The 113573-nt window shown below is 42.3% G+C and overlaps 2 protein-coding genes across 4 annotated transcripts; one reads left to right on the top strand and one right to left on the bottom strand.

The window, feature by feature from the left end:
- Positions 1-2094: 2094 nt before the first annotated feature.
- Positions 2095-69035, bottom strand: SPAST (spastin). 2 transcript variants are annotated; one of them, XM_065400778.1, is made up of 16 exons: positions 68612-69035; positions 63587-63673; positions 60350-60433; positions 44653-44846; positions 43458-43591; positions 42998-43091; positions 32541-32615; positions 26954-27025; positions 26288-26363; positions 25543-25634; positions 24487-24566; positions 21930-21972; positions 21102-21181; positions 15400-15470; positions 8599-8639; positions 2095-3623 (listed from the first exon to the last, which is right to left on the bottom strand). In XM_065400778.1, exons 1-16 carry the CDS (start codon positions 69033-69035, stop codon positions 3501-3503), a joined length of 1770 nt encoding a protein of 589 aa, XP_065256850.1. In that variant the 3' UTR covers positions 2095-3500. The 2 variants fall into 2 exon arrangements, with proteins under 2 accessions (XP_065256850.1, XP_065256851.1); XM_065400779.1 differs by having other exon boundaries at positions 63587-63670.
- Positions 69036-83644: 14609 nt separating this feature from the next.
- On the top strand, positions 83645-93939 carry DPY30 (dpy-30 histone methyltransferase complex regulatory subunit). Of its 2 annotated transcripts, none has more exons than XM_065401289.1 (5): positions 83645-83830; positions 85730-85801; positions 85891-85938; positions 91133-91275; positions 93690-93939. In XM_065401289.1, exons 2-5 carry the CDS (start codon positions 85766-85768, stop codon positions 93760-93762), a joined length of 300 nt encoding a protein of 99 aa, XP_065257361.1. In that variant the 5' UTR covers positions 83645-83830; positions 85730-85765; the 3' UTR covers positions 93763-93939. The 2 variants fall into 2 exon arrangements, with proteins under 2 accessions (XP_065257361.1, XP_065257362.1); XM_065401290.1 differs by lacking the exon at positions 83645-83830 and adding an exon at positions 84024-84130.
- The last annotated feature ends 19634 nt before the right edge of the window (positions 93940-113573 follow it).

Below are 113573 nucleotides of genomic sequence, written 5' to 3'. Positions count from 1 at the left end.
ACACATTCAATTTCAGCACATTATTTAGGAAATAGCACTTATATTTAAAAAGCTAATGTAAACCTTTTATAAAATGAGTCATGTCCCACAGAAACTAAATAGATGAGGTATATACATATTCCCCCTCAGCTCCGCCCCACCCTGTGATCTGGTATTTAATAAGCTTCTGATTTACCAAGGGCTTTTAGTTTTGGACATTTTATGTAACAAAACTGACAGACGGAAACAGTAAAAACAAGACAAATCGCAACATTTTATTGTAGGGCAACCAACACTGTGAAATTAAAGCAATGTGAATGCTCACCATGCTTTTATACATACGTTTTCCCTTTACCAATAGGACATAGCTTAATACTCCATAGCAATGTTTATAACATTTCAGAAACCAAACATTCAAGAAAGGACACTCTTGAATAAGAGTCTCAGAGCAAAAATACAAAACCTCACTCCAGTTTGAGTCATCAGGTAAATTTGCTGCAATGATATTTTTTTGTCTGCACCTTTGGTTTTTGTAACTCTGGGTTGTGAAAAGTGGCCTCTTGACATGGCTCAACTTTTTACTCATGTGGAGGACCAAAATCCAAAACTCTCCACTGTATCTGAGGTCCTCTGTTAGGTGAAGGACTAGATTAAAAAAAGGATTCCTCCCACTACTAATCAGAAAATGACTGGCTTTCTGTAGTATCTTGACCTTGAGTGACAGCAGCCAGTTTTTTAAACTCAAACTCTGTGCGCAGAACCTGGATGGAGCCACTGGGCAAGCAAGAAGGAATAGCTGACTTGAAGATAAGGCAGACCCATTCTCCTATTCAGGCCCATTCCCAGGACTCCAGTCTGATCACAAGGCATACCTGTAGTGAGAGAAGTCCACAATAATGTGCTACAGTACCGAGCTGCACTTTTGCCTGGTCTCTTCCAGTTCTGTGCTCTGAGAAAATGCAGTGCCTAATTGCTTGAGAAAAGGGTGTAAGAGGGGTCAGTGACCTGTACTGGAACTAATCCTCTTCCCCTCTGATGCATATGCATGTTTAAAGTTTCTCTATGACCCTAGCTAATAATGCATCATCATCTAGGTGTTTTCCATTAACAGATGGGAATGATCTTTACACGTCAGGTGGAACATTACACTGCTAATGAGCACTTATTTACACTGGACACTACTAACAACATGAAGGAATGGACTAAAAGCAAAGTTTAGATTGGTTAGCAGAAAAAAGAAAAAAAGACTTACTATAACGATATGGCGCAATAATTACTACTTTAGGTAAATAGTTTTTATTTTAGATAAGGTGCTCGAGACAAGATTATACAATTTCATGGAAAGAGAAATGAGGGGTCGTAAGAGGTCTGACTAGTTAACGAAGAGGTATTAACCAAGAAGTACTATCCAACCTTAGCGATGAAACCTATGACTGAATTACCCAGCAGTGCAAAACAGGTGCTTCACAATTCTAAGGCAGAAGAGAACCCAAAGTGGAATTATTAAAAAAGTCTCTTTAGAAAGCTGAGGCATTGAAATCCTATAATGCCACTGGCAGTGGCTACCTTTCCAAGCTGTCCTGCGAGGTGGATCAGGGGAACGGAACTCACATACCTTAATTATGTATGACACACATATTTGAGAAACTTTGCACTCTTGAAGTTTTCTAATCAAACTGGTTATACTCTTTAAAAGGCATTTCAGTGTAACAGTGCCTCTATTTCTTATCACCTCCTATTGCCTTAACTGATTTTTGTAATATTAAGCTCTCTGCAGTTCTTCAGACATGAATAGAACAATCATGTTTACGTCTCTGAACAGCTGACAGAGCTTCTGCTGTTATATACTTCCTGATATTGTGCAATGGATAAAAAAGAGGGCTCTGTCGTAGAATTGTAAGCACCCTAGTTCTACATCAGCTAGTTCTTTTTATAACTAAAACTATAAGATCAACTGTCCTCAGTGTTTTGACTTCCCCCTCTCCGAAGCAGTAAGAAAAGTATTTTCATGACAACCTTAATAGAAAACTCAGTTTCCAATTTCTGAAGAAAAACTACAAACAAGCTATATAAACAGATTTCTTAAACAATTACGGACGGTAAAAATCCATGCACTATTTTTGTAGTAAAATCTTCACAAGTGTGGGGAGGTTTTGTTTGTTTTTTTAATTACTGAAGAAAAATGTTTTTCAAAGCTGTTACACCATGCCTTTCTACAAACATTTTCTCATGTTTTAATCATAGTTTAGCTCCACAGTAGAGTTTGTAAACAAAATGTTGACCATGAAGTTTGTAAACAAAATGTTGCCCATATGCAGTACAGGCCAAATATGCATTTCCCTTTATTACGGTATTTAAAGACCATGATTTAAGTGTTTCTGTTTACTACAGTATGTCATTTATTTAATAAAAATTCAGGTTTGTTTTAAAGAATGTAGTTATTTTACTTTTTAAAAAAGCAGATCAGTGGAATTTATTTTAGATCTTAGTATACAAACCAAAGCACATTAAAGGTATAAAAATGTTAGTGTGTGCTATGTATTAAATATCTAGCCACTTATTTTAATGCTCTCCTCTGTAAATTAAAAAAAGCAAGGACCAGAATGGAAACAAACTTAGTTATTGTACACAGACAAACTAATACAGAGTAGAAACACTAGTTCTAAAACTTCACAATTTGACAGCATCATTTATTCTCTCCAAAATCAGTTGGGCTTCAAGTAGAAGTTAACACACCATAAGAATAAACCAACATTCTACAGTGGAAGCTTTACAAATGAATTAAAGAAAAATACCACTGGCAAAAATGGCTTAGTATAGCAATTTTATAATGTAATAATTTTTTATTAATTTCAACTGGTTCGATAGGATTTTTGCTGTTCTGCTACCAAAGGTCTTTTTTTTTTTTTTTTAAACTGTTCTGTGAACTGTATGGCCACACTATAACCAGACAAAAGACAAGGTAGTAGCAGACCAGCTGCTTTCTATTTGGATACTTTTTTTTTAAATAATGCTAATTCCCAATGCTGTTCTTCCTGTTGCAGAGGGAAATGGCTTATTTGGCACAGTATGGATAAAAATATTAAAAATTGAAACAAAAATTTACAAAGTTCCAGTTATAAGTTAGTAGTTACCAGGTAGAGAGCAGGAAAAGTAAATGTCATGAGAAAAATTTTAAAAAAACCTAAGAGTATAAATCTTTCAACAGTCAATACAATTGGACCTTATATCGCCAACAAAATACACAAATTAATGATTAGATTGCTAGAAGTCTTACCCCAGGTCTTATTGTGCTTTAACTTACATGCCCTGTGAGTAAATCCTGACTAAAAAGGCACAGAGGCCTTAATCAACACTTTTCACATTGTATAATTTTTCTTTTTCAATCAATCAAATCTCAAGTTGCCAGTGCAGATATTTAAAGATCTGTGAAGTCCTGTAAACTCTGGCTGCATTCCCACAGTCTGTATCAATTGCTCATTGCAGACAGCACTTTCTCCTCACTTTTATACAGCAGTTCTTCAAACTGTAGTATCACCAAAGTCCTTGTTCCAGCGAATATATGCATCCAGGGTTTGAGGGCTCAAACTGCGCTTTATCTTCTTCAAAGATTCGGTGAAATCAGACAATCTGATATTCCTCATCTAGGCAAAAAAAAGACATTTTAAGATCATGAATGTCTTTGTGTGTCATGTGCTTACTCAATAAATGAAGACTTCGGGCTTGACTTTCAGAGCAGTACAATATAAATGGTGCTAACATTTGGGTTTGTGTAGCCAAGAGAGTTAGATTACAATGAGAAACACAGGTAATATACTATACAAAAATCTGACAATTCTAGATCACAAGAGACTTAAAATAAAGTGAAATGTTATTACTTTCTATTCCACTAGGTGGTGCTAGCCAATGCATGCGAGGGGCCTGCGTCCAATCAGACTAGTATGACCTTGTTCATGGTGTTGTCTTTTCACAGGTAACAGGATTAAAATGTCATATCATTCAGTGGGGTTTTGTGGTGTAATGCCCCCAGTCCACAGATGACATCCCCTTACTCTCCAAAATTATATTAGGACGTAACTTCAGAACATTGCTGTAAGGCAGAGGTGGGCAAACTATGGCCCGCGAGCCACATCCAGCCCGTGGGACTGTCCTGTCCGGCCCCCGAGCTCCTGGCCTGGGAGGCTAGCCCCCGGCCCCTCCCTTGCTGTCCTCCCTCCCCCACAGCCTCAACTCACTCACACTGCTGCCAGCGCAATACTCTTGGCAGCGGGGCAGTGAGCTCCTGGGGCAGCGCAGCTGCAGAGTCCGGCCTGACCCGGTGCTCTGTGCTGCGTGGTGGCGGTGGCGTGGCCCGGCTCCAGCCAGGTGGCACGGCTGTAGTGCCGCCAACCACCGGTGCTCCAGGCAGCGTGGTAAGGGGGCAGGGAGCAGGGGGTTGGATAGAGGGCAGGGGAATTCAGGGTGGTGGTCAGGGGGCGGGGGCAGTCAGGAAGGAGGGGGATTGGATGGGGCAGCCAGGGCACATCAGGAATGAGAGGAGGGATTGGATGGGGCAGGGGTCCCAGAGGGGCCGTCAGGGAACAGAGGGGTTGGATGGGGCAGGAGTCCCAGGGCGGTAGGGTGGAGGGGGAGGCAGATAGGAGGTGGGGGCCACAACCCCCTCCATACAATTTACGAAACCCGATGTGGCCCTCAGGCCAAAAAGTTTGCCCGCCCCTGCTCTAAGGAATCAAAAGAACAGTCAGGCTATACAAAAATTATGTGCTAAGAAGTGGGAGGCAGAGGTTTATTAAAGGAAGGGTAAAATAATGAAGGCAAATTTCCAGATTGCCAAGCAAACAAAACAGTTTCTACATCTTTCACAGCTTGGGAGACTGAGAAAGCTGTCCAAGTCTGTGAGACTAGTGACTAAGTCTTTGTTCTAAACTGCCCTGCAGTTTGGATTATACAAACTAAAAGGCTCCTAGTTAGCATTAGCATACTCCTCTTCAAAAAGAACTATGTTAAGGAGAGCTAGGAGTTTAGTTCACATCTGCAGCACCCACCCGGGGAAGTTACACCGCAACATTTTGGTCATACCACTATTCACACCCACAGTAGGCCTTCGGGTCAGCACAGACAAACCCTACATGAATGCACACATTACAATCTCAAAAGCGCCACATTTCTTTGGGCCTAGTGTTTGCTAGTGCAGCCAGATGTATCACAGTGACAACAGACAAAGAGAAATACCATGGGGCATAGGCACCAACTTTCTCCGGTGCCGGTGTGTGTCTGCCCCTGGCCCCGCCCCGACTCCACCCCATCCCCAAAGTCCCCACCCTAACTCCACCCCCTCCCTACTCCTATTGGATCCCTTCCCCAAATCCCCGGCCCCGCCTCTTCCCCCAGCACACCACATTCCCCCTCCTCCCCCCTCCCTCCCTCCCTCCCTGCCCCGCGAATCAGCTCGCGGAGGAGGTGGAGGCGAGCTGGAGCAGGGGGGCGGGGCAGGGAGCTGCCAGTGGGTGCGGAGGACCCACCAATTTTTTAACGTGGGTACTCCAGCCCCGGAGCACCCACGCAGTCAGCACCTATGCCATGGGGCGGGGGGCTGCAGATTTTTTTTATGTACAGTCAAATCCTAGGACAACAAGGCATTCAGCTACGTGTAAAACAAATCCACAATCCAAGAATGGCTGGCTGAATACTATTAATAGGTCGAGTACATACAAATGTATCACATATACATGGGCCCCCTATGACTGCTTCTTCTGCTTACCCTGTCAGAAATAAGTCTTTAGAGACAGGGACAGAGATCAGCTTACAAATACGGCACGATTGTGGGAGTCCTCTATCTCTCAGGGTGACCCACGTCTCTTACATGGGCTTCATCTCTTTGCAAAAGCTTGGACAACAAGGCTGTGTGACATTGCACTCCACGTTTTATGGAAATATGCTTCTGAGTGTGAATATGATGTAACTGGAATATGCTTTATGCAAAAGGTCTCTTGTAAGGTATCATAACAAAGGTTATAACCCACTGAATATATTCCTCCTATTTGTATGCATGTATCATTCTTGTATCTGAAGCTAGAAATATGATGTATAACTCTGAGGCCCTATTGTAATTATGCAAACTGTGGGCCATTAATGGTGGTTTAGAATCTTGATGGCTCCCATTGACTAGGACAATTGGTTGTAAATGGTTTATTTACCTGCAAGCCTTCCTGTGTATGTGTGGGCCAACCCAGGAAGAATGGAGACTAGGGATCTTACAGTGACATGTGACCATATCACATGATACTGGAATCCATCTTAATCCTTGTACTTTTCCATTGATGAGGCAGGGGAGGGGAAGAGTACAGACAAGAGATTCCCGCCTTGTGACAAAGCTATAAAAGGGGGTGGAGCAGGACAAAAGGGGCTGCCAATCATGAGAAAACCCGGGCTTACCACCCGAGATGTCTGCCAGAACTAACGAGGACTGTACCAGGGAAAGGATTGGGCTCAGACTAGGAAGGCGTCTAGTCTGCGAAAGAAGTTTAGACTTGTGTGCTTGTTTTATTTTGCTTGGTGACTTACTTTGTTCTGTCTGTTATTACTTGAAACCACTGAAATCCTACTTTTTATACCTAATAAAATCACTTTTGTTTATTAATAAACCCAGAGTAAGTGATTAATACCTGGGGGAGCAGACAGTTGTGCATCTCTCTATCAGTGTTATAGAGGGTGGACAATTTATGAATGTATACTGCATAAGCTTTATGCAGCGTAAAATGGATTTATTTGGAGTTCAGGCTCCCAGAAATGCTGAACACTGGAGTCTGGGAAAGTCCCTGTTAACTGAGAATCCCTTGGCTGAGTGAATCTCAGTTTCAGTGAACTGCAGAGACGCATGGCCCAACCTCCGGGTCTGTGCTGGAGCTGATTGGAGTGTCTAACTCAGCAAGACAGGAGTGGAGGGTTGTTCTCAGTGGTATCCCAGCTCATTGAGTGACAGTCTCAAGGGGAGTCTCTGTGACTGGTCACAGGCTGCACCTCTGAAGAAATAAGCAGCCAGGAAATGAAGCTTCTCCCTGCTCCTCTCCTGCAATATGTATGGGGCATGCACATACTGGGGCAGAAAGGCTGAGGAATATGCAAGCTCATCTAATCACTCTGCCACTTGGGGGTTTGTGTTCAAAGTCGTCCCCTTTGTCACTCTGCCTTTACTCCACTTTTTCAGGATGAAGTTGTAGACTGGGGGCTTTGATTTGTTCAGCTTTTTTTGCATGCACTTTGAGATTCAGTATGAATGTTTTTCTAAACAGCAACATAGTTACTAGGCTATGACATATCACTTAAGCTGCTGGTTTGGTAGTACCTCCCTGTGATGGGCATGGAAATGCTATGTAACTTAAGAATACTGAGATGCACTAATTTTGTGAATATCATATCAAATGATCCATATATGCACACTTACTCATGTTAAACACACTAATCAGGTGCACCAGTAATTCTGTATCTATGTGCTATGAACCCCCACTAAATCAACAGGTTTTATTATTTGTATTACTGTAGTTGTGGACCAGGACCCCATTGTGCTAGGCACTGTACAAACAGAACAAAGAGAGAGTCCCTGCCCTAAAGAGCTTACAGTTCAGACAACAGTTTATATCTTTTGTTGGGAAAACTAACCTGTTTATAAAATAAAATGACAGGACTCTCTTCAGCTACTTTGAATAATTTAAGATTTAAACCCCAAGTAAGTTTCAATAATCACCATCTGCTGCTGGGCACTGTAGAGGCTCTGAAGTTTGACCCAAGTCAAATCTCACCTGCATTCTCCAGAGGCACAAGCTACATGGAGTGGTCTTAGTCTTCCCACCCTTACCGCTAATATGGGCCAAATCATGCCCACACTTGTGTACATCCCATCCAGTCCTACTGAAGTTCTGGGGTGTAAGTTAGCACAGAATTTGACACTACCTCAACTACTGTTCTTAGATACACTTATTCTCAACATAGATCTTATGAATTTTTTACCACACATGCCAAAAACACATTCATATTGATATTTCAAAATAGCTTCTAAAAAAAAAAAATCATTGCTATTCAGCATTTTGTATTGGCAAATACAATTTTGTTAGGAATAACTGATAAAGTTAGTTTCCCAGATCTGAAGAAATAGCTTTGTGTAAGCTTAAATGCTGGTCTCTCTCATCAACAGAAGTTGGTCCAGTTAAACCTTGTCTCTCTAGTATGCTGGGACCAATACTGCATACATAAAGTCACCAGAGTCATTGTAGCCTTTCAGTGTGTGTTGGGGGAAGCCTCACATTCCATGTTACCAATATTTTTAAAGAGATCTTTTCACTTAACTCAAGCAAGGAAAAATGTTAAAAAGTTAGGCAACAATATTTTTACAATAATTTAGAAACATCTATCAGAGGGGTAGCCGTGTTAGTCTGTATCCACAAAAACAACAAGGAGTCCAGTGGCATGTTAAAGACTAGAAATCTTATGCCCAAATAAATCTGTTAGTCTTTAAGGTGCCACCGGACTCCTCGTTGTTTCTTAAAAAAAAACAACCCACAAACACCCACACATCTGTACATGCTCCACCCAGAAAGGAAAAGTCATGTTATAGCAGCTTACCTCACTGGCAGACATATTCTTTACCTGTTCTGGTTTTAGTTCTGTTTAAAAAAAAAAAAAAGAGTAATGAGTTTCACAAGAAAAGCCATCAAAACATTTTATGTTCAATTCTAATCTGAAAAGTGATTAAAAATGGTACCTTGCAACTCAACATGCCTGCTCCTTGTATATTCCGAGTGAGATCTGCTTGCTTTAAGTGACTACAATGTGTATTGATTTTCACTCCTCTTAGCCTTGCACAGCAAACAGCTGAGAGTGTGAAACGATTCCATTTCGCTTTGTGCATCAGAATTATTTTTTAAGTTCAAGTCAGTTGAATCATTGCTTTTAAACTTGTGCAAACTCATTTTACAGGGGTCTTCAAATAATGACCCCATTGACAACAGATTGCACAGTAGAGTATAACTGAGGGCATTCATTTGCCCTGCAGAAGTTTTACTACCAGTAGGGTATGAGAAGAGTTGTAGTTTGTAGGGCTGGCATTTAAAAGGAACATTTTTTTTCCCCACTTCACATTTTAGATGGAAGCCAGAAAGGAGAAGGAGAGGGGAAAAGACTTCAAACCCCATACTGCAGTTTTTATGGGCTCTTCTCAGAGAAGTACATTCTAAATATGAAGAGTTTAGATTGCAGACAAAAGGTACAGACATTTTGGTGCACCAATCAGTTGCAAGTGTAAGCACATAATGTTTCCAACTTACTGGAGGAATATAACTTATGATGGTTCTTATGAGACAGCCACTTTTAATACAATACTGTTCCCCCATTTTCATTCAGTGTAGTTGCTACCTGTGATTCCCGAAGTCCAATCACACTGACTCATGACAGCCCATTAAAAGTAGCTACTGAAGGCAAAGCGGCGAGAAAGGAAAGTTACTTGCCAGCAACTGGAGTTCAGAATATTTACAGATTCACACTCTAGAATTTGTGCACTGTGCCTCAAATCCATGAATCACTTCAAAACAGCTTACTATTGGGGGACCTGTGGCACCTCGACTCATGTCAAGTCAGGTTACAGAACGACTATATCCTTCAGTTGCCCTCAGTTTTCTTTGCCTGCCTGAAAGACTCCAAAGTGGAGAGGAGGGTGGGAGAGTGTGGCAGAGGCACACAGAGGCAATATATTTGGAAACTTCAGTTACTGTTAAGTAGTAATCTCTTCTTCATAAAATTGTCTCTGCTGATCCCCCATGTAGAAGATTAGCGAACAGTAGCAATACCTAGAAGGACTGAGGCCTGGTCTACACTAGGCATTTATGTCGAATTTAGCGCCGTTACATCGAATTAACGCTGCACCCGTCCACACCACGAAGCTATTTAGTTCGACATAGAGGTCTCTTAAATTCGACTTCTGTACTCCTCCCCAACGAGGGGAGTAGCGCTAAATTCGACATGGCCATGTCGAATTAGGCTAGGTGTGGATGGAAATCGACGCTAATAGCTCCGGGAGCTATCCCACAGTGCACCACTCTGACGCTCTGGACAGCAGTCCGAGCTCGTATGCTCTGACCAGCCACACAGGAAAAGCCCCGGGAAAATTTGAATTCCTTTTCCTGTCTGGCCAGTTTGAATCTCATTTCCTGTTTGGACATCGTGGCGAGCTCAGCAGCACTGGCAACGATGCAGAGCTCTCCAGCAGAGATGGCCATGCAATCTCAGAATAGAAAGAGGGCCCCAGCATGGACTGATCGGGAAGTCTTGGATCTCATCGCTGTGTGGGGCGATGAGTCCGTGCTTTCCGAGCTGCGCTCCAAAAGACGGAATGCAAAGATCTACGAGAAGATCTCTAAAGCCATGGCAGAGAGAGGATACAGCCGGGATGCAACGCAGTGCCGCGTGAAAATCAAGGAGCTGAGACAAGGCTACCAGAAGACCAAAGTGGCAAACGGACGCTCCGGATCCCAGCCACAGACATCCCGTTTCTACGAGGCACTGCATTCCATCCTAGGTGCGGCCGCCACCACTACCCCACCACTGACCGTGGACTCTGAGGATGGGATATTGTCAACGGCCGGTTCCTCGGACATGTTAGCGGACGGGGAAGATGAGGAAGGAGATGAGGAGGACGAGGCAGTCGACAGCGCTTACAACGCTCATTTCCCCGACAGCCAGGATCTCTTCATCACCCTTACAGAGATCCCCTACCAACCGTCCCCAGCCGTTAACCCGGACACAGAATCAGGGGAAGGATCATCCAGTAAGTGTTTTAAACATCTGAACATTTATTTTTAACAGAACAGGAATATTAACAATAACAACAATGAGTTTCTCATGATTAGTGTGCCCTAGGCGCTTAACGTTTCAGTCCTGGGCAGTGCAACTATTGAAAAAAAATCTAACAATGTCCGGTTTTGCATGATTGTTCTGCCCAAGCCGCTCTACTGTTTAGTCCCTGCCAGTGCAGCTACAGTAAAATGCGGTCTATATGTCCGGGGATAGAGCTGAAATCCTCAATGGACATCTCCACGAAGCTCTCCTGGAGGTAATTGGAAAGCCTTTGCATCAGGTTCCTGGGGAGAGCGGCCTTATTGGGTCCTCCGTAATAGCAGACATTTCCGCGCCAGGAGACAAGCAAGTACTCCGGGATCGTTGCCCTGCAGAGGATGGCGGCATACGGCCCTGGTCTTTGCATGCTTTCCCGAAGCATTCTTTGTTTTTCCGTGTCTGAGATCCTCATCAGGGTGATGTCGCTCATGGTGACCTGCTTTGAATTAGGTAGGGGAATGTTAGTATTGGGACTGCTTGCCCGTTCCTTTACAGAACTGTAACCGGCGGTTTACAGCCACGCGGTGGAGGCGGGAGAGGAGCAGCATACAGGGATCTTTCCCTGGGACAGCCGCGAGGGGGTGGGACAGGGGCAGAGCTCAGTCTTGCCGGATTGCTGGCAGCAGGGACTGGTATTGCTTTCAATGTGAAAGGAGGCCAGTGCAACTATTTAAGCAGCCACAAGTCTACGGCTTACCATGTCGGCCTGCTACACAAATTCCGGTGTCCTGCCCCGCTTCTCTGATCTGCACTGCAAGACCCCAGGCACTGAATGTGAAGGCCAAAAATTCGACCTTGTCCTGAGTGCGCATGTGATAGGTGCTGTGCATGGTCTTCTTTACAGAGAAAGACTATGTTCTTTGTTCACAACTAAATTTATCTTTCTGAGGAATGCACTCCCTTTTTCCCATTCCCACAGCTGCGACTGTCTCCCAACCCAGCCTGGCATCACACTCCCAGAGGCTAGCGCAGATTAGGCGTAGGAAGAAGAGGACATGGGAGGACATGTTCTCGGAACTTATGGGCTGCTCCCGAGCCCAGGCAGCACAGCAGACCCAGTGGAGGGAGAACTTCTCCCGTTCCATGTGTGAACGGTGCATTTGGGACGAGAGGTGGCGGCAGGAAGACCAGCAGGCGACTCAAACGCTGCTTGGACTAATGAGGGAGCAAACGGACACGCTCCGGCGCCTTGTGGATGTTCTGCAGGACCGGAGGCAGGAGGACAGAGCCCCGCTGCAGTCTCTCTCTAACCGCCCTCCCCCGCCACCAAGTCCCATACCCCCCTCACCCAAAGTCCAAAGAAGGAGGGGCGGCAGAGTCCGTGAAAACTCTCACTCCACCCCTGCAGACTGCTCTACTACTAGAAGGCTCTCATTCCCCAAAATTTGACAAGTCCTTTCCTTCCCGCCTCACCCAAGCCCCCGTCCCAGTTTCACCCCCCAGTTTCATGTGTAGTTTATAATAAAAAAATACATTTCTGTTAATTACTGTTTCCATCATGTTCTTTAGAGGAGAGTCTGTCTGAAGGGGGGGGGGGGGGAAGGGGGTTGGTAATTGGACAGGACAGTCACCTTTACCAGGGTACAGAGGCGGGGGCAGGTTCAGCAGCAGGGCACACACACATTGCAGTCACTAGTTACCCTGGTCAGTCTGGGAGGTGGTTTTAGTGTTCTGTGGGGGGTGGGGGGTGCTCTGTGACTTTGTGGTGGGGGACGGCAGTTACAGATCTTATGCGGCGGTCCTTATCCTGGATCACAGAGCCACGCAGCAGGAGATCTGTAACCGTCCTCCCCCTGCCACAAAGTCACATAGCCCCCCCACACACAGAGTCCCGAACAGGAGGGGTGGCAGGCTCCGTTGAAACCACCAGTCCACCACCGCGGAGCCTGTCATTCCTGGAGTTTGGAAGCGTCATTTGCATCACTACACTACACCCGCTCCCCACCACAGTCTGCGTCCCAGGTTCAACACTTTCCCACGAAAACAGTAATAAAGAAAACGGTGTTCATTAACAAAATTCAAGTGATTTTATTTTTAAACGTGTGTTGGAAGGGGGGGGAACAGGGTATGTAACTGGAGAGGATACTGAACATTTAGTGGGTAAAGAAACGGGGGCAGGTTCAATTTCTCTGTACACAAACTGAAAAGTCACTGGTTACCCTGCTCACTCAGGAACCTAGCTTTCAAAGCCTCCCGGATGCACAGCGCGTCCCGCTGGGCTCTTCTAATCGCCCGGCTGTCTGGCTGGGCGTAATCAGAAGCCAGGCTACTTGCCTCAACCTCCCACCCCGCCATAAAGGTCTCCCCCTTGCTCTCACAGAGATTGTGGAGCACACAGCAAGCTGCAATAACAATGGGGATATTGGTTTCGCTGAGATCACAGCGAGTCAGTAAGCTTCTCCATCTCCCCTTGAGATGGCCAAAAGCACACTCCACCACCATTCTGCACTTGCTCAGCCGGTAGTTGAAGAGTTCTTTTTCAGTGTCCAGGGCGCCAGTATAGGGCTTCATGAGCCAGGGCATTAGCGGGTAGGCTGGGTCCCCGAGGATGACTGTAGGCATCTCCACATCCCCAAGAGTTATTTTGTGGTCCGGGAAGTAAATACCTTCCTGCAGCCGTCTAAACAGACCTGAGTTCCTGAAAACACGAGCGTCATGAACCTTGCCCGGCCATCCGACGTTGATGTTTGTAAAACGTCCCCTATGGTCCACCAGTGCTTGCAGCACCATTGAAAAGTAGCCCTTTCGGTTGATGTACTGGCTGGCCTGGTGGTCCGGTCCCAGGATAGGGATGTGAGTTCCATCTATAGCCCCACCGCAGTTTGGGAATCCCATCGCGGCGAAGCCATCTATGATGGCCTGCGCATTTCCCAGGGTCACTACCTTTGAGAGCAGTACCTCAACGATTGCGTTGGCCACTTGCATCACAACAACCCCCACGGTAGATTTGCCCATGCCAAAGTGGTTCGCGACTGACCGGTAGCTGTCTGGCGTTGCAAGCTTCCAGAGGGCTATGGCCACTCGCTTCTGGACAGTCAGGGCTGCTCGCATCCGGGTGTCATTGCGCTTCAGGGCAGGGGACAGCAACTCAAAGTTCCATGAAAGTCCCCTTCCGCATGCGAAAGTTTCGCAGCCACTGGGATTCATCCCAGACCTGCAGCACTACGCGGTCCCACCAGTCCGTGCTTGTTTCCCGGGCCCAGAATCGCCATTCCACAACATCCACATGACCCATTGCCACTGTGATGTCCTCGGCGCTGGGTCCCGTGCTTTCTGACAGGTCTGTGCTACTCTCAGACTTCAGGCCCTCACCGCGGTGCCGTAGCCTCCTCGCCTGATTTATCTGCATCTGCCTCTGGGAAAGGTGGATGATAAGCTGCGAGGCGTTGACAACGGCCACAACTGCAGCGATGGTCGCAGCGGGCTCCATGCTCGCAGTGCTGTGGCGTCCGCGCTGTCACTGACCAGCAAAGTGCGCGAACTGATTTCCCGCCGGCGCTTTCAGGGAGGGAGGGCGGGAGTGACTGTTGGATGACGACAGTTACCCAAAACCACCCTCGACACATTTTTTTCCCCAGAAGGCATTGGGGGCTCGACCCAGAATTCCAATGGGCAGCGGGGACTGCGGGAACTGTGGGATAGCTGCCCACAGTGCACCGCTTCCAATGTCAACGCTTGCCCCGTTAGTGTGGACTCACAAAGTCGAATTACTGTCCTTAGTGTGGACACACACGTTCGACTTTGCAATATCGATTCCACATATTCGATTTAAGTAAAATCGAACTACTCTCATAGTGTAGACATACCCTGAGTAGTTGAACAGTGACTGAAGGACTGCCTTTCTGACACAAGCCTCCAATTTGGCTCCCACATTGAGAGTGAGTGAGCAGTGCTAAATAAAAGTGTTGTTTTAACTAAAAATTTCCAAAGAGGAATGTCAAAGGCAGGACACTGAGGCAGCCACAACCCTACTTGATTGGGCTCATGTAATTCCATCATTCAACCTCAAATGGTCCTAACAGCTGAAAGCCAGTTTTTCATACATTCAGATAATCCCTGAAATCAAGACAAATTCCCCCATGGCATTTCTTCCTGAAGACAACCACCAACCAATATGATCTGAACAGCTTTTTTCACATCCAATTTATGAAGCAGGCGAAGAATGTTCTCTAATACAGACAGCTGTAAGGGATATGGTCTAGTTAAGATGGAACTGACACTAACTTGGGAAGCACATCATTCCATGAGTGGAGGCATAACAAATTGAAATGTTTCTGTCACCTGTTAATATCAAATGGTTCCTTTTCATGACATTTTGAAACGCACCAAAAAGCAATGCTAGACAGTCTCCACCTTGCCATGCACAGCAACACAAGACTCAGGAGGTCATGGATCTATTCTGATTAATTTTGGAGATTTGAGAGAGAGATGGACAAATGATTTGTAAGATAGAACAACAGTATCTTAAATTTCCTGAAGAGGTTTAAAAAAAAAAAAAAAAAAAAAAGGTACTACAGAAAAAGTCACATCACTTACCTCGAATAGGGCCCAGTGCTGCATCCTTTGCTAATGCAGTTAAGTCACTTCCTGAGTATCCATCTGTCATTCTTCGTAAAGGGGGAGAGGGGAGGGATAGAAAAACTGTCAATGATCTGCATCTTTATACATGCATATTAGCAAAGAGAGAAATAGTACTTCTCTAAGATTAAATGACAAACTGCACAGCATAATTAGTAAATTATATAAATATGTTACTTCAAACATTTCTCAACTGAAAAAACACTATCCATTAAAGTTCAATATCAGTATTAAATGTAAGTAGCATTTTGGCAATCAAAGTCTAGCAACTGGGATCTATTGCTGAATGCCATTTTAACACACACTTATAAATGCAATAGTTTTTCTTTAAACAACCCACTAGATTGTCAGCACTTTCTACTCTCAAATACTTGCTAAGAACTGTCCAGATACAGCTGTTGTGACTTCTTCATATCACAATGACTAAATACTAATGATAAATACTTTATGCTGTGCTTCCAGCCCATGACCAGTTTCTTTGGTGATTCAGTCTACAGTAGAACCTCAGGAGTTACGAACACCAGAGTTACAAACTGACTGGTCAACCACACCCCTCTTTTGGAACTGGAAGTACACAATCAGGCAGCAGCAGACACACACAAAAAACAAAAAACAAGACATGCAAATACAGTAGTGTGTTAAATGTAAATTACTAAAAAAATTAAGGGGAAGTTTAAAAAGATTTGACAAGGCAACTAAACAGTTTCTGTGCTTGTTTCATTTAAATTAAGATTGTTAAAAGCAGCATTTTTCTTCTGCATAGTAAAGTTTCAAAGCTGTATTAAGTCAATGCTCAGTTGTAAAACTTTTGAAACAGCCACCATAACATTTTGTTCAGAGTTACAAACATTTCAGAGTTATGAACAAGCTCCATTCCTGAGGTGTTCATAAATGAGGTTCTACTGTACTTTGGGGACTGCTGCAGGAATCTCACCAAGACTAAACTTGAAAAACCATGATGAGGACTGGAAAGGAAGGAAGGAATCGAAAGGAATCTTAGCTTTTTTAGAAAAAATGCAGTTCCTATTTTGTGGCATGTTGTTGGTACACTTCACACATTGCAAGAAGTTTTCCCTTAAAACTTACAAACTTTTGTTTATACTGCAGCCAAATAATGAGTGAAAGTGTGTATATTATGGAAAAATCATATTTTCAAACAAAGTTGCCAAATACTATCTGCCTATCTTGTTGTTTTATACTGCTGCCCATTATGGTAGTGTCTGAATGCCTTCTAGTAGGCTTCATGGCATGTCTGACATTCTTCCTTTTGGGGAGGGTTTTTGCTTTTGTTATTTTATTAATTTCCTTTTTTAGTTGGTAGGGGTGTCGTGTAGAAAGAGGTGTCAGCATTGAATGCTTCATTCTTAGGGTGATGAGGCTTTTTCTGAGAGGAAGGTTTTGCAGCATTTTCTAAAACCAATCATATTCTGGGGTCGCCTGATCTCCTCTGGAAGTTTGTTCCACAGCTGGATCCTTTACACCAATAATGCTTTATCCCAAGCACTTGCAGGCTTTGTAATCTGAATTGTGCCAGAGAAGTGCAGCTGTCACTGTCGTTTATGGATTGAAATTTGGTCTATAATATAGCTCGACACTGATCCATTAACTGCTTTGAAAATGAGGACCAAAGCTTTAAACTGGTATCACAAGCTAACTACGAAACAGTGGAGGGACTTCAGCTGAGGCTTCATATGCTCACAGCAGCCTAAGCCACAAAGAAGGTGGGTAGTCCTATTCTGGACCAGCTGGAGCCTGTGGATTGTCTTCACAGTCAGCTTCATAATGAGTTACCATAATCCAGCCTGGAGGTGACAAATGCATGGATTACTGTGGGCTGGTCCTTTTCTGGGAGGAAGAAACATTTTCCCTAATAAGCTGGAGATGAAAAAAAAAAAAAAAAAAAAGATAGCAATGCCACCGAGTCATCCAAGCTTAGTCAGGCAAACAAACTTGAGGCTTTGCACCACTGTGATGAATGGGGGTCATATGCCTTCAAAGCACGATGGAGACAATGTTTAGGATAACTCTTCAAAAGCTTTTTCCCTTTTTGACCAGCATCATTCTGGTCTTGCCTGAGTTCAGCTTGAGCCGATTGCTCTTCATTCAAAAGCAGATTTCTTGTCAGTGTTCTGACATTTTAGTAATGGCAGAGGGTGCATCAATTGAAAAGGAGATATACAGAGGAGTGTAATCGGAATACTGTTGGCAGCTGAGGCCATGGCAACTCAATCTCTCCCAGTGGTCTTACATAGATGCTGGAGAGAAGGAGGGAGAATATGGATACCTCTGTGACCCTGCACATGAAGGCCTTTGGAGAGGATAAGCAATTACCCAATCACCACTCCAAATTCTGCTGGAGAGGAACAACTGAGCCACTGTAGTGCTGAGCCATCTATTCCTATTATGTATCACATGTCTAAATACTTTAGAAGTGAACTGCAAAGCAAGAGAAATCATGTCCTTTACTGCTCATTTAAGAAATATAAAGATGGCACAACATAAGGTTTTTTCCCCCTCCTAAGAAGGTTGAAGTCAACATCCCCTTCAATCTCCACTCAGGGCTGGAAGAGCTGTACTTCAGGCTTTAGCCTCATTCTCCAATTTAACCATTCAGGTGCTTCAAAAGATTTGCTGAAGTCATCAATCAAAGAGAGGGAAACCAGAACTGGTATTTCCAATGTGAAAAACAAGCAGAAAAAAAACAAACAAAAAACCCCAATATTATATACTGAAAAGGAGCAGTAAAAAAAATGCTGTACCCCCGCCCCCACCTTTCAAAAGCAGCCATTAGAAATTGTCAAGAGGCACACAAATGGCCCATTAAAGGAGCTAGTTCATCCAATTTTCTGGAGGCCCTGCACCCAATTACATTTCTGTTTGTGGGAGAAAGAGGGTTTAGTAGAATTATTAAGGAATAAAGAGTAGGACAAATCCCAGTCTCTTGCCAACCAAGGAAATGTGGCATGTGAGTCAAGTGAACAAAGTCTATAGTAGGGAAGGGGTAGCACAAAGAATTTTTCAAAAGTTGTGCTTAGTGATGTTTGCACATAGAATCTACAGTCACAGCACTTAACTTGCAACCCCATTTTTTACTTCAATTAGATATTCGTGCATCTGACATGGCTGAAGAGTTTTCTGCAAGTGTGAATTAAGATGACAATAAATGCGACTTCATTGTGCCGCAAATTTATGTGATGTTGCAGATACAAAATGGCTGATGCATACTAGCCCCGCTGAACGTGTGCATGCACCCCTCATACACACACAAAAATAAAAGACTCAAACGAAGTTACACTATTTAAATTCTTGATGCCCTGCACCTCACTCAGTTTTCCTCCTCCATGATCTACCAAGTAGATTCATTAGTATCTCAGAAGTGTGACAGGAGAGAGGGTCTTTTCCCTTACATTAAGGAACATGTCTTATTTCCCTCTCCCTTCTCTACCTCCTAAATAGCATTCATAATGGGGTACCTAACATCCAGAGGATGAGCACGTAGTAGTATTGCGTGATCCATAAGAATTTTCACAATGGAAAGCTCAAGTAACTTTGAGGTATTTTTCAATGCAAATTTAAAATCTTCAAACAGCAAAAATATTGGAAAGGCCCTACACTTATGGAATCCTTGCTATTCCATGCTTAAAATTTCAGTATTGCCAACCCCAAAAATGCACAAGTCAGGAAAAAGCAAAACAAAAACCAATGAGATTTGTTTTCAACCTGAAATGCACACAAAATGTAGAGCAGGTGCTCTCTTTAGTCAGCTGGGAAAGATGGGGCTCGCCTAGAGGTTGGGTGGGAAGGAGCTTGCCTTCGTTTCCTGTCTCCCTGCCCCAGGCACAGTGCTGATCAGCATGTTTCAACAGCAGATCTAGGTAGTGAGAAAACAGTGTGAACAGTACTCTCTTACACAGACTGACCGGGGGGGGGGAGGGGGAGGGGGAATGGTCTTTTTCATAACTTCCAAAATGTGTGCAATTCATTCTCAATACGTTACACCTAGAAAGGGACATAAGAGGTTCTATAAATATATTATGAACAAAAGAAAGATGAAGGAAAGTGTAGGTCCTCTATTTGGCAGGGAAGGAGAGCTAAGAATGGACAAGGTTCAAGAAAGCTGAGGTGTTAAACACCAATTTTGCATCAGTCTTCACTAAAAAGGTAAATTGTGACCAGTTGTTTAATATCAGTTAATGTTACCAAAAGGGAAGAAACACAGGCCAAAATAAGGAAGGAACAGGTTACAGAATATTCAGATAAGTTAGATGTACTGAAGTCAGCAAGACCTGATGAAATTCACCTTACTTAAGGAACTAGTTGAACCAGTCTTGGAACTAACTGCTATTATCTCTGAGAACTCCTGGAGGATGGGTGGAGAAGGGCAAATGCAGTACTTATTTTCAAAAAGGGGAACGAAGAGGATACGGGGAAACTATCGACTAATCAGCCCAACTTGAATACCCAGAAAGATACTGGAACAAATTATATTTTTAAGTACCTAGAGGATACTAGGGTTTATAAGCAGGCTTGGAAGGATTAGATTTTTATTGGTAAATGTTGGTGGGGTCCCACTGGGGGTCTGTTCTGGGTCCTTACTATTTAATATTTTCATCAATGACTTGGATAATGAGTGAAAAATATGCTTATAAAATTTGCAGATGACAGCAAGAGGGAAGGGGTTGCATGCAGTTTGGAGGACAGGATTAGAATTCAAAATGACTGATAAATTGGAGAGTTGATCTGAAATCAACAAGATGAAATTCAGTAGAGACAAGTGGAAAGTACTTCATTTAGGAAGGAAAATTAAATGCACAACTACAAAATGGGAAAAGACTGGCTAAGTAATAGTTCTGCTGAAAAGGATCTGAGGGTTATAATGGAACAAATTGAATACAAGACAACAATGTGATGAAGTTGTGGAAAAGGCTCATATCATTCTGAGGTGTATTAACAGGAGCATCGAATACATAATACATGGGAGGTAACTGTCCTGCTCTACTCAGCACTGGTGAAGCCTCATCTGGAATACTGTGTCCAGTGATGCCACATTTTAAGAAAGAAAAGTGGATAAATTGGAGGGAGTGTCCAGAGGAATGCAACAAAAATGATCAAAGGTTTAGAAAACCCGACCTATGAGGCAAGGTTAAAAAACTGGCATGTACAGTCTTGAGAAAAGACTGAGGGGAGGAACAGAACAGTCAGCAAAAATGTTAGAGCTATTATAAAGAGGATGGTGATCAACTGTTCTCCACATTCAAAGGTAGAACAAGAAATAATCTGCTTAATATGTGGCAAGGGAGATTTACGTTAGATATTAGGAAAATCTTTCTAAATATAAGGATAGCTAAGCATGGGAATAGGCTTCCAAGGGAAGTTGTGAAATCCTCATCATTGGAGGGTTTTAATAACAGGTTAGACAAACATGTCAAGGATGGTCTAGGTCTAGCTATACTTGGTCTTGCCTCAGAGCAGAGGACTGGACTAGATTATCATCTCTTGATGTCCCTTCCAGCCCTACATTTCTATGATTTTAAGTACAGGCAAGGTTACAATTTTAATATTCCTGATAACTAGCATTAGTTCTAAATGTAACTGACAGAGCAGTTGATATGACTGTTGTGGACCAGCAATATTGTTAGCAGAACTATCAAAGTACTTACCTGGCTAGTTGTGCCAGCTCTTTTTGGGTCAATGGACTTCCTTGCTTGCTTAAAAGATTTTTTAGTAAAATCAATCTTGTCTGAAAAGAAGCATTTATCAGTTGTAAGTTCATGTACAAAAAACTTATTTATTAGAAGATATAAAACAAAAATATATGGAATGTTTTTGTGAATTCAGAAGCCTATATATATATGACATTTGCAGTACTTTTGACTATGGTGGACATGTCAATACTTTCTTTTAAGGGGTCATATAGATTTAGTAATCATGAAATTGAGGGCCCCATTGGTTCCAGCCAGGCACTGTACAATCATGTCAACTAAACTACAGTCTTGATCAGAGACACTTCTGCTGCTGCTAAGATAGCAAACAGTGCTAATAGTTTTTTGTTTTAGTGTTGAAGAACTTCTAAAATTAGGCCACACAATTTTTTAATCCTTTGCATGAAATAATTTCATGTCAAACCAAACAAACCTGCCGTTGCAGTATTCTAGGCATATCAAAACATGTCCTTGTCTGCTTAATCAGCACACTGCCTATACAACAGCAAGCTGCCCAGAAGGAGGGAGCGGCTACTAGCAGATTTGATTCTAGTAAGTACATCAGAATATAATAACTTAAATATTCACCTGAGTGGTATAAACTTACCATACTGGCTAAAGTGAATTAGCGGACAGTGATCAGTCACAAAATTCAGTAATTTGCAATAAGTCTACCAATCATTAGGGCACATTAACAAGGTTCTACAATATATTTTCTTGTTTTTCCTATACAACAGGTTTTTAAGAACTCTCAGAAAGAAATGCACACATAAGCCACACACTTACCTCTTCATTTGGTAAAGATACATACACCCGTTTGGTGAATCGTCTGGGGGAGGGGGGAGAAAAAAAAAAAGTAGTAACATTTTAATATTTCAGAAGAACTAGTTAGTAAAAGCTGACATTTGATAAAAGTACACATTTTATGCCCATGCCACCAACACTAATTTTTTTTGCTACCTATGGTAATTAACTAAAGAAAACTTAGATAGGGAATAGCAAATTTGAAATCCTTGCCCTTGACTGAGGCAGTGCAGGATGTAGCTAGATAAGAAGCAAAAAGAAGGTATATAATTTAACTTGATATAGTTATATTATTTTAGTGCCATGATTGTTTCTTTTATCTCCTCACAAGGGTAGATGCATTAAAGCAAGGCCTACTTGGGTCTTGTGGCAGCTGTTCCCATGAGGATGGCACTTGGAGAATAAGGGGAGTTTTTGAGACACCTTCCACGATGTTGTAGTATGCAGATAGTTGTACTTGAGATTTGTAGCTTTTGCATTATGTTCATTTTCTAAATAATGGAAACTTTACATAGCCTGAACCCCACCACATTATTTAGTACTCTATTTATCTAGAAGCTTATTCTGGTACAGGAAGGTGCGGTTTGCACTATCCAGATTGAATTTTGCCCCCTGTATTTTACCACCAGTGAGAAATCTCTCCTTCAGTATGGTATATGCATATTCTCACTTGTGGGAGACTAACAAGAAGTACAACTGTTTAGGAAGGTGGGCTGAGGGCCAAATTGAGTGTGGGTGATACATAAGGTCTGAATGAAACTCCAGGTAGTAGCCCTGCAGAGTTTAAAGGTACAAACATTATGAGCATGCCATTGATGCTACCTTAGCCCTAATGAAACTCTTACGGGAGGAAAGAATGCCTTGCTTGTAGCTCTTAACATGTTCATGGATAACAACTCCCTACAAGGATTCCAATGACTCTGCATAGTCAGATACTTCAGATCAGACCCTCCAGCCCAAGCTGGTAACGTCTATCCCTACAACCATCAGTGTCAGAATGAATAGAACATCCTTTTTAACATATTCTCATATTGTCCACTATTGCAGAATCTTTAGAGTCTTTGAAAATGTTGAGGAGTGTAATTCATGTTCAGAGTAATTTGTAGGGAGCCAGTGAAGTCAAATCTGCATTCCTCAGTCTAGCATAAGAGGTGTAAGTGGGAGATGCCATGTTACAAAGCAGAGGTTCTCAAACTGTGGTTTACAGACCACGAGTGATCTGCGAGCTCCATCCAGGTGGTCCGTGGATAGTTCCCTCTAAGGTGCGCGCCTGGGCAGCTGCACACAAGAGAATGAAGGGCCACCCACCTAATTAGTGGAGCCGTGCAGGCGTAGCTCCACTAATTAGGTGCCTGGACCCTGAAGAAGAGGCACATGTAAGGTGAGGTGGTGGGCTTGGGGGGAGGGGGAAATAGGGGGTAGGTGGAAGGGGGCAGTGGGGTGAGAAGAGGGGGTGGGAGGAATTTGGGATGTGCAGGGCTGCAGCGGCCAGAGAAGGAGGCGACTTTCCCCAGCTCCAGGGCTGTGGCGAGACACGGCCCTCCTTCCCAGCCTCAGCTCTGTGGCCCGGGAGAGACACCCCCTTCCTTCCCAGCCCCACCTTGGGGGGGGGAGAGGGCACATCCATCGCATTAGAAAGTTAAGACTACTGATATTAAAATAGGAGTTCTGTGCTTTTACTTGTATTTGTGTTTTATCCAAAACCCTTTACAGTAGTTAGCTAACGGTACAAACAACATTTGGAAAGATCATTAAGTGGTCTACCGAGACCCTCAGCAATTTTCAAGTGGTCCGTGAAAAGAAAAGTTTGAGAACCACTGTAAAGGATTCTTAAGAATCTGAAACAAGGCCTCCAAGGTCCTATTGCTTTTGAAGTTACCATGCCTCCAATGTTCAAAAGAGAAATTCAGTGCTGCTTTCATGTAGAAGTGTCTATAAGAGAGACTTTCCCCTCAGTTTACCCTTAGACCCAAAGAATGGAACAGATGAGTGACATGAAAGGATCTGAGAGAGTACCTGTTTAAGACCATTCCAAGCTGATGGCACTAAAGGCACAAGTAACTCAAAAGGGAATGCTGAGGCTCTTCTTTAAAATAAACATTGAGTATTTTGTTAATATTTACCACCCAACAACTCTAGCAAATTTCAGTCCAATACAATTTGAAGAGTGCAAGATACTTAACTGTGAAACTTGTATTTTATAATAGGAACTAATTTAAGCAGGACCATCCCTAGCCATTTTGGTGTCCTATGCAGCCCCCCTGCGGGGGAGGGAGGGGCTGTCTTCAGGGCAGGGGCGGAGCGGGGGGGGCTTTGGGGAAGGATTGGGGCGGGGCGGGGCTGGAGCAGAGGCAGGGCCATGGGGAAGAGGTGGAGCAGTGGCTGGAGTAGCACGCAGCTGCGCAGGGCACCAGGAAATGTGGTGCCCCAAATTTCCTGGTGCCTTACACAGCTGCGTACTTTGCGTATGGGTAGGGATAGCCCTGAATTTAAGTGCAACTGGCCTGAATACATCTTAAAAGGAGCATCATTTAGGTACCTGAGAACAGCATCATCCAGCTCCTGTGGCCTGTTAGTTGCCCCCATTACAAGTATTCTGTCCTCTCCAGAAGACTGTACCTATAATGTTGTAAAGCAAGAGTAACGCAAAATTGAAAACTAAGAAACAATGCAATAAACTGTAAAAAGACCAAAGTGCACTGACTGGATGTTGACACTAAATGCTCATGTTTTTGTGGGTGTTGACTTTATGTTATCCACATTATTTTCTGCCTACTTTGTGGTTTAAAAAAACAAAAAAAAAAAGGGTATATTTAAACTCCATCTCAATTTTCCATAGCAGCATCTGGTGTCCAAAATAAGTGCCATGACTAGCAATTAGAACTTATGGTCTTGGAGAATTTTGATATTGTGAGTGCTCAAAATTAAAAAGTAAACTGACTATCTTTACTGTTTCAAACAAAGTCAAATTTTACTGCCACTCAGGGCAGTGAAACTACACTGAAACCTATAGAGAGGAAAATTGAAATGTAGGTCTAAAACAACTCAGGGACTTCTATTATAGATCAATCTAGTCTAGTCTCCTGACTGACAGTGGCCAGTGCCAAATATTTCAAAGGAAGATGCAAGAAAATTTAAGTAGATAATTATGCAATAGCCTTCCTCCTGCCCAAGAAATGAATTCCTTCCCTCATAGCGTCTCTGCGGTTACTCCCACCACTTACCCATCTTCTCTTCCCCAACCATGAAATACTACAAAAATAACAGGAGTACTTGTGGCACCTTAGAGACTAACAAATACTAACACGGCTGCTACTCTGAAACATGAAATACTACAGTCCACCCACAGCTCCTCCCCAGGTCTCGATCACCATCCTCCCTGCTCAGAGACTGAACTCTCTAATTCTTTACTGGGCAAAAGGTAGAAGATGTTTGCTAAGAAATATTTTTATTGCTGTTCAAGGAAATAAAGGAGAGGATTTTTAATTGGTGGAGCTTAACCCCATTAGGGTATCATTAGCAGCTTTCATTGGCACTCATCATTGTATTAACTAATTTAAGTAACAACCAACAATACTGTAATACTGATACTTACACCATCAAATTCTATTAAAAATTCTGTTTTTAGACGCCTACTAGCATCATGTTCACCTTCTCTTCTTTCGCATAAAAGGCTATCAACTTCATCTAAAAAGCAAAGAGTCTTAGTTTTAAAGTTTCAGCCAGTGAGATTGCTAAATATCAAGGTTTTAATTCAACTATTATTTTGCTAGTGTGGGGTTCCAATAAAAGAGGTCTTATCTTTACTCTTCAGGAGGCAGACAAACTTTGCCAAAGTTTAAAAAATATTTGTATAGGTGTTAAAAGAGCAAGGCCCAGTGGCATTAGTAAAGGATCACCGATTTGACATCTGACAGGACAGGAATTTTGTATGCATTCTGTCATCTGTGGGTAATAAACCCCAAGTTTCCAAAGAGGATGAGAAAATAAATGCAAAAATTTTCATAACTCTGTACTGCAGGTCATATATAAAAACACACTAAAATAGAATCTTTGCATGCAAGGTTATCATAGGACAATTCTTTTGTTAGTTAAGCTTTTCCTAGATTACTGGATACTAGGGCAGAATGTGGAACATGCTCAAGTGAAACATGCTCCCCAAATGAAAAACCAATTAAGGAGCAAGTAATCACTGATGCAGAGAGATCCCCTGATCTTGTTATGTCTTGCATTATTACTGAGACAAGTGAGCCTCAAATAGAGAGCACTTTAGTTTAAAAAGATTTTATTTTGCAAAAAATATATATATAGATCTTACTAGCCAAACATTAAGGTCTTACCTATAAAAATTATAGACGGCTGAAGTTCTCTGGCTACTGCAAAAAGAGCACGCACCAGTTTCTCTCCCTCACCTACCTAAACAGGGCAAGCATTTTTCAAAACAAATAAAAAAAGTCAATAAGTGACTGTTCACAAACACAAGCTTTGCACGACCCATTCCCATACCACGGATAAGCAAACCACTAATTCAGCAATAAGTGGTGAAGCACCCTGCCTTCCCCCCCCCGCACACACACACAGAAAAATATGAAAACTTCACTAATGATTCTGGCTGGAAATGTTAAAGGAGTGTAAGGAGTTAGGTGCCTAAATCACAATGAAATTCAAAGCAAGTTGGGCTCTTAAAAATCAGTCTTTATACTTAAATAAAAATATTTCCAAGGGAGTGCAGGAGTTTGCTCAATAATGAAGCGTCAATTTCTGAAACTGCTGTTTTGTATTTGTTAGTATCAAATACACTTTTCAGTACAATGCATTATCTAGTGTGCAGACACGTGGAGGGTTTTGGCTTAACAAGGTTAACGGACTAAGGCAGCACCCGCCCATGGCACAGGATGTCCCCCTCATCATAAATATCAATGTATTAGCCCTACAAGTCTGTCAGATAATCAAGATCCTAATGTATTAGCATGAAGAAACCAAAACCATTAGCAACTATTACTTACGTATTTTGAAGTTAGGCTTGCAGCACTTATGTTAAAGAAGGTTGCATTCGATTCTGCAGCAACTGCTTTGGCCTGAAAAACAGTAAATCCCTTCTTAATGGTAGGCAAGTTGAAGAGCTCCAATGCATTTTAGGATTTAGAATAAAACTTAACAAGACAATAAGTATATGGTATGAAGAAAAATAGAATATGATGTAACAAAAAACGGTTACTCACCTTTGTAACTGTTCTTCGAGATGTGTTGCTCATATCCATTCCAATTAGATGTGCGCGTGCCGCATGCACGATCGTCGGAGAATTTTTACCCTAGTAACACCCAGTGGGTCGGCTGTGGAGCCCCCTGGAGTGGCGCCTTCATGGCGCTGGATATATACCCCAGCCGACCCAGTGCCCCCTCAGTTCCTTCTTGCTGGCTACTCTGACAGTGGGGAAGGAGGGTGGGTTTGGAAGGGATACGAGCAACACATCTCAAAGAACAACAGTTACAAAGGTGAGTAACCGTTTTTTCTTCGAGTGCTTGCTCATATTGATTCCAATTAGGTGACTCCCAAGCCTTACCTAGGTAGTGGGATCGGAGTGAGACATCGCGGAGTGCAGAACCGCTGAGCCAAATGCGGCATCGTCTCTAGACTGCTGAACTAACGCATAGTGAGCGGCAAAGGTATGAACGGATGACCAAACCGGCGCTCTACAGATCTCATGGATTGAAACCTGTACCAGGAAAGCGGTCAAGGAGGCTTGAGCCCTCGTGGAGTGGGCGGTGAGGCGTGGCGTCGGGACACCGGACAAGTCGTAGCAAGCACGAATACAGGACGTGATCCAAGAGGATATACGTTGCGAGGAGACCCGTAGGCCTTTCATCCGGTCAGCCACTACAACGAAAAGTTGAGTCATCTTCCTAAACGGCTTCGTATGCTCGATATAGAATGCGAGGGCCCTGCGAACATCCAGAGTGCGCATACATTGATCTTGCCGCGTAGCGTGCGGCTTAGGATGGAAGACCGGGAGGAAGATATCCTGGTTCACATGAAAAGCTCACCTTGGGGAGAAAGGCAGGGTGGGGGCAAAGCTGCACCTTGTCTTTATGGAAGACTATATACGGAGGCTCCAATGTGAGGGCTCTGATTTCAGAAACACGCCTCGCTGAAGTGATGGCTACAAGGAAAGCTGTCTTCCAAGATAGGTAAAGGAGTGAGCAGGTAGCCATTGGCTCAAACGGGGGCTCCGTGAGCCTGGAGAGGACCAGGTTAAGGTCCCACGCTGGAACCGGTTGACACAGTTGTGGGTATAGGCGATCTAAGCCCTTTAGGAATCTAACGACCATTGAGTTAGAGAAGACTGAAGAAGCATGTTCTCCTGGATGGAATGCCGAGATTATCTGTCAGGTGCACCTGACAGATATCGCCAGGCCCTGCTGCTTTAGGGATAGGAGATAGTCTAGTATAAGTGGTATCGACGTCTGCAAGGGGGGGTGTGGCGCGCTGCTCACACCAACAGGAGAAGCGCTTCCATTTGGCTAAGTAGGTTGCCCGTGTGGAGGGTTTCCTGCTGCCTAACAGAACCTGCTACACGGATTGTGAGCAGAGTAACTCCGCTCAAGTTAGCCATGCAGCATCCACGCAGTAAGGTGGAGCGATTGCAGGTCGGGGTGACAGAGTCGTCTGTGGTCCTGGGAGATCAGGTCCGGCCACGTTGGGAGCTTGATCGGAGGCTCTATCGACAACTCTAGGAGTGTGGTGTATCAGTGCTGCCCTGGTCATGCTGGAGCGATCAGAATCATGCGTGCCTTGTCCCTGCGCAGCTTGAGCAGGACCCTGTGGACCAGCGGGAATGGAGGGAAGGCGTAGAACAGTTAGTCTTTCCACTGAAGTAGGAAAGTGTCTGATAGGGAACCCTAAGAGCGCCCTTGGAGAGAACAGAACACTTGGCACTTCCGATTGATGCGCGAGGCGAATAGGTCGATCTGGGGAAACCCCCACCTCCGGAAGATGGAGTGGATGATATCTGGACTAATCGACCACTCGTGAGCTTGGAATGACCTTCTGAGGTGGTTTGCCAGAGTGTTCTGGACTCCTGGGAGAAACGACGCCATCAGATGTATCGAGTGGACTATGCAAAACTCCCACAGGCGAATGGCCTCCTGGCATAGGGGGGACGACTGGGCTCTCCCTTGCTTGTTGATGTAGAACATGGCCGTGGCATTGTCTGTGAGGACTGCCACACAACGGCCATGTAGGAGACCGCGAAATGCCTGACACGCTAGGCGTACTGCCATCAGTTCTCAAACATTGATGTGCAGAGTTAGTTCGGATGCGGTCCAAAAGCCCTGCGTCTGGTGTTCCCCGAGGTGGGCGCCCCAGCCCAGAGATGATGCGTCTGTGACAAGGTATAAGGAAGGTTGTGGGGAGTGAAATGGTACCCCTTCACACACCGACGTGTGGTTCAGCCACCAGCTGAGGGAGGTCAAGACCGATTCCGGAACCGTGACCACCATGTTCAGGTTGTCCCGACCTGGACGATACACTGTTGATACCCAGGCCTGAAGCGGGCAGAGCCGAAGTCTGACATGCCTGGTTACGTAAGTGCACGACGCCATGTGCCCCAGAAGGCTGAGGCACGTCCTCATCGTGGAAGTTGGGAAGCTTTGGAGGCTGTGGATGATGTTTGCCATAGCCTGAAAACGAGTGTCCGGCAGGAGAGCGCAGGCGAGTCTGGAGTCTAAGACTGCCCTGAAACTTTATTCTCTGGGTTGGTTCCAGAGTTGACTTTTCGCTGTTGAGTAGGATGCCCAGCTTGCGGAACGTGCCTAGGGTGAGCCGGACGTGGGATTCCACTTCTTCCCTGGTGTGGCCCCGAATGAGCCAGTCGTCTAGATACGGAAACACCTGCATCCGCTGTCGACGAAGGTAGGCTGCCACGACGGCCATACATTTGGTGAACACTCTCAGAGCCATGGACAGCCCGAAGGGAAGGACAGCAAATTGGTAATGTTCGTGGTTCACCACAAAGTGAAGGAAGCGCCTGTGCGGAGGGTAAATCGTTATGTGAAAATATGCGTCCTTCATGTCGAGGGTGGCGTACCAGTCTCCAGGATCCAGGGAAGGGATAATGGTCCCCAGTGAGACCATGCGGAACTTCAACTTTACCATGAATTTGTTGAGTCCACGCAGATCTAATATGGGTCGAAGTCCCCCTTTTGCCTTGGGGATTAGGAAATAGTGGGAATAAAACCCCCTGCCCCTTAGCTCCGAAGGAACCTCCTCGATCGCTCCCATGGACAGGAGCGTAAAGACCTCCTGTATAAGGAGTTGCTCGTGAGAGGGATCCCTGAAGAGGGACGGGGAGGGAGGGAAAAGAGAAAATTGGAGAGAATATCCCCTTTCCACCGTGCGAAGAACCCATTGGTCTGAAGTTATAAGGGACCACGCATGGTGGAAATGGGAGAGACTATCTCAAAATGGAGGGAAAGGATCCTGGGTGGTGACTAGTACGCCGTCCTCGGGCGCACCTTCAAAAATTTTGCCTAGGCCCTGACGATGGGTTTAGGAGGGTCTTGATTCTGACCGGGTTGGTGGCCGGTGGATCTCTTTCTACCACCTCGTCCACGTCTTCTGTAAAAGTCCTGCCTTGGACGAGGGGGAGGGTAGAACCTTTGAGGCTATGGTCTAAAGGGCTTGCGCTGGGTAACCAGGACATGCATCCCCAGGGAGCACATGATGGTTCTGGAGTCTTTTAGGCTCTGTAACCTAGAGTCTGTTTTATCCGAGAACAGGCCCTGCCCATCAAATGGTAGATCCTGCAGAGTCTGTTGCAGTTCTGGCGGTAAGCCAGACACCTGAAGCCAGGAGATGCGTCGCATAGCTATGCCTGACGCCAGGGTCCTAGCCGCAGAGTCCGCTACATCAAGAGAGGCCTGTAAGGCGGTCCTAGCCACCTTTTTGCCCTCTTCCACTAAAGCCCCAAACTCATCCCTGGACTCTCGTGGAATCAACTCCTTAAATTTACCCATGGAGTTCCATGAGTTATAATCATAACGGCTCAAGAGTGCCTGTTGGTTTGCGGCTCTGAGCTGAAGGTCACCCGCTGAGTAAATTTTTCATCCAAACAAATCGAAGCGCTTGGCGTCTTTAGATTTGGGCGCTGCTGCCTGTTGACCATGCCATTCCCTTGCGTTCACTGAGGACACCACCAGTGAACACAGCTAAGGGTGAGTATACAGGTAGTCATACTCCTTAGAGGGAACAAAGTATTTCCTCTCCACCCCTCTGGCCGTAGGTGGGATAGAGGCAGGGGTCTGCCATATTGTCTTGGTGTTGGCCTGAATGGTGCGGATGATGGGCAACGCTACCCGGGATGGGGCGTCAGCTGAAAGGATGCTCACCACCGGGTCCTCCAGCTCCACTATCTCCTCTGCTGGGAGGTCCATATTACATGCCACCCTATGTAAAAGGTCTTGGTGAGCACATAGGTCTATCGGGGGGGGACGGGGACAACCTGAGGTCGTTGTCCCCGCCACTGCCTCATCTGGAGAAGATGAGGTAGATGCTACAGGGGCTAATGGATCCTGTGGTGGGTCCAATTGCGAGGGGTCCTGATGTCCATGATCAGTTGTACCGGGGTCTGGGGCCTGCGTTGGGGTGGGTGCAGGTGCCTCCATACCCCTCCGGGGGGGGGGGGGGGGGCGCACAACTGATGGTAGCCCATTCAGAGCCCCGAGTACCGGAGGCCGAGCAGGAGGAACCCCTTGGGCTTGGTGGTACGCCCACAGGGTCCAGAAAGACCACTGTGCAGGCTCCTGGTCAGGTCTTCGGCCTTGTCCTGCCAGTGACCCAGGTTGTCCGCTGCTTGGCCCGGTGCAGGATAGGCTGAGCGGGAGGCGCCGTCCGACTGGGAAGTGTGTGAGGCGGAGCGCAAGGGCCAGGGTGGTGCGGAGCATGCCTGCGTTGACTCTGCTGGGAACGGTGCCAACCCACAGGAGAGTGGTCTCTGCGCGGTGCTGGGGAATGGTACCGGGATCGAGAACGGTGCCGACGGTCATGCCAGTACCGAGATCCCGACCTGGATTGCGATAAAGACCGCCTGCGGGAGCTTATTTTATATACATATACATACATACATACATACATACACACACACACTTATATAACAGTGTTAAATTATAGTCTTAAAAAATCTGAAACATCAGAAAATTCAGAAGTAAAGGTTCCACATTTGTTAGCTCAGCCACGTTGCATATGCAGGAAATATAGTCTGACAGTTTATGTCAGACAAGAATACCCACCAAATACATTTCCCAGTCTCATTCACTGCATATCATTCAGCCCCTGCACGAGGTAGGTCATTCAGTACACAAATGCTCACTTTCTTCAGTGAAAGGAATTTCTTAGAAAGAAATTAGTTACTTGTAAACAGAAGCCATCTACTAAATAAAAATACAGAACTGTTACTAAATAGCACTGGATCACAACAGTACAATTTAGGAGATCCCTGTGGAGGATTTCTCAATTTCACAGACAAGAAAAACAACAATTCCTGAAAATAGCTTATATCTAGAGTTCCACCAAATAAGGCATAGTAATTTTCTCACCAACATAGTCTTCCCATTTCCTGGTGGGCCAAACAGCAATAATCCACGTGGAGGAGCTCTAAGTCCTGTAAATAACTGAGAGAGATACTGCATTAGAGTAAACGCCTTTGCAGGGTTACAAATATTGCAACTAAGCATGAGATTCTATTAAAAAAATAAATCAGTAGTTTTCTAGAATATAGCATTTTAGTTCCTTAAATACCAGAGTTCCATTTTCCATAATGAAACATACTGTATTCAGTAAAATATTTCAGGGCTCACTACAATCCCGAAGATATCATAAAGACATCCTTTCTTAAAAGGTAGCGACTTCATGGTGAACAAAACAAAAATTACAAAAAAGGTATTAAGAAAGTTAAGCCAAAGTACAATTGTGCTTTGGAAATATAAAAACAAAAACGTAGGAATAGTGACAGCAGAAAAGACATTCACAGCATTGCTGAAAACTAACTGAAGCAAAAATAATGTTTTAGTGCAAATATTAAATTTAAACAGATGTAAGGGAGGAGTTAGCAAAAAAAAAAAAAAAATACAATTATGCAACCAGGACTTATATTGCATACAATATCTTCCAGTTCTTAGACTCTCTAACAGTAAGGTTACCTAGAAAGTCTGAACCCCAAAATAATCTGAAAGCACTATGTTCTGTTACAGCCTTAAAGTTAGGGCCCCTACCAAATTCATGGCCCTGAAAAATGAGTTCCAGACCATGAAATCTGGTCTCCCCCTTGAAATCTGGCTATTGTAGGGGGGTCATGGTATTGCCACTCATTTCTGCAATGCTTTCAGAGCTGGGTGGCCAGAAAGTAGCAGTTGCTGGCCAGGCACCCAGCTATGAAGGCAGCTGCTCTGAAGGCAGCTCCTCTTCTGTGCTGCTACTCACGAGGGTGGCATGGTATGCAAGGGGTCATCACTTTGGGGGGGGGGGGGCGGCAGAGCCAGCCCTATGGGTGGGCGACTTGGGCAACCACCCAGGGCACTGTGGTCTGGGGGGGCGACACCATGGTCACCCCTCCAAACACACACACACGGCGCCAAGGCCCCTTTAACTCCTGAGTGCTAGACCTGGAACCAGGGAGGGGTAGGCCAGGGCTGGGGGCACCCTGGACGGGTGCTCCTGCCATGCACTGGACTCCAGCTGCTAGTCCTGGCCAGGCTGGGGAGGGACAGGACTTTCTCTTCCCCTGCACAGGCTGCTTCTGAGGCCAGGCCACACCCACCTCAGGGAACCTCCCCTGACTGCAGGAAGCTCCGCGGCTGCTGGCTGGGAACCCAGCTCTGAAGGCAGTGCTGCTACCAGCAAGCAGTTCAGAAGTAAGGATGGCAGTACCGTGACCCCCTAAAATAGCCTTGCAACCCTTCCTCCCCGCCCCCCACACCTGCTTTTGGGTTGGGACCCCCATGGTTACAACACCATGAAATTTCAGGTTTAAGTATCTGAAACCATGAAATTTAAGATTTTTAAAATCCTATGACCCTGAATTTGATAGGGCCCTATATAAAGTCCTTCCAGTGAAACAAAGTAGCAATTTAGAGATTCAATGATTATTGGACTCCCTATAAATTTGTATTGACCCTTAAAACTCAGAACAACTTCCCTAATTTACACTGACTAAGCTATTTTGCCTCTGATTAAGGAGAAAGGAGAAAAGAAACTACATACTTTGAATTTCTTGTGCTATATTCAAGCTTGCAGAAATTAGTAGTTAAACACTGTTAACCCAAACACTCAGTATTCTCTGGTTGAGTTTAAGCCAGGCATGGTTAGAGATTCTGTGGTGCTGGGAGAGCTGTAGCCTACAACTTATCAGGTACTGACATCCTCCCCACCATGGTTCAAGAGTGGGAGGCAGGGATGTGAGGTTGGGCCTAGTGACTGGGACGTTAACACCTCCAGAGGGAGGGTGAGATGCTGGTTTCTCAAATGAGCATTTAAGAAGAAAGTTTCAAGGTCTTGGTCGTATGTAGAGGGGTTACAGTGAAGCAAGCGAGTGGACAGAAAGAGGAAATTTGTCTATGAAGTCATGGATGAAAACAAAGAAGGGACTGATATTGGAAAAGCTGTGAGGAGCCAAGGATGAGACTAAAATCTTGTCTAGAAAGTGTCAGCAAAGCATGCCACAGGGGCATAATTTGTAAAGTGTGCTAACATGCTGTGCTCTAAGTGCCCTGTGTAGACTCTGCTAGGTACCTAGTTTGTGTTTACATTTACATTAATGAGAACTAGTTACCTTTCAGAACGCACCAGCATGGTCTACATGGGGCAGTTAGAGCGCACCCATTAGAATGCTCTGCAAATGACACCCCTCTGGAGCCCTTTGCCATGCTATAGACAAGCCCCAAGTGAATAAGGGAGTGGTGGGGAGGACAAAACAGGAAAGAGTTAGAGAAATAGAGGGATAAGCAAGGGATCAGGCAACCCAAGAATGGGAGACTAGAAAGAAAACTTTTTCTCTTTGCTCTGTTTTCCAGTTAAGAAAGATCTGAACAGGAATAGAGCCTCATTGGTCACAAACATGAAAAACTGCCTCAGGCTACATTTACACTGAATTTCAGGGAATTCCCCCACCACAGATCTAACATCAGCTCTTCCACTGGTTGGAGTGCTAGTGTAGATGAACTTCAGGTATTTTTACCAGCATATTTAAACTTTGCTCAAAATAAAAAAAAAAATGCTAGCAGCCGGTCTGTATTACCATCTCCTCTCCTCTGTTGCTAGCACTGGTAAAGCTGTACCTATGTTACAATAGCGTGTGTAGGTAGTGAAGGACTTAAACCATTTAATATAACAAAAATAAGAAAAAAGTTGAGAGGGGAGGTCAGTGGTGTTATTTCTGAACATTACTTTTTGAAGATGACTATTAATTCAGAAAAAACACAAAACCTTAAGCACATTGAGCTTCCTCTCCTGAACAAGCTGTGCTGAACAGCTATTAGCATCTTGTATCAACCACCATTACAGTTGTTTTCTCACCTGCCACCCCTATTAAAAATTATTTCAGTAGGTGGGTCTACAGTTCCTGTACTTGCTGAAAATGGGCATGAACTGGGTTTGATTTGCATCTATTTTTTAAAGAATAAGACAGGAAAAAAATCAAATATGATCTAAATAACCTTATCATCCAAGACAGATTGTAGATGAACAAAACAAGAGAGATACTACACATTGTGGGAAAGGGCCGACAAAACCATAGCTAACAGAATGAGACAAAGAACAAATGCTGCCAGAAACATCCTCAACATCCATTAGTCATAGAATTGAAAGATATTTGCAAGAATCCGAAACCTTGCCAACATGAAAGTCACCAAAATGAATCATTTCCCTTCTAAAGTCAACAAAATATAGCACTAGTAAAAGCACATGGACTATTTCTTTAAACACAAATGGCCACCAATGTTTTAATAAAAATTGTTCTGTTCTATATTTGAAATAGAAGGTCTGCATTTTGCACTTTGAAGGAGATGTAAGAATCAGTGCATCCTCCCCATCTCATTTGAGAGGAAAGCAGAACTGTAGCTCATGTGAAACCACTATTTAAGTTCTCCCCCACACCCAAAAAAAAAAAAAAAATCTAGTCAAGATCCTCCACTAAAGAAAAGGAAAGTGAGGATCTGCTACTACAAATGTAAAAACCAAATAGAGAAAACATTTACAGAAATAAAGAAACTAGAGAGAGCCTCACATCACAGGAGTAGTAGTATAGGGTCCAATCTTTATTTTATTTTCACAATAAGGGTTGTTCCTTCATGGTCAACACAAATCTGACATCAGGAATCATAACGTTCAAAAACCAGTAGGAGAACACTTCAACCTCTCTGGCCACTCAGTAACAGATTTAAAGGTGGCAATTTTGCAACAGAAGAGCTTCAAAAACAGACTCCAACGAGAAACTGCTGAACTTGAATTAATATGCAAACTAGATACTATCAATTTAGGCTTAAATAAAGACTGGGAATGGCTGAGCCATTACACACATTGAATCTATTTCCCCATGTTAAGTATCCTCACACCTTCCCAAACTGTCTTAAATGGGCTATCTTGATTATCACTACAAACGTTTTTTTTTCTCCTGCTGACAGTAGCTCATCTTAATTAGCCTCTTAGAGTTGGTAGGGGAACTCCCACCTTTTCATTTTCTCTGTATGTATATATATCTCCTCACTATTGTTCCATTCTATGCATCCGATGAAGTGGGCTGTAGCCCACGAAAGCTTATGCTCAAATAAATTTGTTAGGAGTACTCGTGGCACCTTAGAGACTGTTCTTTTTGGGGATACAGACTAACACGGCTGCTACTCTGAAATCTGAAATGTTCATAACTCCGAACAAAATGTTATGGTTGTTCCTTCAAAAGTTTATAACTGAATATTGACTTAATACAGCTTTGAAACTTTACTATGCAGAAGAAAAATACTGCTTTTAACCATCTTAATTTAAATGAAACAAACACAAAAAGTTTCCTTACCTTGTCAAATCTTTTTTTTAAAAACTTTCCTTTTATTTTTTAAGTAGTTTATGTTTAACACAGTACTGTACTGTATTTGCTTTTTGTTGTTGTCTCTGCTGCTGCCTGACTGCATACTTCTGGTTCCAAACGAGGTGTGTGGTTCACCGTTCAGTTTGTAATTCTTGTATTCGTAACTGAGGTTTTAATGTACTTCATTCGAGTGCTGAGACTGGCCAGCCAGCTAAGTATCCACCAGTAATGAACAGCAGCAGATGGAGGTGGCCCTCTTTTGAGACACTCTTCACTGCTACAAACCTGGCACTACACCACTGTTGCTTTGAATTTCTGGCATTGGTGTAGGCCTCTGCCTCCACCTCTCTCTGGGAGAGCCTAACAAACTCCTTACTGGGGCTATGACCTCAGCTCAAGCCTCACAGAAGACAGGACTGGCAGGCACAGAAAATTAGGATGCTTCAATATGAACACAAAGTGGAGGGAGATACAGTCTGTTAACAGCTAAGGTGACTGTGGCCTTAACCCCATTTTTCACTGATACCAGAACAAAATGTTTGATGGAGACATCTGAAAGTTTAGGGAAGCTGCAGCTACATGGCCAAAAGAGAGAGTTCTTGTCTCAGTTCTTGCTGGCTCCTATCATTAACAATTCACGTTTTAGAAGGACTGCAGATAATCTGTTCAATTTCTTATAACATGCCAAAGAAAATCCTAAAGTCCATTCCAAGGCCTGCTAGCATGAAGAACCACCAATTAACCAACCTGGCCTTACTCTTACCCAATTCTTCACAAGATCTAATTTACCCTCCAAAGACACCTCTAGAAACTCAATCATTTGTTTGAAATTGCTGCCTTTGTAACAAAATGGCCTCAGATTGGAGCCTATCTTTTGAAAGACAAAATATGGGTGGGAGTAATGGAGAGTGCCAAACTGTAAATGCCTGGCTGACTCCTCAGCGAATACGGAACCTTACACTATCCCAATTCTGCTTTTTAGCCCAATGGCTGCTGCTAGAGAGGGAATGGCTTGAGCCCTCCTCTCCCTACAGCTCTTATAGTAAAAGTATGTCTTCAATGCAGCGTTAACTCAGGAAATTGGCACTCAGGTTAGCCTGACCCAGGTTTGAGCAGCTAAACTGCAATGCCATATCCGGAGTTGTTGCGTCTTCACTGGTGCTAGACTTACCCAAGTGTGATGCCAAGACTTTTGGAAGCATACCCCATCATTGTTTGTGCTACAGTAAGCTAAACCGCTCTTTCACAGTGACATACTTGTAGGAAAACTTGTCTGTCCTTCTGGGCACGAAGGGGTAAACAACAGGAGGACAACCAGTGCTCAAATGATTTATTCTGCATCCTCACAGCAAAACTGGTGAGTTACTATCCTGAGTAAAAGCAACATGCAAGCTCTAGTCTCTACCCTCAGCCAGGCCCACTAGCCTGGATTTAAAGCACCAAACTTAAGTGAGAGGCTATTGTGTGTGAATAGGAGGGGATTGGGGCAATGCCTAAGTTAACTCTAGTGAAGACAGAGGATGTTGTAGCTGCAGCTTCATACCCAGGTTGGGAAAGGTAAGCAGAAGACCTAAGTTTTGAACCCCATCTCCAAGTCATTTGAAGCCTTATGAAATTCTCCCCTCCATGCCCTCAAAATATCCACAAGAATTAAAACACTGAACACACTCCACCTTTTCACCTCTGCCAGGGTATAAAACCCCATTCACCCTTGAATACTATAGGGCACTGCTGGACTCCCCCAGGCCAGCTATCCACAAATCTGTACCATTTGGACTGATCCCCCTCCAGCTTAGATTTCTGTTTGTAGCTTTTGGGTTTTTTTGCTGTCACAATGTTGAAGAAATTATTTAAAATGGATACCTTAATTACCTGTTACAACCTATTAATATGCTTTCCAAAAACTATTAAGTTCTTAGTCTTAGTTTGCTACATAATCTAGCACTGATACAAATAGGAATACAATCAAAATTGGAGAGGGGGAGGAGCTTTCTACCTCTACTTAATCTGCCAATTTAATGCCATCCTACAGCCTTAGAAAGTCTATTCCATCTCTGAAATGATCCTCTGAACATAGAATTCTCTCTCATAGACTAAGGTCAGAAGGGACCATTATGATCATCTAGTCTGACCTCCCGCATGATGCAGGCCACAAAAGCTGACCCACCCACTCCTGGAATAATTCTCTCCCTTGACTCAGCTGTTGAAGTCCCCAAATCATGATTTAAAGACTTCAAGTCGCAGAGAATCCTCCAGCAAGCGACCCCTGCCCAGCAAGCGACCCCTGCCCCATGCTGCGGAGGAAGGCGAAAAACCTCCAGGGCCTCTGCCAATCTACCCTGGAGGAAAATTCCTTCCCAACCCCAAGCATGCGGGCAAGATTCTCCAGCCAGACCCTCCGGAAAAAGTTCTCTGTAGTAACTTTTAATATCCCATCATTGACCATTGTTACTAATTACCAGCGATGGTACGTTATTGACCTATTGACTAAAATCACGTTATCCCCTCCATAAACTTATCAAACCATCCCCTCCATAAACTTATCAAGCTTAATCTTAAAGCCAGAGAGGTCTTTCGCCCCCACTGTTTCCCTCGGAAGGCTATTCCAAAATTTCACCCCTCTGATGGTTAGAAACCTTCGTCTAATTTCAAGTCTAAACTTCCCGACGGCCAGTATATATCCATTTGTTCTCGTGTCCACATTAGTACTGAGCTGAAATAATTCCTCTCCCTCTCTGGTATTTATCCCTCTGATATATTTAAAGAGAGCAATCATATCCCCCCTCAGCCTTCTTTTGGTTAAGGTAAACAAACCGAGCTCCTCGAGTCTCCTTTCATACGACAGGTTTTCCATTCCTCGGATCATCCTAGTGGCCCTTCTCTGTACCCGTTCCGTACCTCTACCATCCCTTTCTAAAGGAGTCTGTTTCACAAGAAATTTCAAACCATTTTTAATCCACATTATTTTTCTCTGCCTGGTCCCAGTCTTCAGTTAATCAGTAAAGAATATTCAGTTCTTTTGTCCTTCAAGTGTGATTAATCCATCATTTGCATTCTTAATTTGAGCTATTCATTGCTTTGATTTCCAACTGTGATTTTGATTGAATTATGTATATTTCATCTGCAGAAACATGTGGCACCAATCTACCAAATGCATGGGCCATTTTTTTTTTTTTTTTTTTAAATGCTAGTCCTAATTTATACTCTAATGCATCAAGTCTGGTTTTAACAAGTGTGAATTCCTCCTTCAAAGATCAGAAACAATTCACTTAGTCTGTTCTCCTTTTCCATTACCTTTATATACTGACCTCCACTACCCATTGCAGCCTCTATTTCCTCTCAACTTTGATGACCACTCGGAATCATGTACCAGTATACGAGACAGTGTTACCTACAACAAAACATTTTCACACACACTGAATTCAAGCTTTCCTAACTCTGTTGTTCTTACAGCTCCTGTGCCCCCTCCAGCTACCATTACAGCCTCGTCTCCCTTATTTGCCTCTTCTCTCCACATTCCGCCCAATCACTCTTCAGCTCCTTCCTCTTGCTTTGCTTCCCACTCATGTCAGTGTTTTTTACCCATTTAATCCATCCACTATAAAACTATACCCCATCATACAGTATCATATCAGTCAACTTTCCATTCCCCCTGCTCAGTGAGCACAACTCTTGCAGCTATTCCTCCCTACACCAATCACCAACATTCCATCTTTGCAGAGCAAATTTTATCTCATTAGTGGACCTCATACCCTTTCATCTCACCTTGCCTCCCCATTCTAGTTTTCAATGTTACTTCTCTTAAACAGCTTTATACTTAGCAAAAATGACCCAACTCTGTTCACAGCCACCACTGGCAGGCAAACATACCCCCAACCCTTCCCCAGCACCCATTGTCAACTACAGCCCCGCTTCTAGTTTACCCCTCAGCAAAACAATGGAGAAAAACATTCATATCTTCAACCATTTCACTGTTCGCAGCATCTTTGATTTGTTTCTATCTGGCTTCTACTTGATCCATAGCAATGAAGTCCTCTTTAGGGTGATCAGTGAGTCCTGAACTCAAACCATGACTCCCTCATATTATTTATCCTCTAACTTCAATGCAGTATTTGATACGGTTGATGGCCTGATTCTCTTAGAATGCCTCAAGCCCCCATGCTGCACTGGTGTATCTGGCCACTGCTTGACTGTCACTGGTGTGTAGTCTGCCTTGGAAGCTAGACCACTTTTGTGTCCCACAAGATCCAATTCTTTGCACAGTTCAGATGTAACTACCACCAATTGTAATGATGTACAGTGCTTTTTAGTCTCTCATTAACACTTTCCTATTCATCCTGAACAGAACACTGTTCCACAAAAATGCTATCAAGATATCAGTCATCTTACTTTGCAAGTAAAATACTCAATTGTGTATCTAGCTGATTCATCTTCATGCATCTTCACCTTTGCTCTTTCTTTGTAGAGATACTATCAGGCAGTTGAGGTCCAAAATTCATTTTTAAACCACATTTACTTTTACATTTATGAATGCTAACAATATTTTGCTTGAATTTAAACATTGCCCTGTAGTTTTTGCATCTCACTCTTGTAGCATCATGATACTACGATATTGAATTTAAACCAGTGGTTCTCAATCAAGGGTATGCATACCCCTGGGGGTACCCAGAGGTCTTCCGGGGGTACATCAACTCATCTAGATATCTGTCTAGTTTTACGGCAGGCTACATAAAAAGCACTAGAGAAGTTAGTACAAACTAAAATTTCATAGACACTGGCTTGTTTATACTGCTCTATATACACTGAAATGCAAGTACGATATTTATATTCCAATCAATTTATTTTATAATAATATGGTAAAATGAGAAAGTAAGCAATTTTTCAGCAATAGTGTGCTGTGACACTTCTAGTCTATTTTAGTTATCCAAGCTGAGTGAAATGCAAAAAATTCCAGCATAAGTGGCAAAAACTAGATCAGATTTAAATCAAAGTTTATATTTATAGAAACTTGGATACCACCACTGATAGGCACCTGAGATTATTAGAACCAGTCATTTAAAATCTAAACTGCTAGCATACTTCACGTAAAGCATGTACAGATTAGTTATAAAACTTAAAATATACCAAACGGTGTATACTTAAATCGATCTCAATGCCAGCCTTGACTCCAAGCTTACCTATACATGATTGCTTAAACACTAAACAAATCTAATTTCTATCTTTCCCAATATACAGACTGCATGTGCTCCAACTGATACAATACTGAAGTGATCGCTTCACTCCTGGATAACTACATCTCCCTGTAGCCTCCTAAGTCACTCGTATACATAAAACGGTCCGTTCAAAAAGCTTTCACAGTTTACTCGTGCATACAGTATTACTACACCACCGGGCTAAGATTTTCACTGACTCTTCATCAGTTCATGTCATGCCTTAAATTTACCTCTGTGATCTCATTTTCTCCTTCACTTACCTAATTCTGGCCTCCACCACTTACTACGTCTGTACACAGTTAGCCCTTTGCTATTGCCACATTGCATTAGTTCTGCAATAGCCTGCTCCCTCGCTAACTTCCCATCGTTTTTTCAAACTACAACTATTTCTAGACTGGTGTTTATTATTACCAACTCTTCGTTCTTGCATTTTCAGGACATTTCATACCACTGCATTACCACTGGTTGTATAAACTGTGAAAGTGCTAGCACAGACAGAGCTACGGGGGTACTATTTATCACTCACCTCTCCTCACAGCACATTTAGACAGAGTTATAAAGCCTCTGAAGACCTGTGGAAGTGCTGTAAGAGATTCCACAGCATTAACTCTTCACCTCATTATAGCATTTCATTTTGACTGCTCTATTGCAAAATGTGTATATACAGTTATATATAATTACTAGTGTCTGTACAATGACATCACTAACGTACTTCTTGGATGCTGGAGGTAAGTGACAACAGGATAAAAATTACTCGATTGCTTACCTCAGGTCTAAGGGAGGGAAGGATAACAATTTCTTGCAGTGCTTGTTTAGCCAGCTCTTGCCCAGCGATATCGTCAAATTTGACAGCTGGTCCACTAACAAAGAAATGGAATATCAATTAGCCTAACAATGGGATACTTTTTTTTTTTTTTTTTTAAACCACACACTGCAGCTGACTGATTTCATGCATTTAACCATCTTTAAGGAACCAATTTGAAGCTAATTCATTCTACTGCGCATTTTGCTATCTGTAGGCACTTATTCGTTCTTAAGACTAGTTAGCTCACTGTCAACATGAAAGTAAACTTTCAAAAGATAGTAGTTTTATCCAACTCAGGAAACTTACTAACTGGTTTTCATTCCTTCCCCAAGAAGAAATGTGACTAGTTTTTCATTCAAAATACAATCCCAAGAGAGTTACTTGACTTCTGAATACAAAGAAATTTGTGTGTCTGACTTACTTGTCAACAATTTCATTCAGAATTAGATTAGCAAGATTACTATCAACATTTCTAAATATCTTCATGTCTTTCTTTTTTCGAGCAGCAGTTGTAGGAGTAGAAGGCTTGTTTGTTCGGCTATTTTTTGAAGTAGTCTTAAGACAAGAGACAAAATCAGTTCACACTTCTCAAATACAGTTTTTAAAGGCACACTGTTAATAAAATTGTTTATATATGTCACAATTTCAGTTGTAAAACTCAGCATGTTAAAAGGTGCCAGGCATTTTGATATAGGTGTCACGGGCCAGCCGAATGTATCCACTATGCTAAAGTATCTGAACTTGCAGCTGTAATTATTTTTTCTAAAATTAAAGTTAAATACTAATGTTTAGAAAATAGGGATTAGTAAATATTCTATTTGGATTCACTTTCCATAAGAATACTGACATTCTTCCCAGTGTGTATTCAAAAAAGACCATAATCAACCAATAGTTTGGAGAGTCCCAAACTTTTACTAAGCCAAGACCCACCTTTGTACTGCTTTGGCAATGGGTCCCCTTCCCTCATCCCCTCACACCATGCTAGCACACAAGTCACCATCAGATTTCTAATCCAGTTTTCTGTCTCTTGTCCTTTTCTTCCTGTTCTCTAATCTTTGTTTTCCTTTCTAATTGTTTCATTTTGTCTTACTGGCACAGACCTTTTACTACTGTACTTCAAGTGAAGTCTATGTAATTGACCTTCTTTAAGCATGATCACTAGGGCTAAGAAATGAGATATTTGTACATGCATGGTTTATGGGGAACAGGAAGAAGAATGAAAAAAGGAGGAGTCTAGGGCTCTTGAGTAAAATTATTTCCAGGTATCTTTTAGCTCTAGTGGGCAATAAGTTTTAAAATACCATTTGAGTACAAAGAAACCCCTTTTAATTCAATTAAAAACATTCTTGGCTTAAAGATAAAGTATGATTTGGAGTTTGTGGTTTTTTTGTTTTTTTTTAAATTAGTTTTGGAACTGAGTGAGACCAAGCCCAAAAAGTTTCAGACCAAAAATTTAGTTTTTAAACTATAAGCAACTGAACATGTGCATTTAGTATTCTCATCCTAAACTGAAATATTGCTAATGTGAGGTTTGGCTACATTTAGTAAAACTAGAGCTTGGCATGGGTTTTGCATTAAGTGCCCAACAACTGCTGGAGTTTTCATCTCTGGTATACCTTGTGTGTTGAAGTTGCAGGATTGGCTCCCTGTCTAGATACAGAGAAAGTTGATACCCCACTATAGCTAGGGGTTCTATGATGACCAGAAAGGCCTGTGGATCCAGTTTTTGCAACTGCAACAGTCTTTGAACGAGGAAGGGAGTTACTCGTGTGCGTTAATGGATCCTTCTTTTTTGGAACAGCTCCACATTCTACAAAGGAAAAAAGGAAAGCCAATGTTGTCATGACAGCATATTAAACGCAGTATAGTGTTAATAAAATTGTTTATACATATCACAATCTCAGTTATAAAATTTAGCATGTTAAAAAGTTAAAAAAGTCTACCTGAAGTCAGAGTTATTCTAACTTGCTGACAAAGACCATTTCACTTTTTTTTTTTATTAAAGTAGTAAAAAAGCCTAATCCTTTAGGATACCATAAAAACACTTTTGCTTTTTGCTTAAGTTTAACCCTTAATTTTAAAAGGTTACTTTGAAATCTATGCTAGTTAGTGGTCTTTAAAAAAAAAAAAAAAAAAAAAAAAAAAAAAAAAAAGGCAGTTTTTAGCAAATATTTGATAAACAATATCCCTCTTCCACTATCTCAAGGGACTATTAAAGGGAGGATACTGATAAGGATTCAAACATTTCAGGAGTACAAAATTCCTGTAATAATCAAAAGTTGCCAAGTCTTAAATTGCCAGGTCCAAAGCTTCCCTCTCCCTAAGAAAAGTAATGCCCACAGCATTGTGCTTAAGAAGTTAACAGTAATTTACTAAGCACATTCAACATTTAAGTGTAGTTTTCTAATTCTATTATTTAGAAGGTCATATTTTCATTTCCCGCTAAAAATATTAAGGTAGTTGAGATTTATAAAAACTTCCAACCATAAACAAGTTGGAATCTCTGAAGGGCCAAGAGTGAAGAAATTCAGAGTTTAGTTTTCTCATACAATAAACATCTTTAAGGCAGCCTCCATGCCTACCATACACCTAATAGTGATACAGGTCCATCTTAAACTAGTGAATACAAATAATGCAATACATCCGATACTTGCTTGCTCTGGCTTTCCTCCATAGGTAAGTAAGAAGGTCTCAGTTTTGGTCACTGATACAGTCATCTGCGGCCAGTACATACAGAGATGCTAAGAGGGGTATATGGCTTGTATCTGTAGGGTCAATAAAGTAAGTACACTGGAGTAGCCAGTCTGTACACGTAAATTGTACAGGGGGAAATGAGGTTCTCAGGCTCAGGATTGGTGGATGTTGGATGGCAAGATACAGCATCTATGGTTCTGTAACAAGTAACTGGACTAGAGGAGGGTTGGATTTATGGTCAGTGCACAGCATTAGTTTCCACATCAGTATATACAGTGAGGGAAGGCAAAATTGGGTTTTGTAGCCTGTAATGGAAGTGCAGATGAGGCTACATGACACAGGATTACTAAAGAAAGACTGCTTTCTGTACAGGTAGAGTTAAGAAAGGTTGGTTGATGAACTTCAGCTACAAGTTTACCAATTTTCAAATATATTTATTTGGTTTATTTTTAAACTTCAAGACTGTAATGTTTGGTTTAAACATGCACATTTTCAACCTCAACAAGAAAGAATTTCCTGAAAGAAACTAAAAACTTCTGAAGTGTTTTTTAATTTATTCCTAGAACATATTTGTTTTCTAGACAAAGCACTTTCAGAATGTAAAAAACGTTGTATTTTCAAAAAGATATATAAAAATGTCAAGCAGGAATATTTCAGTGAAGCAGAAGCATTAGGTTTAATAGTGTCCATTATTCATCTTAAAAAAATTCAGTAGCCCTTCCAAAGTTATCACATTTATGCATTCCTCATACAAATTTTATCTAGAAGTAAGCTCAAGTGAGGAACTTTGTGGCGCCTAGCTGTTAGTGTGACAAACCTTACATGAACTATAGGTGTTGCCTAAACAGCCTTCCTGCACCAGAGATCCAACCTTTTACAAGTTACAGAAGGTCAGCAGTGGTTAGTAAAAATACAGCTAGGACACCTCACAAGAAACATCTAAGGACCTTGTTTTACCATAGTGGTTAGGCAAGTCTTTTGAACTGGAGATGTTTGGTCCAGGCATTTATAAGTTGGAGATGTGTTAAGCTTCCAAAAATGTTGGAACCAGAATTAAGTTGCTAAATGTGTGAACTATGGGAGGATATGCTTGCATAATTGGTAAGTTTCTTGAGCCAAAACTCTTTGGCTTAAAAGTTCACAAACTCTGTAGGCTATGGTTACAGAGTTATAAACTCAGAGCCTTAACTTTAAAAAGTATGAGCTCCTGAATTGGCACTGAAGTCTGAGTATCCGTGAACTGATTATTTGTAGCAGGTTACTCCAAAGTTACCTACCCAACATTCTAAAAACAAAAACAAACAAACAAAACCCCCACTAACTATACACCTTTACACCAATATAACACGACCCTATATAACACAAATTCGGATATAATGCGGTAAAGCAGTGCTCCGGGGGGACGGGGCTGCGCACTCCGGCGGATCAAAGCAAGTTTGATATAACACGGTTTCACCTATAACATGGTAAGATTTTTTGGCTCCCAAGGACAGCGTTCTATCAGGGTAGAGGTGTACTATACTGTGCTATATTACAGTAAGGGAAAAAACAAATCTGATTTGTTATTTAAGATAACTCATTTGAGGTAGATTAAAAAATAACCTCTAGAAGACTTCTAAAAGTGAAGCCTATTTTCCTCCTTCACTCAAACACCTTATCCAATGACCAAACCTCTCCCCAGCCAAAAGATCAGATTGTCACAATTTTAAGTAGAAATGGCAGATGAGGAGGATTGGGGCAGAGGGAATGGGGCATAAAATTGGAACTATCACTCAATCTACTTTTGTCTCCAGAAAACCAAAAGCTACTCAGGTCCACATTTTTTATACAGTAACTTTCATTGCCACCATTCAGGACATTAAGAAGTCCAAAAGTAATTTTCTGCACCTATTAATTCCACATTTTTAACCCAGCATTAAAGGAGCTGTGAATAAGAAGAGCTGTGCAGTTGTAGCAGTCCAGGTTGCGGGATGCCAGGTATCTGCTTCAGTGGCTAGTCCATGCCACCAGTTTCACTTCTATTGTTATTCAATCTGACTTGACCAAAGCTAGCCTGCTGCGGACACGGCTCTGACTGCAGTGTAGATATTCCTGAAAATGTGATATTTTCACACTTCAACACAAATTTGGGAGAAAGGGGTTGCCTAAAAATTCAAAAAGTATACAAAAAAAAAGCAATTTGTTTAGATCTCATGATTTAAGCCAATTTCATGAATTTTTGATTCTTGGGATTGGCAATACCGTGACATGTATCTTTTGCAGAACAGTACTTCAGTTTCTTGTGCTTACCTCTATAAAATATCACATCCTAAACAGATACATTTTGCTGTATACTTGTGAATATTCCTAAAAATCACAAGCAGTTTTTAAAAAAACTAATTAAGGCTGATTTTTGCTCAGTGGTCAAAAGTGATACTTTGCAACCCAAAAAGCTGCATGGATATACTATGTCACATCATCTTTTCAAGATGATAGACTTAAAGAAATCTCAGCATCTAGAGATGCCTTGGCAAGTTTGAATTGGTATATAAAGAACTAAGTTTTTATATCTAAATTTCAAGAATGAGACACCAGATAGCCTAGCTTCAATTTGGAACTTGAATTACATGTGTTCTATACTGGCCTGGTTAACCCAATTCAGCAATTATGCCAATGGTAAAGTCTCCTCTACTCTGCTTTGTTTCTGTATATCTTGTGTTTTTGCTACTTGTCTGTTCCTCATACAGCCCTAACACTGAAAATTTAAGTTGTAACAATCAGGGTATAAAGGCCTCTTGCAGTCTAGGATATATATCCATCTAGCCCATCAACCCCCAGCCTGAATAAGCAGACAGCCAAATTCTGTCTGAGGATTGCCAAAGAAGCAGTTGCTTTCACCACAATGAAATGGAGAACAAAGGTCCCAGATTCCAAACTACACTGTATGAGGAAGCAGTATGAATACGATATAAGCTTTTTATACACTCTGCCAATGAAACATGCAGTTGAATTACCAATCTTGACAATACTAAAAATTGGGGAACAAAAGTAGTATTGGATTAGGAAGACTGTTCCAATGTTCACTTTAAATGTGTTATTCAGCTTTCCTATTAAAAACAGTAATTCGCTCATTTCAAAAAAGAATAAACCAACTTTTGTGCTTTTGACGGTTAAGAGATAGTTCTTGAACAGCATGTTTCTGCTTGAAAAGTTTTTTTACTAATGTCAAACCACAGGAAAAGGAGTTTTATTCAGATTTAAAATCAGTGAGTCAGTGCATCTCTGCTAACAAAATCATGACTATGCAATCTATTTCCATTTTAAAAGAGATCTTAAAGATTGTTTACATTTACATTTTGATCCACCCATCACACTGGTATCTGGGCACCAAATACAAGACTATCAAATCATTCATAATTATTAGTCCCTTATTCACTTGGAAGAGCTTTCACTGAATAGTCAAGTTCATTATAATATTCCCATTCAGTAAATCCACGCTCAGATATTTCAGCAACATCCATTCAAATTAAAAGAAACGTAGGAACTGCCTAATTCCCTGAACTTCTCTTTAAGTAAGTTAAAAATCTACTAAGACCTGGTCTAGTTGTAAAAGTTTTGCCAGCATTGCTATGTCAGTGTGAATTCCCCCCCCCCACACACATCCCTGACTGAAGCTATGCCAGCAAAAGCCCTAGTTTTGCCTATACTGCACACCCCCCCCCCCAAAAAAAACCCCAATTTTTTTTTTTTTTTAAATCACTTACTCTGTTTGGGGAACTAGTTTAAGCTATACCAGTAAAAGGTACGTCTCCAGTAGGTGGCTTGCCAATATATCTATCTATATACCTATACTGACAAACATTTTCAAGCGTAAGCTAAAACCGAAACGCTGAATACCCAAACTAGCACTGTACCAACATAGAGCTGTACAGTACTTCGTCCAATTGTTCTTGATGTACTCAATGTTAAAATGAATTTCAGCATAGTTTGAGATCCAGGAGTAAGGCAAAGTAAGTACATTAGGAGTACTGCAATATTCCAATTAATTGCTATTGAAGCATCTCTCACATAAGGATTAATATTAAAATAAAACTACGAAGACTTGTTAAAGACTTGTGCCTGCCCTTGCTAGAAGTTACAAAGTCACCTCTACTGCCTCAGTTTTTTATTACAAAATGTATCTATCACTATGGAACAATTTGGGTAGGTTTGTTGGAATCTAGTCTAAAGACAACAACAACAGGTACATTAAGTAACTTATTCTCCAGAGGTAAGTTTTGTCACAAGACTACTCACTTCTACATTCTAGAGAGCTCCACAGATGCATCTATAAATGACTAGCTGCACAAATAAGAGAGGACATCAGTGTCACAATAGTAAAGAGTTTTATAAAAATTCAAGGGACCAAATTTTCAAAATGAAAAGTAGAGACACCCGAATATACATTGGGGTATTTGGCCTGGGAGGTGAGGGTCAGAAACAGGTTCTGCCACAGAGTTTAAAGACTGACTCATAATAATAATAATGCTTTCAAAGAAAAACCTTGATGATACAGGCCTGCCAAAGAATAGCCATGAGAAATGCAGTCAGCTACTTAGACAGAAGAATGGGCCTTGGAAGGTGTTTGGCTTTGACCCACTGTAATAGTGGCAACTGAAAAAAAGCCAGATGTTCTAAAGTCAAAGCACTTTTTAATTAACATTACACTTTTCTTGTTGTAATTGAAGGGTACGTGCAGGAAGGATGTTGGCAGGATGATTAACTGACTAACGCAGAACTAAAGACAGCATGTTTACAAAGAATGCAAGACAAGACTGTAAGCACCTTATCCTTACCAACAGAACTTGAAAAATTTACCAGACATCTAGATAGACAGATGCAAAGACAAGGGTGGCATCCCCTCCAGTAAGGTCAAGTAGCAACAACCTAATGAAAAGCCCAGATACCAGGAAGAAGCAGCACGTTTGGATACCTCTCTCTCGGTCTCATTCTATATCCTATTTGGGAATTATGTATTTCAGATCAGCCTGTGAGTAGTAGAGGTCTGATAAATTTGAAGCTTCCCTCTTGCTGTAGAGGGAGAAGTAACTATCTTTGTCCCTTCCTACAGCCTCCTAGCTGCTGCCAGGAGTTGGAGGGGCAGGAGAGGAAGAAGAGAAAATGTCTCCATTACTTTACCCTACCTACCCTAGCCTGTTAGTCCAGGTCTTGTTACCTGGTGAGGCATTCCATTATCTACCTCTGCCACTGCTCACACAATGTTCTGAAATACAGAAGAGAGAGTGACTCAGTTACCCTTCACTATTTCAGGAATTTCTTTACAAAAGACTCTGAAGAAGTGGGGAGTGTGAATCTATACGAATAATCCACTGATCCCGAAATTTGGCAGGGTAACTTTCTCCTTGACAGTGTTTTTTCTTTAAGTGTAAGTATCCAGCAAGGACATAATTTACCAGTTCAAATCTGTAGCAAAACATTTTTCCATTTTCAGCAGCCTTGGGTAGAAAAATATCCATGGAATTTAATTAAACCTTGTTGTTCACAGTATGAAAGTTATCTGAGTAGCTGGTGAACGTGAGAGAGATGTATATAACAGAAATAAGAGAAAGGAAGATCCAGTGGCTAGGGGTACTATCCCAGGACTGGGGTGACCTGGGTTCAAGATCCTGTTCCACCACAGACTTCCTATGTGCCACCTTAGGTGAGTCGCATTCTCTGTGGCTCAGTTCCCATTTGTAAAATGGAGATATAGTACTTCCCTATCTCACAGGGATGTTGAGAGGATAACTACATTGAAGGTTGGGAGGCAATACTAGAGCAATGGAGGTCACGTAAGTACCTTAGATAATAGTTTCTGAAACTCAAAAAATGGAACAAACATTTATTCTAATAAGGCATTTTAATAGAAATGAAGATTTTTTTTAGACTGTGGAACTGTTATTTTTCTTCATACAGCAGTGGTTCTCAAATTTTTGTACTGGTGACCCCTTTCACATAGCAAGCCTCTGAGTGTGACCCCCCTCCCCCATATAAATTAAACACTTTTTTGTATATTTAACACCATTATAATTGCTGGAGGCAAAGTGGAGTTTGGGGTGAAGGCTGACAGCTTGCGACCCCCGCCCCCCATGTAATAACCTCACGACTCCGAGGGGTCCCAACCCCCAGTTTGAGAACCCCTGTTATACAGGCTTTAAGCCCAATGTGGAAAACCAGTGCAATTCTGCTGTCCTGCACAACTTTTAATTTATAGTAGTACCTATGATGAGAGAAAAATGTACTTGTTTTTAAAATAAGATGACCTTATTGCAGAAGAAGCAGACTCCTCCTGTTTTGACTCCTGCCTTGAAGGACAGGAGATAATTTGTACTTATGTGGGGAACTTTTGAAAAGAAGCAAGTGAGTGCTAGAACTATTCCTTGCCAAAATTAAAGACTGCCTAGTTATTAAACCTTTTTCTGGGCTATTCACATTAGAAAACTAGTGTAGAGAACTGAGCAAAAAACCGAAAGTGGAGAACATGAAAGAGAAAGCAGCCTATGTTTTTTCAAAAGTTGGGTAGGGTGTATATATTTAAACTTGGAGCCATCTGGATGCAGACAACCAAAGTTTTATTAGGCCATTTCATACTATCAGTTTTTAAGCTTGATTTAGTTATGAAGTTTTGCTTAAATGTCAACTTAAAATAAAAATGCAGACTTTTAAAAAAAACCATCGTCATTCCAAACAAAACCAAAAACTAATCTAACAGAAAAATTCCAGAAGACAATGTATTTGTTCAGACACAAAATAATTAAAACATATGTAATTAGTTTAATTGTTTCCTTGTTTGTTTTTGTGTCTAATGAAGCAAAAAGGCCAGAGTTTTTTTTTTTTTTTTTAAATAGAAAAGTGGCCATATAGTTCGAATAATAGTTTGGGCATTCAAAGGCAAGTGAATTGCTGAAAGCTACTTTTTTTTTTTTTTTAAACTCAATTGACTAGATTTCAAGTTGACAGTCACTTTAAGGACTGATTGCATACTAGTCTAAGATTGCTGTGCTCTGAGTTCTGTAGCTGAGTTTTGTTAATTCCATTGGTGTTTAACCTTATTTTACTTAACATGATTAGTCTACACTGCATGTGTATGAGTAAATTGGGCTTATAGTTCTGATTACATCACATTGTTGGCTTTAAACAGCCTTCTAATTCTTAACAGTTTATGAAATTCAGGAGACTTTTGCTTCATGTGTGTAGCACTTGAACTGGAAATACACTTTGTGTGACAATTTAGTATTCTTGGTACCGTCACTTGGGAGAAAAGAGGAAAAAACCTTCACTAACTGAAAACCTATGCATCCGAAGAAGTGGGCTGTAGCCCACGAAAGCTTATGCTCAAATAAATTTGTTAGTCTCCAAGGTGCCACAAGAACTCCTGTTCTTTTTGAAAACCTATAGTTAAAAATGGCAAGTGTTGCTGTGTTTTCTTTACTTTAAGAGCAGAAAATATAAAATCTATAACTAAATGTCAGTTTGTGCTTGTAAAAGCAACCTAATGTGAGTTTAGATCAATACCTGTCCTATATTAAAAACAAAAACAACAAAAATCAAATAAAGGCTTTTTCCAAGAACATCTTACGCTGACTATCACTACAGTACAATAAATTACTTCTAATAGGAAATGCCAGAAATCAAGAGCTAACATTTAAACTTTAAAGTATGATCATGTTAACCTCCTTTAAATACATAGCCACAAGAAAAGTGGTTTTGGAATCCTGTCTTTTGGGCTTGTCTACACCAACATTTAGTTTATGGCAAGCTGGTGTGTGACTCTACCCTGCACTAGCCTGCTGTGGACTAACTGTCTGCGTGGATCCTGCTGACGTGCATTAACAGTTCATTAATGCACTTTGATCTAGTCCTCTTTGAAACGGAACTAGTTCAAAGTACATTAAGGTAAACTCTTTTGGATCCTAACTTTTTGAAAACCCTGAAAAGGAGCAACAAAGAAGGAGAGCTGTTTTGAGAGACAACCAAGTACTGCAATATAACAAACAGCATTAACAAAGAGCCTTATGAGGATGGAATGTATTTCTACAAAACCTTTAAAACAGAAACATACAAATTTTAACAAATTAATGTGGGGCCAGGAAATTCAGCATATTTTCCTTGCAACATACCAGAAACTGACAGACATCCCCTGATTAATTCGGTGCTGGTGAAACCAAACCCACCTGACTGGAGATGTCCATTGCGGCATGCCAGGTTAGTACTGTCATTATAGACCTCCATTTGCGGCTTGGGAATTTGCAAAACTGCCTGCAGCTTCTCTATGCAACAAACAGAGGGGGAAAAAGGACAAAATAAACAAATAAAAAACAAAAAATGAACCAATGAAATTTATGTACGCTGATCACATAGAAATGACAACGTCAGCTTCCATATACTTGATGTAAGGGTCAAAGATAAAAGGGATATTTCTATTTATGCTAACTACTTTATGAACCAAAAAAACCAAAAATCTGTGTATATGAAGTACAAATCTATGAAAGCAGTTTTAAACTGGCAGTCAATCGTTGAATTAGTTAAAAGTAACCATTAAAAATAAAAAATCACTAAGAGGATTTTTTTCCAAAGGCACTGCACAGGATTTATTATCTTGACTCCATCTGACAAAAAGTGGGATTTGTATGACAATCCCGTTCCTGGAAGTCTTCCATTAGGAGCTTGGGTTGACCATTTGCAAGTACTCTTTCACCTAAGAAGTGGCTCACCGAAACAGGTATGTAAGCTAGTCCACATTTTACACTTAATGTGTCTGTAATAAACAAAACTTGTTTGACAGTTTCTAGTACTCAAATGAGGTAGGTGACTTCAGGATTTCAAAATGTGAATTGAAGTTTGTAGAGTTCTCACTTCTTAGGCAGCTGCATGTAATTTTTTTAAAATTCTGTAAAATACCCTTGTTTCTGATCAAGTCAAAAGTTTAATTTCAGTAACATCTGAATGTGTTTCATGAAAATAATTTAAGATTAAGGGGAAGAAACTTTGCCACAAAAAAGGATGGCACAACATAACTAAGCTATTAGCAGTGAACAAATAAAACAAATAAAAGTCAATATATATATTTTGACAGGAGCCTTCCCTCAACCCCACAAGTTTATATATATTCTTGATAATGCGTCACTTTAAGTCACTCCATGGTTCCCCTTTCTTCACTGCAATAGATACAAACTTTTGGTCCTAGCTGTTAAGGCCCTTCACAACTTTGCCCCTCCCTATTTATCTACTTTCCCAGTTCTCCTACTCTGCTGATATTGCCAGTCCCAATCACCCATGTTAGCTTTCCCCAGAAATATATTTGTGCTCAGTTACCATGGTGATGGGCAAATAAAATAGAAAAAGTATAATTTGACTCCATCTTTATACATGCAACACCTTCCCTGAACCAATCTGAAAAGCCACTAACCTTCATGTCTTAAAAAAAAAAAAAAAAAAAAAAAAAGCCACCCCATCACAATGCCTAAAAGAAACCGTCAACAGACAGTTAGGTGTAGTGCCAGAAGGGACTGCTAATTTTTAAACTTATTTCACCTATATAAATAATTCATATTACCGTTTCCAACTCCTTCCAGTTGTTTGCTACCCACTTGTTCCATTTTGCCTTAAGGCCTGTCTATACTGGGAAAAAGCCGTGTGTCAGAACACACAATTAGAACTTTAGACACAACTTTTCCCTTTGTATGGAAATGGGCATTCATTCTTAAAAGACATATTACTGGCAGGGGATCCACTAATTTAAAATAAGTGCATGTATATATATTATCTACGTGTACACAGTATATACACATGGTCTGTAAGATTCCTCATTTAACACCCCATAATAGGATATAGCTCCCCTCCCCCCCCCTTTTGTAGGGGGGCAAAGAGAAAGTAGCCACTTTCATTTGGGCTAATATTTAAGGTATGGTTTAAGATCCCTCTTCTCCTATAGCCTCCTCATGCCAAGCCCTCTAAAATATTAGTTGATCTAATTAGTTGGGGGGGGGAGGGATAGCTCAGTGGTTTGAGCACTGGCCTGCTAAACCCAGGGTTGTGAGTTCAATCCTTGAGGGGGCCACTTAGGGATCTGGGGCAAAATCAGTACTTGGTCCTGCTAGTGAAGGCAGGGGGCTGGACTCAATGACCTTTCAAGGTTCCTTCCAGTTCTAGGAGATAGGATATCTCCAATAATAATAATAATAATAATAATAATCTATACCAACTGATCCCTAGACTCTACTTCCGGACAGAGGACCTGATCCTAAGCATTTTGTAGTAGCTTCCAGAATTTGAGACAGTCAAAGTGTTTTCATTTGGAGTTAACAAAAAGATTTCCCAACTGATAATTGAACAGAAAAGAAATTCACAGCACTAGAGAAAGTGAAAGTAAAGTATACTATTCTTTGCTTCTTAACAAGGTACATGAAATAACAGTGCAAGTACTGTACTGCAGTTCTTCTTTTCCTTTAGAGTCAGTGTAGTTATGGAATCCCTTAAAAACCATATGTTTCCACTAGATAAGTGAAATAACTCTTCTCCTCCCCCCACCCAGAATTAATAGCTTTCCTCCTGGGAGATTTCCCCTTTCCATTTAAGTATTCACTCCCAAACAAAGGAGTTAAAAAGCACTTGATTGAAGACTCTCTCTCTCGATGTATTATTCTGATAAAGCTTCTTAAAATTCAACAAAAACTGCAGTCTACTTTTTCCTTGTGACCAGCTTTCATTGTACATCAAGTTTATTAATTAAACTCTTTGCTCATCCTGTCAGATACAGTAAACGGCTTCTAATTTCTTCTCATTTTGGTAACACTTAGCTCTGACTCCTATGAAAGTAACATTTGTTCTCTACCTATATATCAGCCACTCAATTTCTTCAGTTTCATAATTCTTGAAGCTCTGTTCTTGTACATTTCCTATCTATGAATATATTAAGCTTAAATAAAAAAGCTGTAAGAAGAAGCAAGTAGCCAATGCCATCACAAAACAGGGACGCATGTGTTTCACTCAGCAGGGAATGACTAAATCACTGAACTTTTGTGCCTGAACTTGGCCAGGGTCTCTGCTAAAGGGGGTCTTGGTGGGAAGACATGCAATCTTTCTGCAATGAATGGAGACAACACCCATTGCCAGTGCAAGTGTCTTCCTGATGTCACACACCACCACCATCTTGTTGGTCAGAGCTGGGATGAGTAGGATCCTACAGCATTTCCACCGGAGAAAGATCTGATCCACCACCTCCTAATTCAGAGACAGTTCTTGCAGTCACATAAGTCAGTCTCCAATTTTATCATTCCTCCAAGGTAGGTGACATCAAGCAATGTCCTTGTGTGACACTGCCCAATTCCAAACCTACAGTTTCCCAAAACAGGAAGATCTCTCCTGTGCCTCTGCTTATGCAGAATACAATGGTCTGATTGTCATTTGGGATGCCAGGTATATGAAGATCTTCAGAGCATTCATAAAGCCTCCTGAATAATTGTGCATTGGCTGCCATTCCTAGACACAAAGTTCCTTGACTCCTTATCACATGTAAATTGCAGCCATGTATCCTAACCCAAAATACAAAATTCAGCATCTAGCCTAACCAGATATCCTGGACTGCCATTACAGTGATAAACTCAGCTAAAAAGAGACATTCTGCATTAGCTTCGGTTTCCAAATAGATTGAAGGTGACACCTCTTAAATAGAGTGCCCAAAAGTAATCTAATCTCAAAACAAAGGCATGGATCACAGTGGCTCAGCCCACATCCAGAATAAATTATCTCAACCTCCTGGCCAAACATGTGAAAAAAAGCTACAACAGTCAATGCTTCTATATGATTGTTTAAACAGCAGATAGGGATGTAACAGTACCTAGAGACACAAACTCAAACAACAAATATTGGACAAACTCTTAAAAGGGACAGATGTAATCTGTGTCATTATCTGGTTATTTTCCTTATACTACCAACATCACTTCCATCATATCTGAATTGAGTTTCAGCCAGGTAGCCCTCATCTGTGTCTCTATCTCTACTATACACAGAGATAAGCATTTGGTAGCTCTCACTGGGTCAGACAAAAGATTTAAAAGTAGGTGTCATTATGAAGGGACTATTTTTTTTTAAGAACTTGGGAAATTCTAAAAGACTACTATACTACTATGGAAAAAACAACATTTAGTCCCTGATCTTGCAACTGGATCTCTGCAGTCAAGCAAGCACAGAGCTGCACTGACTTTAATGGGTCTCCTCATAGAGGCAAGGGTCTGTCAGAACTGATCTAATTGCAGGAATGGGGGCCTAAGATCATAAAGTGAAGCCCTCATGACAGTTGCACATGCAACCTTATCTAAGACCCTTTGTGCATCTGCATTACAGTTACACTTGAGTTACATTGTCACATATTCCACAGTAATGTTGCCTTATTAAGTGTGCAGGATGAATGACAGAAGTGACAAAAGCAAAGGTGCAACAGACGTGAAGGGTAATAAACAGTCTAACTGATGTCACCCAATGATATAATTGCTTCACATTAAAAGTCTTTAACTTGTATAGACTTTAATTCTATCATTAGTTTTAAAATATTTTAGGCATGATTCTGATCTTCACCACTAAGGGACAGCTCCCCATCCAAATTTTGCCCTCAGTTACACTGGTAAAACTCTGAAGCAGGTGCTCAACTACAGTGATGGAGCAGACATAAGAACCTATATAGAATAAAGTAAAGCAATGACTTCAGTAGATTTGCACGGATATCACTTCAAAGACAATTTGAACTAGACTGAAACAAGGATTTACAAGACACCTGCCTCATTTGTTATTTACCTCTTCCACATTCAGCTTTCAGCCTACACCCAGAATGAGACAAAGAACGTGTAATTAAAGATTACAATAAAACAAAGTTGCAAAGTTTAAGATTTTATGTACTCGCTTAATGTCATTTCCTGACTTTTGAGTGCTTAACTTTTGCAACCTTCATCTTCTTTTTATATCTCCTTTTGCAGGAATACATTTAAGGGCACACATGGCCAATATTCAACTCAGTTTGCTAACATATGCAAACTACCATAACTGGGGCACATCAGGAGCAGGTAATGCACACATAAAACATATACCATCAACTAAGAAGAAACAGAAGTGATTTTGATTTTTTTTTTTTAAAGCTTATTGTTACGTCTAAGATGACTATAAATGAAAATATTTGTTTACTTTACACAGCTGAATGCACAGCGTACATTTAGTTTCACCGTTTTCACTGCTCAACTACATCCCTGTAGGTGACAGCTCTTGTGTGGGCTTTCCCCTAGCCTCTTCAAGAGAGTATTTAATATTTATGAGCTGCTGCTGTTTTGAGCCACGAATGTGCACCGATCCAAGCAGCAACAGGAAACAGGAGTGGATAGGGAGATAGCACAGATCCCTGCACAGAACCAGAGGTAATGGGAGGACAGGAGAAGAGACAGTCACTTTCTTCCCTGCTATAATCACTGCATCAAGCCAGAGAGCAATGGGAGCCACGGGAAGTGAGGAACATTCATGCCTCAGACTCTTCATCAGGCTCCAAGAAGAAATTAGGATGCTTGCCTCAAATTACAACCAGTGCTGAAGGTGAAAGTAAGGAGGCCTGGGCAGAGAATCAGGTGGGAGCGTGTCAGGCCCAAACACATTTCGTGGTGCTGCTTTCCAGAATGGTCATCTTCCCCTACTGCAAAAACTCTCAGAAAAACAAGTCACCAGTAGAATAGAAAAGAGAAATCTTTTTAAACAGAATATTTAAGAGCACTTTCAGCACATGCTATTTAAAGGATGCTCTACCAGATTTTCATTCTCAAAATTATTACACAATAACATTTTACTGCCAATCACAGGTGTCAGTTGTATTGTTTTTGTAGAGTGTTCACATCCATTACAATGAGTTTCATAACATTTATAAGAGCTCAGACTTTACTATATGTTGCTCCTGAAATGAAATGGTCTTAACTTTAGCAATTAAAGTAGAAGAAGAAGATGATCAAATTAAAGTCAGAGGTTGAAGTTTTTAAATTGTTTAATCTTATTTATAAGACTGAATGACTTCAGTTATAGTACATACCGGGAATCAGATTGTTAATGTAATTACCATATTAATAATGTAGAACTGGTTTAAATGGTAGTGAGTGCTTCCTGAAGAACAAAGAGTACACCTACAAGTTTCATTGAGCAGAAATCCAGTACGTTAAGACAGTGTTTTTCAACCAGTGGGCTGTGATCCCCAGCAAGTCATGAAAGGCAATTGGAGGGTTGAAAGGTGTTGAAAAATTATATTATATTTTAAAGCAAAGAAAATAAAATGTCCAGGGTAACTTCAGGGCGATCAAAACCTTCAAAGGTGTGAAGTCAAATCTACTAGTTGTATTATATGGTACTTGTATAGTAATTGTAAGGCGCTCATGAATTTTTTTTAAAAAACTTCAAATAAGGGATCACCAACCTGAAAAGACTGAGGAACATCACACTACGCTACTATGAATTTATTTTTAAAAAAGTGTACAATTACTTTTGCTCTTCATTTTAAATAATTAAATATATTAAGTTAATGCATTATCATTGTCATTATGTGTACCAACTTTTCAAATTTTGAATAGCAACTGGTACCTAGAAGCTGCAAACGATCCTTTGCCATAGCCAAATTCGTCGTCATTTTAGACTGCAGACGTCGAGCTCGTTCACACTGATCACCTTAAGAAAAAAATCAATATTAAAAACAGGACTATGTCAAGTTAATGTTTACAAGTGCTAAAATAATTCCTTCATTAAAACTGACATCTAACCTTTCCCTCTCCCTCTGGTAAAGGAGGAGAGGGAAATAAAATGTAAACCTTAGTCAAAGATCTTAAGTTAAAGAAAACAACGCTGTACAAAATTGGCTCTGTTTGCTTCACGAAGCTGCATGTACAAAGCTGAAGACTCGAGTGTTGCAGTGCATGTCTATGGGTATGTCTACATACGAAGGTGCTTCCTAGCATCCTTGCCTGCAGTGGGCTGTGCCTGTGTGGGGTAAGCTAGGGGCACTTCCCAACCACAGTACAGTATTGTACAGTATATAATGCCTTTTGTCTGCCCGCCAAAAATTTCCTTGGAACCTAACCCCCTGCATTTACATTAAATCTTATGGGAAAATTGAATTTGTTTAACCTTGTTTCACTTAAAGTTGCATTTTTCAGGAACATAACTACAACATTAAGTGAGGAGTTACTGTACATTTTTCAGGTAAAGCCACACTACCAAGAAAAACCTGCTTCAGTTCTCAAATATGGTGAATAAACATAAGAACAGCCTAATGGGTCAGATCAATGGTCCATCTAGCTAAGGGATCAGCAACCTTTGGCACCCTGGAGGGCTGGGCTGGTTTGTTTACCTGCCGCGTCCGTAGGTTTGGCCGATTGCGGCTCCCACTGGCCGCAGTTCGCCGCTCCAGGCCAATGGGGGTGGCGGGAAGCGGCAGCCAGCACATCCCTCAGCCTGCGCCGCTTCTCGGAGCCCCCATTGGCCTGGGACGGTGAACCACAGCCAGTGGGAGCCACGATCGGCCGAATCTGCGGACGTGGCAGGTAAACAAACCAGCCTGTCCCCACCAGGGTGCTTACCCTGGCGAGCCGTGTGCCAAAGGTTGCTGATCCCTGATCTAGCTCAATATACGGTCTCTGACAGTGGCCAGTGCCAGATGCTTCAGAGGGAATAAACAGAACAGGGTAATTTCAGGAGGTCCAATCCCATCCTTTGGCAATTGGAGGTTTAGGGACACCAGAGCATGGGGTTGTATCCCTGATCATTTTGGCTAATAGCCATTGAAGGATTTAAATTCATGGAGGTTATCTAATTCTGTTTTGAACCCAGTTACACTTTTGGCCTTCACGATATTCCATGGCAACAAATTTCACAGGTTGACTGTGCATTGTGTGAAGAAGTACTTCCTTTGGTTTGTTTTAAACCTGCTGCATTTTAATTTCATTGGTTGATCCCCAGTTCTTTTGTTGAAGTCGTATAGGATAAATTGGTAAAAATATTTATTCAGATTGTATGTAATGTATCACAGGTCATTAAGAGAGTTCCCACGCTTTTCTGCTCACTTAATCATTTTTTAAAAAAAACTTAAATTTGCCCATTCCTGCAGCAACTATTTGAGAGAAACAACCTCAGAAGACATTTCCTATCTTATCATTTATAGTAAGCATATCCTGTATCTGTCCTGTAAAATAGTAAAACAGATTTTAATTAACAATACAGTACTCCCCTTCACTATCAACATCCGGCAGAGCTGTGTTCTCTTTAAGAAGTTAGAGAAGCTTTTAAACTGTGAGCACTCTATTTTAAGGAAGTGGCCATAGTAATGTTTGTAAATCCATTACTGATGTTTTGAAATGTGAAGGGACACAATTAATTCAGTTTAAATCTCAGTTTTGCCAAAGTGAAGTCACTTTAGAAGAGTAACCAAGAGGCAGGTATAATTTACATTTTTTTTTATTCTTTACCTTGTTTCACTTTTGTCTCCCTCATTGTTGCACACAACCTTCACAAACTAAATGGTAGCATGCACCAACTTGGCTTGGGTGTCAAAGACCTGGTCTACACTGGGGTGGGGGGGGGGGAAAATCGACCTAAGATACGCAACTTCAGCTACGAGAATAGTGTAGCTGAAGTGGATGTATCTTAGGTCGACTTACCTCACGGCGCGGGGTCGACTGCCACTGCTCCCCCGTCGACTCTGCTTCCGCCTCACGACGCAGTGGAGTACAGGAGTCGACGGCAGAGTGATCGGGGATTGATTTATCGTGTCTGTACTACACGCGATAAATCGATCCTCAATAGATCCATGGCACCGACTTAGCTGGGGGATGCTCCAGGCCCACCTCTTCCTACCACCACTCCACCTCCTCTCCGGAGCAACCGCATCCCCGCTCCTTTCCCCACCCCCCCAAAGTCCTAAGCGCCGCCAAACAACTGGGAGGGAGGGGGAGGAGGCGGAGAAGAGGAACTTGTGCAATTCTCCCTTGTAAAGACGCTGTTCTTCCACAGAATCTTACAAGCAGTGGACAGAGCAGGCAGCCAAACGACGTTATAAGGGAGCACTGCACAACTTTAAACGAGCATGTTCCCTAATTGAGCAGCGACGTAACTTAGAAACAACGTTAAGCAGGAGGACGTTAAGTGAGGAGTTTCTGTATTTTTAAGTCTCTCAAACATAATACCACCCACCCCTGTGAGAACTGTGTTGATTTATATTCACAATGTAAAATTCTAGAGCAGTGAAAACACAAACAAATCCGCAAACCTCAACTTAAATGGATCAAGTTGAAATTTATGCTACAGGAATGCCCAAATATGTATTAACTTTAAGAATATTTTGGTCTTAAGTTTTAGATGGACATTTTCATGAGCCAAAATTGCTTTGGCTTTTGAACAATCTTAATATATTTATTTCATAAAGCAGGACAAGAAAGATTAACATAGGAAAGGTTTGCAAATACAATGGTGTAAAACATTAAGGCATTAGAAAGCTAGAACAGAAATAATTGAGCAGTGGGTTAATCTTAAAACCCAAGTAGCAGTTGTTTTTATATATATATGCTTTTCCTATATGAAAAAAGTAAATGGAGATAATTACCTACCTCTCTGTGTACCGACCTACATTGGAGAGAATGTCTGCTGCATTAGGAAACATTCTGTATGTGCTTTTCCACTATACAGTTCAAACCAACCAGGTTTATTCCTTATCCACTTACTTGAAGAATGAAATATGATGCTTAACTCTCCCACTTTCCTGAGAAAAATGCCAGGAATTGATATTCATCACTAAGGAATAAACTTTACACACACAAAAAATTGGCTTACCTTGACCAATAACTAAGACAGCTATTCCTTTCTCCAGTTCTTCAATTCCTTTCTTATACCATTCAACAGCTTGTTCCTTTTGTCCTGCTTAAAATGGAAATGGGCCCCTTACTTTCTGTAGTAAATTATAATTAAAGGAATGTTTCTACAAGATACGCAAGATGGGTAATGGGCAGAGTTTAATTACAAATGTGGGGGAAAACTACACATTTGAGCAAAGTACTATTGTATAAACATTTTTAAAGGGACAACTTCACATCTAGTCAATTTCAAAGACTGAGTTAACAATAGTTTTAGGTGCTACACCTGCCTCTTTAGCACTAGTCTCAATCACTTTTTCTTGTTTTCATACATTTTTCTCCTAATATTTGAAAGCTCCAGAAGGAGAAAATGGACTAACCATGCATATTCACAGGAGAAACAGTAGGACTGTGACACAAAATGCGGTCAAGTCACAAAGCAATCGCACTGGAAAACCCCTCTTTCCTAATCTTCCATTTACATATAATGTTCATAAGATAACTACCATTAATAGGTATGAACATCCAGAAAGAAAAGTGCCAAAATCAACACACTACAGTGATAGGCAAAGCATAAAGACACTTGCGTCTCAAATTATACTGTAGTGAACCCTACAGGGCATGGTATTTTTTAAAATTGGTTTCAAAGCAGCCACTTTCTGCATAGCCCCACCTTTTAGCTATCTCTTGAACCAATGAAAAACAGGGATGCTGTGCAATAAATTAGTACACCAGGCTTTCATTTCTAACAACCCAGGTTCAAGTCAAGAGAAAAATGAGTGCAACAACCAACCTCTTTGGTTACTCTGTCATACCATAAAACCACTGCCTACATCACAAATGTCAGCCTCTTCAAGAAGCACTAATCATTGGGATAATAACGGGGCAGGAGGGGAGGGGAGAAGAGAGGACTGCGGTGACTGAACATAGCCTTGTGTAAGCTTCCCAAATGGCAATCAAAAACATGCCTGGATTTAACATACGCTATCCAATACTGTTGGTGTAAAACTTACTGAAATACCAAAATATGCAGATTCATTTTAAAGCTCTACTAGCTAACTCTCTCCTCTTGTATGTTTTCTGTATTCAAAGAGACATTCCATGACCTATTTAACCACATTATGAAAATTAGGACTATGTCTATTTAGCACAAGTATTATTAAAAAAGCTTATCAAGTATTAGTAACAAGTATTGTTATCCTATACCTGCTGTCACAAACTGTAGTGCTATCTCCAGAAAAAAGTCAGGGTAAAGGGAGGAAAGATTTTGTGAAACCTTAAATGAAAGTAAGCAAAGTACCATAGATTTTTCCAAGTGCTCATTTCTAAACAGCAGTGAGGGTGTTGCACCGGAACCTTTTGTCCCACATCTGTTATCTAGCATTCAGTATGGCATCAGTCAATATAGCATCTAGGCATTGTCCCTAGGACCCAGTTGAAAGCTTTGTACTTCATGTGCTCTGGCTACTAAGTGTATATATTTTAAATCTCCCTTCCCACCATCTTTCTCCTTTTGAGTAATCAGAAATCTCACTCGCTCCCTCCATCTCCAGCTTCCTGACTGTTAAGGGCAGCTGTGCTTCTCCAACAATGGGGGTCTCTATTACCTTACCCCTCCTTTAGCTTCCTTTTCTCAAGATAGCTCCAGTGTCTGTCTCTGCCACTGGTTATAGCTGTCCCAAAGGAAACTTGAGAAGATCTGTCAGCTTCACTGCTGCCCAAAAGATTCTGAAGAGAAGTTGTGAAACTGCCCAGATATTTTGTTAATTTCACTCCGCTTCTGTCTGGGGAAGTTTTGGCATTGACACAAACAATTGAACTATCTGCTGGCCAACTAAGAAGACACCACTACATAGATCCAGATTCTGACTATCCCTACAATTATAAAAAGTCATTTTATAAAAAAATAAAACTCAGATTCTACAGAATTTGGTGGCTCACCCGTCCCTGACTCCACGCAATTCCCTAAGGGGAAATGGATTTTTCAAACTATTGCCACAGTAGTTGCAAGTTACAAGCCAAGCCAATTATAGTGTGTGTCTAAAAGTAAGAAGTGTAAAAAAATTAACATTAGGTAGTTATAATGATACCTACTTAAGTTCATTATTTTCAAAACAAAATGGCCACAAATTCACAGGGGACAGTCTAGAAATCTTAACTGACCCACAAACTATGCATAACAAAAATCACTTCACATATGAAGTTGTACAAAATGCACCCGAAAAAGAATAAAAACAGATTCAGCACACGTTAATAAGTAAATCCCTTTATGTCCATAAGATTAATGGATGCTTCCCATGTAACTAATAGATCCAAATGTTAAAGTGTGACTCCTAGAAAGTCATATCTGCTTGTATTAGCTGTAGTTAAAATTACTAATTTATATCTATCTATCTATATACATACATACATACATACACACACACACTACTATTCACCATGCACCAATAACACAACTATAAAGTCTTAGAAGTGCAGGAGTAATATTTTAAAATGCAACCGCATGAAAAGAGCAAGACCTGAAGGCTTCATGCTGCTCAACAGATTGCAATGACTTTGATATAGAGGTTTGAGAATCACAGTAGTAACTTGAGCAAAGTTATAAAGAAAAGCACTACCATTACTCCCTGGACACCAGAAACTAGGAAAGGCATCTAAAATTAAGATATAAAATGGCTATGATAATACTGGTGTACAGGAAGTTCTGAAAGATCTACTGATCCCACAAGTATTTGTATTGGTCTCCTGAAGTGATTCTTGTCTGCACAGGTTTTAAGTTACTTGTAAGTTACGGAACTCAGAGAAAGATGGCACTTACAATTAAAGGTTTACTTTGAGTTTACTTAGTTAATATTTAAATAACAGCACAAATTCTGGAGAAAATGTAGTAAGTGGTTCTCTCTCCCAACATAATCTGAGTGACTGTTTGTGTAGTTCCATGCTGCTTAGGGCAAAGGAACTATACAACATGCCAATTAAAAGAGGGGACTTCAGGGATGGGATGGGGTGTGGGGAGGAAGGGGAAAATCAAACTTAAGAAACAAGTTAGTCCTTATATTTTTTTTTTTCTCCTTAAGTATTAAGGCTATAATTATAACAGGCTTCTGGAAAAAACAAGCACTAGTTTGTTATTATAAGCCATTACAGGTGCTTGACAGAACTGGAGATTTATCTACACTTAAGTACATTTTAATCACCACCTTTACTACCATTAAAATTTTGAACCAACTTGAGTTCTAAGTTTTCCCTCGTACCCTCACAAGTCCTATGTCACACCAACATCTTTTTATATTAATAAGGCTGCATGCAGTCTCTTTCCGAGCCCACTACTGCCTTCCCAAGTTATCGCAGCAGACCAAAGTAAGTCTGTCCCTTTCATGGCATACTACGCATGCAGTCTGTATAAAGTCTCTATTTTGATTTTAAAGAGGGAAACAATTTTTACTTCCTGCTATGCAGAATCATAGTTTCATTAAGTCTTCACATCTTAAAATCATGCTGGATGTTTCCAGGGGAATTTAAAGCCCAGCACGGTACCCATGCCTCAGAGGACTCCCCTTTGAACATTGGCAGGGTTGTACTGCTGCAGGTAGACTGATGGTCTAAGTCAAATACACTGACAATAGCTTTTCTTTGTTTTTGTTTTTAAATCTAAACCATACAATGATTTTCCTCAACCTTGTATTTTATTTTAAATTAGTTGTTTCCCAGAGTTCTATAAGTTATTGGCAAAAGTAAAATAATTATGTGACTCAGCAACAATTTTAGAGGAAAATGCAATTTAATAAGAGTTTAATTGCTAAGGTACAAATTATAAAGAAATTGTTCTGATATTTGGCAGCTTGTATATCAAACTTCAGTAGAGATTTTCTTAAACATGTACACAATTTGCAAACTAAGAGTATGCTATAAAGATGGTGCCAGACCCTGAAATACATTATTGTTCCTGATAATCTAATTATGTAGGCATGAATAATGTGACAGTTTAGTGCTGAACATGAATACCCCATAAATTCTCCCCAATCTGTATCTATGAATTAAAATGAAAAACAATTTTAAGACTGAATTTCAATTTTTTTTGAAGAAAAAAAAAGTTAACTATTTGTGCCACATATATTAGAAACTAGACCACCTACAAAAAGAACTTGAGGAAGTTTGTGTGGAAGGTTGGTTTTTTATGAGAGTATCCAGTTTTGAGAGCTCATTCTTAATCTTTCCCTGTTTGCTGTACCACCTACTTCACCAGCCAACTGTTGTGGTGCCAAAAACAAAAAGTGGGGTGAAGGCTAAAATTCTCTATATTAAAGCTATTCTATATATTGACACCTCCTTAACATGAAGTTCAATCTCCTACAGAACACTGAATTTAAATGCACAGTATCTATATTTTAAAAAAACAACTACAATAGCTCTCTACCCTTGCTACATACCTAGCCTGAAATCCTGGTACGACTGAGCCAAGATTTCACCACTAAGCTTTAACTCTTTTGATATGTTTTTTGCCTGTTTCTACCTCATCCTTCTCTCATTGGAAATGCTCAGCAGGCGTCTGAAGTTTGCTGGCCAAAAATTATTCCACATCTCTGCCACCAGGCTAGAAATTGTACTTGCCATTCTCCACAACTCAACCATTTCTGCAGCGGCCAAAACTGCAGAGATATCTTCCCTCCACGCCAGCCCTCTCTGGTCTCCATCTATATCCTCAGCCCCTGACACACCATCTGTCAGCAGCACCTTCCCGCGCCAGAGACGCCTCAGGGATGTTCAACTAATGTGCAACACAGACAGGACACAGCTGGAGCCAAGGATGAGGGGGCGCATGACACCCCGATATGGGGGGAGAACAGACGCCCCCTCATTCAAGGAACTCACCACGACAGACCCCCCTGGATCCATTCAGGCCTCGCTACCTCCCTACCCCAGGATACCACCCGCCCCCCTCGAGGCTCGTCCCCACTCGCAGGCACCATCCTCGCCCCACCCCGGGGTCCCCTCGAGCCCTCACCTCTCTCCTCCTCATCGATGCGCAGCGCCACGGAGATGCACTCGAAGGCTCGCTTGTGGCAGGCTCGCACCGTCTCGGGCGCCCCGCCGGGCTCGGGCGCGTCGCCGGCCCCGGCTCTGCCCTTGGCGGCCATGAGGGCGCCCCGGGAGAGGCGCTCGCAGAGCCAGGCGAAGAGCAGCCCGAGCTGGAAGGCGACGAAGCGGAGCAGCGCGAAGGCGGCGAAGAGCGGGTAGGAGAAGTAATAGAGGTTCCGCTTATGGGGAGACGCCGCGGCCGCCCCCGCCGCCGCCTGCTGCTGCTGCTGCTGCTGCTGCAGGGGGGGAGCCGGCCCGGCCGAGGAGGAGGGGGAGGCTCCGGGGGCCTGGGGCGGGGAGCTGGAGCCGGCTGAGCCCTTCTTCTTCCCTCTGCCGCCCGGAGAATTCATTCACCGCCGTCGCCATAACCCGCTGCTAGCGACTGACAACAACCGGCCATGGCGGCGGCTACGCCCCTTTTAGCCAGCCCCGGCTAGGAGGGCCGTGGGGAAAGAGCGCACAGGCCCTTTCTGAATACAGGGAAGCGTAGCCGCCGCCCCTAGCGTGCAGTTATTGTTGACAAGCAGCTGCGAGAGGCCGGCACCGAAGCGACAATGGGAGGTGTGGTTGGCGCAGCGGCTGCGCATGGAGACTACATATCCCAACATGCAGCGAGGCACTGGTTGCGCAGCATGCCGGGTACCGTAGTCCGGATTGGTCGTTTTTTCGAGGGTTCAGGGAATCCGCTGCGGGCGCGTTGCATGTTGGGACATTTAGTTTTTTCGTTCCGCGTTGCATGTCGGGAGCTGCTGCAGCCCAAGGCGGGTCAGTGGCCGGTCTCGCTGTGGAGTGTTGCACGCCCGGAAATGAGATGCCCCGCCCTGTGGCAGGCTGGGACTTGTAGTAGGCGCGGGCTGCGTTGCTCTCTCTAGGAGCCACGTGCTGCACAAAGGGGGCGGTTGCCAACGGCTGGGTGGTGTCTGTCATGCAGTTCCCTGCTGGCAGTCCTCGCGCGTTGCTGCCGGAGCTTCCGGGTGAGCCACTGCTCCGAAGGGGCGATGTGATCCGCTGCAGCGCCTCCTCCGCCCTTAGCGGGTGCCCGCTGCAACCCACCCAGTCAGCGGGGAACTGCAAAATGTGGGTCATACGGTCTCGTGCCTACACCTGGGGCAGCACAAAAGGCAACAGGGACAGGACAGATGTTCCTGAACCAGAAGAGCCGGTCCCTGGCTTTGGTAACTCTCACACCCATATACAGACCCTTTATGTTGCGAATAAAGGACAAGTTGGAAATTATAGGAGAAAGTTTATTTTTAAGGGCACATCCCCAATGTTTTATTTATTTGTCACACACACTCGTATATAAGTAACACTTTATTACAGTGTACAATCCCTTTGCATGATTATTGGTGTATACAAGACAATATTTATTGATTAATTTGACGTGTAATGTAAAACAGGCACCAAATGAAGGACAAGTGGCCATGCTGTGCTGTGTGTGACATTCTAACATATTCCCTCTCAATCTGCTTTGGGACAATCTGGGACACAGTACAGTGGAAAATCTTGAAATGAAGAAGACTAGAAAATCTATTGGTTAGCAGGATGGTAAAATAGGCAGGGGTCAGTTTCTGCTGCAGGAATTACATTTTATGCAACCTCACCTTCTTAACTAAAGAGCTATAATTAATTCATAAAATAACATCAATGCAATATTAAAGTTATATATTTAAACATGGACATGTTAACGTTAAGACTCCCATAACATTAATTTGCCCACATTGCATATATTGTCTATTAAAGCATAAATTTAAACAATTTAACTAGTCATTAGGAATTCAGTACAGTCTTGATTATCTAAGTGTAAAAAGAGAAATTGGCTACATTTGGATAAGCAAGTGTTCAGATAACCAAAGAACTTTTCTGTGTTATTAGCAGGCTTTGAGAGATCCAATCTTGTTTCAGATGAAAAGAAGTGTGGATAATCAAGGTTCATCTGCATTACATGTGTGCAACACAGCTGTCAATATGTACCTTAATATTTGTATTTTCTGGGGGTTTTCTTTTAAAAATCTAGTAAATTTAATTTCGCATTAACCTATTTTTTGCAGTTAGTTTCCTGTTGTATTTTTTAAAGAAAAGTCCTTAACTTCCGTCACCCCACTGATGCCTATCAGTCGTCTCCCTTTGTCTCTTCTGGACACCTCCTTCCCAACTGGCACATTCTCTCTCTTGGGCCCATACACATTCTCTCTCCTGGGCCCATACATGTCCCCTTCTTGCTGAGCTGTTCCTCATATAAAAGGTCATAACAGCATGAAGAGAGGCTCCCTTTAGTTCTCTCTCCATACTAGGGTTCAAACAAGCTAAGGGGAAAGAGACTCAATAAGATCTGAGGTGCTCAGATACTATTATGGTAATGAAGATGGTATCAGAACAGAATGGCCAGAGATCCTGTAGTACTGCACTTTCCCCAGTGGAGACTTCATTAGTTCCTTCCTCCCAGTGATGAACATGGAACAGCATAACTTCCCCCCTCCCCCACACTATACAGTTCATTGTCAGGTAGGGAAGGAGTCAGTCAGTGGCTGCAGCACTACTGGATAACCTACCAGGACCATAAGTGCCGACTCCATAACTGCGCTGCTTAGCACCCACCGACAGCCAAGCTCTCCCGCCAGTGCCTCCCACCCTCTGGCAACCCCGCTGATCAACTCCTCCCCTTCCCTCCCAGCACCTCCCGCATGCTGCGGAACGACATGCAGGAGGCGCTAGGAGGAGTGGGGACAGGGAGTGCTTGGGGGAAGGGGTGGGAAGAGACAGGGCAGGGGTGGGGCCTTGAGGGAAGGGGTGGGGATGGGGGTGGAGAGGGGCAGGGTGGGGGCTTGGAGGAAGGGGTGGAGTAGGGGCAGGCCTGGGGTTGAGGGGGGCTGAGCACCCCTCGGGTAGAGAGGAAGTTGGTGCCCATGACCAGGACAGTTGAGTGAAGGCAAGAAAAATCAAGCTCCTGCAATAGTCTCTTTAGTCTCGCTCATTGCGAGTGAGTGGGATTCTTTTGGCATGCAATTAATTTTACAGTAGTGTTTAAAACCTGGTGAGGTGAAGGGTATTTTTAAGGACACATTCCATTTCCCACATTCAAACTGTTGCAGCTCCTGGCCTTCTCCTGTTTGGGCCTTGCAGTGAAAATAAGCAGTTCTCCCCATCCCCAAAGACATCATATAGCATGCAGGTCTTTGTTAGGATCTTTTAAGAACTTATCATGGCATCCTAATAAATGATTTTTGTAATTCTTTAAACAGCTTCCCTCCCCTCCAAATTATCAAAAAGACTAAACAGGTTTTACCAGCCTTAAACATGGGTTTTGAACACTGATCTAAAACATCTAGGGTCCAACTATCCTGCAAACAGGCTGCCAAACTGTGTTAGAAAACCATTCAGTGGGAGTCATGTTTACATCATATTTTATTATGGGATATCAATTCAGTCCCTTTCTCCCTTATTACTAAGGAAATGGATAAGTCTTCACCCACCCTTTTCACAATCTCCTCTATGCATCTCCTTCACGTGCTGCTTTGCACATTTCAGGTGATAAAACACATTTCTTGGCACCTTATCCATGTATCAGAGATGCTTTAACTAATGTACCCATCTTTAAATGCACCAAAGGCCCAAGCCACCTCCAAATGATGTCAATATCAATGCAATGCGACCTAGAGCAGGCCCTCAAGGTCCAGTTCTGCAAACGCTTACTAAAGAGCATAATGCTTACTACTGTGGGCACTCTCTTGGAATTCACAATACTAAGTACTACACTCAACAGTAAGTATTTGCAGGATCAGGCCTTAAGTTCCTTACAGTTTGAGAGTTATTTGGGGAAAATACAGGGATGTTTCAAAGCTACTGAAATGTAATAGACTTGAGATAATTTGAAATTAACCAAGTGGAAACATAATGAATAATTTGCTTAAAAAAATAGAGACAGCTGGAATCTTGCTAATTAAACTCTTTGTGACCCATAAAGCAATCAACATATAATACCTATAAATCATATCACATTACACTAAAATCATGTTTAGATTATTTAGATTAGCAGGCTGTATAGAATTGCTACTTTTTTTCTTAAAATCACATAATTAGAAATGTATAATAGCTAGTAGGTTATCTAGTCCATTCTCCTGCCATTGTAGGATTCCGCTCTAAAGTATATTCTCAAGTGCTTTGTCTATTCAAATTTTAATTGACTCAAATAATGGAGCTTCTAACACTTCTCTTGGAAGATACTTACACAATTTAATTCCTACATGTCAACTTTAAAGACAAAAAGTCAGTATGATATGTAGCACCTATGTGAGGACGGTGTGGGTAGGGGACTAACCAGGACCATTTTCAATTTTTTTGCCATTTCTTCCTGTTACTAACCCCCTAGGTCATCCACTCCCTCTTTTTAAAAAATGTTACTGTTTTGTGGAGTAACAAAAATCATGGTAATTTAAAAATGATTAAGACTTTCCACTAGTGCCACATTCCATTGGCTAGTGTCACCTACAGAATGTAGGTGAGCTTACAGGCCTGTTACACTGCTCTACAGCCAAAATGCTTCTGAAATAAATGTAGTCAAACTTTACTAATTCTGGGTCACTGAGAACGAAAATGATGCTTAAAATTGTTGATTGGCTCTAGTTTTCAAGATATGCTATTGGGTCAGTATATACGACCCTTGACTTGGGAATGGCGGAGGATAAGTGAGTTATAAAGGGAAGGGATCTCAATTTAAACCAGAAATGACTAAAATACATCTTTGACTGGATCTATGAATAAATCTATGACTGGGTTTGGACAGTACTTGCTTTTTAGGCAAAACAATGAATGATGCAATCTGAAGCTGGTATTGCGTCATACATGATATGAATTACATCATGTTATTCCTAGAAGTCATGGATGATGCAATCATAACAAAGCTTACATCACTCTGCTGAACAAATTGCCCTATATCAGCTCTAGAAATCATACAGTCTCGTGCTCTCTTATTTGTCAGTGTTTGATTTTGCAAAGGGACACATTTCTGTTTAGCCAAAGTGAGCAAAGATGCCTCGTACTTGTGTGAACAGTGCAGATAACTTCTGCTATGTTTGTGGTGAAGTGACTTTTGCATCACAAAAGCGCAGTATAACCACTATGGTTAAGAAAGCCTATCGCCTTTATTTTGGCTGCAAAATTGGAGATCAGGACAAGAGGTGGGCCCCACACATATGCTGCAACACTTGTGCAACAAATCTTTGCCAGTGGTTGAACAGGAAAAGGAAATCTATGCCTTTTGCAGTGCCAATGATTTGGAGAGAGCCAACAGATCATACCAGCAATTGTTACTTCTGCATGGTGCCTCCAGTTGGGAAAGGTGTGTCAAAGAAGAAAAAGTGGACTGTGCATTATCCAAACATTCCATCAGCTATACGCCCAGTACCCCACGGAGAAGGACTGCCGGTTACTGATGCACCAGAATCATTCTCACTTGAGTCGGAAGAGGATGAAACTTCTGGTCCTGAACCATCAATGTCACAGGACCCACATTTTCTCCCATCCTCCTCCTCTGAACCACACCTCATAACACAAGGTGAACTGAATGACCTTGTCAGGGATTTGGAACTACCCAAGAGTAAGGCAGAGCTGTTGGGCTCCAGACTACAGCAGTGGAATCTCCTGGCAGGTGATGTTAGGGTTTCCATGTTCCGTGACCGTCAAAAGGATCTTGTCCCATTCTTCTTCATGGAAGGTGATCTTGTAGCCTGCAACAACATCGATGGTGTGATGGCAGCCCTCAACATTGTTCACGATCCAGATGAGTGGAGACTGTTCATTGATTCATGGAAGACGAGTCTTAAAGCTGTTTTACTGCATAATGGCAATGTTTTGCCATCAAGTCCAGTTGGTCATGCAGTCCATATGAAGGAAACCTATGACAACATGAAACAACTTTTGAGGTGCATAAACTATGACCAACATCAGTGGCAGCTTTGTGGCGATTTGAAGGTTGTTGCTCTCTTGCTTGGTCTGCAGACTAGATACACAAAGTACTGCTGTTTTCTCTGCGAATGGGATAGTCGTGCAAGAGATTCCCACTACATCAAGAAAGATTGGCCACTCCGACAGTCATTGGAGCCTGGGAGGAAAAGTGTTCAGCATCCACCACTTGTTGAATCAAGGAAGATTTTGTTACCACCCTTACACATCAAGCTGGGTCTGATGAAGAACTTTGTCAAGGCCATTGACAAAACACAAGCAGCTTTCAAGTACCTCTGTGGAAAATTTCCAAGGTTAAGTGAAGCTAAGATAAAGGAAGGTGTCTTTATTGGTCCTCAGATTCGTGAACTTCTTCGAGATGATGCATTTGACCATGCACTGCGTGGCAAGGAAAAGACGGCATGGAAAGCCTTCCAGTTAGTGGCAATAAATTTTCTCGCAAACAACAAGGCAGACAACTACAGGTTGTTGGTGGAAAACCTCCTCAAGGCATACAAAAGCCTTGGTTGCAACATGTCACTAAAGATACATTTTTTGCACTCTCATCTAGATTTTTTTCCACCGAACTGCGGAGCAGTGAGCGACGAGCACGGCGAGCGATTTCACCAGGACATTGCAACAATGGAGAAACGCTATCAGGGCAAATGGAGCCCATCAATGCTTGCAGACTATTGCTGGACAGTGACAAGAGATGCTCCATTGAATGAATACAAGAGACAAGCCAAGAAGCGCCGAATAGACACTGAATAGGACTAAACTATGTACAGAATAGTTTGTTGCCTTTTGTTTCATAATAAATGTTATTTATATAACCCTTTTGCTGATTTTTAAAGTGTTACATAAACAGGACAGGTGAAATATTATCATGTAAAGCAACCATAAACACATGAAAAGACCTAGGTTTACAATTTATGATTAAAACTCTACTATCTACACAATATACATAGACATAAAATGTAAAAACTTAAATATCTTAGAAACAGTAGCCAATCAGTTGTTTTAATTGTCATATTTGAATTCAGCACATCAAAATACATAATAGCACATTTTATCTCTGAAGCAGACGACTTCTCAAAAATTGTAGACCAGTGTTATTAGATGTCAACATTAGAAAAGTTTTCCTTATACTCCATTCGCAATTACCTTACAAAATTATTGTTCCATCATCCCTTTAAATATTAGATAGTTGTCATACTTGCCTTTTATTATCATTTAGCCTAGCAACCATATTTATTTATATTAATCTTCCCTATTGAGGTAGTCCCGCTATCATTTTTATTACTGTTTTCTAAATTTTCTCCAATTTGTTAGATATTGTGATCTAGAGGATAGGGCACAGATCTGCCAATCAGTATTCCTGAGTTCTGTTCCCAGCTTTGCCACTGGACTTTCTATGGTCTTAGGCAAGTCCCTTAATCAATATGTGTCTCAGTTTCCCCAATACAAATCTACTTTTGTAAAGTGCTCTGATCTTCAAATGAAAAGCACTATTGAAGTTCAAGTGTTGTTATTTATATACTATGATGTATTACCTTCCCACAACATCCCCAAACATAAGTTCAGCATATGGATTTATTTATCCCTATTGTTTATTTTACAATAAAAGAATGTTTAAGTAAAATGACAGTTCCAAGCTAAAATCACTTCTGTCCACAAATGTTTCATCTATTGTTACAAGCAACACCTAAGATTGCTATTACAAAAATAAGAGAAACTTTTTTTTCAGTTTGCTTACTTTGTGCACAGCCAAATAGCCACTTTTACTGTTTCCCTTGTAAAGTCGATATATTGCATGGGTCCTTCATAAAGGATAGAGGAGTACATATGATTTTAAATATGAAAATATGACTGTAAAACTACAAAAACTGACAGGAAAGATCAGGATAATTCTAACCCCTGAAACTGTGTTTAAGTTATTTTGTGAAAAGGGACTATATTTCAAGTTAATTATGTTTATATGTATGTATGCCTTGTCTAATGGTAAGGGGCATCTTTTAGTACATTTGTAAAGTTTTTGATGACAGAATAATGAAGTTTGAATAGCTGTTTTGGTGGGGCTGATTCTTTGTGTTTAATTAATGAGAGTATATTATTAGTCATTCTTTCACTGGAGCTATTATTTTACCTAATTTGTGCTATTTTTATTGTGAATTAGTTTTGTTTACACAATTGTAAAATCTTTTTCTTTTCTTTTCTTAAGTGTCTTGCTAGTTATGTGAGTTATGCACATTTTATTTAATGGCCTGTTTTGCATGGCTTTATTTGCTCTCTGTTTCATTTTACATGAGAATCTTTTTAATAAAGGCCGGACCTTGTTATTCTACTGTGTTAGCTCTGTCGTCTTAACTAAGTAAGTAAAAGAGAAGAAAAGCAGTTATAAAAATATTTTTTTGTAGTGACACCAAAAATACATCATGGTTTAGGCTTACATCCTGCAGCTGGATTCATGCAGCTGGACCTCGCACTTGCATGCAGCTTGTTTACTTCAGTGGGATTCAGCACAAGCATAAGGGGCAGCCCAGGCACATCAGATTGGGACATCACAGTCTTATCTTGCAAATGTGAATTGATGAAGTTAAATATATCCAGATCATTTAAAGTCTTGCCACTTCAACCTACATAATATTTCTAAGATTTGGATTCTTCTTTCTGTCCTGCTTGAGAAGGTTGTTGTTCAGACCCTCATAATCTCACACCTCAACCTGACACCAACCACTGACACCCTTTAACTAAATTTGAAACACTGCCATTAGGATCATCTTACTGGCTCATCACACTGACCACATCATCCCCCTCTTTGCATTCCTCCATGGGCTTCCCTTCTCCACCACATCCAACATAAGCTCCTTGTCTTGGTCTTTAAGGTCATTTAGGTCCATCCGATATATAATACAGGGACAATGCATATCTAACACACAGTTTTGACTCTAGCGTTTGTTCTGTCAATGATCACAGTCTTGATGGCCCAACTGCTTGCTTCCCCTTCAAGCATTCCATGCTTTTTCCCATTCTGAGTCTAGCTGCATAGTTGAAACTCATCAAAATTCATAAAGCCAACACATGATCTGCTTTTAAACCATCCTTAAAACCTACCTCTGCCATGATGGGTATAAATCATTCCTGGATGGCATTGGTTAGGCAAGGGGCAAACTGACACTTCTACTTTCCTGCTAAATCTATTCATTTTATTATTACCACATCCTTCAAACCACTCCCATCCTGTATATCCGTTTCATCCAGCTGTTGCATCCTGTCTGACATGAAGATTATGAGCTCTCTGGAGAACAGAATATCTTATTTATTACACCTCTACCTCGATATAACGCTGTCCTCGGGAGCCAAAAAATCTTACCGCATTATAGGTGAAACTGCGTTATATCGAACTTGCTTTGATCCACCGGAGTGCGCAGTCCCATCGTCCCCCCCGGAGCACTGCTTTACCGCGTTATATCCGAATTAGTGTTATATCGGGCCGCGTTATATCGGGGTAGAGGTGTATATGTCTGTACAATAGCTAGTACTAATCCTTAATTTGGGTTCCTAGCTGATTCTGTAATATAAATATTAAAGAAATCACACACAAAAGAAATTTTAAACATTAAGATTGCAAAGTCAAGTCCTCAGAAGTTAGAAAATAACAGAATCAAGCTACAGAGTAGCAGCCGTGTTAGTCTGTATCCGCAAAAAGAACAGGAGTACTTGTGGCACCTTAGAGACTAACAAATTTATTTGAGCATAAGCTTTCGTGGTTATGCAAGGCACTGCATTTAGCCGTATGGAGAGGAAATCCATCAACTTCATGAAAAAACTCGTACAGATACAGACGACATCATCTTCCTTTCCAAATGCAAACAGATGGACATCATACCAAAAGGACTAAAGGTAAAAAATCCATTACAATCTACATATCACACAGACTATGCTGAGAGACTGTGTCACACACTCTCAAAGAAACTGCGAAACCACCTGATCAGCATCCTATATAGCAAACAGGGAAAGATTAAGAATGAGCTCTCAAAACTGGATACTGTCATAAAAAACCAACCTTCCACACAAACTTCCTCATGGATAGACTTTACAAAAACTAGACAAGCCATTTACAACACAAACTTTGCCTCTCTACAAAGGAAAAAAGACACTAAACTATCTAAACTGCTACATGCCACAAGGAGCAACTACAGTAGTTCCCTTAACCCACCCAACAATATTGTTAATCTTTCCAGCTATACTCTTAGCCCAGCAGAAGAGTCTGTCCTATCTCTGGGCCTCTCCTTTTGTCCCTCCAGGCCCACGAACATGATACAGTTCTGCGGTGACCTAGAATCCTACTTTCGACGTCTCCGACACAAAGAATATTTCCAACATACCTCTGAACAGCATACTAACCCACAGAATCCTCCCTACCAGCACAACAACAAAAAAAGGATTCTGCGTGGACTCCTCCGGACGGTCGAAACAACAGACTGGACTTCTACATAGAGTGCTTCCGTCAACGTGCAAAGACTGAAATTGTGGAAAAGCAACATCACTTGCCCCATAACCTCAGCCGTGCAGAACACAATGCCATCTACAGCCTCAGAAACAACTCTGACATTATAATCAAAAAGGCTGACAAAGGAGGTGCTGTCGTCATCATGAATAAATTGGAATATGACCAAAAGGCTGCTAGACAGCTCCCTAACACCACATTCTACAGGCCATTATCCTCTGATCCCACTGAGGATTACCTAAAGAAACTACACCATCTGCTAAAAAAACTCCCTGACAAAGCACAGGAACAAATCTGTACAGACACATGCCTAGAACCCCGACCAGGGACATTCTATTTGCTACCCAAGATCCATAAACCTGGAAATCCTGGACGCCCCATCATCTCATGCATTGGCACCCTAACATCAGGCTTGTCTGGCTATGTGGACTCTCTCCTCAGGCCCTACGTTACCACCACTCCCAGCTATCTTCGAGACACCACTGACTTCCTGAGGAAACTACAATCCATTGGTGATCTTCCAGAAAACACCATCCTGGCCACTATGGATGTAGAAGCCCTCTACACCAATATTCCACACAAAGATGGACTACAAGCTATCAGGAACAGTATCCCCGATAATGTCACAGCTAACCTGGTGGCTGAACTTTGTGACTTTGTCCTCACCCACAACTATTTCACATTTGGGGACAATATATACCTTCAAGTCAGCGGCACTGCTATGGGTACCCGCATGGCCCCACAGTATGCCAACATTTTCATGGCTGACTTAGAAAAACACTTCCTTAGCTCTCGTCCCCTAACGCCCCTACTCTACTTACGCTACATTGATGACATCTTCATCATCTGGACCCATGGAAAAGAAGCCCTTGAGGAATTCCACCATGATTTCAATAATTTCCATCCCACCATCAACCTCAGCCTAGATCAATCCACACAAGCGGTCCATTTCCTGGACACTACTGTGCTAATAAGCGATGGTCACATAAATACCACCCTATACCGGAAACCTACTGACCGCTATACTTACCTACATGCCTCCAGCTTCCATCCAGGACACACCACACGATCCATTGTCTACAGCCAAGCTCTAAGATACAACCGCATTTGCTCCAATCCCTCAGACAGAGACAAGCACCTACAAGATCTCTATCAAGCATTCTTAAAACTACAATACCCACCTGCTGAAGTGAAAAAACAGATTGACAGAGCCAGACGAGTACCCAGAAGTCACCTCCTACAAGACGGGCCCAACAAAGAAAATAACAGAACACCACTAGCTGTCACCTTCAGCCCCCAACTAAAACCTCTCCAGCGCATCATCAAAGATCTACAACCTATCCTGAAAGATGATCCCTCACTCTCACAGGTCTTGGGAGACAGACCTGTCCTTGCTTACAGACAACCCCCCAACCTGAAGCAAATACTCACCAGCAACCACACATCACTGAACAAAAACACTGACCCAGGAACCTATCCTTGTAACAAAGCCCGATGCCAACTCTGCCCACATATCTATTCAAGTGACATCATCATAGGACCTAATCACATCAGCCATGCCATCAGGGGCTCGTTCACCTGCACATTTACCAATGTGATATATGCCATCATGTGCCAGCAATGCCCCTCTGCCATGTACATTGGCCAAACCGGACAGTCTCTACGCAAAAGAATTAATGGACACAAATCTGACATCAGGAACCATAATATTCAAAAACCTGTAGGAGAACACTTTAACCTGTCTGGTCATTCAATGACAGACCTGCGGGTGGCAATTTTGCAACAAAAGAGCTTCAAAAATAGACTCCAATGAGAAACTGCTGAGCTTGAATTGATATGCAAATTAGATACGATCAATTTAGGCTTAAATAGAGACTGGGAATGGCTGAGCCATTACAAACATTGAATCTATCTCCCCATGTAAGTACTCTCACACTTCTTATCAAACTGTCTGTACTGGGCTATCTTGATTATCACTTCAAAAGTTTTTTTTCCTCTTACTTAATTGGCCTCTCAGAGTTGGTAAGACAACTCCCACCTTTTCATGCTCTCTGTATGTGTATATATATCTCCTCAATTTATGTTCCATTCTATGGAGTGGGCTGTAGCCCACGAAAGCTTAAGCTCAAATAAATTTGTTAGTCTCTAAAGAATCAAGCTAGTATGTGCAACCTTACTTTGGCCCCCATTTGCATGTCTTGAATTACATAATCACATATTTTTCCTACTATACCCCTGCTTCATTCAGTGTACATTTTGTTTTATCATTTTTAATATGTGACCCATGTCTTATTTACTGACCACCATTCAAATCCTGCTTTGAATGATCAGGAATTATAAATTTCCTCATGGCTTTTCTATGGCACTCATTGCTATAGTATGCAAGTGATTCATATAGATGAATTAGTTTATTTTCACAACATCCCTGTGAGGTGAGGGGTTATTATTGTTCCCATTTTACAAACTGAGGTCAAAATTGTCCACTAATTTTGGGAGGGTGATGCAGTATACAAACCCCGCACTGGGCCCAAAGAAGTTAAAAGGCAATACTGTGCCCAGGTAGCATTGCCTCTATAGGCCTGCTCCAGCTGTAGGAGGAAATTAAAAGGAATTCAGAAGGCTTGGTAAGGGCAGGTGAACAGGCTCCAGGAAAGAAGACTCCTTCTTTAAGGAAACCAGGTAGATGGTGGAACCTGAATGGGGACCCACAGTGTGGGTAAGGCCCTTGGCAGGGCCTTCCACAACCACCCCCCACTTCAAGCAGCAACCGATCTTGCAGGGCGCTGCTCATTTGGGACTTTGTGAAGCTACTGACTGTTTGGACTACAGAAGCCGTGCCCCAGACTGAAGAGGCAAATAGGTAGTGAGTAGGGGTGGCAGATTTTGGCTCTGTATAGGGAGAAACCTGCCAGTTGTACTTTCCACTGGGCCGGGAACTGGGGGAAGAGGTCCTGGGTCCCTCTATTCTGCCCCACTTAACTGCAAATGCCCCATATGCAGTGGGGGTCCCAAACACTCCTGGGTTGAAGGCAGGGATCGGGCACCACTATGCCCCCTCAACAACAAGATAAGGGGTTGGAGACCAGGTGCATTAACCACTAGGCTACCTGGCCCTCTGAGCCACACATCACAGGAGGCCCAACTTAAGAAGTTGATTTGTTTTTTCAGAATACTGAGACTTTTATAGTACTACATGTGTTCAAAGCACAGCTCCCTTTGATGTCAGTTGCTGTGGTGATAGTCTGTAGATCTGACTCCAGTGTCTCATGTTGGGCACACAGAAAATGAGTCCAAGAAGTACACTGGTAAGAATCCCATCAACTGGGGGATTGGGTGGAATCCTGGCTAATAGGCAGCAGGGTTTGTTTTTTTTCCAAGTAGCTCTAAATGGAGGGGGGCGGGGGTGTTACTTAATAATAACTCTAACAAAATAATTTTGGCTGCAATACCACAATGAGAGCCTCACAAGTCAAGCCCTATTGGCTGCAGTGGGGTTTTATTCAGAACTCATAGCAAGATTGGGGGGGGGGGCAGATATTATCTGCATTTTTGCTAATTAATAAATTCCACTCATTTTATTTCACAAGCAAAACTAAACAATACAGAGCACAGATCTTAAAATTAGCAAAACAGTATTCAATTAAATAGATTGAAGTAACAGCAAGAGAATTACTCAAGTGTTTGTACCTAAAGTGCACTATCACCATCAACTTTGAATTGGTAACATGGAGTTCTATATGCCTTGACTATTACAGATTTCTGTCAGTTTTACTCAAAAATATTGAAGTATGTTTGATTCCTAATTATCAACCCTGTGAACTCATTATGGGCTCTGACAGCAAAGCTGAGTTCTTTCCGTCTCAGCTGTCACCACCCATAATAAAGGTTCTAGGCAAGACAGTTGAGAACCACAACCACCTGTGCAACTTTTAGCCTTAGGTGACTCTCTTCAGTTGACATTGAGGGTGACATTTGCCTGCAATTGCAATGCCTTTTATTAATGATGATGCACCAAACCAAGGAAGGGAAACCAACTGTTAAAGCTGTGGGGTAAGTTTGTGCAACAGGAAGTCAGACAAGACATCATTTTACCTGCCCACTGGAGTTGAGTGAAATGCACTAATAGGGACTCCACACTTTTACTATATGTATGCTATAACTCAGGCTCCCTCCTCGGTTATATTACCAGCTAACCTTACTGCAGGTGCGTCTACACTACATGCTGCGGCCTGCGGGACTAACTCCATTGCTAAGCCGCGCCTCTTCCCTATGCCGCTCCATCGTCCCCTTGACTCCAGAGCAGCGGTGCAGGGTCATGCCTGCAGACCCGCGCGCCGCCTGGCCCGAAGCTACGCGGCCGGCGGCTCCAGCAAGCAGATCTCAATGGGCGGGGCTATAGCCACTGACGGTCACGTGTCTGATGATGCTCGGGGACCTCAAGCCCGGACTTTTTCCATTGCCCTGCCTGATGGGGGCGGGGCTTCTCTTCGCGCAGGCGCATTTGGGTGGTCGCCCCAGCGCCACTTCCTTCACTTACGGCAAAACAATTTACGATATCCCCCCAAGCGTGCTGTTGTTAGTGGCTGACGCTGTCGAGAGGCTCCTGTAGCCTCGCAACGATTCTTCCCTCCCACTCCCTCCCCCCGCGGTGAGACTCGCCGCCGCGCCCCCTCCGTTGAGCTGCTGTCCCGAGAGGTGAGCGGCCCCACGGCCGGGAAGCGCGGGCAGTGCTGGATCCCTCGCTGCCTGGCCCGGCCCCGCCCCGCTGGGCGGGTGTGAGGCTGGAGGGGGCAGAGCGGGCGGGGCTGCGATGGAGAGGGGCTAGTCCGGTCCGGGTCAGCGCCTGGTATCGCGTGCCCGCTCCCCGGCGCGGGAAGCCTCAGCTGTGGCCCGGCGGGGCGCGGACACCGGCACTCGGCCGCACAGGGAGCCCCTCGCTACCCCCAATCGCTGCAGGAGCCGCCGTAGCCCGGAACGTGCTAGCGGGTTCCTGCGGTACCAGCTGCGCCGTGCCGGTGGGGGGTGGAGGGAACCGAGCAGGAACGTGGGGTTGTCCCAGGCTGGCATGTAGCCTCTTGCTGGGGGGGGCACTTCGTAAGACAGGAGCGATTTTTTTTTTCTTGTCTTCTGAGCTGTAATGTTGGCCCCGGACTGCTGGTATCGGAGGTGGCCGTGACAGGGAGTGGGTTGGGGTTCGCTCAGTGGGATTTATTTCTCCTGAAATGGGAACTCTCCTGTATGCCGAAGCGATGCTCCTTCGCCTGTTTTAAGAATGATTAAAAACGAGAAGCCGTCGTAAGCCAGCTCTCATCGCCTGCTTCTCTCCTCTCGTCTCCAGCTTTGCTGGAGGAGCTCTTGGACATCTCTGAATATACATCTCCTGTAGTCTAGCACCTTAGTGGAGGGAGTGGGATTGTTTGGGTCCTCTAGGAGATATTGTAATACAAATACATAATAGATATCCCTTCTCTGAAATGTTCATTAACTGCTGGAGTTAAATGAGTGTTAATTGTTGAAACACTCTTTTCTCCACTCACTGGATTTGCTTTCTTTCACTTGACTCTTGAGGACGTCAGTTTCACTAGTTCTTTATTTACTATAGAGCAGCAGTTCTCAGACTGTATGGTGGGCTTCCCAAGGGAGGTGAGGGAATGTGTCAAGGCAGGCGAGAGCTGTGTGGGTTTTTTTTTTTTTTTTTTTTTTTTTTTTTTAAGAGTTCTGGCTATCAGCCTTGGCTGGCTGGGATTTGTGCACACTCAGTAGGCGGAGATAAAAGGGACAGCTGGAGCCCCATCACCTGAGCTTTGGCTCTCCTCCCCGCCATCCCTCACCTGGGCTCGGGCATTCAGCTGCATGGTGGCAGTAGCAGCATAGAAGTAAGAGTGACAATGGGGTGCTAAGTCTGTTGTGAAAAGTGATTTCACGTTGCCACCCTTACTTTTGTGCTGCTGCGGGCACAGTGCTGCCTTCAGAGCTGGTGGCCCGGCCAGCAGCTGCTGCTCTCCACTCTGCCTTCAGAGCTAGGTGGCGGTATATGTACTTGGCGGGGGATGGCGTAAATGACTACAGACACAAAGAAGGGGGGCCCAATCAAAGAAGTTTGAGAATGACTGCTATAGAGTCATATAGGGTAGAAAAGACAAAACAAGCAGAATACAGATTTTTTTAAACAAATGTCTCAGGCCTTTAAATGTTATAGAGATTTGAAAAAAAGGAACAAGCCTTGTTTAAAAAAAACTGCGCTGGTCTCCTTTAACACTAACTTGTGCAGTCAGTTCTAGATGTCTCTGGACCACATATGCACATTTGCTAATTCTGACTGAACTAACCTTGTCTGAAAGTTCTCTTTTAAGTTACTTTGCCTGAGTTTATTTCACATGTTCTTTTGAAAAACTTCAGATTTTTTATACAAGAAAAATATGGTTCACAGAGCTGAGGGGGAGGGAAAAGACCCAAACCTAACTGGTGGTAACTCTTTGCATGATGGTAACCAGAATTGTCAACCCATATTTTAAGTGTCAACTAACTTATTTTTTTATTGATTTTAATGTTCTGACAAATTGTTTTATTTTGTTTTGTTTGTTACTTCCCAAGATTGTAGCACATTTGGTTACTTCCAAGTTTCAAATCATGGATACAGAACAGATCATGGAGGGGCAGGCACAGGTATAGTAAGAAACTTTTTACATTGATTTTTCTATTAGCAAATACATAAAGTGCATTTTGGTTTTGCTGACTAGCACGTTGTTTTACAGGTTCCAGAAAATCCTCATGCTGAATATGGCCTTACAGAAAATGTAGAGGTAACTAAGATTTAATTGTTCTCAAATGCAATTGAAGTAGTATTTATGATTTGGGGAAAATATGGGTTTAATTTAGCTAAAATGATTGCAGAAATCAGACCCAAAATACAAGGAACTGAGTACTTTTGAAAGCAGTGGGAGATGAAGGGTGTTTAGCATGACTCAGTAAGTGCTAGTACCGTGCACAATTGACTTTTTAATAGTATATCAATATTGTTGGTTGGGGTGCTAGCATTCTGTTTCTAGTCCAGCAGAAACAGAATGTTGTTAGGCAGGCGCCTGCTTTGTTCACTGCTTGCAGGAAGAGCAGCCCTTTGGAGCTAGCTGGTGGGGGCTTGGAACCAGGGTGGGCTGGCAGTCCCCCTATCAGCTCCCCCAAGTTCCCTGTGCGGCAGCCGCCCACCAGGCTGTCAATTGCTGGGCAGTTCAGGTGTCCGTCCCTCCCCCGCACTGCCGTGTACTGCTCCTGCCCTCTGCCTTGGAGCTGCTTCTGGGAGCCTCCTGCTTGCTGTGTGAGGGCGGGGAGAGGAAAGAGGGGTACTGATGTCAGAGTGTTGCCCTCCCCCTACTCCTGTGCCCCGCTCCTGTACCCCATCTCCACAGAGCAGGGGGGACTCAGGACAGAGGGAGCTTGCTGGCAGCAGCTGCTGTCTCAACTTGCTGATCTGCTTAAAAAGGCAGAGTGTGGTCAGCATACTTAAAGGGGCAATACGCCTCTGTCTCTCTCTGTTTCACACACACATGCACCACCCGGCACTTTGGAAAGTGGAGGGAGTTGTGCACTCCATTGGGATAGCGTGGGTTCATCATCACGTTCAGTTTCCATAGGAAATGTTTGCAGCCACTGCCATGCATCTATTGTGTCTCCTCCCTCCATTTGTGCTGCCTTGTAGAGTGTGAGGCTACATTAACAACAATGTGTTAACCCTTGAGGGCTCAGCCGAGTGCTAGTTCATCATTTAGCAACAAGGCATTCCCTGAGAAATATCCCACCCTCTTCTACCCTCTGACTTCACCACCTCAGCCAAGCTTCACAATCATCATTGCTGAGTACAGTATTAAATTGTTTGTTTAAAACTTATACTGTGTGTATATATTTATTTATTTCCCTTGGACCTAACCCCCCCCCCCCCCCCCCCTTTACATTAATTCTTATGGGGAAATTGGATTTGCTTAACATCGTTTTGCTTAAAGTCACATTTTTCAGGAACATAACTACAACGTTAAGTGAGGAGTTACTGTACAAGGGACTTAGATGTGTCGATAATAAAACAAAATTGAAGACTATTAACAGAGCTTGAGATAAAGATTCAAAATAAAAAGATTTGGAAATGTAAGGGTACAGGTAAAAGTGAACCATAAAATGCAATCTATAGCCTATACTTAGACAAGAAAGTAATTTGTCATTAATACGATATTTCTCACCCAGTGAGTAGACCTTGAACCGCTTGTCCAGCCCAAAGAGCTTTTCATGAGACACTCCTGCTGGCAGAATGTCACCTCTGCAAAGGATAACATCTTGTTCCCTTTCCCCTTCTCTTACACAGTTATGGACTGTTATCTCTTAGCCTAGGGAGTCATCTAAACAGAGATTTCTCTTGGGTTTTGTTTGTCTTTGTAAACACTCAAGCCTGCATTTGGTCAAGACAGTGAACACAGGGCTGCCTCCACAGATGTTGATTGCCAGCTCCTAGACTCCCTGGTCTCAAGTGACAAGTTTCACTTCCAACAGTTCTGGAACAAAATATACTATATGTTATATATAGACTGATTCTTGCCTGCATATTTATACCTGCTTCTTGAAATTTCCATTACATGCGTCTGACAAAGTGGGTATTCATCCACGAAAGCTTATGGTCCAATACATCTGTTAGTCTTTAAGGTGCCACAGGACTTTGTTGCCTTTTACAGATCCAGACTAACACGGCTACCCCTCTGATATGTTATATAACTCTCATACAAACATCTCACAATAACCATGACAATCAGCTTGATTTTAGCTTTCAGTAAGACTACACATGATCCCCTTTGGTGAAATATTGAGAAGGTGGTCAGACACGGGAGTGATGACTACCTGGGGATGTTGGCATCACACCTTCCTGGCAACTTTTTATTTATTTATTTATTTTTTGAGGAGTTGATGGTATATTTGGAAGGGAGGGGAAGCTTTCCATGTTTTCAGGCCTTGGAAATATGCCAAAATAGTCAACTTTTTTTCTTCCCCCTCTCTTAATTATTTAAGAGTGCAGTTTTGACACAAACTATTTCTTTTGTTGAAAAAAGGTTAGGCTTGGGGAATGACTACTCTTATTGTTATGCATATGTTTGCTAGTTATCAAAAGACAGGTGCCTTCAATTAAGTCCCTCTAACTTTCTTCTAGTCTAGGCTAATGAATAATAGCGTTTAGACACTTCTTGCTGTTCAAAAGTCCTGTCTTGCCATTCTCCATCTTGGTCATACTTTCTTGTACTCTTTTCAATCTCCACTGTAGCTATTTTAATGTGATACGACCCAAATTGGTCACTAATCATTGTGCATTTTGTGTATATAATGTTTTTTCTAGGGCTGTCAAGCGATTAAAAAAATTAATCGTGATTAATCGTACTGTTAAACAATAATAGAATAGCATTTATTTAAATTTTTTTTGATGTTTACTACATTTTCAAATATATTGGTTTCAGTTATAACACAGAATACAAAGTGGTGTACAGTGCTCACTTTATATTTATTTTTGATTTCAAATATTTGCACTGTAAAAAACAAAAGAAATAGTATTTCAATTCACCTAATACAAGTATTGTAGTGCAATCTCTTTATCATGAAAGTTGAACTTACAGATGTAGAATTATGTACCAAAAACCCCTGCATTCAAAAACAAAACAATGTAAAACTTTAGAGCCTACAAGTCCACTCAGTCCTACTTTTTATTCAGCCAATCGCTACAAGAAACAAGTTTGTTTACATTTATGGGAGATAATGCTGCCCACTTTTTAATTAAAATGTCACCTGAAAGTGAGAGCAGGAGTTTGCATGGCATTGTTATAGCCGGCGTGTCACGATATTTACATGGCAGATGCGTTAAAGATTCATATGTCTCTTGATGCTTCAACCACCATTCCAGAGGACATGCGTCCATGCTCATGATGGGTTCTGCTCGATAACAACGCAAAGCAGTGCGGACCGACGCATGTTCATTTTCATCATCTGAGTAAGATGCCATCAGCAGAAGGTTGATTTGATTTTTTTTTGGTGGTTCAGGATCTGTAGTTTCTGCATCGGAGTGTTGGTCTTTTAAGACTTGTGAAAGCATGCTCCACACCTCATCCCTCTCAGATTTTAGAAGGCTCTTCAGATTCTTAAATCATGGATTGAGTTCTGTAGCTATCTTTAGAAATTTCACATTGGTATCTTCTTTGTGTTTTGTTAAATCTGCAGTGAACGTGTTCTTAAAATGAACATGTGCTGGGTCATCATCTGAGACTACCATAACATGAAATATATGGCAGAATGCGGGTAAAACAGCAGAAGACATACAATTCTCCCCCAAGGAGTTCAGTCAATAATTTAATTAACGCATTTATTTTTAACGAGTGTCATCAGCATGGAAGCATGTCCTCTGGAACGGTGGCCGAAGCATGAAGAGGCATATGAATCTTTAGCACATCTGGCACGTAAATATCTTGCGGCTCCAGTTACAACAGTGCCATGCAAATGCCTGCTCTCACTTTCAGGTAACATTCTAATTAAGGCGTGGGCAGCATTATCTTCCGTAAATGTAAACAAACTTGTTTCTTGTAGCGATTGGCTGAATAAAAAGTAGGACTGAATGGACTTGTAGGCTCTAAAGTTTTACATTGTTTCGTTTTTGAGTTATGTAACCAAAAAAAACCCCTACAATTGTAAGTTGCACTTTCATGATAAAGAGATTGCACTACAGTACTTGTATGAGGCGAATTGAAATACTATTTCTTTTGTTTTTTACAGTGTATATATTTGTAATAAATAAATATAAAGTGAGCACTGCACACTTTGTATTCTGTGTTGTAATGGAAATTGATGTATTTGAAAATGTAGAAAAACATCAACAATATTTAATAAAGTTCAATTGGTATTTTATTGTTTAACAGTGCGATTAATCGTGATGAATTTTTTTATTAATTGCATGAGTTAACTGCGATTGACAGCCCTAGTTTTTTCTTACTTTTATGATGCCAGGGTGTGTTCTGTGAGGGGGTTGGTTTGGTTTTTTTTGTTTGGTTGGTTTGGTTTATTTTGTATTTACAGCTACCATGGGCAGACCTCTTCAAGGAATCATCATGGCTAGTTCAATGATCTTACCCCAAATGTTCTTTGCACGTTTATAATAAATTATAGACTAACTTTCTGTAGTGCTGAATTTTTTTTTTTTTAAATCAGTGTGGCAAAATTGACAATTTTGGAGGAAGTTATGTACATTCTATTGTGTGTGTGTAACAATCCATTTGACAATAGTATAAGACAATTCATTTAATATTTTCTGACCAAGAGGTTACAATATCCATTAATATAGTGGAGCCAAAAAAGTGGAGAAAATATATCTATTTTGTGTGTAAGCATTTCAGCCTATTAAAAAGATTAATAACTTACTGTATTGGAGCCTGATTTCACCCAGGGATTTGCATGAGTGGATCAAGTACTATGTACCATGGTCTGTTCCAAGTACCATTGCTGGCAGGGGAACTCTTGGTAAATGCAAGTGGCCTATCCTGCAAATCCTTCTTGCAGGATTTGGTCCTACTTTTTGAAGCCTGATACTACAAATGCTTACAAGAGTAACTTAATGAGGACTGCTTACATAAATAAAATCATTCTAATCTATATCAGTTGGCAGGGAAGAGCCATGAATATAAAAGAGCTGATGAAAATGGTAGTGTAGGGGCTGCCTCCAGTTTCAAGAAACTTACTGTAGCTTACATGGCAGCATGCTGTTAGAATCTAACATAAGGCTTTCTATATTTAACTTAAGAAAACTGACTTGAGATTCTCAACCAAATTAAAAATATGGAGGATATTTAAAAATATTAAATTTGAGGATAATTTCACTCATCTTCTAATACCCTTATCTGATTGCTCTTGCTGAATTTCTGCTTTTAAGTAGACTCTTTATGTACTAATATCAATACTTCTATTCACATGATGCCTTGAATTCATCAGAGGATAGTAGAAAATGAGAAGATTAACGCAGAGAAAACATCAAAGCAGAAGGTGGATCTTCAGTCGTTACCTACACGTGCCTACTTGGATCAGACAGTTGTGCCTATCTTACTACAGGGGCTTGCTGTACTTGCAAAGGAGAGGTAAAGAACTTAATGTAGCATTTGTCTCAAAATAAAGGAAACTCAGGTGTGCCCAGGGCCTTTCCAATTAGGGGCTTGCAAAACCACTTTGTCTCCATCAAAAGCTCATGTACGGAACGTGGGGTGGATGTAATAGCATGTCTATTCTCTTGAGAAGCCAAGATGTGTTCTGTAACTAGCTGCATGCGATGTGAGCTGTATAAGAGAATATCAGTAATCTTATTGTCACAAGGACATGTAGTGTTAGTGCAAGATTTTCACAGGATAAAAAGAATGCAGTCTGAATAAATAAGTTCTTTAAGTATATCTGTTGTGTGGCTCCTCGTGGCGAAAGCCTGGACAGACATTTCACCAGCGTTCTTAACCTGGCTCAGGGTTCTTGAATGAGCCCTGCTCCCTCAGTAAGTAGGTACTCCTCATGCTGTCTCTTACTTTGTTGAACAAGGTAGTTCCAGTACATCCAGCTGGCAATAGCATATAAATCCTTCCTCAGCACTGAGGCCAAATTTTGGCGTTCACACACTGAGAGATTGTGCTGTAGCAGCATACTAATGATACTGTTCCCTTTGTTTAAAGACTTCTTGCCAAGAGACCTCATATATACATTGAACAACATGGGAAGGATGTTCCTCAGTAGTAACACCCAATTGTCCTTCCTCTCCAGTTGATTCCTCTCATGTAGGTATAACTGGAACCACTTGAGTGTCATACTGCACATGCTAATAATATCCCTTTGTTGCCGAAGGAACAACCTTTGGTCAATCTTATCAAAAACTGCGAAGGACCACAAAGGACCAAGTTAAAATCATGAGAACCTTCATACCTCTCCCAGCAGTGTCTTAACCCCAAAAGAACATTTGAGTTTAAACTACAACCCATCCACATCAATAACTACAAATTTAGTTGCTATATAGAGACAGTATTCTGCTGGTAACTGTGTACAGATCTTCTATTGACTTCTTTGGGGGTTCTGCTTTGGATGGAGAGTACTATGTAGTCCTAAATTGATATATCCCAGACCACAGTTAAAACTTTTGATACTTCCTTGGAATGAGTGTGATAACCTAATATGTGGGGCGAGACAAATTGGATTACCAGGATTTATGCACTACACTTTTCTAAGGCTGAAGAAAAACAAATCTACTTACCTAGCAAGGCTGTGGTGAGGCTTAATTGTAAAGCAGTTTTCATGTTAGTGTTTTTTCTTCCAATAATTTCAACTGTTATCACTAGTGTTGGTTAGAAAAAAATATTTGGCAGAAGCAACAAATATCTTTGAGGCAGACTGTTCTAATGGAGGCACTAAACAGTTGCTATTTGAAGTAAATCAAATAACAAGACAAGAACATATCGGACAAGGGAGCTGGCTACTTTAAAGCTTTATCTTACCTGGCAGGAGTTGGTGAAATAGGCAAATGCATTGGAAATTACATTAAATAAATTCAGTGTGTAAACTTGGGTAATTCACTTGACTCTTTAAGATGGATGTGGGTTGGAGGGGGAGAGGCGCCAGCCTTTCTAAACTGACTTTTCAGTTTGTCTAGTCAGTGTTACTTCCCTTGTCTCTTCCCCTTAGATCTACTCTTCCTTCCCTCTTTCCTATGCAGTCTCCCTCCCTTCCAGAACCTGTGCACAGCATCTTCCCCTGGTAACTGCTTAATATGATTGTGGACACGTTTTAGGCGTTGTCTGATGTCTGTCTTACCGATTTAACTCTGAACCAAAAGCCACTAAAAAAATAAAATGAGAAATGTTGATTACCATAGAATCTGTATACATGCATCTTAATTATAGTTATGAAGAATGTTTTCTTCTCAAGCTATGACTACACTGAGACAGGTGTGTGACTCTCCTGTTCATGTACACGTATTTGCACTTGCTCTCATCAAGCTAGTACAAGTAGAAATAGCAGTGTAGCTACAGTAGCATGGGTGGCAGCAGCAGAGGCAAGGCTGAGCTGTGCTAAGTATACACCCTCCTGAAGCTGGTGTGCATTTACTTGGCACAGCTTAGCCATGCCTCTGCTGCTGAAACTGTGGCTACACTGCTATTTATATTCTCACTAGCTTGGTGAGAACTAATATGAGTGTGCACATGAGCAGAAGAATCACACCACTAGATCATATTGTAGATGTAGCCTAATAATGAAGGTTGTGTAGTGGCTAATCGAGGGCCAGGAAGTGTTGCAATGGGGAGCTTAATAAATTGAGGAAATTCCTGGTTGGGGAGTTCTCTAGTTGCTGCTGAAGCATGACACTTTGTGTTTGTTGTCATACTACAAAGCTGAAAATTTCTAATTTGTCCTGTGCTTTTACAAGTAAGTCTCTGTTTTCAGTGAAGATGAAGAGCTTGCCAGCTCACTTAAATGTATGTGACAAATAGTAATTACTCTTGATTTTTTTTTATCTCTACAGACCGCCAAATCCCATTGAATTCCTAGCAGCGTATCTTTTAAAAAACAAGTCACAGTTTGAGGACCGAAATTAATTCCATGGGAAGAGGAGGACAGTTTGGCTGCTAAACTTACATGCTAATTTGCCGTGTTTCATTCTTTGCTGTAAAAAAATCATACAGAACCACCAATGTCTTTCATAACTGCACAATTTCCCTTATCTTTTCTTGAGTTATTTAATAAAGTACATTTTTATTCTCACTAATCTTAAACTACGTATTAAGTGTCCTTCAGAATAAAGTATTGAAAGTTCACAGCTAGATGAAAGCTTGAATAATTCCAGTTGAATATTTCACCTCAGTACATGAAACAAATGTAATGATCTTACTGGTAAGAAATTACTAAAATCAGACTTGGTTTTATGTAGCTCCTTTCCTGTTAAAGATATCCTAAACTCTTAAAGCCATAAATTCGGTGCTAGTAGTGTAGAATTCAATATTTGCTGCTCCAGCAATGGTAGAAGCCAAGCAGTCATCAAAAGCATGTGAATATCCTTGGACACTAGAACTTTATTTAGTGAGATGGAATGTTTATTAAGAAAGACACCTCACTTCAGAGTCACCATAGGTGAACATGTCATCTGAACGACAACATCCAATACTGCTGATACATTCATGCTACAGCAGTGTGTGATAGAGCATTATTTATTGGTAACTTCCTTAGTAATACATTTTATGGAATAATAACGGAATGGTCCATTTTTTGTATCTACAAATGTTCTTACCATGATCTTGTCCTGCCATTAGTAAAGTTGAATGGAAAAAAAGCATGAAGCATTGTTTGCCATATACCTAACAGCTTTCTTCTAATTCTGGAACATCAGTAGCATTAGCGATTTAAAAGGGACACAGCTTGAATGATGTGAAATTGACTTATTTAAAATAAAATTCCAGTGTCTAATAATAGAGCATCTTTTAAACGGTATACCCCTCAAATTTTATAAATAAAATAACTATATAGATTTTTCTGTTTCCTTGCTGATGTTCAACACTCAATACTTTTTTTTATTAATTTTCATTTACAGTAATCTTATGTTTTACTGGTAACTGCAATAGGTAAGTAACTTCCAAAATTTTCTTAATACAAGCAGTAGTAGTCAATCTTCTGCAGCCAAATGATCTCTTGAGTACGGTCTCGTGTTTCGCAACATGCATCATCATTATACTCTGTATCCATGCTCCCTGTTTCTGCTGTGGGTTTTACCTCTGTGCACCTGAAGAGGAAAGATCAAACCTGTCATCCAGGCTAGAGGGCTTCCCATCCAGTTCTAACTTCTGTTTGATGGCAGCAGTGTCAGGCTGTTTCTAGATCTTTCCTTTGGTGTATAGGAAATTCTTTATAAATATTCTAAATGATCTGCAAATTTGTTCCTTTCCTTGTCCATAGGTAGGAATCATTCTGTGTTTCTCTTTAAGCAGTAGCTGCACCTCCCTTAGAGACAAAAATCTATGATCCTTATGTGCATTTGCTCCACAGCCTTTGGTGCTGCTCCAGTTTGCATCCTCAGCCACTGGCCCCTACCATGGGCATGGTAGGAGTGGTTCCCTGGAGTCTGGCACTTGAACTCAGTGAAATAGTGCCAATCATGGAGAGGAGCTGTCTCCATTCCAGCCTCCCAACCTGATGCCACAGAAGCTAACAGCTTCCAGTGGCACTTCTGTGTGGTTCCAAGCTCTACCTCAGCAGAGGATGCATTGGGTCTGCAGGTTCTAGCCCCAGGAAAGTCCCGTCCCCTCTGAAATAGGGCTGCACCTCTGTAAACCTCAGAGTGATACCACAGGACCTTGTGACATCTAAGTGGGCATATCTGCTGTTCTCTGGTCACCACAAGCCAGCTTCAGGAACCACCAACACTCTCATCAGCTGGAGGTAGGTGCTTTTTCCTAAATGATATGGTGTCCCTCTTTAGACTGTTCTAATAACATGCCCATCCCTCCTCGAGCAATGCCCCCACTTAAAATTTTTGCAAGTTTTACAAGTTTTAGCAACTTTAATAGTTGCTATTTAACATCTTCCCTAGTTACTGATGGCATAACAAGTATTTCATTATAACTGTAATATATGAATACATCATCCTGCTTCTTACCAAATACAGAAGACATTTATTGAATACATCTGCCTCTTATGCATCATGATTGATAGTTTTACCATGGTTGTCTAGAAGTGGATCTATAGTATTGCTAGGATTTCATGTGTTCCTGATGTATTTGAAATATTCCTTCTCACTATCGTTAGCCCTACTGGCTGTAGAGTTTTCACTGATTTCTTTATCAATTTGCTGCATTTCCTAACTGCTGATTTGTACTCATTACTCTCAGCCTCTCCTTTTTTCATCTGTTTATATATAGTAACTTCTTTCACTCCCTTCTTAACCAGGAAGGGTTTTTTTAACCAAAGCAGTCTTCTTTCATGATTGCTAATTTGGTGTTTAGTAAGCTACTAACACCAATAATTAATTATACACAGCAATCATAATTTACTAGAATCCCAGAAAAGGAAAGGTTTATGGAGAGTAACAGACTTCAATCGAAGAATTATGTATCAATTCCTTAATTAAAGATGCATTAGCAGAAAAAAGACCTCGTAATTATGAAAGACATTTTTATAAAACTTTGAGGATTAGTTTGTTACTCATATTTTCTTTGCACTGAACTTTTTCATCCAATGTTTTCTTGGTATCTGTCTCAGAATAAATACTTAATGTTATGTAATACTACATAACAGAATATATAGCATTGTGATCATAGTACCTGCATGCATAACCTTTTGCTTAACAGGCTCTAAACTTTTTCCTTTTCAACTAGGTAATGTCAGAGAGTGGGATGGCACTTTAAGGGAGTCAGGGTTTAGCCCTCATCTCTGACTATGGAGTGTAATCCTGTAAGGACTAGAGAAGCTTACCTTAACTCCTATGTAAATGTAGCCCTATATGGAGCAGGGTAGGAAAAAGCAGGATTGCTGCAGGGAATAAATAAGCTCCTGCAAAAGACCTTAGCTCAGGGGAAAGGATGTGATTTGAGATATTGAACTTGTGTTTAACAATTTTGTTCGAAGTAAGAAAACCAAGGCTGTGAAGAAAGACTGAAATCCTGTAGCTGGAGAGCATTCTTTAGTGCTATGGACTGGTGACTTAGCCCACTGGCTTGCAGGTAACCCAAGCAAAGTATGGAAATGTGTGGAAGCAACCCTTGAGAGATACCAATTCTCTGTTTTCTCCAAAACTTGCAAGAATGAGTGACCATTGCTGTAGGATATTGGAATACAGACTGACAACTCCTTGCAATAGTAAGGCTAAAAGCTTGGTTAATAGTAACAGAAATGGTCTAATTAGATTTGACTGTCATCACTTCTTAAATAAGAGCACCAATCGATATTTTCTATGTTCACAATACGTTATTTGATTCCTTTCTTTGATTCCCTAATATTCCCATTTTTCACTCTTTCCATATTTCCAATTTAATGAGAATATCCTAGCAAGTTGTCAAGGCCTCAACAGATAATTCCCTTCTTGTCGTCTAATTGTGTCCAGCTCTTAAAAAGCTAAATAGGCTTAGGCCAAGTTAGTGTTTGGAAGGGTGATTTACCTGAACTAATAATTTCATAACAAAAACTAATCAAGTTAAAGGAACTTTAAGGTTGCAAAGTTAAATACTCCAAGTTAGGAAATGACAGAATTAAGGCTGCCTACGGCAACTTTAATCCTGTTTCCTTGTGTGTATTATGTGATCACGCTATTTCTATTGACTCTCTGCCTGGTTCATTTCACAGGAAGGATTTCAAGTAAAACACGTGTAAGTATTTGCAGGATTAAGAACTAAGGGTGAAGTCACTTCTGCTTATTTCTCCTCCAACCCCAGATGTGGAACCTACCTTTAGGGTGCTTCATGCACCAGATACATAGGATCCATTCAGCTTTGGTGAGGCATATACATCTTTTCTGTTCTAATTAGAAAGTCTGCACAAACCATGTTTGAAATTTTCCTGGAGTACCTGAGCACAAATCTCCAGCAAGGAAGTGAGAGGATCAGTAGATTCATTTGTATGATTTCAGGCTGTATTCCCTTTTTGTTTGCTAAAATACAAATATTTACAGATATTCCTACCACACACATAACAGTAATCCTCTCCCCTCATGTGTTCATCTTTCCCTATGGCATATGCCATTGTAGGGAGTTAGTGTTTCAATGCAAATGCGAAAGGGTGGGTTGCATCACCAAAGGCTCTAAAGTGCTGGCAGAGGAGTGGTCAGAAGAGGAACAATATTGAGAGTGAAGAAGAAAACGCCTGTATTGCCCAAGAATTCAAAGGGAGGAGATTTGGCTGCAGGCTCTAATAGTATGGCTTTCTCAACACAGCCTCTCAGAGTATTTTGGAAGTCATTAAAAAATTGGAAGGAAACTTGATTCCAGTAGTCCATGTGTAATAGCAGTAGAGGGCAGAGTGACTTATGAAGAAAAGCAATGTTAAGTCTATTTTGGGTAACATGCAAGGGGTTATAGAATGAGACTGTTAGTTCTAAACTTCTGGCAGGTGTCCTGATTAATGACAATATAATTTTTCTTCAAAAACTGGAGGGGGGGGGGGGTTTCAAAGAATTTTAACTTGAGTGTTTTGATTTATGAAAAGGGTGATGTTAAAAATCTACACCCACTCCCTTCCCCCTTTCTTGATTTAACTTCAGATGAAAAATGACCCTCCTTTGTGTATCACTAAAACTCTTATTGTTTCCTTCAAATTCTCTGGTGCTTAAAATGCAATTAAAGTGTTCTACCCATGTCACCTCCATCCTTCCCCAAATGGTTACAATTTAATTGCGCCACTTTGACATTTAGTACTAAGTATTATCACTATTTTAGAGACAATTTGTTAGAAATGAAGCACTACTTTTATTCTAGGAGTAGCGGTTGTTATAGTCCCAGATGCCAGGTTGGGGGTAATAGAAATTAGTGTGGAATTTTTCACTGAGGATAATGCATCTGAAGAACTTAGTCTTTGTTTCAGTATGCAAATTGTCTGTGAAAAGTGTGTGGTGTGATTTCTTCACCCACCCACCCACCCCTTTTTTGGCAGTTATTGATAATTCTCTGACACCATTTCCCAGCATGTTTGGAGTCGGGGCGGGGATGGAATGGAGAGAAACTCCTGCTGAGGCCAATAGGGAGGCTTCTGGGGGGGGGGGGGGGGAGGAATGGACATACCACTTCCTGGGCTAATGGTGAACTAGGGCTGTGCTGCCCCCTGAGTGGGAGGGGACAGCTTGACTCAGACCAAGACAAGCTTTCAGTTTTTTGTCTTTTGAGCTTGGCAACTGAGAGACAGAACAGCTGGGGGGGGGGAGTCTGATTAACTCCCCCTCCCCACAAAGGGGGTCTTTGAACTGCTGTGGAAAAGTTGCGTGGATCAGGCAGTTCCAGTGCTGGAGAAACCTGTATCCACAGTGGCAGCTGGAGATCTGACTGGTGCTGGCTACCTAGAGCCAGCTGAAGCCTCCACAGGACTCCAGATCAGGGAGCCTGGTAGGAGCCAGGGTGGGATCCACAAAAGGACTTAGGCGTTGCAATGCTGAGCGTGATGACTAACTTTTAGGCACCTAAAAAATCACATGAACAGTGCCACAATCCACAAAGCCAAGCTGGATGCCTAGGCTCACCATACAGTGAAGGGGGAGAGAGAGGCACCTCAGAACATGAGCCACAAAAACAAGCATGCTAGGTGGGGAGCCACTTAAACTAGCTGACAGGTTTCAGAAACTAGCTGAGGGCAGATGCCAACTGGAGGGGGTATGATAAGCTCTGCCCCTCTCATGGAGATAAGCATCTCCCTGTAGCGCTGACTTTGGTGCCTATCTCTGCTTAGTGATGCGCAAACGGAACCTGTCTCCTGGAGGTGCCTTGGGCACCCAAGCTGTTTCTTGTGGAAATGAGCTAGGGGCCTGCCTCTCTGCACACACACAGACTGCCAGAGGTGGTTCCTTGTAACTCTCAGTCCAGTTGTTAGAGCAGTGACAGTCTGCTGTGGTGTAGGAAACCTGGCTTCAATTCCTATTTCTCAGGAGGGTGCTCTAAGCTAGGGGATAGCTTGATGTGGGGCTTCCCAATCTCTTCTGTTGAAACTTTCCACTGTAAATAAATAAATGAATGATTGGAGCAGGGGAATTGGACCCAGGATCTCCAACCTCCCAGATGGACATCCTAACTGCTGGACTACAGAGTCATTCTCTCTTTCTGGCCCAGTGACTATTTAAGTATTTATCCACAGTGGATCTCTCTCACTCTCACACACCCCGCCTCCATCAGGTGACCTCTGAGCACATCTATCAGATTGGGCCCTACACAGGAATTAGGCAGCTGAGTGCCTATATTCCCCAGTTTGTGAATTGTTCTGGGGCTTTGGCCAAAGATAGATGTCTGGATGCCTAGAGGGAGGAAGCAATATGCATGCCCAGAGGTGGGAACTTTTACCCTGAAAACTTACTCAGCTAGTGAGTTTAGGCACTTACAGGGTTCAGCAAGAGTTCCGTGTATTGCAGAGGAGCCAAAACTGGGACTTGGGAGCCTACTGTGATGAAATGGGGAATCTGTAATATTTTTATGAATCCTTTGTGTGCCCCAGTTTCCCCTATGTTTCATATGGCTACCCAGTGTTGAGGGGAAAAGGACTGTTTGCTCCTAGGGCAGGCTAGGAGGCATAAGTATGAATATTGCCTAGCTGTCTGAGGCTGACTGGATCATTAAAAAGGACCAGCCAGGGTTGACCCCATATCAATGGAGCAGTGTTTCTCAACCTTTTTGTTCTGGTGATCCCCTTTGGACTTAAAAAACTCCCCTTAGAAAAAAATTGCAACCCTCTTACTTCAAGCTTGGGGCTTCAGGCTTCAGCCCCGCTCAGAGTGTGACGATAAAACATGTATATTAGCTTTGCAGGGCCCCCTGTGGCATGGTGCCTGTGGCAATTGCCCTGCTTTCTACCCCCTAATGCTGGCCCTGCTTTTGACCCTCCCTGCCCCACCCCTACGCTGACCGCCCCCTGGGGGTCACAGACCCCGGGTTGAGAAACACTGCAATGGAGAATCTGAGAAAACAATGGAAAACCTAATCACCAGAAAGTTGACACCTAGCAACCGAGGAGGTGGAGGAAGATGGATTTCCCTGCTTCTTAGCAGGGAAGCTGAACAAGGCCCCTAGCTGGAGAACAAAGGACTGGGAAGCGTAAGGTGTGGGGACAAGAATTGGTTGCTAAAGGGAGACAGGGGTCTTACCAGGAAACTGTCCAAGGAAGTGAGACAGAGCCTGAACATGGAGTTTGCTACACCTTGACTGGGCTCTGGGCTAACCAGATGGACTTGGACTATGGCCTTCTATGCTGTGGCCCAGTTGACTAATAAACCCTTTTGTTTTGACAGTGCTATTTGAGTGGCACTGCAAATACTGACTGAGGTGCACTAATCCCCGAAGAGTGTACGAGTCTCTATCAGGAGTCTCTCTCAGTTAAATTCACTGAACAGAGATCACTGTATGAAGCAGGAGTGTTGGAGCCCCAGAGACTCAGTCTTGGGAGGCTGTGAGGCCAGGTGGCCTATCCTGAAGGAAGAGCAAGTCCCCTTGGGGTTCTGGCACACTGAAGGGGTTCTGCCCAGGGCTGAAGACGCAGTAAGGGTTCTTCTTTGTTGAAGCTGGCCAATGTTCACAGCCCTGCAGTACTCCTCTCTGGACTCAAACTCAGCATGCCATCTGCCTAGAAAGATTCCCAGGAGGGAGCTGGGGTTAGGAGGCAGGGAATTGATTGATTTGTTAATGTTTAGTAGATACTTACTAATTAAACCCTAACCCTGTCCTTCCCCAGATTGTATTTTCCCTGCTCCCAGTAAAGTTCCCCTTTATTATACAGTTGATTTTGAGTGTTATTTCTTTGCTGGGGTTTGTGTTGAAGTACTTTATTGGTTTTGGGGTATCAGGTTTTGATACTCCTTGTGCACTGGTAACAATATTCATTTTCCCAAGGGACAGCACCTCTTGTATCTTAGGCACAGTGAAATTGCGAAAGGTTGAGGAACCTGCCATCAGAAAAAGAACCCGGGACCCAACCCATGCAAAGATGGGGGAGAAGCCACTCCAAATAGCAAGTACCAGAGAGGAGGCTTGATCTGCACCTCAGGGGAGGGGCTACAAGACTCTTTATTAACCTGTTGCCATGCTTGGTACAGATCACAGTTGAGAGGGCCAATCTTGGGTCAGATTGTCAAAAAACTGGGCAGACACCTCCACACTGGTGGTATATTCTATCATTAGATTTAGCCAAACCAGCAACAAATGTGTGCTCCTGGATCACTATACTAGCTTAACATGAAGCCACAGACAGTCCCCTTAGACACTCCAACCTATATCACCACCCAGACAAACTGAACTTCTGTGATGATGGGGGAGGGGGGGTCAATCATTTACCCAGGTCAATGGATGCTCAGGACCTTACACCAAAGACAATGCTGTAGCCAATCTTTCAGTTAACTAAAGATTTATTAACTAAGAAAAAGAAATGAGTTATTAAAAGGTTAAAGCAAATAAAATACATTACAGTTGGATCAAAGTATGTATATGAAAGCGATAGCAGGGATGTTAAATCTGCTAGTTTTCTATAAATCTCTCTGAAATGCCCAACTCGTTCTTAGGGACCTCACTCCTTTTGTTCAAAATTTCCTGTCAGAATTCATCCATCCAGAGCTGGGGTAGGAAAGAAGTGGCCAATGGCCTTTGTTCTCCCCTTTTATATCTTGACCCTTTTTGCTGGCAAAATCCTTGCTGTGCTTTGTCATCAGTCGTTCATATGACTTGCAAATCGTTGCTTGCACCTTCTGCATATGTGCTGTTTGAGGTGTCTTTGGGGATGACATGCAGAAGCTCTTGGTTACAGCGCCTTTGTTATTCCGGAAGAGCTAATCTGTGGGTGTTTCTCAGATCCACAACATGTTTGAGTTACAAACATATAGCAAAATTTCATAATTCCACACACAATGTCGATAGACACATCATAACAAGATAATACTCCGATTACAACTATTCCAATGATACCTCACAAGGCATACTTTCTACAAGATTTACCACAAGTCTGTAAAAATGGTGACCATATTAGTGTAGATGGTCATCTTCCCCTTTAGATAGCATTACATAACTCTTTAAAATGGGTGAGTTAATTCGGTTGAAACCCTGAATACAAATAGCAACAGGAGCCAAATTAGCTCATTCATCTTAACTGCTATTCTGTTTTTGGCCCCCTTTTCCCCCTCCCCCCTGCCCACCAGTGCAATCAGGTGGGAAAATGAAGGGGTGTAGGGGAGACAGCAACTGGAATACAAGGAGCTTTGCAAAAACAAAAGGGCAGCAGTGGAAACTAGGGTGTTTGTTGCTTCTTAAAGAGAAGTGGAGTAACTGAGCAAAAGGACACACTGCTATTTACTGGTATTGTGATGTTTAAAAACAACAAGGAGTACTTGTGGCACCTTAGAGACCAACACATTTATTAGTCTCTAAGGTGCCACAAGTACTCCTCTGTGTTTTTGCTAATACAGACTAACACGGCTATCTCTCTGAAACATGTGACATTCAAGGAGTTCAACTGTAGGTGGCAGTATCTAAAGTGTTTGAACTTCTAAAGACCAAAAATTCCACAGTGATCTCAATTGACAGTACAAGTTTCCAATAGAAAATTATGTGAAGCAAGACTTCATCTCAGTCTTGATTGGACAAAACAAATTTCCTCCAAGAGGTGTGGTTCTGTGCAAGTTCAAATAGGGTTACCATATTTTAATTTAAAAAAAAAGGAGGACACTCCACAGGGCCCCGGCCCCACCCCAACTCCGCCCCTTCCCCACCCCCCCTTCCCCAAAGTCCCTGCCCCAACTCTGCCCCCTCCCCTGAACGCTCCGCCCCCCTGCTCCTCCCCCTCCCCTGCTTCCCGCGAATCAAATGTTCGCGGGAAGCCTGAAACAGGGAGGCAGCAGGTAAGCTGGGGCTGAGGCGGGGCGCAGCGCGGCCCAGTCCGGCCCCCCCAGCCGAGCGGCTCCCTCTGGCAGCCGGCCGGCCCAGGCCAAGAGGCTCTGGCCCCGGCGTTTCCCGCCCGGCTCGGCTCGGGCCCTGGGGCGCCGGCCCTGGGGCGCCGGCCCTGGTTCCGGCCGAGCGGCTCCGGGCTGCCCTGGCCCCGGCGGCTCCGGCCCAGCTCGGCTCGGGCCCCGGTTCCAGCCAAGCGGCCCCGGCCTGGCCCTGGCCGAGGCCCCCGGCTGAGCACCGCCAGCCCCAGCGGCTCCGGCCCCCGGCCGAGCACCACGACCCCTCCCTCCCTATTTTCCCGGACATGTCCAGCTTTTTGGGATTTCCTCCCGGACAGGGATTTGAGGCCCCAAAAGCCGGACATGTCCGGGAAAATCCGGACGTATGGTAACCCTAGTTCAAAGTAAAATGACTTTCATGGCTTCTCCCTTCACTCTCCAAAATAGCTTTCGGTAAAGAGTTTAGCTTGCTATGCAATTGTAGGTCAGCCTGGAATTTCCAAGCTCAGAGCATCTATGCTAGTCTCCAGTTCAGCTGTCACTTGCCATCAGAATTCCAATCAGTCAGCTGTACTCATAAATGCTGATGTCAATGTCACCTGCTAACTGTGCTTCCATCTAGGCTATATTGAGAGAAACAAAAAGTTATTCTTTGCAAGGGAATGTTGTTGAAGCAAGACTGTTAGGAAGGTCTCTTCAGGGAGGCTTTATACAAGAGAACAATTAAGAACTTGAGCCTAAGAGCAACGAAACAATTTATAATTTTTTAAAAAGGCTTTGTAGAATTGATATCTTGGATATGTATTTAAAAACTGCATTCCTTTAAGCCTTTATTAGTTAATTTTGTGTCACTTGATAGTCTTGCAGCACTTCCTCATACAGCCTGGGTTAGAAAAAGTAGCTAGTTACTATTTTAATATTCATATCAGGTGAATGCAGTGTCCAAAGTAGAGTTCAGGTGCTGGGGTAGGAAGTAATGGTTTACTCCAATTTCATAAAGATTTTCTCTTTAAACTCCTCCAACTGGTATCAGTGAGAAGTCTAGCTGTGTTTTACAGTACCAACCTATAATTAAGCCAAAACAATGTTAACATTTTTTCTTAGGAAACGCTAGTTGTGTCAGGGCTCTAAAATGAAATGTGTATTTGTTTTGTTTTTTAAATGTATAGTAAACCTTAATCAATGGATTTTACAAATAAGTGTGAAAAACAGACACCACTCCAGGAAACATACACTAATTAAAATTGAAAAAAAAAAAATCAAAGGAGCTACAAGTTAGAAAGATCATTAACAGAGAGAAACCAGAGGATTGGTCAAAATTTTTTAAAAAGCAGTACTTCCGAAGAAGCATTCCAGCCCACATCTACATAGCCTGAAGACATAGCTCTGTTGACTCTTGACTAATCCATCTTATCAGAATGTTTTATTAACCTAAGACCACAACTTGAAATACGGCAAACAAAACAAGTGAACCACCCCAGCTACAGTATGCCTTTCCAATAGGGTTACCATATTTAAAAAATAAAAAAAGAGGACACTCCACGGGGCCCTGGCTCCGCCCCTTTCCCACCCCAGCCCCGCCCCAACTCCACCCATTCCCTGCCCCAACTCCGCCCATTCCCCGCCCCTTCCCCAAAGTCCCCGCCCTAACTCCCCCTCCTCCCTCCCAGCCACGCGAAAAGGGCTGCCCAAGCGCTACCGGCTTCCCGGGCTTCAGCTGGAGCCCGGGAGGGGAAGCGCCCAGCCGGGGGCGCAGGGTCTGGAGGCTGCCCGGCAAACCATGAAGCCGGTAGCGCTTGGGCTTCGGGCAGCCCCCATGCCTCCGGACCCTGCACCCCTGGCCGGGCACTTCCCCTCCCGGGCTCCGGCTGCTGTGCTCCTCCCCTGACTCTTCGGCTCTGTTTAAGAGCCGAGCTGCCCGAGCACTCCGGCTTCGGGCAGCCCCCTTGCCTCCGGACCCTGCACCACCGGAGCAGAGCAGCTGGAGCCCGGGAGGGGAAGTGCCCGGCCGGCGGCTGGTAGCGCTCGGGCAGCTCGGCTCTTAAACAGAGCCGAAGAGTCAGGGGAGGAGCAGAGCAGCCGCGGGAGGGGAAGTGCCCGGCCGGTATTTTCCCGGACATGTTCGGCTTTTTGGCAATTCCCCCCGGACGGGGGTTTGATTACCAAAAAGCCGGACATGTCCGGGAAAAACCGGACGTATGGTAACCCTACTTTCCAATAACATTGAAAGAATTGGAAACAATGCGTGGTGCCTTGAGGTCTGTAGTACTTGAGATGGGCCTGGGCCTAGCAGTAATTGCTTCCCTGAAGACCATTCTCTTCTTTTGCTTCTAAAGTGACAGTGGAAAGAAAGGATTTCCTAAAAGCAATTCCTAAAAGCCATATCAGGCCCCTCTATTTTGATTGCAGTTAACATCAACTCTACCAGGGCCACTTTAAGAATAGTCCAGACTAGAGCTGATTGAGTAAGTATGAGGGTTTTGTTGTTGTTCAGCCACTGAACCAAAAATTTTTTTTTTGTTTTGATCCCAAGTGGAATTTTGTTTTCTCACAGAAAAAAAAAAAATGTTAATTTAGTGAAACATTTTGAATGTTGACAGAATGGTTAATTTTGACACTTGTTTTTGTGTTTGTTTTTTGTTTGCCCAAAACTATTTGCCAAATTCTACCTACAGGGCGGCCGGATCGGCAAACAAACACACACACAAAAAAAGCGGCCATGCCGCCCTAGGATTGGGCGGAATGCCACCCCCTAGAATCTGCCGCCCCAAGCATGAGCTTGCTCGGCTGGTGCTTGGAGCCAGCCCTGTGTCCTATACGACAGGACAGTGTGGCAAGTCAATTGCTGCACTAACAGGTTACAGAAATGAGAGAGGAAGTCAGCAGAGCCTCTGCTAATCTTCACTGCAGAATGAAGGCTGCCTTTAACTGGGGTTCAAATGTACCCAGGGTCCCATAAGCAGAAGAATCAAGTTTCCAGCAGTTCTGAATCAACAGTGGCTAGGAGTCAAAGAATACATTTATCCAGATACTTATGAGGGTGTCTTGCATCCCTTTTCCTGCTGGGATTTTCTCTCTACTTTAGGACATTCTGTGGCTGCTTGGCAGTTCGCCTTAATAAACCAGTAAGAGTTTCCTGAGAGGAGTGTTAACAAGCCTAATAACTGGCAGCAGTTGGGCTTCTAGGTGCTTAAAAGACAAAGATTATAATAAACCTTTAGCTAGTCAGACTGTGTGGGGTTTATTTTGCCAATCATGTGTAGGCTGAAGTGTTGCAGGCATCATCCTCTATGACCCCCCCTCCCTGCGTACTACTAAGGTACATATGAAATGATAGTCTTTTCCACTATGTTATGATTTAGACAGCAATGAATGGGTGTGGTGGGTGACTTTCTTTTAACAGCAGAAGGGATGTACTATTAGAAACGGCAGATTCCCTGTAGACTGAGAATGGGAGTTTGAAATGGATGGCTGCAAAGGGGAGAGAGAGCTGAGACAACAGCCACAGCAGTGAGCTGCTCCCTGGGGAGGGGAGAGAGTGGGAGCAGGCAGTGATGGAAGGGTGACAGAAAACAGGGTAATGTGTGAGAAGAGCCGTGTCAGAGAAGAGGAAAATGAGAAAAATATGAGGAAGTAAAGGAAAAAGCAGTAGAACGAGAGAGTGTGGTTGCAAAAAAAAAAAAAAAGACAGAAATCGACCTGGCCGGACAAGTCTTTTTTTGTATCTTTCTTTGTATTCATGGTGGGTCAGGTCAGGGCTGTTGCTACAGGGAGACAGTAGGGGTTGCTTCACAGCCTCCTTGGATGTCTGGGCCAAGTGCTCAGCACGGGGCAGGATGATCCTGTGCCTCTGTATTACCAGCACTGGGTGGGCCTGTGTTATTGTGTTTTCTATGAAGAACAACTGCCTGCTTCTTTGGTTCTGCCCCAAGGGTCTTATTTCACTGCAACACTAGTGGAGGGAACCAGTTACCTGCCCTGGCTTAAACTATCTAGGGAGCTAATGGGATGAATCTTTGTAAAGGGAGAGACCCCCTGAAGAGAAGCATAGGGTGGTAAAATACCTCCTGCAATGGTAAGTGAAAAATTCCTAGAAAGAGAAGGAAAGGAGGGGGAGACCCCATTGGTAAGGAGAGAGGGGAAATGGTTGGTGAGACATTGCTAGAGTGAGGGGAGAAAGGCAAGGAGAGGTGAGAAGCTCACTCGGAAAGGGTTGAGGGAAAGTTTTGCACGGACAAGGTGCACTGCCTTTTATACAAGCTAAGCTGCTTAAGAGCTTTGACCTGCTAAAATAGAGCTAAAATTGTTCTTGTGCTGGGTTTAGCTAGCTCATGTTAGCTAAACCTGACCTAAAATTGCCCATTTTTCCTAGTTTAGACAAAGCCAGAGAGGTGGGAAAAGGAAAGACCGAAGGAGAGAAGGGGCTTGTATAGAAGGGGAAGGAAAGGAAAGAGATGAGGCATGAGGAATAGCACAAAAGAGCTTAAGCGAGGTTCAGGTAAAATGGAAAGACTGAAGAAAAAAAGACAAGCAGACAGAGGGAAAGCAACCCTTGAGTTCAGAAAGGAAACAAAAGAGAATAGAGAAGGGAAAGTGTAGTTTACCCTTCTTGATACCCACCCCCCTCAAAAAATTGGTGTCTAAATGTGACAAAACCATTTTAAATCCACAACAGGGATTATATGATTCTGTGTGGACTGAATGTCCTTGGGAAAGCAAGTGGTGAGATGGGTATAGGAGTGCAATGTTCTAAGGAAGGGAAATAACCTGCTTTGTTTTACTCTATTGATTCTGGCTTTTCGAGGGTGTTTTTGCATGTTTGGAAATATACAAGGGCATTTGGATCTCTGTGACATTGATGCAGGCTTATTTAATGTGCCACACTGGTAAACTATTCTTACAAAGAAGTCCTGAAGACTTCTAGGAAGGTTTCTATATTGTTTTTGTTTTTTTTAAAGGTGTGGAAATCTTTTAATTTAAATAGTAGAAAATGGCACTTGATATTTCAAAACTTTTTGGGAGACGTTACGATCTCTAGATCCCCCTAACTTTTTTTGAACTACTAACAACCTCCTAAATTTTGCTTTACTGGTTATGGTCTGGAAGCTTATGACAGTTTTGAATTGCTGTTTGACCTGACTTTTCTTGTTTGAATAGAAGCATGATAATTGTTCCTCACCATTGAGTAAAACTTTATCCCCACAGTTGGTTCTGTTGAGAGGTTAATTAGTGCAGAAGTTGGTACTCCTAGTACTGACCTATCTATGGAATGTGGTTTGGGGATTTTAGGATACAGCTATAACTGCAGTCTGCCAGCATAGGGAGTAATTATATATTGAAGTAGTCATCATGATGATTCTTCAAGATATTTATTACAAAATAAACCTCTCAATACACTGTATGTAGTGATAAGCTAATATTCATTTAAAACTATGGTGAGAGACAGAGAAGTGGAGGTCATGGAAGGGGTCAACATCTTCTGAGGTACTCAGGATCCACCTCCTATGATTCTGTGACAAACAAAATCAGTTTGAGACGTTGGAGTTAATGGCCCCTCAGCTTCAATAAAAGGGGGCTGGTGTCAGTGTTTTGAGAGAAGATCACTCAACTCTAGAACTAATTCCCCCCCCTCCCATTCCCTTGCAGAGCTTGAATTTGTTGACCGACAATTACCAACACATTGTTGAATTTGTTGTTGCAAAGCTTATTTATTGTCCCAGACTTTCTCTGAGGAGTTTTAACTTTTTGGTTTTGTATGTAAATAAAAAACAAAATCCTAGATTGTACATGTGCTTGGAGCCTTGAAGAGAGGAATCTTTAAAATGATATCAACAAATAGTTGCAACAGTCATGACACATTCATACTGGGATACAAGAAAACATTTCTCTTCACTCAAAAATCCTTCCTCCCCATGAACTCAGGGTGCCTTCTCTTGGTGGCTGCAGTCCCTCATCTCTCTTCCATTGTTGCTGTGCTCCCCCTCTCCTTGTTGCATCAGTGACTGTGCTCCCTTTCCCTCCCCCACTTCAACAGCTGTGCTGCTCCTCCCAATTATCCCTCTTATTAGCTATTTTGGGAGAGGAGGTCTGTTGGTGTCTCCATGGCAGCAGTCCACTCACAATCAGATGAGGAATTAGGTGGGGGAAGGGGATGAAGAGAGTTAAGACAGAAGCTTACTGTACATATACTCCAGTGGCCCCTGTTGCACACCATGGAAGCCAAGATGTTGATGTGGCAGAAGTTTAGTGTTGGAAGCTGTGCTGACTTAAAACCGGAAATGACAAGAAAGAAATTTTGAGGCTATTTGAGTGACATTGAGCAAACTATAGCTCCTTCAACCTGAAACTTGCCTTTATTTTGGAAAGTGGTGGATTATTTCCCCATGTCGTCAGAATTTGAACTGGCTTCATATACAGTAACAGCCCCTTTCTATAGATAACTAGTGCAAAGGTGGGGCCACTTGAACCAAGACTGGCTAACTTCACAGTCTGAATTAAACCACTGCTATGAAAACAGTATAGTAATGTGGCTGCCCTTCTAGAAATGCAGTACAAAACATGGCGAAGACCCAAGGGACGATAGTGAAGGGATGATGATCCAAAATAGTAGAATTAAGTCATTAAAGCCTTTAAATAACCTTGTAATTATATCTCTCCACATAAGTTTCGGGTGACCAGATGAGAGACGCGAAATATCGGGACGTGGGGCGGGAGGGGTGCCAGCGGAGCAAAAAAAAAACCCCAAGAGCCGGCGGCGGAGGAGGAAACAAACAAACAAACAAAACAAGAGCCACCGGAGCATAGGAAAAATTGTTGGGGGCTGAGAACCCACCGGTAGCTCCATGCCATGCCACGCCCCCCCGCACCAGCTCGCCTCCGCTCCGCCTCCATCTCCCCTGAGCGGGCTGCCGCGTCCTGCTTCTCCCCCCTCTCTCCAGCGCTTGCGCCACCATATAGCTGATTAGCGCAAGCCTGGGAGGGAGGGGTGAGGAGGAGGAATGCGACGTGCTTGGGGAAGAGGCGGGGCCAGGGCGGGGATTTGGGGAGGGATCCAATGGGGCAGTGAGGGGGCGGAGTCGGGGCGGGGGGGCACGAACCCCCTCCGCCTGTGCGCCAGAGGGCAAAATATCGGGACAAACAAGTAAATATCGGGACAGTCCCGATAAAATCGGGACGTCTGGTCACCCTACATAAGTTAGAACAGACTGGGCATACTGAAAGTGTGAGGCTGATCCCATTGGGAGTGGGAGAACCAGGTTATTGAAATAAATTGAGGAAATCTTATGCCATAGGGAGTTTAAATTGAGAAGTAGTGGAGTCTTGTATAGGGAGATGTACAACAACCAGGAGATGGAAATCTAATGATAGTAATTCTCAAGGAGAAAGTGCCTTGTGATTTATTATACTGCAGTGGACATCTTGGTCCAGATAATGCTACTTAACTGATGAAGAGAAGATTTTATCAACCACAAATCTGGCAGAAGATGCTAAATTGTAAGCAAAATGTCAGAATTGCACTTTGTTGAAGATCTCAGAAAGACATAAAGTACCCTTGCCCAATGAGAAGACCATTTTATTAGAAATTTGTGATGGACTACTTGACATTCTCTCTCATTAAGGAAGTGAGGCTTATGAACGCCTTAACAGACTACTACCATTTATCTTAGGAACGTTGAAAGAATCCAAAATAGAGAACTGTTGTCTCTATTGAACTGTCTGTAACTCCAAATACTCTTCCATGGTTTACACTCTATTGCTTCCCCCCGATGTCTGACCTGCATGCCACATCCTCTATTGTAGGAATTAAGTATAGCAGAAGGCAAAGCAACAGCAAGACTTGGATGCTACTAGCAGGGCGGCAAAAAAGCTGGAGCCGGCCCTGGTTACTACTACTGGACTTCAAGAAAACGCTGGCAATACATGAAGAGTTATAAGGAGATCACAGAATGCATGTTCAGATGTCCCCTAGATCAGAATTAGAGCCAAATTATTCAACAGGAATACAGAACTGAGAGAGAAATTTGTGGCAATCAGTGGTCTTGAGACTGCTAGTTATGACCAAGAAATGGAGGTTTTGAGGGCTTGTAACGTAACATTCATTTACCTCTTTGAAACTTTTATGTGCATTTAATGTAGACAGTAATATAAGGATATATAACCTGCATTAAATTATTTTTGTGAACTTCTGCAATTATCTAGCTGGATTTGCAAGCTAGTTACATTTTTGTCAGCTTGATCCGTGTAATTTAAACCCATTTTATTTTCAAGATAGATTCAGTCTGAAAACCATGTTTTTGTAGCTAAAGGAAAGCCTATGCCAAAAGCTAGCGCAAGTGGTTGCCCTATGAATGTGTGTGTAACGGGGCGGGGGGGGGGGGGGGGGGGGGAGGAATGATCCTCTTTCTTCCCACCACCACCAAAATCCCAACTTCTCTTCACAGTTCTTCCTGTATGAAATGCCAACTCCACAAAGTTTGAATCAAGTATTTGATCTGTCTTTTAAGAGGGCTGAAAATCAGACAAAACAAGTTCATCTTTCCTTAAATATGCTTGCTTTATAGGAGCGGGGCCTAGTGATTGTTGTTTTTGGAACAGCTGTCCTGTCCTCTTTTTATGCATTATAAAACTCCCATTTCAGTTAAATCCTTTCTCAAAACATACTTCTTTTGTAAGGCGCTCACAAATGGCCACAGCAAAATTATTTGTGAATTCCAACTCATAGCATCTCACTACGGGTTGGTGGAGTCTAAGATTGTTGAGGCCAGGAATATGTCTTTGTTGTAAAGTGCCAAAAGTACAGTTAGTGCTTAATTAGTAAATAAAGTTGGATACATCTGTAACAAAGACCACACAGTTATGGTGCCATTAGGGGAATAGTGAACTCTGTGTTTCCTGTCTTTAGTTATACGTGATGATGTAACTTGGTATGGAAACCTTGTTCATAAACCTTCTTGCCTATTTTTGATGGATTGGATGTGGTGAAGAGAGAGGAGAGATGCTGGAGTCTGAATCACTTGTGGTTATGGAGAGGGTGAGACTGAGGTACCTCACACAGGAAAGCCTTCTTTATTCTCAAAAGAAATTTAGTTTCCCTCCATAGTATGACACATAAGACCCTATCTACATAAGACTTGCAAGAGAGTTTAAGAACTGTGCTCAAGTATAGGTTAAACTTAGTTGTAGCTAAAATCTGTTGGAATTTAGGTTTGGACTGCTAGTGTGAATAGGATCAAAGAATTTTAGAATCATGTTGCCTACTGCCAGTTTTTGATAATTACTTGGGTGTAAATCTGGAGTAAATCCACTTATGATGATGGAGTAACTGTAATTTACATTAGTGTGGCTGAGATCAGAAAATGGCCCAAAGTTTCTACTTCTCAAAGTGTGGCTCTAGTCTGAAAAGTGACTATATAAAATTGGCATCTTTTTACTCAATGACACCCTCTTACTTCCCCTTGTGGGATACCAGAGAAATTCAGGGAAATTTGCTGCCTTAAAGGACAAAAATAGTTTTATTACCCTTTACTTCCATTCGCTGTGCAGGGCCAACACAGGTATCACGGAATAAGGGGGACTGATATAGGGTCCCCTAACTGGACCTCAGCTAGTGCCATTGCAGGTCCCAGCCCGCTGGGCCCCCGGGGCTGAAGCGTGGTGCGCGGGGCTGCTGGCTACAACAGCCACCCCGACTGAAAGGCGGGCCGGGGGAGCGCTGCCAACGTGGCCCGCACTGGGGCTCGCCTGGCTAAGGCAGGGCTCGGCGAAGGCCAGGCGGCCGGCACCAGGCCCCCACGGGCTTAGCCCGGC

This window comes from Emys orbicularis, chromosome 3, assembly GCF_028017835.1.
Source record: "Emys orbicularis isolate rEmyOrb1 chromosome 3, rEmyOrb1.hap1, whole genome shotgun sequence".
In the NCBI taxonomy this organism is placed as follows: Eukaryota; Metazoa; Chordata; order Testudines; family Emydidae; genus Emys; species Emys orbicularis.
This window is presented reverse-complemented; position numbering and strand designations above follow the sequence as displayed.

Coding starts and splice junctions, on each gene's coding strand:
- SPAST (XM_065400778.1), bottom strand. CDS start 69,035: ATGAATTCTCCGGGCGGCAGAGGGAAGAAGAAGGGCTCAGCCGGCTCC. Junction 63,674..68,611: donor CATCGATGAGGAGGAGAGAG/GTGAGGGCTCGA, acceptor TTCCATTTTAAG/CAGGACAAAAGGAACAAGCT. Junction 21,973..24,486: donor CTGGATGATGCTGTTCTCAG/GTACCTAAATGA, acceptor CCCCTCCCCCAG/ACGATTCACCAAACGGGTGT.
- DPY30 (XM_065401289.1), top strand. CDS start 85,766: ATGGATACAGAACAGATCATGGAGGGGCAGGCACAG. Junction 85,802..85,890: donor TCATGGAGGGGCAGGCACAG/GTATAGTAAGAA, acceptor GTTGTTTTACAG/GTTCCAGAAAATCCTCATGC. Junction 91,276..93,689: donor GCTGTACTTGCAAAGGAGAG/GTAAAGAACTTA, acceptor TTATCTCTACAG/ACCGCCAAATCCCATTGAAT.